The sequence below is a fragment of the Somniosus microcephalus genome, chromosome 21 (genome assembly GCF_052327205.1).
Source record: "Somniosus microcephalus isolate GS21.2 chromosome 21, FLI_Smic_1.0, whole genome shotgun sequence".
In the NCBI taxonomy this organism is placed as follows: Eukaryota; Metazoa; Chordata; class Chondrichthyes; order Squaliformes; family Somniosidae; genus Somniosus; species Somniosus microcephalus.
The window spans coordinates 43,636,000-43,745,839 of NC_141007.1; the positions used below are offsets into that span (position 1 = coordinate 43,636,000).

Below are 109,840 nucleotides of genomic sequence, written 5' to 3' on the forward strand. Positions count from 1 at the left end.
TATCTTACTTTATAGTTTTAACGTCAGACAGTATAAGAAGATTACAGGTCAATGAACTAAATTAGACATTTGCATACATTAGAATGAATCTAGACATAATAAACATACATTCTCCATTTACATGGATTCAAAGGAGAATCTGTCCCTGTGTCCAAATTCGAGTGCACTCTTTCATTGGCGCGCTTAAGTTGGAGCTCATGGTATGTATAATGTCTGCAAGACTTACGACTCCGAACCCCTTCGTTGAATTCTCTTCACGATCACTGAATCCCACTTTGAGTTCTGGATGCAGAGCTACTAATACGAAGGGCGGCGGCCGAGTTTGGAAACCCGGGACGGGATGCGGCAGCCATTTGCCTCCTGAGCCCTCTTTTCAGAGCTCCTGCCCTCTTTTCTTCCAGTCACTCCCTTTTTCCCGCTCGAAAACCCCGACTCCACCCCTTCCTCCTGGGGTTTCTGCCTGGAGACTGCGCAGCCTCACTGTCTGCAACAGTTGATACTGGTGCAGAATTATGGAAAGTCTGCTCTTAGTCACATTGTGTCCTTAAAAGTTCTTGCCATACCTTCACATGGGCAACTTTAACCCAGGGATTTATAACAATGATAATACAGTGTCTAAGTTAAAGATTGATAACTATACTTAGCGTACATAACATTCCCAGTGGGTATTACATATGAATGGTGTAAAAATAACTAAAGCTGACACAGAAAGTGATCTGGGAGTGGTAGTAGGTTCAGCATGTAACATGTCCAATTACTGTAGGGAAAAATAATCTAAACAAATAAATTATTGCTCGATCAGTTAAATGTAAATCGATAGATGTGATGCCAAAAGTGTGCACCTTTCTTTTTTTTCTCTTTATTTCCTTCTTTTTTTCTTGTTATGAGAAGGATACAGTCATGAGACATGCAGGCAAGCGAGTTGACAGTCAAGTGATGAGCCAAGCACCACTCCTTACTTATCTGCTGCTCCAGTCTTTAGCTACAACCGGCTTTTTAAAGTAAAAACAGAAAATGCTGGAAATATTCAGCAGGTCAGGCAGCATATGTGAAGAGAGTAACAGAATTAACGTCTCAGGTCGATGGCCTTTCATAAGAACTGGAAAAGGTTAGAGCTGTAACAGGTTTCAAGCAAGTACAGAGGCAGGAAAAGGGGGGAGGGGAGGAAAGAAAAAAAGGGAAGGTCTGTGATAGCGTGGAAGGCAGGAGCGATTGAATGACAAAAGGGATGTTGGTGCGAGGCAAAAGGAGGTGGTAATGGGACAAGTAAAGATGGATCTAGAGGAGGTGTAAATGGCAATAAAAGAACCATTACCAACAGCTGCTGAAAAAATGGAAGCAGTGGTTATGAGCTGAAATTGTTGAACTCAATGTTGAGTCTGGAAGGCTGTAAAGTGCCTAATCGAAAGATGAGGTGCTATTCCTCGAGTTTCCATTGAGCTTCATTAGATCAGTGCAAGAGGCAAAGGACAGAGTGGTCAGAGTGGGAGTGGGGTGGAGAATTAAAATGACAGGCAACCGGAAGCTCACACTCACAGACTGAACAGAGGCTTTGTGCAAAGCAATCACGCAATCTGCTTTTGGTCTCGCCAATGTAGAAGAGACCGTATCGTGAGCATCAAATGCAGTACACTAAATTGAAAGAAGTACAAGTAAGTCACTGTAAGGCTTTTTAAAGGCTGCACAGGAAGTAGCAGTGGGAGCTGCTGAGTAACCAAAGACAACTGAAGGAGGAGCAAGATAAAAAATGGCAAACCTTGAAGAATGATTCACGGCCATTGTATAGCAGGAGCTGACAGTGGTAGGCTCTGACCCAAATCCAGAGACTCTGGCTGAGAAAGGTCAAGACCCACACAAACATAGAATCATAGAATGATACAGCACAACAGGAGACCATTCAGGCCATTGTGCCTGTGTCGGATCTTTGAAACAGCTATTCAATTCGTCCCACTCCCCTGCCCTTTCCCTATAGCCCTGCAAGATTTCCCCCTTCAATTATTTATTCACCTTCCAGAGAACAGAATTGAAGCCAGTGGTGAAAGATCTGAAAGAAAGAAAGACTTGCATTTATATAGCGTCTTTCACAACCACCAGACGTCGCAAAGCACTTTACAGCCAATGAAGTACTTTTGAAGTGGAATCACTGTTGTAATGTGGGAAAGGCGGCAGCCAATTTGTGCACAGCAAGGTCCCACAAGCAGCAATGTGATAATGACCAGATAATCTGGTTTTGTTATGTTGGTTATCTGGGTAATATAGTGCATCAATCGCTAAAGGTTCATGACCAATATCATGAAGCTATAGCTAAAGCAAACAGAGTTCCAGATTATATTCATAGGACTACAAATCAAAGCATAGCATTTTGTCCTTGTACAAGATCTTGGTTAGGCCTCTGTTAGAATACTGTGTCCAGTTATGGTCTCCTCACATGGTGGTGGATATTGAGGCTGGGCACAAGATTAATTGCCAATTTAAAACACCTTAATTACCCAGATCGGCTTAAAGAGCTGCGTCTGTATACTTTAGAAAAACGTGGATTCGGATGATTGAATCGATGTTTATAAAATAAAGAAGGGACTAGATTGTGTTTATGTGGGGCAATTATTTCTTGATAGGTTAGGGGGGACAAGCTATGTATGTGCAGAACTAGGTTAGATGTTAGGTGGTTCTTCTTTTCCCAAAGAATAGTGGACCTGTGGAACAGGGTTTCGGCTCGTGTGGTGAACGCTGATTCGCTGAATTCCTTCGAGAGAGAGGTGCACCTCTTTCTGACACGGGCGGAGATCACCTTGTAAAAGAGGTAGGTACCTTGTTATATAAATCAAAGTCGATTTAATCTCTTGGATTAGTTTCGATTGCCTAAAGGGGCTGGTGAGGAATTTTCCAGATTTCCTTATTTAATTATCCTAGGTTTTTTTTTAACTGGTTTTTCTTCTCTCCCAGGAGATTACGTGGCTCCAGGTGGGTAGGGAGTGTCTGTATTGTGATGCACAAGGCACCAGGACTGTATGGGACAGACTAGATGGACCAGTGCATCTTTTCCTGCCTGGTGTATATTTCATTGTATTAGTAGCTGTAAGAACGGCAATTTACCCTGCAGACTATAGGTTATATCCTTCCATTTCTAGTTTCATCCGGTTCTTTCTCTGCTTTCTCAATGCTTACTGGCCATTTCAGTCATTCCCCAAATCACTGACCAGTGATTTGGGCATTCACATTTGGTTAGTTGAAATCCCCCATTAATAAACTTTCCTGTATTTCTAAGGCAAACCCCTATTTCCATTAGAAACATACATCCAGCCAGAGTCATTTGTGTGGCAGTTTTTCCACATGTCGCACTATCTAAGTCCTTTACTTTCCTGACATAAAAAAGTCCCATCTCTTATCTGTTCTATTCTTTTTTGAATATTCTAACCCTTCCATTTTGTGTTAAGAATGTACTTGAATCGTTTTTTGTGAGGCTTAATTTTGTCCGGTTAATTTGAAGCTGCAGTTTCTGGCAAATTGAATAAAACTTTCTTCATTGAATGAGAAGCAAATTTCAAAGCACTTCTCTGGAATGGCCAGAGTTAAAATCTGACTTTGGCAGACCAAAGTTTAAAAAAAAAAAACTGACATATGAGAAATAAAACATAGGATCAGCAACAACAGTGCCTGCCACAATAGACCAATGACTATCACATGAATTTGGTTAATAGGGAACTTGTGAAATTAACGTACTTTTCTTTCGAAACAGAACCAAAGAAAAAAAAGATGAATCTTAAAGGTGCACATAGAGGAATGTGTAATAGAATGACTGAACTTGAATCTGTTGTAGCAGTAAGGAGCTACGATGTAATAAGAATAGCAGAAATGTGGCTTACCCCAGTAGATGGAGGTGAACACAAAATGGAAGGGTTAGAATATTCAAAAAAGAATAGAATGTAGCGGGACCACCGAGTGTCCCTTACTTACCATACATAATTCCCTTTAAAGTAACTTTCCTCCTTTGGGAGCGCGGGCGAACGCGATGACGTGGGTTAACGCGATGACGTCACGTCGCACATCACGTGACTGTCCCAAGCGCGGGCAAACGCGATGACGTCATCATGCAAGTCACGTGACTACCCAAGCGCGGGAAGAACGCGATGACATCATCACGCAATCCACGGGACTGACTACTCAGTCCTCGTGGCGTCTCCGTCTGGTGAAGACCTATATTAAGGCTCTCCTGTACCGAGCTCAGCAACCTGTTTGAATTCCTCTGTTCCTGCATTGAAAACCTTTTTGATTGTCCTCCTGGAGTCGAACTCGATTATTAAGTAGGAATTCGTCCAATACCTACATAGGTGAACCCGAATACCTACAAGAACATATAAGAAGAGATTTGACTTTTTATGTCAGGAAAGTAAAGGACATAGATACTGCGAAATGTGAAAAACTGCCACACAAATTACTGTGGCTTGATGTTTCTAATGGAAATAAGGCTTTGCATTAGAAATACAGGAATGTTTTTGTATACAAAAACGGGAAAGTTTATTACTGGGGGTGGGGGAGATTTCAACTAACCAAATTGGAATGCCCAAGTGGTTTAAGGTCTGAATTAGGAAATGTAATGCTTGATTGCTTCAGCACCCTGTGCGTCATGGGAAGCCAAGGGAGGCAGCTGTCAGCTGGACTTGCTGGTATGTGATCCTGATAGCATACAGGAGTTGCAAATCATGGGATCTCTGGGGGTAGCAACTATAACATAACTCACTCTTTGTCTGTCTTTTTTTCTTCTCCCCTACATGGCAGCTGTCTTTCATTCTGCCAGTGCAATTTATACTTCATCTAGAGCCATCCTTTGTTTCTTAACCTGTCCTATTACCATCTCCTTTTGCCTTGAATATCTCTTAATGTCTCTTAACCTCTTCTGCCTTCTATCCTATCACAGACCTTCCCTTTTGTTCTTTCATCCCCTCCCCCCTTTCCCAGCCTCTACACTTGCTTAAAAATCTGTTCCATTTCCTGCTTTTTTCCAGTCCTGAAACGTTAACTCTGTTTCTCTCTTCACAGATGCTGCCTGACCTGCTGAGTTTCTCCAGCATTTTCTGTTTTTATAACATAATACTGTTCGATATGATCTGGAATTCAACATTGCCTCGGACCAAGATATCTACACTTTCAGAAACCTCAACCTTAATCGTATGAGGTATGAGCTACAGCAGATTGACTAAGGAAATTGTTCATTCATAACTCAGCTTATAGAATACCTTCACAGGTATACTGAGAAGAACGCAGATTAAATATACCCCTACGATTTGCAAGCACTGACTTAAGAAGCATAATTTTAAATGAACGAAGGAGACAATCTGAAGTGAAATAAGAAAAATGAACTCCACAAAACTAGCAGGGGAAATGTAAAGGGATCTGCTGGAAACAATAAAGAAACTTGAGAAGCATGTTAATAGGTAGTCAGAGGGGGTAAAGTGAGTGAGTATAACTGGATACACTAAACGCAACGGCAAGAGATTCATCAGAATCTATCACTCAGGGTAAGAGGAACAGGACTGTCAGAACTTTAAAGGGCGTGTTAAAACAGAATAGCTAATATATTCAATGATTATTTTTTGAAGTTTTTAACTACAGAAAGTCGTGGTACAATGCCCTCCATTATCAGAGAAAATCCAAGCAGATTTAAGAATTGTACCATCAACAAGTTGGCTCGAGACAGGCTTAAGAGGCTGAAAATAAACAAATCCCTAGGAATGAATAGTATTTACCCCCACCCCTCCCCCCGACTATGTAGGGAGGCTGAGGATGAGATTTGTCACAAACTAAGGATGCCTTAAAGTGCTTCACAGTCAATGGCGTACTTTTGAAGTGTCATCACTGTCTCATTGCATAGGAACACAACAGACAATTTGTGCACAGCAAAGTCCCACGATGACCAGATTATCTGTAGTTGGTGGTGGTGTTTGAGGAAACCTGGAGAACTGCCCTGCTCTTCTTTGAATATTGCCATGGAATCTTTTACATCCATCTAAGAGCGTCGAGATGCAGGCCTTGATTATGTGCTCAAGTGTCTGGAGAAGTGGGGCTTGAATCCATGACCTTCTGATTCAGAGACAAGATGCTACTACTGAGCCAAAATTGATGCCTCAATTTTACATCAGTAGCTGGTATGACAATGGAATCTGTTGTTTGGCCCAAATATAAGCATTGCCTGTAAGATGATAATATGATAAATAGCTGCCAATTTGGTTTTGGAATTTGGAATCATAAAATCATAGAAATTTAAGTAAAAATGTAGGCGATTTTAGCACATCAACCAAGTGCAGATGTGAAGATTAAGGAGGCAGCAATTGAAGGGTTCTGCTTTGACTGTGAGGCTTCTCATTTTATCCAAGGTGGGATGGAGTCATTGTATGGTCAGGGGGAGGGAGGATTTTTGCTTTGTTGTAGTCACTAGTGGCTCAGGAGAGGATCATAGGAACTTCTTCAGCAACTGTCGAGGGGACTTGTGGCTGGTTCTCCTTCCGAAAAGCCAAGTGCAGAAGGTAGGGGAGGGGGCGGGGGGGGGGGGCACCATTTTGAACACAGCCTCCATCGCTAATTGTAAGAGACGAGCATCATTCAGCAGCAAGCACTGCAGTAGCAAAACTATTTTAATGCAAAATACCAACGATAAAGACCTTTCTTGACAATACCAGTCTGCTGCTTCAAGATCAAAGGCTCCTACACAGCAGCTCAGGAAGCAGAAGCAGCAGGTTTTAATGCAGCAGTCTGCTCCGGATCTGTACCCAGCACTTTTAAAGGAAATCTGTGTGCAGACCCAATTGACATCCACTCGCATCTCATTTCCATTCCTGCATATTCTTTATGGAACAGTCAGTTACAGACACCAGAATTTTTGCTTTCTTGTAGAGATGCTCTCTTGAGCCACAAGTAACCGTATCCCAATGACAAAACAAAAATCCTCCATCCCCCTGGGCAATCAACTACTCCATTCCACCCTGAATAAAAAGAGAAGCCTCAGGATCAAACCAGCACCCTTCTATTGCTGCTTCCCTACTCTTCATGTACACATTTAGTTCCCCTGGTTCTCTACTCTGCAAATGTACTGATATCACGATGATAGAAGAGGTTCAAGGGCTCAAGGACAGTGCTAGTCAGGTGCAGAACAAGGGAAAAGCAACAGCATCCAATTTTCTTCTGCCTAGCACCTATTTTTCAATGATGTTTGGGAGTAATTAAGACCCTTTAATATTGTTTAGTAGTACTTATCTAACTCTGTCTTTAAACATTGTGATTGACTTGGCTTCAATAGCCACTTGTGATAATGTATTCCACTTTCTGATTACCGTTTTTGTGAATATTTTTATCTAACCTCCCCTTTTATGCTCAGTACTAATTCAACACTTATGGCCCCCTTGTTAGCAATTCACCAAGCAATAGAAATAATTTTGTACTATTTACCCTCTCAGACATTTTCATAATTTTGAACACCTCTATTGGGTCTCCCCTTAACCTTCTCTGATCTAGTGAATACAGCATTAATATTTCAAGTGACTCATTATAACTTTATCTTTTCATGCAATGTATCATCCTAGTGAATCTGAGTTGCACATTTTCCCTGGAAGATTCTTGACAGATCGCAAGTGCCGGGTTTCAGCGCATGCGCTTCGCATGCTTAAACCCGGCAGTTGTGTGGCCCCTACGGGCGCGAGCGCACCTCGTACGCACCCGTAGGGGCTCTCAAAACACGGCCCTACGACTCTAACTCTGACTAAGAGGCTGCTTCTTCACGCCCACAGATCACACTCTCACAAGAAGCTGTATGTCACAAGAAGAGATTAGGCTCTTGAATCAAAGCATCTTATGTCAAAATCTAATTGAAACAAGCATCTGTCCAGAATGAACAAAGGTCAGGCCAAGAAAGTGAACTGATATTCAGCCAAAGCCCAATTTCGCTGCTGGCCCTATTACATCACTTGAGGAATGAAGTCTCACAAGAATAACTTCAAAAAGAATGCGTGTCCATGAGTTGCTCGAATCTGTGAGCCACATGCTAAAAGCCGATTCAAGTACACTGGGGAAAGTCTGGTTCTTAATAGCAATGTGCTTGATGTTGTGATGGACCAGCTGCCTGTTCATCATGCTGCCAGGACATAAACGTTTTGGGGCAATGGCAGGAGGCTCACCAGCAGGGGGCCAAAATCACTGGGAGAGCCCAGATAATTCAGGAGGGGTGGGGGAGAAAAGGGTACCACATCCACACTTAAGGCCTGAAAATGGGTGCGGGTACCTCGATGCGAAATATGCCCGTGCCTGTTTAAAAATTGCAGGCAGCACGTCAGTTTGGTGCTGCCTGTTAATTAACAGCCTAGTGATGAACGCGCTGATGACAGGCTGTGCGCTCAGCAGGGTGCCTGAGTATGCGTTGCTTAAAACTTTACTTAAAGCTAGCCTCTTCCTTTTCAAGGCAGTCTCCAGCTCTTAAAGCTGAACTGCCTTCTGCACACAAAAAAATTTAAAATCCTTCAACACTAGGCAGTCTGCAGCTCTGAAATCTGAGCTGCCTTCTGCACATTAAAAAAAATCTTTCAGAATTAGGCAGTCTGCAGCTTTGTACATAAAAAAATGGTAAAAGTGCTTCAGCAATAACACAAATGGCTCAACAGGCCAGCGAAAAGGCACCCAGGGTGTCGGACACAGCACTCCAGCTTTGTGCAGGGGGTCAACACTGGAAGAGAGGTCCTCTACCCACAGGGGGCCAGGAGGCCCTCCAGAAAGAAGGATGTGGGACCAGTTCACCGAGGCGGTCGCTGACAGCAGTGTCACCCCCGGGACCTGGCTTCAGTGGCCAAAGAAGTTTCATGACCTCAGATGAGTGGTCAAGGTCAGTGAATACATCTTCAAAAGCCGTCTCCTACCAACTGCACGACTAGCCTCACACCCTGCTCAATGCATGACTCCACCCACCCCCCCTGCCTCCTACTCACTCACCTACTAACAATCTCTACCCAACCCAAGGCACACCTCACATTGCTAGCTTCATCTCATCCCTTTGAAGGAGACAGTGCTGGCCATTCTTGGCAGGGGCATAGCTGAGCCCTTGGCCAGCAGCACAGCTGAAAGAATACAAGATGCTGGTATCCTCATACATTATCCTCCTTCTCACATCCCACTTCCCCCTCATCCCTTAATCTCTTCTGATTTACAAGTTGCACATGATGTAAGCATGCACCTCTTGCTTTACCCCCTCCCTCACCACAACCTTACTCTTGTGCCTTCCTCATTTCGGACACCCAAGAAATCCAGCCTGCCCAGCCACTGGTAGACCAAGAAGCGGGAGAGGAGAGTGAAGAAGACGAAACACCGTCACTCGATTTCACACTCCCAGCCACCAGCTCCTCGAGGTCGTCCTGCAAGGCCATCTGCAGTGTTCCCCATCGAAAGTCAGCAACCTTCCACCAGCCACGCTGCAGCCACTGGGGTAGCACTGCATGACATCACTAGGATAGGCAAAGGCACACACAAGACTGTCACTAAGGGAATGTACAAGGGTTAGGAGTTCATTTTCTGATGTAATGTTGGATGTATATATGGATAAAGTTGGATTGGAAACTTTGCTTTGTGGTGGCTTTTATTTCAGCATTGTGGCCAAGAGGATGCTGTGACAGTCAGTAACAGAGGGAAGATAAGGTGTGGGACAAATGTTGAAAGGGGAATTGGGGTTGTGGTCACTGATATCACAGGTGAGCCCCCAGGACTGGGAACAAGTGGTCTTCTCAGAGGCCTTCCTTTAACAGTCAAAGCCTTACAAGCATCCAGCAGCACTCCCTGCACACTTTTAACAACTTTTTTAATGTATTGCACCAAGCCACTACTCCAATAAAATATTTTTTTAAATGTCCAAAAGCAAAAATCTAAACTTTCCTGAAAGTGGTTTGTGTCCCTTTAAGAAGTGCTGACAGCATCTCTGTTGTACTACTGCATGCCGTTCTTCCGTGTGTGGTTTGGAGAGGATGGTGTCAAGAGTGGCGACATCAAAGATCAGAGATCGTGCGTCAATTCAGGCATTGCACGGCGATTGACGTCACGTGTGCATCAGTGGGTGGAAGTGAGGCGGCCGTCATTTTATCTGCAAAACCAGCCTTAATGGCCGGCACTAAACTCTCAATCTCACGGCCCATGTTCCTTGTCCCAAGCAACATCACTTGGCAGCACCATGTTACGTGTCTCATATCCTATGATGAATATTAGCACATTGAAGTTGCACAACCTAGGTCGTTGCTTCCTTACATCTGCTTGTTACCACGAATCCACAAAATGATTGTGACAGCAGGATCCGGTGACTGCATTCTTCCTGCAGGGTAAGACAGCACACAATGCCAGAGAATACCAGGCTACAACATCTGGCATTTGACAATCCATGAAGAGGAAGCAATGATCATAATTGGCTTCACTCTGGCCTGGCAGTTGAGAATGGAGATGTGGGAATCTCTCTGTCTTCAGTGAGAATGTCTACCATTTCTTATTTAATGTTTCTATGTGTTCTTCAATCTCTTCACTAGCTACCACTTTCCTCATAAGAGCTCCACAAAATAGCTGATGAAGATAGAATGCCAGTCAAGCACACCAAAGTTAACAGTACTGTTTTTTCTATCCAGAGGCTACAAGCAGAGATGATTGCTTGAGAGCAAGACCCTGCCATCTCTTTTACCTCTGACAACACTGACAACCTTACTCCCACACTGTCATTCACCCTTTCCCTTGCAATCAGCAGCCCAGAGACATTGATCGAGTACATATAGTATAGATTAGGAATTGACACATGATGAGGCACAGAGCACAAGGAAGCCAGTGGATGCAGGTGGTGAAGTGGAGCCTGATGTAGGAAAGCAGAGGCATAAGACAAGTCAGCTCCTGGCTGCAGAGCAAATGAATGGTCAAGAGAAGGATGGTAGCAGAGCATCAGACACATCTGGAGGTTCTGTGTGGCTTCTTCCAAGGTGTGTGACAAATGGCTGGGATAATGGTGGAGTGCACTGCCCTGCTGTGCACCAACATCCAAGAGGGGCTCAACTCATTGCAGGGCAACTTACAGACAGTGGCTGCTGCAGGAGCACCTAGGAACATAGGAACAGGAGTAGGCCATTCGGTACCTCTAACCTGTTCCTCCATTCAATAAGATCATGGCTGACCTGTATCCTAACTCTACCCGCCCGCTTTGGCTCCATATCCATTAATACCCTTGGCTAGCAAAAATCTATCGATCTCCAATTTAAAATGATTAATTGAGCTAGCATCTACAAACCTTCCCTCGCTTCATGAGAGATCCAAGCAAGTCAGTTAACTCAATGCGCAGACACTGAATGAAGGACTGCCAGCCTTGGGGACTGTCGGGAGAGGCCAATGTCCTGTATACTACAGGTCAGCTTCTCAGAAGATATTTGATTGACTCTCCCAGATATTTAATGATCTTTCTAATTCCATTCTCCCAATGAATAAGCTTGTGTCTGTGCCTCATGAGCTGCTCCTGCCCACAACAGCAGCAGAAAGAAGTGCTCCATCAGTTTCCTACAGATAATGTTTGGATCAGTGCCGCACTTTGAGTTAGCCAGATTTTGTAGGATGTTATTCCTAGCTCCAACTTTAGCTTTGGTTTTGATGATATGTTCCTTGTAATTAAAAGTGGGATCCAGTGTCACACCAAGTTAGACAGTGTAGAAACAGTGATTTAAGGGGAAAAATTCGATGGCGCCTCCTTTGGGGCGCTAATTCGCTGGGACGTTACTTTTAGCGCCCCGAAAATGTCAGCGTCCCTGTGCCATAAATTCAGTTTAGCGCCTCAAACAGGAAGCGGGGCGCTACTGAAAGCTCTCCCCCTCCTTCCTGGGGCGCTACCACTGAATATCGCGGTGCTACGTGCAACAGCTCCACGCGCGTCGGCACGTAGCGTTGCGGTATGGCAGGCCTCCCTCCCCTGAGTAAAGGGGAGGGGCCTAGCGCTGCGCACACCAGGGCCCTGCTGGACCACCGGGGAGCGGGGTGCCGGGAAAGCAGCCCAGCACTCAAGAGGGCTGAGCGATCACGGCCGGCACCCCGAATGAAAGAGGGGCAGGGGGCAGGTGCTGGCAGGCAGCCAAAATAAAAATGGCCACCCGACACCTGCCCCTTTAAATACCATCGCCGCTGCTGCACAAACGCCCCCAACCCTGTCAGACATATCGTCCGGCGAGCTGGGTGCTGTGTACGGCGATGACGTCATCGCCAGAGGCGCAATGCCGCGGGGCGCTACCGGCTACCACTGCCACTAATCTCCCGCTGTATTTTGCGGGAGGGATTAGAGGGGCGGCACTCGGGCACCAGGGACTTTGCACCCTGTCAGTGCCCCCCTGGGGCGCTAACGAGGTGCAAAGCAACCTAATGCTGTGCAACTACCATTTCCCACAACACATAGACCAGAACCTCAACTGCTTGCCATCACTTTTGTTTAATGACAACACAAAAGGAGGACACTCGATACTTTACAGCACAATAAAACACCCAAGGGATTACCCTTGTGACTATTTGTGGGTTAACTTCCTCTTACGCCTGTTTCTACATGGTGTTTCCCCTGTGGCTTCAGCAGATATAGAGGCACCTTGCTCACGTTGATGCTGTGCCTGCTTAGACGCCTTTGGCGGGCGTCCTCTGTGTTTGGGAGCCTGGGAGGGCTCCTCCACAGTCTGCTCTTCCTGCGGCCGTGCAGGGGCTGAAACGGCCATCTCAGTTGGGTAAGGACTATGGGGCTCTGACCGTGGGCTCCGCACTGGCATGGTCATGTGAGCCCTTGGAGAGAAGCCCACACTTCCTTGTTGCCTGCCACCAACATCCCTCTCATGGGTCAGCCGCACTTCAGTGCACCTTGCTGCACCTTGAGACCCGTCTCTGCACTGACAGTCCTCATAACGGAGACGTCCATGAAGCTCTGGTGTCTCTCCTCAATAGATGCCCATCTCTCCTCCATAGCAGACAATCTATTTAGAAGAGTCACCGGCCTAGAAATTCAGTAGGCCTAGCGCCCCATTTGGGGCGCTGGAGGGCCTAGCGCCGGAGTTATGGCCAGTTTAAAAATTCCCTGGGGCCCTGGAATCGGTGGTAGACCGGTAGCGCTGCGCCGGCACCGATGACGTCATCGGTGTGCGCAGCGTCCCGGTTGCCATGCCGACGGGCCCCAGCGCCGAAATTCAGTTGCGGCCGCCTCGCCCGTGGCAGCCGCAACTAAGACTCTGGCAACAGAGTCTTACACGACTTTGCGCCGGCGCATAAAGGTGGAGCGGCGGCCGGCCGCTTTCCCGCCGGCCGCCTGCCCGCACCTCCCTCCCCGGACTCCCCCCCCCCCCCCCCCCCGTGGAACAGATGCTTCTCGGCTGCGAGCCCGGCACTTCCCCGAGGTGCCGGGCTCATTTTTGTGGCGATTTTACCAGCCAGCGGGCGGGTGCAGGCAGCTCCTCCTTAACTGAAGGAGGAGGCCTGCACTTCCCGAGCCTGCCGCACCGCATCGGGCGCCGCAATGCGGCGCGTAGCGTCAGTTTTCAGGCACAAACACCCTTCAGTAGCGCCGGCAGCCGTTTGGGCGCGGCGCTACTGAATTTTTGGCGCGCGCAGGGGGACTTAGCGCCGACGCTAACTTTCCGGCGCTAAAGCCCTGGCGCGGCGCCAACTGAATTTCTAGGCCACCATGTTTTCGTTAGTCTGGCAACATGTCCTCCATGGCGGTTGCCACCCTCTCCATGGCGGAACATTCATGCGCCATTGCCTCCACAAAGGCAGAGCTCATGTTAGAGATGGACTCCTCCATTCTCTGCATGCTCTCGGTTACCCTGGATACAAACTCTGTCAGAGACTCCTGCACTTGTTCCTGGAGTTCCAGCACCGCTCTCCTTCTGGATGGCCCCAGAGACACAGCGCATACATGCAGCTGAGCAGAGCTAGGAGCGTCCTGCGACCTCCGAGAAGGATTCTCCACTGCTGTCGCTGTCTCCACCATCTGCTGATGCTCACTTGTGAGCTGTGATACACCAGGTGACAACACTACTCTATGTCGCGAAGGACCCACCAAAGTGTGCGTTTCTGCGCTGGTGCAGGCTGCGCTGAGTCCTGGTGACGCTGCTCCCTCAGAGGCTGCAGGTTCCTCTGAGGAGTCGTCAGGCTCTTCCTCCTGGACAGTGGGGAGGGGGGCTCTCGATGGTCCTGTGGGAGAGTAAAGGCATGAGTTGGATATCTGATTTTCAGGTAGCAGACACATCCTATTGTGCAGATGATCAGAAGTCAATCTCTATGAGCATCATATGCCACTGCAGTCAATCATGAATTGTAAATGCGAAGGATGAAAATGCATTCTGTCACCAGCTTGCTTGACTGCGCCCGTCTCTCCATCCCCCACTTCCAGCTCCTCGACACTTCCCACGATGTTGTGAGCAGCCTCCTCTGTGTTTGTTAATATGGCCAGGGATGGTGTGCCTCCTCCTGTCTTTGATCTCTCCCTCTTATTGTGGGCTATCTTTTTCTGCAAGAAAGGACACAAGTTGAGTTTCAGCTAAAGTGACGGAGTGAGTGTGAAGAATCCAAAACCTAGAAGCTTAGAAGGAGACCAAGATGGAGTGAGGTGGCAAGAGGAAGCTGCCTCCCTGTGGGTTGTTAGTTGTTGTCATTGCATAGCAGTGAGAGTGAGAGTGTGGGCTGCATAGTAGGATGGTGAAGTGATTCTGTACATAGAGAGAGGGATAGGTAAGGGTGCAAGGGAAGTAAGGGTAAGGTGGGATGTGGAGGAGCAGGCTGACAATACAGAGTGCTGGTGATGAGAAGAGTAGGGAAGCAGATTGAAGGTAAGTGTGATGTGATCCTCACTTTTGATGTTTGCAGAAGATCATTGAAGTGTTTTTGGCACTGGACCCAGGTACGTGTGGATACAGTGACCTTGCGCTTACCTCCTCAGCAATCTGCAGCCAGGCTGCCTTTGTCTGCTGAGGAGGCTTCCTCCGGCCATCGGGAGGGAACAGGATCACCCTGCGTCCTCTTACACCCTGCACAAGAGCTTGCAGGGACTCCTCATTGAAACGTGGAGCAGCCTTGGCTTTCACAGTACTCATGGTCACCTTGACCCATTCATTATGCAGCAGTAACAAGAAATGAGAGGCTGAGGCTACAAGGAGCCCTTAAAAGCAAATGCAGCAATGACCTCATCAGTGCAGACCAATAGACCCGCTCCCACGCATTGCAGCAGGTAGCAATTAAGTGGAGTAATTTATAACTAAGGAAAACAACTCGCTAGAAAAGCTACCACGTTTCCTCTAACTGAAGTAACCAACACTTTGTTGGACACAGTTTGCCTTCTTCAAGCTATAGCAATATCCTTCCTAACAATTTTTAATATAGGCTCTGGCCGTATTTTTAGTATGTTTTACAATGGCAAGCGTAATAATAATAATCCTGTCATTCCTTAATGAGGAATATATTTAAATGAAAGAATTTAAGGGGAAGCTAAATAGGCACATGATGGAGAAAGGAATAGAAGAATATACTGACAGAGTGAGATGAAGAGGGGTGGGACGAGGCTCGTGTGGAGCATTAACCAGTTGGGCTGAATGGCCTGTTTCAGTGCTGTAATTCTATGTAGTGCTACAGCCTCCAAGAAAAAGTTTAATGTTTATTGTCTTTGGTGCTCCTATGCATGTTAATGTTCCTGCCCTATTTTACAGCAGGTTTATGGCCTAGCTGACGTACATTGGCTCCCGGTCCGGCAATGCCTTGATTTCAAAATTCTCATCCTTGTTTTCAAATTCCTCCATGGCCTCGCCCCTCCCTATCTCTGTAATCCCCTCCAGCCCTACAACCCACCGAGATCTCTGAGCTCCTCCAATTCTGGCTTCTTACGCATCCCCGATTTTAATGGCTCCACCATTGGCAGCCGTGCCTTCAGCTGCCTGGGGCCTAAGCTCTGGAATTCCCTCCCTAAACCTCTCCACCTCTCTCCTCCTTTAAGACACTCCTTAAAACCTACCACTTTAACTACGCTTTTGGTCACCTTTCCTAATATCTCCTTATGTGGCTCGGTGTCAAATTTAGTTTTATAACGCTCCTGTGAAGAGCTTTGGGATGTTTTACTACATTGAAAGCAGTATATCAATGCAAGCTGTTGTTATTGTTTTAAACTCTCTCAGGTAGAACTGTATTATTTCAATGCCAGCACTAATGTTAATGTGTTACAAACTGCATGAGTGGAATGCTGAGGTAAGGGAAGGGTCAGTGAGTGCTATATTTCCTGAATCAGAAATGCAGTCCGTGTTGGTTCTTTCTGTAAACCTTGTATCCTCTGACAGAGGGAGAAACTTTAATTTGAGAGCCAGCTGTAAGCTTTAAATTTCGCAATGCAAAATTTCCCAATTTACAGGAAGAAATCTAAATATATTTTACATTGCCAGTTTGAAAGCTTAAATATTTAACTTAACTAGCCATTGAAGCAAATGTGCTTACAATTGCAACAGCTTAACTAAACTCATTTAGAAAATATACATACATTGTTATGAAATATTGTATTTAATTCATAAATCAATTAGATTTTCAGTTCCTTTCACTGGAGAATCCATTTCACCTCGTGGCCCTGTCATTCTAGTTACCAGTATTGTGAGCTGTAGTAATAACTATTAAAGCAATTTCAAGTTCCTCTGATAGGTGAAATTTCAAATACGGTGTAAAGTACAGAGGTAATAAACTATGTGTACATGGACACTGCCAGCTGTTTTTACTGTGTCAATAGTTCTCAACAAATATTGATTCCAAAATGACTTCCTAATTATATTTGGAATCACAGCAGTGTAAACCTAATATTTTAAATTATGAATGCAAGTATTGGATTCATAACTAGCTCAAATCAACTGAGTTTCACATTGTTCATTCAGTTCATATTACCTGAGCTAAGCAGCTAACTGTGTTGTGAAACTAATGGAACCAAAGGCCAGTATAACTATAGCTGCATAATAAGGAAATATTCAAAATGCTCCTGAGCTGTGCTCCGGGAATTGTTGCATGGATCATTGTAGCTTGCTATACAGCATCTCATGTATATTGTTGCCAAGGATGTTTGATGTTGATTAAAATGTTTACAAGGAGAAGGATTTTATTCTTTCATATCGCACAATCACATAGGATGCAAAAAGTAGTTTTACATATTTCTGTAAATCTGTTTTAGAAATCACTTCATCTGAGGCTCCATAATGGAAGTATTTTTCTGTGTCCTGCAATGTTGTAAACATCCTCAACAATAATAACTTGCATTTATATCGCACCTTTAACGTAATGAAATGTCCCAAGGTCCTTCACAGGAGCGTTATCAGACAAAATTTGACACCGAGCCACATAAGTATATATTTGGACAGCTGGTCAAAAGCTTGGACAAAGAAGTAGGTTTTAAGGAGTGTCTTAAAGGAGGAGAGAGAGGTAGAGAGGCAGAGAGGTTTAGGGAGGGATTTCCAGAGCTAAGGGCCTAAGCAGCTGAATGGTGGAGCGATTAAACTCAGAGATGCGCAAGAGGCCAGAATTGGAGAAACACAGAAATCTCGAAGGCTTGTAGGGCTGGAGGACGCTACAGGGATAGGGAGGGGCAAGGCTGGGGAGAGATTTGAAAACAAGGATGAGAGTTTTAAAATTGAGGCGTTGCCAATGCAGCTCAGCAAGCACAGGGGCGATGCGTGAATGGGGCTTGTTATGAGTTAGGATACGCGAATGGGGCTTGGTACGAGTTAGGATGCGTGAATGGGGCTTGGTACGAGTTAGGATGCGTGAATGGGGCTTGGTACGAGTTAGGATGCGTGAATGGGGCTTGGTACGAGTTAGGATGCGTGAATGGGGCTTGGTACGAGTTAGGATGCGTGAATGGGTCTTGGTACGAGTTAGGATGCGTGAATGGGGCTTGGTGCAAGTTAGGATGCGTGAATGGGGCTTGGTACGAGTTAGGATACGTGAATGGGGCTTGGTGCGAGTTAGGATGCGTGAATGGGGCTTGGTACGAGTTAGGATGCGTGAATGGGGCTTGGGGCGAGTTAGCGTGAATGGGGCTTGGGGCGAGTTAGCGTGAATGGGGCTTGGTACGAGTTAGCGTGAATGGGGCTTGGGGCGAGTTAGCGTGAATGGGGTTTGGTGCGAGTTAGGATGTGTGAATGGGGCTTGGTGCGAGTTAGGATGCGTGAATGGGGCTTGGTGCGAGTTAGGATGCGTGAATGGGGCTTGGTACGAGTTAGCGTGAATGGGGCTTGGTACGAGTTAGCGTGAATGGGGCTTGGGGCGAGTTAGGATGCGTGAATGGGGCTTGGTGCGAGTTAGGATGCGTGAATGGGGCTTGGTGCGAGTTAGGATGCGTGAATGGGGCTTGGTACGAGTTAGGATGCGTGAATGGGGCTTGGGGTGAGTTAGGATGCGTGAATGGGGCTTGGGGCGAGTTAGCGTGAATGGGGCTTGGGGCGAGTTAGCGTGAATGGGGCTTGGTACGAGTTAGCGTGAATGGGGCTTGGGGCGAGTTAGCGTGAATGGGGCTTGGTGCGAGTTAGGACACGTGAATGGGGCTTGGTATGAGTTAGGACACGTGAATGGGGCTTGGGGCGAGTTAGGACACGTGAATGGGGCTTGGTGCGAGTTAGCGTGAATGGGGCTTGGTGCGAGTTAGCGTGAATGGGGCTTGGGGCGAGTTAGCGTGAATGGGGCTTGGGGCGAGTTAGCGTGAATGGGGCTTGGGGCGAGTTAGCGTGAATGGGGCTTGGGGCGAGTTAGCGTGAATGGGGCTTGGGGCGAGTTAGCGTGAATGGGGCTTGGTGCGAGTTAGGATTCGGGCAACAGAGATTTTGATGGGCTCAAGTTTATGGAGGGTGGAAGACGGGAGGTTGACCAGGAGAGCTTTGGAATAGTTAAGTCTCGAGGTAACAGAGGCCTGGATGAGGGTTTCAGCAGCAGATGAGCTGAGGCAGGGGCCGAGACAGGCGATGTTACGGAGGTGGAAGTAGTGGGTCTTGGTGATGGGGCGGATACGAGGTCGGAAGCTCATCCTGGCGTCAATTACAACACCAAGGTTGCGAATAGACACTTGCCAAAAACAAGTCTGCTTTTCTATTTATCATCCAATATTTTATTCTTCTCTTCATTTGGGATTTGCCAATTTTCATTTTTATGTCTTTACTATTGCTAAATATCAGTTTCTCAAAATTGGCAGATTTAATGGAAATTAACTTTTGATGTCTGTGATACTTTGCTGTATAAAAATGTTGAACTCAGGAAGGGCCCCAAACAGATATGCAACTTCATCGGTGGTAAGCACAACACAATTCTACCTTTACAAAAGCAAAATACTGTGGATGCTGGAAATCTGAAATAAAAATAGAAAATGCTGGAAATACTCAGCAGATCAGGCAGCATCTGTGGAGAGAGAAACAGAGTTAACGTTTCAGGTCGATGACCCTTCGTCAGAACTGGAAAAGCTGGAGATGGAACAGGTTTTTAAGCAAGTGCAGGGGCAGGGAAAGGGGGGAGGGGAGGAAAGAACAAAAGGGAAGGTCTGTGATAGGATGGAAGGCAGGGGAGGGCAGAAGGCAGTCTCTCCTGCCTTTCATCATATCACTGACAATTGTACCTTTATTCACCACATGCTGAGGTTTAATAATTGGCTGAATTGGTGTTTTTAGCCCAGGGATTACCACTGACCAAGTCCATATCAGAAAGTACAACTTGACATTCATGCCATCTAAATGAATGTTATGATAAATGTAAGAAGTCACACAACACCAGGTTATAGTCCAACAGTTTTATTTGAAATCACAAGCTTTCAGAGCACTGCTCCTTCATCAGGTGAAGTGGAAAGATGCATAAAGACGCAGCTTATATAGTCAGAGTATAATGCCAGATGATTACAGGTAATCTGTTGAGTTGGCGGGTGTGTTCTTTGGTCGGATCAACCAGGTACATGGTACATACTGAAATAACAACAGAAAATGCTGGAAATACTCAGCAGGCCAGGCAGCATCCGTGGAGAGAGAAACAGAGTTAACGTTTCAGGTCTGGGACCCTTCATCAGAACTGGAAAAAGCTGGAGATGTAACAGATATTAAGCAGGTGCAGAGACAGGGGGGGGCGGTTAGGAGGGGAGGAAGAAATAGAAAGAATATCCTGTACTTTTGTAAGAGGCAGGAAAGATAAAATGTTGCAAATGGGAATGGCAAAAATCATACTGCATGAAAAATGGGGGCAGGGATAATTATCTGAAATTGTTGAACTCAATGTTGAGTCCGGCAGGCTGCAAAGTGCCCAATCGAAAGATGAGGTGCTGTTCCTCGAGCTTACGTTGAGCTTCATTGGAACAATGCAATAGCCCGAGGACAGAGAGATCAGAGTGGGAGTGAAGCGGTGAATTAAAGTGACAGGCGACTGGAAGCTCAGGGTCACCCGTACGGACTGAACGGAGGTGTTCCGCAAAGTGGTCGCCCAATCTGCATTTGGTCTCCCCAGTGTAGAGGACACCACATCGTGAGCAGCGAATACAGTATATTAAATTGCAAGAAGTACAAGTAAATCGCTGTTTCACCTGGAAGGGGTGTTTGGGGCCCTGGACAGTGGGAAGGGAGGAGGTAAAAGGGCATGTGTTGCATCTCCTGCGCTTGCACGGGAAGGTGCCAGGTGAAGGAGCAGGGCTGTTGGGAGTGATTGAGGAGTGGACCAGGGTGTCGCGGAGGGAGCGGTCCCTTCGGAATGCTGAAAGGGGAGGTGAGGGGAAGATGTGTTTGGTGGTGGGATCACGTTGGAGGTGGCGGAAATGGCGGAGGATGATCCGTTGAATGTGGAGGCTGGTGGGGTGAAAGGTGAGGACAAGGGGAACCCTATAGTGGTTCTGGGAGGGAGGGGCAGGGGTGAGAGCAGAAGTGCGGGAAATAGAACGGACACGGTCAAGGGCCGTGTCAACCACGGTAGAGGGGAATCCTCGGTTGAGGAAAAAGGAAGACATGTCAGAAGCACTAGTATGGAAGGTGGCATCGTCAGAACAGACGCGGCGGAGACGGAGAAACTGGGAGAAAGGAATAGAGTCCTTACAGGAAGCGGGGTGGGAGGAAGTGTAGTCCAGGTAGCTGTGGGAGTCGGTGGGCTTGTAGTGGATGTTTGTTGAAAGCCGATCGCCAGAAATGGAGACGGAGAAGTCGAGGAAGGGAAGGGAAAAGTCGGAGATGGACCATGTGAAGGTGAGGGCAGGGTGGAAATTGGAAGTAAAGTGAATGAACTTATCCAGTTGAGGGCGAGAGTAGGAAACGGCACCAATATAGTCATCGATGTACCGGAAAAAGAGGTGAGGGAGGGGACCTGAGTAGGACTGGAACAAAGAATGTTCCACATGTCCCATGAACAGGCAGGCATAGATGGGCCCATGCGGGTTCCCATGGCAACACCTTTAATTTGGAGGAAGTGAGTGGAGTCAAAGGAGAAGTTGTTCAAAGTGAGAACAAGTTCAGCCAGGCGGAGGAGGGTGGTGGTGGATGGGGATTGGTTGGGCCTCTGTTCAAGGAAGAAACAGAGCACCCGAAGGCCGTCCTGGTGGGGGATGGAGGTGTAGAGGGATTGGACGTCCATGGTGAAAAGGAGACGGTTGGGGCCAGGAAACTGGAAACTGTTAAAGTGACAGAGGGTGTCGGAAGAGTCGCGAATGTAGGTGGGAAGAGACTGGACAAGGGGAGACAAAATAGAGTCGAGATAGGAAGAGATAAGTTCGGTGGGGCAAGAACAGGCTGAAACGATGGGTCTACCAGGGCAGTCCTGTTTGTGGATCTTGGGAAGGAGGTAGAAGCGGGCTGTGCGGGGTTGGGGGACTATGAGGTTGGCGGCCATGGAGGGAAGATCTCCAGAGGAGATGAGGTCAGTGACACACTTGGAAACAATGGCTTGATGTTTGCTAGTGGGGTCATGGTCCAGGCGGAGGTAGGAGGAGGTGTTAGAGAGTTGGCGTTCAGCTTCTGCACGGTAGAGGTCGGTTCGCCAAACAACAACAGCACCACCCTTATCAGCAGGTTTAATGATAATGGTAGGGTTGGATCGGAGAGAATGGAGTGCTGCAAGTTCAGAGGGAGTCAGGTTGGAGTGAGTGAGGGGAGCAGAGAAATGGAGACGGCCGATGTCACGTCGGCAGTTAGCAATGAAAAGATCTAGAGAGGGTAGAAGGCCTCAACCGGGATCTTGGGTTCATGTCATGCTACATGTAACCCCACCTGACGTAGGGTCATCCAGACTCGAGTCGTCATTGGCTTGTTCTCTCTACACAGATGCGGCCGGACCTGCTGTGATTTCCAGCAAAAAAAATATTTTTTTGTCTGTTTTTTGTTTTTCATACAGACCCCAGCATCTGCAACATTTGACCCCTTGTGACCCCACCTCATTGTTCTTTGATGTAATGTTTTCCTGACTAACCTGTTTGGACACCATTCACACCTTTGATTGCTGTGATTATGTCTCTGCCGAGGTGTGATAAATGGCAGTTAGAAAGATTACCTGTAATCATCTGGCATTATTCTCTGACTATATAAGTTGTGTCTTTATGCATCTCTCCACTTCACCTGATGAAGGAGCAGCACTCCGAAAGCTTGTGATTTCAAATAAAACTGTTGGACTATAACCTGGTGTTGTGTGACTTCTTACAATTGCCCACCCCAGTCCAACACCGGCATCTCCACACCAATGTTATGATAATATCATCTATTTTCCAGGCGATACCATATCAGTATAACAACAATTGATTCTAGGAATGTAGGATGGAAACTATGTCAGATCAGATGTTAAAGCTAAGAATGGCATATTGACAAAGTGCTTGGACTTGTTAAGCAGTACTATCTTAAGTTGTTGATTGATTTGTTTTTGCAAAATTAATATGCAACATGATCATTTTTTTCTATTGCGTCATAATTTAATGAGCCTTTAACTTGTTGACTATCATAGAAACATAGAAACATAGAAGATAGAAGCAGGAGTAGGCCATTCGGCCCCTCGAGCCTGCTCCGCCATTCAATGCGATCATGGCTGATCATCCAAATTCAGTACCCGGTCCCTGCTTTCTCCCCATATCCCTTGATCCCTTTAGCCTTAAGAAATATATCTAACTCCTTCTTGAATATATTTAATGTATTGGCCTCTACTGCCTTCTGTGGTAGAGAATTCCACAGGTTCACCACTCTCTGGGTGAAGAAATTCCTCCTCATTTCAGTCCTAAATGGCTTACCCCTTATCCTTAGATGGTGACCCCTGGTTCTGGACTCCCCGGCCATCAGAAACATCCTTCCTGCATCTAGTCTGTCCAGACCTGACAGAATTTTATAGGTTTCGATGAGATCCCCTCTCAATCTTCTAAACTCCAGTGAGTATAAGCCCAATCGACACAATCTCTCCTCATGTCTATAATATATGATGTTTATTTTACTGATGTAGGCGATAACAAAGATTTTCATACTGAAAGCAGCTCAACAGAGAAGGGTGTTCAGAACTGGTGATTATAACACTGGAGTTACAGGACTGACAGGTCCTTCAGCACAGCTGTACTTTACTACAGGTAATTGGCAGCAACAACTTAAAAAAATATTTAAACGTTGTAGTTTATTATTGTTAGAGCTTTGGGCTATCTGGGTTTGGCTGTAATCATAGATACTGATCTCCTGTGGTACGTGTTCTTGTACTTTCCCTTGTATAGTATTGCCTGTTCTCGTCTTTTTATAGCTTATTTCACCTCTACCATTTTTGTTCCCAAGATACTGGGGAGTCCCTGAAAATTTTTCTGCCTTCTTCCTTTTTCTTGTTTTAAGTATTCATTTAGTTTCATTGCATGTGGTTCAAATTGTCTTCTAAATGCTGCACAAATATTGAAAAGAAATCAGTGCATACTCCTTCGTGTGTTGATACCAGTGCTTCCAGCAACTTTCAAGACCTAATTTATGAAGACGTGGTCTAGCTTAGACCTTTTGTTCCTCTAGGGGGGCGATTTTCCCACTGGAGGCGAGATGGAGGCGGGTTTCAGTTTGGGTGGATTTGAAACTTGCCTCCACTGATAGGTTTCAAAAATTTGCGATTTTCCCATGATTGGCCACTTGATTTCAGAGGTGTGGGATGCCCTTGCTCAATTAGTGTTTTGGGACTGAAACTTGCCTCTGTTGACAGCACTTTTCCAGTCTGATTTTATGACTTCTTGCTCCCTTGGCTCATTCCACAGCATTTCTGTGTCTCCTGCACCACATCCAACATATTTTGAGAAACCACAATGTCCAATTCCAAGGCAAGGGCCTACCTGAGGCTCTCGGATGAGGCGCTGCAAATGTTGTTTGATGGGGTAACAGCTAGCATGGAGGTGCTCTTCCACTCATCTCGGAGGAAGGAGCCTCTCAAACAAACCAAGGCTGTGCGGGTACAGCTGGCAAGGGATATAACCTTCAGATCTGTGTGCAGATTGGTAAACTGTTTCTGTGTATTGATGAAATGCCACCCCTGTTGGAAAGTATTAAAATGATTTGAAGCCAAAATGTTGGCGTTATGCCATCTGTTCATTCGCATTCGGCAGCTCCACATTGCAGGCATCGGCACACTTGCGTTGTCAGGTTGGTGGCCTGAGTGAAAGGAGGCCAGAGAGTCATGTCCACTGTCAATGATGTCCTAGGATGGAGCCAAGGACATGTGTCAACTTGGGCAACCAATGCAAATCTGGCCATGATAAGTTTATCCCTTGCATCCCAGGCAGCCATGTGCTCGCGTGCTGCCGCTGCCGCTGGTCGATACACCGGCGCTTTGACCGCCTCTACCTCCTCCTCCAGATCCTTCTCCTCCTCCTCCTCATCCTCATCTGCGGTCGATGCAGAAAGAAAATGAATGGTTCCCATTCTGCTTGTAGAGGCCTCCTTTGCGGAAGCGCTCATTGCAAGCGGGGAGAGGATCCTCCAAGGAGGTCCCACAGTTGATGGAGTCAAGCTGCAGCACCTCCGACTTCGGAAGGCCTTCTAAAAGTGCTCAGAGACCTTTTAAAGCCAAGGTCTGTCACCTGCAAGTAATCCTTGCTGCAATAAACGATGTCTTGTTAGACCTGCAGCAGTGAGGAGGCCACCCACGAGTCAACACACCAGGTTTACCTGGCGTGGTTCAGGAGGTGCGTGGAGCATGCCGAAATGCTGGAAAAATCAGGAGGGCCTCTCAAAATAGGCTTAGAGAGGCCCTTAATGAGAATTTAAGGAGGTTAAATAGTGCAATGGCCAGCTGGAGGTGGGAGCGTTTCCCGACCTCCAAAACTGGCACCGGCAAAATCCCACAGAGGTGGATTCCAAACCCGACCTCTTTGAATCTGATTTTCCCGCCTTTCCCGCCTCCAAACCCGCCTCCTCTGACGTCATAAAATCGCCCCATGGTGTCCAACAGAAAGCATCAGATTTTAAACTTGATCTGTTCCAAGGTTGTCACTTTTTACATTAAGCCTCATCATTGAGTTGCTAAAAGATAACTTAAAAATATAGCCCTATTTGCATGTCATGTGTGTTCTTGGGAAAGCACTCATAAACAGTTTAGAAGATTTATCATTAGAAGATTAGAAGCTGTCAGCTGTGGCTCAGTGAGCCAGAAGGTCATGGTTTCAAGTCCTACTCTAGAGATTTGAGCATATAATCTAGACTGACATTTATAATCATAGAAATTTACAGCGCAGAAGGAGGCCATTCAACCCATTGGGTCTGTGCCAGCCATAAAAGAGCTATCCAGCCTAATCTCACTTTCCAGCTCTTGCTCCGTAGCCTTGCAGGTTATGGCACTTCAAGTGCATATACAAGTACTTTTTAAATGTGATGAGTGTTTCTGTAGTGTCCGTGTGTTGATAGAGACACTGAAGACAGGAGTTGGTTCATAGGCATTTACTAAGCAAAGTCTGGGGGGGGGGGTTCTAACGGATATAACACAATATACAGGCTTATATAGCCCGAGTGGCCATTACCGGCATTACAGCACACATGGGGCTCTTAAAGGCACATACACTACAATTCCTCCCCTTTTAGCTAACCAGTACATCATATTTTAAGTAATTATTAATTACATGTTATAAGAAAAATAATATACACATTGCTGTAGTTAATTAATTAAAAGTCAGTCTCTCAGGAGGCTTCATGACTCGGTCCGGATAACGCCTCAGTGGTGTGGTAGTTTCTGGTGGTGTAGTAGGTTCTTTTGGCAAGGCTGATTCGGCTTGAATGCCAGTGTCGGGTTCATCGGGTTCCAGTATCACCGGATCGGAGGTAGATATAGAGTTGTGGTGTAGGCATATAGAGTTGTGGTGTAGGTTGTCCCTTTTCGGATGACTCTATGATTTGGTCAGCATGGCGCCTTATTATGCTTTCTCCGATGTCCACGGTATACATCAATGGTCCTAGTCGTGTGCAGATAGTTCCAGGCTGCCATTTCTCGGTACGGTAGTCCCGGGCCAAAACTTGTTGACCTATCTGGAAGGTTCTAGTTGGCCTTTCATTCATGCCTTGAAACTGCCGGTTCTCCACGTCCCTTCTGATGTTGGGCTTGACCAAATCCAGCCGGCATCTTAGGTTTCTATTGAAGAACATCATGGCGGGAGTTTGGTTGGTAACCATATGTGTTGCATTCCTGTATGCGAATAAGAAGTTATCCACCTTGTGCTGAAGTTTTATGTCTTCATTACCCATGGCCTTTATGGCCTTCTTGAAGGTCTGGGCAAACCTTTCAGCCAATCCATTGGTGGCGGGATGGTATGGGGCGGACGTGTAGTGCTTAACCCCATTGTTTTTTAAGAACTTCCTGAATTCTTCGGACACAAATTGCGGTCCATTATCAGAACAGATCTATTCCGGCAGCCCATTCCTGGCAAATATGGTCCTTAATACTGTGATGGTTTTTTCCGTGGTGGTGGAGGACATCTTTATTACCTCCAGCCACTTGGAGTGTGCATCAACCGCGATTAAGAACATTGAGTCCATAAATGGACCAGCAAAGTCGATGTGTACCCTTTGCCAGGGAGATGAGGGCCACTCCCATGGATGTAGAGGGGCTTGGGGTGGAGCGTTTTGGACCTTCTGGCATCCTAGGCAGCTCTTGGTCATTTCTTCGATGTCTCCATCGATACCTGGCCACCATACAAACGCCCTGGCTAGGTTCTTCATTTTCACTCCACCCAGATGCCCCTCGTGAAGCTCCTTTAGCACTTTATCCTGGAGTTTGGGTGGAATCACCACTCTGGATCCACACATCAAGGTTCCTCGGCACACTGACAGCTGTTCTCTTCTTTGCGAGAATGCTGGCAACAGTGGTTCGCCATGTGCTGGCCATCCCTTCACTGTTAAATCGTAGACCCGTGAGAGAGTCGGGTCATTTCTCGTCTCCCTTTCAATGGCAGAATTTGTTACTGGTAGACATTCCACTATGGTAGAGTGGAACATCTCCACTGGGTCTACTGTAGGTGCCTCTTCTACCGTTGGCAACGGTAGGCGCGATAAACCGTCAGCATTCCCATGCTGTTTTGATCCTTTGTATTCTATGTCATATTGGTGTGCCCCTAGAAAAAGGGACCACCTCTGTGTAGTGTATGTAACTGTTCTACCTTTAAGAGAACTATTGTATGTAACCGTCCACCTTTAAGAGAACTATTTTAGGTGTGGCACTACTTTATCCTGGCTGCTGTATACTGTAATACCGACGGTGACCACACCGGTATATAAGTGCTGTGGCAGAATTTATTGGGTAGATTCGCCCTGACCTTCGAATAGTAAAGTCCTGTTTAAGTTACTCTTGTAGTCTGTGTATTACTTCGCTATACAACCCACAGACTTTACAGTGGCGACGAGTTCGATCTTACCCTGCGGCAACAATACTTCTGAAGAAGTAAACGAGCGTCGAGAAGAGGCACCCGCCCTCGTCGTTTTGCTGAGAGAAAACTCGAGTCTGCAGACCAAGAAAGGAGGAAGATTTCAAACACGAAGTCTTCCATCAGCAACAGGCATGGATTGTCCCTTCTGCCACGGTGGTGAGTGAGCCGATCAACACGAGAAGCAAGTCGGCCACGGTGACTGTGAGTAAAGGGAAAATAGAAACAAATAAACGGAGGATAAGGGCAGTGCACTCGACCACGGTCGAGGGGGAAAGGAGCCGGACAGAAGTCGGGCCCAGAGGCGCTGAGACTGGGGCAGCGTGGAGCAGAAGCCGCGGTACAAGCGGGCTGGGGAGCGTCGTGAGACGACTAGACCGCGACGGTGAAAAAGGCCGGACAAATACCGCGACCACGAGGCGCTGCGACCGGGATCGTAAGGCGCGGGAAGATATAAACATAAATAAGCCACGGAGAACTCAGCCGCAGCCGGGGAGGAAAGCACCGGACTGCGAGAGGGCTGGGAGGTGCGATTGGAGCGAAAAAGGCCGGGCACCTACCGAGGCCGCGAGGCGCTGCGACCGGGATCATAAGGCGCGGAGGCAATAAATAAATAAATAACTAAATAACCCGCGAAGAATCAGCCGCAGCCGGGGAGGAAAGGACCGGACTGCGGGAGGTCTGGGAGAGGCGTTTAAAGCCGCTGAGGGAGAGCCGCGCGAGCGGGAGAGACAGAGCCCGAGAGAGAGCGAGCGAGAGCCGCGCGAGCGGGAGAGACAGAGCCCAAGAGAGAGCGAGCGAGAGCCGCGCGAGCGGGAGAGACAGAGCCCGAGAGAGAGACCGAGCGAGGTTCCGGCCAGCGGCTTGCAGCAGCTGCCGTGAAGGACCAGGAGCTGGATCTGTCCGATGCCAACTGGTTGTCCCCAGCGCCGGTTGCCCCTGCCAAAAAGAAGGGGGGGGGGAACAAGGAACACGATCGGCTTTTCTAGCGCGCGCTTCAGAATAAACTGAAGCCGGCGCACAGGCTACAAACCCCGTAAACCAGCGGTCGTCGCCCGAGGGCAAAGCTTACCCCTCCCACCAGAGGAAGAAGTCAGGAGCGGGAAACCGCCATTTTGTCAGTAGGGGGGAAGAAGACAAGTGCGGGAAACCGACATTTTGCCAGTAGGCGGGGAAGAAGACAAGCGCGGGAAAAAGAAAAAGTTAAAAAGTTAAAGAGAAATCCTGTTGTTTCGCAGAAAGATAGTGGGAGATAGTGAAGATGCCTAAGCATGGTAACATCAACAACGTCGATGCCGAGGTGGAAGATTGGGCCACGTACGTAGAACGTATCGAGATATATTGTGAGGCCAATAAAATAGAAGATGATGATAAAGCTATAACCTTGCTAAACTCGATGGGCGCGAAGACATACGGGTTATTGAAGCATCTTCTATCACCAGCTAAACCGGCGGATCAGACTTTCGATAATATTGTTGCTGTTCTGAAGGATCACTTGAACCCCACACCGCTGATGTTGGTGGAACGATTCAAATTTTATGCGAGAACGCAACGGAAAGAGGAAAGCAACGCAGAATACTTGGTCGAACTGCGTAGATTAGCGAAATACTGCCAGTTTGGAGGAAATCTGACAGAGGCATTGCGAGACAAGTTCGTGTGCGGGTTGTCGAAGGAAGGAACGCAAAAGCGACTGCTCGAAGAGAACGACCTTACACTAGAGAGGGCTGTTCTTATTGCAGCATCACACGAAGCCACAGCGAAAGGAACTGCGGAAATGCAGCTAAAGGCAGCGGTACTCAGTGTGGATCAAATTACTTCGGGTACAACGAAATGTTATCGTTGTGGGAAGACAACACACGATCAGAACCAATGCTGGTTTAAAAACCAGGAATGTAGAAAATGTGGCAAACTGGGTCACATAGCTAAAGTATGCCGGTCAGGGAAGAAGACCAACAACCAAAGAAAACCATCACAGGAAAAGTACAACAAAGTACACAAGGTGGCTGAGAAGAGTTCAGATGAACCGAATTCGGATTCAGACCCAAACGGCCAGGAACTGGGTAGTCTGAGAATTCACAATGTGAGTAAGGAAGCTGACCTACAAACTATCTGGGTCATGCTAAAAATAGCCGGAGTCCAAGTAAAAATGGAGTTGGACACTGGATCAGACCTATCAGTCATAAATCGAAGGGATTACAACCGGCTATTCTCACATATACCCTTGAGAGATACCAAGTTCGTATTGCAGACATACATGGGGCATAAAGTATACCCCATGGGAAAGATAAGAGTCAAGGTGAGAGACAGGGGCAAAGAACACCCAGGAATGGACTTATATGTACTACCTGAGGGAGGACCACCACTTCTAGGACGGGAGTGGATCAAGAAAATAGACATGGAATGGCACTACCTAAAAGCAATAACGAGTGAGGACTCGGTGCGGACAATCAGCTCAGACTCTGAAACGGATGACGATAAGTCCAGCCCAAGTATGAAAGACAAGGCTAAAATGGACTTGCTGACTAAGGTTGGAAAAACGAAGGCGTGCATAAAGGCTTATGCTCCAGAGGAGAACAAAGTTTCAGAACAGAACTCCACTGAACAACAACAACATAGTTTGACAGAGAATTCTGAGTCTGTTCAGTTTACAGACATATACATTACTGAGGAACACCGAGCTCGAACTCAAACTTATTTCAAATTACGACAGCAATTAGAGCAATTGAGTTGCCGTCTCGAACAAGAGATGAAAGCAATGAAAAAGTTCTATGACACCGATTGGGAGAATCTGGAAAGACAACAGAAGCAGCTGAGGGAGAAAAGGGAGCAGGAGCACACAAACCGTCTGCGAGAGGAGGCCAAACGAATCAAAGCTGATTCGGTTTCTGAAGGTGCGTGCTCTAATCTGGTGGAACAAGATGTGCAGCAACTGAAGGCGCTTGTTAGCAGGTTGCAGGCAGAAAAGGCTGATTTGGTCGACATGACTTCCGAGCTCCTACTGAAGTTGGGTGCAGCATCACCGGACGATTCATTTGTGGAAATTTGAATGGTGGAGGCTGCGGATGATGGCAAAGTAGAAACAGCAAAGGAGCCCCAGGGCAAGTTTATAAACAGCCCTGCAGCTAATGGGAAACGGATGATGGCAGAAGAGTTAACAGTCAGCCAACTTCTTCATATGCTGAGGGACAAGACCCTGAAATGGGAAAAACTTGAACACGAGCCTCAATCTTCAAAGAAAAGGGGTTCGGAACTCTCAAAGGTTATTGAAATAGCTGAGGTGGCAACACAGACTGAGAAGACTGCAGCAGAGCCGCGCTTGGATGCCGAAAGTACGCTGCCTCACGTCAATGCAGAACAACAGAATGCTGAAACAGTTACTTCAGTAGAGGGATTGAATGGTCCGATCAATCAATCTCCGAATGAAGTTGCAGTATTGAAATCACAAATGAGGTCATTAGTAAAAGACTTACAGGAAGCCCAGAAAAAGCGGGATGAAGCTGAACGCATGATGAAGTCTCTTCAGGACAGATGTCGGGATTTAGAACAAAAGTCGGCTAACGTTCAGCTGGGCAAGGAGGAAATAGAAGACCCTCCCGCTGGCTTAGCTCAGGACGACACCGAATATTACCATGACCTTTTGAGCGACACCAAATATTACGAGGACCTGTTCTGCCCAGCTTGTGATGAAAACTCCCAAAGTGCAGAAACCTTGATGAATCACAAAAAGTCTAAGGACCATCGGGAGATGGTGGCGCTACTACGGGAGGAACTGTGCAGGCAGCTGGCAGCTGACAATGGAGCCCCGAGAGTCTCCAAGAAGCAGAAAAGGAAAAGACGAAGCAGAAGATGATAACCATCTGAACCACAGAAAAGGAAAAGACGAAGCAGAAGATGATGATCATCTGGACCATCATCATCACTATTAGATCACGCACGGGGTCCCTGCGAACGGAGCCAAATCAGTTTGGAAGTAGAAAACTTCCCAAGGTACTCAAGTTTTACAAGCCAACAATGCTGGTTCAGAAGGACGGAAGTTCAAGCTGTTAAGTCCAGTGAAGGACTATTGGATGAGTCACTCCAGCAACGTGAACCAACTACACCACGGGGAACTGCTGCACCACTGAGGCGTTGTCAGGACCGAGTCAAGAAGCACGGAAGGCGCATCCACCGAGATTGAATCTGTGAACTGTTTCCCGCAGAGACTAAATCTATGAACTGTTTCCCGCAGAGACTGAATCTGTGAACTGTTTCCGCAGAGATTACATCTGTGAACTGTTTTAACATAAAGTTGGATATATGTTAGGAGGTTATGTTTAATGGGGAATAAGTATGTTGTAAGCTAAAAAGGGAGGATTGTAGTGTATGTAACTGTTCTACCTTTAAGAGAACTATTGTATGTAACCGTCCACCTTTAAGAGAACTATTTTAGGTGTGGCACTACTTTATCCTGGCTGCTGTATACTGTAATACCGACGGTGACCACACCGGTATATAAGTGCTGTGGCAGAATTTATTGGGCAGATTCGCCCTGACCTTCGAATAGTAAAGTCCTGTTTAAGTTACTCTTGTAGTCTGTGTATTACTTCGCTATACAACCCACAGACTTTACACTCTGTAGCCTTTGCACTGTCATAATGGGAACACCCTTTTTAGGGTTGAATATGGAGATGAGGGGTTGATGGTCAGTCAACAAGGTAAATTTTTGTCCGTGTAGGTAATGGTTGAATTTCTTCACTCCCCATACCAGGCTGAGTGCTTCCCTGTCGATTTGGGCATAGTTACGCTCAGCTGAGTTCAATGAGCGTGACGCAAAAGCTATCGGCCGTTCCGAGCCATCAGGGAATTTATGCGATAATACTGCTCCTATGCCATAAGGGGATGCATCGCACGCCAGTCTGATTGGCAGTGATGGGTTGTAATGAGCCAAAACTTCTTCGGATGTGATTAAGTCTTTGCATTTATGGAAGGCACGTTTACAGTCTTCATTCCATTTCCAAATTACTCCTGTTTGTAGCAGTTCATTAAGAGGGTGTAGAAGAGTTGATAAGTTCGGTAAAAATTTATGATAGTAATTTATTAATCCCAGGAACGACCTTAATTGTGAAACATTTTCAGGTGCTGGGGCTTTTATGACCGCTTCAATTTTTTCAGGTGACTTATGCAACCCTTCCTTATTAATTATGTGGCCACAATATGATATTTGATTTTGGAAAAATTCGCACTTGGGGCGATTTGCTCGTAGGCCCCGTTCTCTCAGCCTAGTGAGCGCCTGCTCCAAATTGGCAAGGTGCTCGTTGTCGTTTTCTCCTGCTACAAGGATGTCGTCTAGGTAGCATTGAGTACCCGGAATCCCTTGGAGGACTTGCTCCATAGCTCTTTGCCAGATAGCTGGAGCGGATGCTACTCCGAAAACCAGTCGATTGTACTGGTATAGACCTTTGTGTGTATTTATCGTGAGATATTTTTTAGAGGCCTCTTCAACCTCCATCTGTAGATATGCCTGTGCCAAGTCAATTTTGGTGAAACGTTTCCCTCTGGATAGTGAGGCGAAAATATCTTCTATCCTCGGAAGAGGATACTGTACCGTGTGAAGGACCGGGTTTACAGTCACCTTGAAGTCTCCACAGAGGCAAATTTTTTTCTGTTCTTCAGATTTATCATTATTCAATGCTTTCTTCATGACTGGAACGATGGGTGTTGCCCACTCGCTCCAATCTATTTTGGATAATACGCCTGCCTTTTCCAAATTCTCCAGCTCTGCCTCGACTGCTGGACGAATTGCGTATGGCACCGGTCTTGCCTTAAAAAACTTGGGAATTGCTGCATCTTCCACTTTTATTGAGGCGGTGATGCCTTTCAAGGTTCCTAGTTTCTCTTGAAACACTTCTTTGGCGTTGGCCAAGATGTCTTTTAATCGTTCAGGTATGATGTCATCATCGTTTTTTTTCTTACTGGTCACCGTCAGTGCCTGAATGGAGTGCCAGTCTAAACGTATCTTTCTGATCCATTCACGTCCCAACAACGGTGGACCACCATCTTGTAGAATGTATAAATACAACTTTTGTATTTCTTTGCCGTTGTATACAACAGGCACCCTTATTTTTCCTTTGGGGTATACTTTCTGCCCCGTATATGTTTTTAAGATAATGGATGTGTCTTTTAAAGGTATATGCGGAAATAGCCTCTTGTAATCCCGTCGATTTATTATGGTTAGAGCTGATCCTGTATCGAGCTCCATTTTAACTGGGGACCCTGCTATCGTGAGGGTAACCCAAATGGTTTGGTAATCATCTTTGGCAAGTACATCATGTAATTTGAGACAGCTTAGTCTCTTGTTTTCGGAGTCGCTATCGCTCTTCTGGTCTTCGGAGCTACTGTCCGTCATCATTTGTACCTTTCTGTACTTTTCTTTATTGATTTTTTTTTTCCTGTCTGTGGATTTATTTTGTCCAGATCGGCATACCCGTGCAATGTGTCCAATCTTTCCGCATTGCCTGCATGCTTTGTCCTTGAACCAGCAGTCCCTCTGGTTATGGGTGGATCTGCCGCAGCGATAACATCTTTCGAAACCCTGTGTCATTTCATGGGTGCCGAAGTCCTGTGTCTTTTGTTTATCTCTGCAGCTCCTCTTGCTGCTGCTTCATATGATACAGCCATACTGAAAGCCTTGTCCAGTGTTAAATCATTTTCAGAAAGCAGCCTTTTTTGTGTTCCTTCACTTAAGAGACCGCAGGCGAATTTGTCTCGAAGATAATCTGCTAGTCCTGCCCCGAATTGGCAGTATTTTGATAGCTTTCTTAATTCGGTGAGGTAATCAGCATTACTTTCATTCTTGTGTTGATTTCTCTTGAAGAATTTGAATCGTTCCGCTATCAGCAGCGGTGTTGGGTTTAAGTGCTCCTGCAGGGTATCAACAATTTCTTTAAAATCCTTGTCCTTTGGTTTGGCTGGAGTGATTACATTTCGTAACAGCCCGTATGCCTTTGCGCCCATTAGATTCAGCAGTACTGAAGCTTTTTTTTCATCTTCTATTCCATTTGCAGTGCAATATACCTCTACTCTTTCCACGTATGTGGTCCAATCCTCTATTTCGCTATCAAAAGCATCAATATTGCCAGACTTAGGCATCTTAGAAAAGATATGGCGCTTCCCGCGCTTTTCTTTCTTTTCTGCAGAAAAGATATGGCGCTTCCCGCGCTTTCCCGCCGCTGCTGCCGATGACAACGCTGTTTCCCGCGGTTTCCGTTCTTTTTTAAAAAAAAAATTATTTACAGTTGGAGACTCGTTCCCGCCAGACTTTCTCTCTAGGTCTGAACGCCGACCTGCTCGCAGCGCCGGCCGTCTCCCGAGTGCTCCCTCCCCATCTGTTATTGCTTGCCTCCGATTTCGCTGCTTGTCCCAGCTGTAGAGCCAGCCGCTGGAGCCCCATCCTGACGCCCAGGAAGGATTATCGCAGTACCTGCTACCAGCTTGGCCAGCTGGTGAAACCACAGCTTCTTTCACTTTCTTGAGTCTTCTGGACACCCGAGGAATCGATGTCCTTGAGGTGCTGCCGAATTGCAGGTAAGTTCGTTTCCACTTCGTCGCCACTGTAGTGTCCGTGTGTTGATAGAGACACTGAAGACAGGAGTTGGTTCATAGGTGTTTACTAAGCAAAGTCTGGGGGGGGGTTCTAACGGATATAACACAATATACAGGCTTATATAGCCCGAGTGGCCATTACCAGCATTACAGCACACATGGGGCTCTTAAAGGCACATACACTACAGTTTCTGCCTCTATCACCCTTGCAGGCAGGAGTGGGCCTTTGGCGTAGTGGTAGCATCCCTGCCGCTGGGCTAGAAGGCGTAGGGTTTCAAATCCCGCTCCAGACAGTCCCGGCAAGTGGAGTCGGAGCTCCGGCTCTAAACTTTGGGTTGACATCCAGCGGGATACTTGCGTCCGTGGGTCCGTGGGTGTGGGTGGGCCCCCCCCCCTCGTATGGGTTGTGGGAGCCCGTAAAACCCTCCCGCCATAGGACTAACCACCCTAATGGCTAGTACGAAGATGGTTACGGTCACAGAAGGAGCGTTAATCGCGGCCAGAAATCCTTCCACCACTTCATACAGTTCCCCAAAGGGAACTGTATGAAGACACGTATGACGACGACCCTTTCAGGCAGTGAATTCCAGAACCCCACCACCCTCTGGGTGAAAAAAGTTCTCCTCAACTCCTCTCTAATCCTTCTACCAATTACTTTAAATCTATCCCCCCTGGTTATTGACCTCTAGGGGAATTAGGTCCTTCCTATCCACTCTATCTAGGCCCCTCATAATTTTATACACCTCAATCAAATCTCCCCTCAGCCTCCTCTGTTCCAAAGAAAACAACCCCATCCAATCCAATCTTTCCTCATAGCTAAAATTCTCCGGTCCTCATAAGTCTCCTCTGTACCCTCTCCAGTGTAATCACATCTTTCCTGTAATGTGGTGACCAGAACTGTACGCAGTACTCTAGCTGTGGCCTAACTAGTGTTTTATACAGTTCAAACATAACCTCCCTTCTGAGAGAGTGCTGCACTGTCGGAGCGGCTATCCTTCGAATGAGACATTAAACTCAGGCACTGTCTGCCCTTGTTTCCTACATTACAACAGTGACTACACTTCAAAAAGTACTTCATTAGACATAAAGCACTTTGTGACATCCTGAGTCGCGAAAGGGGCTTTATAGCCAGAGCAGTTCTGACAAAAGGTCATCGACCTGAAACGTTAACTCTGTTTCTCTCTCCACAGATGCTGCCTGACCTGCTGAGTATTTCCAGCATTTTTTGTTTTTATTTATAAATGCAAGTCTTTTTCTTTTTTTCTTTATTTGCAGTACCACTGCGCTGCCTGTTTTTCTTTCACTTTCTCCTGATAAAAACCACTTGAATGGGGGTTGCAATAGGCCTCAGCACCCCTAAGCTAGGGAGGGAGAAATCTCGCCAAGGTTCCCGCTCCTGATTGCTGTCCAGTGACTCCTACTGGAAAAATGTGTGCGTGGACGTTAGATGAGGCTTGGTTTTAATGTCCTCTGTGGCTAAAGGGCCTGCTGTCCTTCACTGTACAGGCTGGTTCATGGAGAAAATATCTACTTACACAAGCTATCAGCAAGCTGCTAGCACCCGCGGAACCCCAACACAAATCGGCAACTTCAGGAAAGGAGGGGGCAGAACCAGCAAAAAAAAAATCACATGAAAGTAGATCTCCTGTGAAAACCATTTGAAAAATAGAGCAAATGCAGGAGGACAACAAGCAAGCAGGCCAGTCGTGCTTATTTAAATTTGTCAGTGCAGATTTTAACACACAGCCCATCTACATCCATTCTCATGCAAACACAACAGTTATAAAATTCTCTAAGATCTGTGTTATATCCATAAATAAGGAAATGGCAGAGACATTAAAACAAAGTGGTCAATTTTCTGGCCGCCGTTGGGCGGCTTTTCATGCGGCCGGGGGCTGAAAATCGGCGAGAAAGCAGGTCGGGACCTCCCCCGCCTGATTCCCCGCCCCGTCCGACTTTCGGACCGCTGTTTCCCCGCGACCCGCTTCAGTGCCGGCCGCCGCTGGTGGGAATGATCATCGGCACACTAATTACCAATTATCAGCTTGTTGAGGTAATTATTCCGGGGCCGTTGCAACTTTGGGGCTTTCCCCACATCAAACCCGCCTGCGGGGAACCCCGCTGCTGAGACCTGGCGTGAAGCTTGCCGGCTTGCTAGCTGTCAGCTGCAGGTCAGGGAAAGCTGCAATTTAAAGAGACAGCCCTTGTATGTTGAAGGACCTTGTTGTTGCAGGTTTGGGGCTACTTCTTCAAGGCTTAGGCACAGCTGTGGAAGGTTGCGACCTCACACACTTCTCCAATGTGATCTCCTGGGAAGCCGCTCTCGCCACCCTCACTCAGCACTTCCTCAGCGGAGGCATCTACAAGAAGCATGGGACGCCTTTTTTTCCTTCCCTTCTTGCCATTAGAGGATCTCCAGCAGCAGAACCAGGAACAGCAGGATCAGCAACAGGAGCACCAGGCTGCTGCTCACTCACCTGAAGCTGCACAGGCCAGAAGGGGCCAGCGCTTGGAAGTGGCTTGAGAGCACCCTGCTGCGCTTTAGGGGGCCATGGGGACCCGTTTCTGCACTGGCAGTCCTACTCAGAAGGACTTCCATGAAGAACTGGTTTCTCTGTTCAACAAATTGCCAGCGCTCCTCAAGAGATGTCATTCTCTTATGAGCACTCACCATGTTTTCCGTATCCTGGTGAGTTATCTCCTCCATGGAGGTTGCCAACCTTTCCATGGTGATGCGTTCATGCACCAATGACTCCACAAAGGCTCTGCTCATGGTCGCTATGGGCTCCTCCATTTGCTCCACACTCGCAGCGACCCTGGAGACAAAACCTGCCAGAGACTCCTGCATCTGTGCATGGAGATCCATCACCTCTTCTCTTGCGGATGGACCCAGAGGCAGAGGGTCGACATGCAGCGCAGCTGAGCTGAGCTGGCAGAGTCCTGCGCCCTCCGACGAGGACTCTCCACTGCTGTCCCTGTCTCCAGAATCTGCTGAGGCTCACTTGTGAGCTGTGAAACACCAAGTGACAACACTACTCTATGTCCCGAAGGTCCCCCCGAGGTGTGAGTGTCTGCGCTGGTGCTGGGTGCGCTGGGTGCTGACGCTGCGCCCTCAGAGGTTGCAGCTTCTTCTGAGGAGTCTGGCTGCACAGCCTCTTCCTCCTCCACAGTGAGGACGGGGGCTCTGGATGGTACTGTGGGGGAGTAAAGGAAGGGGTTAGAGATGTAATGCCAAGGTTCTTCTGGTGACTCCCAGCGAGTTGGCATCTGCTGACACCTGCATCCATGCAGCATTGGTCTCAGTGGGAGGCCTCTTCCTCCCTGACCTAGGGAAGAGGACCTCCCTGTGGGCCCTAACCCCATCCAATAATGCCTGCAGTGAAGCCTCGTCGAATTTGAAGGCAGCTCGGGGTCTGGCACTGGCCACAGCTGCTGCAGGCTCTCTGCCATCCTGTATGGTTTGTTTGGAAGCCTTCAGAGGATGCAGTGCTTGCTATGGACCTTGAAAGCACCACGAATGATGACATCATACTGTGGGGATTTCTGACTCGAATTGGACAATTAGCAAGGCTTCCCACATGCTGGGAATTAATTGGCCAATTGAGGGAAAATTGCGTGGAGCTGGCTGACACTTTTTTATGTGTGTCAGAAACCCCACATTCGGGGAAACCCGGCCATTTCCCACACAAGCCGAAAATCGGGGCCAAAGACTTTGGCCGGAATTTTGTCCAGGTAGGTGGGTTGGGGGCGGGCGGGATACCCGGGAGGCCTGATTTGAATGTGAGGCCTCTATAGTAATCTGGGATGTTATGATTAAGGTTATCCGCCAGGTGGTGCTGTAGCCAATGTTGCCGCTAAGGTCAGAGGTTTGCTTCCTGCTAAGGTCAGAGGTTTGCTTCCTGTATAGGTCAGCACAAGGTGGAATGCCAGGATGCTGATGCAGGCTGTCTATAAATGTGTTTCCCAGTTGTTAATAAAGTATTCATGTTAATTCTAACATCTAGCCTCTTTGAGTTCCTTGTTCCACTTTCTGGATTTATCACATTTGGCAACGAGGCAACTAAAGGACCCTGCATAAAGAAGAAAAGTCTGCCGGGATGTTTAAACAACAAAATTACGAGCTACAGTTAGCTACCAGCTGGAAGAGCGCATGGCTGCCACGGTAGGAATGGTTTCCGCTTTTGATATTCAAGCACAAACCTGGGAAGAATACTGTGAAGTGTTGGGTTATTTTTTTGAAGCAAATGAAATAAATGATGCCGAAAAAAGGAAAGCCATTCTGCTTAGTTCAGTGGGAAGCCAAACCTACAGTTTGATGAAGAATCTGCTCAGTCCTGAAAAGCCTGGAGGCAAATCATTTGTTGAATTAGTGGCCTTGCTAAAAGAACATTTCAACCCTAAGCCTAGTGAGATTGTACAGCGGTTCAAGTTTAATTCAAGGAACAGGAAAGAGGAAGAGAGTGTAATGGACTATGTAGCGGTGTTGCGTAAATTAGCACAAGATTGCAATTATGAGAACAACCTGAAGGAAATGCTGAGAGATAGGCTAGTTTGCGGAATAATGGATGACCGAATGCAGCGCAGATTATTATCCGAGACTGGGCTTACTTATGAAAAAGCATTGGAACTTGCTCAAGCCATAGAGACAGCGAACCGAGATGTAAAAGAAATACAGGGTTCAGACAGGGCTAATGCTACGCAAGTTGCAGGTCAGGTTGTTGTGCACAAGTTGAACATGCATCAGAAACCACAACGTGAGCATGTGAAGGCATGTTATAGATGCAAGGGCGATCACCTGGCGAGTGAATTCCGGTTTCTGGATGAAAAGTGCTACAAGTGTGGGAAACAAGGACACATAAAACGAGCTTGCAGGGTGAAATCACCTGTGGGGGAATCCAAACCAAAAGAGGGAGGACAGCAAAACCAAGGGAGAGAAGTGAAAAAACTTGGAGCACACCACATCAGCGGGGAAGCTGAGGAAGAAGAGGACAATCGAAGGTGTACTGCAAGGGATTCCACATGTTTCCATCTATCTGGATGACATTCTGGTGACGGGAAGAACAGACCAGGAGCATCTGAGCACTCTGAGAGAGGTACTACAGAGATTGGAGAGGGCAGGGTTCCGGCTCAAGAGGAGTCAGTGCACTTTCCTGGGGAATGAGGCAGTGTTCCTGGGACACAGAGTGGACACCACCAGGCTCCATCCACTCAAGGAGAAGGTACAAGCACTGCAGGATGCCCCTGCTCCTGTAAATGTGGCTGAGTTAAAAGCTTACCTGGGACTGCTGAACTATTATAACAGGTTTTTACCAAACTTGTCAACTGTGTTAGCACCTCTTCACAAACTACTGCGCAAGGAGACACAGTGGCAGTGGGGAAAGGAGCAGGGGGTTTCATTTGAACAGTCCAAGAAACTGATGCTGTCGTCGGATGTGCTGGTTCACTACAGTGCAGAGAAAGACATCATTCTCTCTTGTGAAGCTTCACCTTACGTGGTGGGGGCAGTTCTTTCGCACTGCATGGAAGATGGAACTGAAAGACCAATAGGGTTTATGTCCCGAACTCTAACACCAACGGAAAAAAACTATTCCCAGTTAGACAAAGAGGGGTTAGCAGTAATGTTTGGGTTACAGAGGTTCCACAAGTACATATATGGCAGGAAGTTCACCATATGCACCGATCATAAACCTCTTCTCTCTCTTTTCAATGAAATTAAAGCAGTTCCACAGATGGTGTCACCCCGGATCCAGAGGTGGGCAGTGACATTGAGGGCATATGAGTATGTCATCGTCTACAAGGCGGGCAAGTACCATGGGAACGCAGATGCCTTGAGCCGTCTTCCACTGCCAGGCACACCTATCCGTGCAGCTCCAGAGGACAGAGTTTTGATGTTGGAGGACACTGACACGGCACTTGTGACTGCAGAGCAAGTAAGAACATGGACAGGTAAAGATCCAGTACTGTCTAGAGTTCGAGAATATGTGGTGAGGGGATGGCCACAGCATCCGGAAGGGGCTTACTTCACACCCTACAGTGACAGGAAAACAGAGCTGAGTGTGCAGGATGGTTGCATGTTGTGGGAAGCACGAGTGATTATTCCACAGCGAGCACGACAGTCTATCCTAGAGCAACTACATCAGTGTCATCCTGGGGTCTCGCGTATGAAAGCCTTGGCTAGGAGTTACTTGTGGTGGCCAAAGCTAGATGAGGAGATAGAAAATCTAGTCAAGACATGCAGCACTTGTCAGGAACACCGGAATGCACCAGCAGCGGCTCCTCTCCACCCCTGGGAGTGGCCGGATAAACCATGGAGAAGATTGCACTTAGATTATGCGGGTCCATTCATGGGGAAGATGTTCCTCATAATCATTGATGCACATTCCAAATGGATGGATGTTTATCCTGTAAATTCTGCTTCCGCCACTACTACTATAGACTGCCTGCGTCGGAGCTTCAGTAATCAAGGGCTACCGGAGAGCGTGGTGATTGACAATGCCACTTGTTTTGTGAGTACAGAGACAAAAGAGTTCTTGAGAAAAAATGGCATAGTGAAGGTGACCTCGGCTCCATATCATCCGTCCTCAAATGGACTTGCGGAGAGAGCCATACAAACATTTAAGGAGATGATGAAAAAAAGTGCAGAAGGGAGTTTAGCAACCAAAGTGTCACGGGTTCTGTTCATACAGAATAACACCTCAATCCACCACAGGACTCTCTCCTGCTGAGATGTTATTAGGCCGTAGACTACGCTCCACTCTTGACCTTGTCCACCCAGACCTAAAAAGGAAAATGGAAAACAGACAAAACAAACAAAAAGAGAACCATGACAAAAGAACAAAGAGCTGAAGTTTTGGAGAAGGAGATGCAGTCCTTACCAAGATTTTCAGTTATGGACCAAAGTGGATTCCTGGCTTCATCGACTCAATGACAGGTCCAGTGTCATACAAGGTCATGTTGGGAGATGGTAGAGTAGTATGCAGACATGTAGATCAGATACTTCCCAGACAAGGGGAAATTGAAATGAAGGTTCCAGATGCAATGACTGAAGACAGGGTTGCCCCCAGTTATCCAAGTGCATCTGTGGTGCCACCACCAGGGACAGAGACAATTCCACAGGAACCTATTCGTCAAGAGGAAACCATCGTTGCAGAGTCAGATACCCTGAGCACTGCTCAGGAGCAGCTGGTGGCTTCACCACAAAGGGCTCGCAAGCCACCAGAGAGATTGATACTGAACTGTTAGATTCGTCAAGTATGGAACATGATGAATGGAGACTCCTTATGTGACCTTCAGGCATGGTTGTTTGTTAAGAAATTCATACTGAAATCTTAAGGGAGGAGGGATATAGTAATCTGGGATGTTATGATTAAGGTTAACCACCAGGTGGTGCTGTAGCCAATGCTGCTGCTAAGGTCAGAGGTTTGCTTCCTGTTAAGGTCAGAGGTTTGCTTCCTGTATAGGTCAGCACAAGGTGGAATGCCAGGATGCTGATGCAGGCTGTCTGTAAATGTGTTTCCCAGTTGTTAATAAAGTACTCGTGTTAATTCTAACATCTAGCCTCTTTGAGTTCCTTGTTCCACTTTCTGGATTTATCACAACCTCAGATTCCCACTCGCAGCCAGCCAGATTGAGAGGCTGGCTGGCTGCGGGTGGGTAGGCCTGCAGATGCGGTGAGGGAGTGAGGGGTTGGTTCGGGGGAGGGAACGTGGGGTGGGAGGGAGATTCAGGCAATGGCTGGCTCTGTTTGGGATCACGGGGGGGGATGCGGATGAGGATCAGGAGGGGAGGATCAGGGATGGGAGGGTGTCGGTGGTCAGGAGGTCGGCCAGACATCGGTGGGGGTGGGGGAGGGTGGTTGGAGGATCGGCGGGGGGAGGTCATCCAGGGATCAGGGGGCTCAGGGATCGCCAGGGGGGGTGAGAGGATCGTGGCCGGCCTTCAGTATGATCGGGGGGGAGGTGGGGGGCTTCATGGTGGGGATCGGAGGCCTGAGGGAGTGATCGGAAGCCTAATGAGGGGGACTCTGATTGCGGGGGGTGGGTTAGGTAAGGACCCTGAATCCAGGAGGTAGGTATAAAGCCACTTATGTCCTGGATGCAGCAGCCCCCACCTCGGTTTAACTGCTGGGTTTCACGAATTGTGTGAAACCTGTCCACATACAGTTAAAAACAAAATCGAGGTGAAGAATGAGGCTTCCAGCCTCATTACAATATTTCAATTGAGGTACTGCCCCCGGGAGCAGGTTGGTCTCCCGCCCCGTCCCCGTCCCGCCTCCGTTAAAACTGGAAGTGGATGGGTTGGAGGCGGGATCAGGTTGGGAATCCCATTTTTAACAAGTTAACTGCCCCCATGCTCCAAACCTACCTTTTTTTTTAGGGGAAAATTCTGGCCTTTGTATCTGACTTCAAGGAAGAAGACACAAAAAACATTTATGGAAATAATGGGGAACCAAAGTTCTGGTGAAAATGAGGAACTTAAAGAAATTAGTAGCCCAGAAATTCAGGTCGGGGGCTTCCCGCGGGTGTAAGCCCCCGACCTGCACTTACCTTGCGCGCCGGCCGTTGAGCTGTGGGCCCCCGTGGAATTCCGATCCTGGGCCTGCTCCAGCTGCCGGCGCGCACTGCTTGCGTATCCCAGGGGCGCAGTTAGTTCGATGCGTCTCCTGGGATCACGTGGGCCATGGGGAGCCAATCGGAGCCGGGAATGCTCCATTCATAAGTCTGACAGGAAGTGCTGTCAAACTTAGAAATACTACGGGCCCCAAATATTACTAAATCTTCAAATACATTTTTTTAAAAACCATCACATTTTTTAAATAAACTATAAATTACATGAAATAACTATTTTAAACAATCATTTAAATTTTTGAAAAAAATAATTTTATTTTCTAACGGGGCTAAAAATAAACTTACCTTTCTTTAAAGTATGTAAAAATAATAAACCTGTGGAAAAAATGTTTTAATTTTAATTAATTCACCACTTACCTTGTAAAAAGCAGGCCTTACGCCTGCTTTTTAAATGTCTAACTTCTGGAGACTTACTCTCCCGGGAAAACCTGCAAAAAAAAACAAAGTTCGATGCGCACGCGCAGCCTCTCTCGCGCACGCGTTCGACCTCTGAACCCCTGCTTTCAGGGGAACGGAAGTGCCGGTTTCCTGTGCATGCGCAGTGCATGCAGGAAACCGGCACTTCCATTGGGCTTACGGGTGAGTACCCCGTGCGTACTCACCCATGGAGACCCGAATTTCTGGGCCATTATTAGTAAAGAAATAGTGCTGGGGAAAATAATGGAACTAAAAGCCCACAATTTTTGTCTCCTTACCTAAGGAAGGATATACTTGATTAGAGGGAGTGCAACAAAAGTTCAATAGACTGATTCCTGGAATGGGGGGATTGTCCGATGAGGAGAGATTGAGTAGACTAGGCCTATATTCCTTAGAGTTTAGAAGAATAAGAGGTGATCTCATTGAAACATATAAAATTCTTAAGCGGCTTGACAGGGTAGATGCTGGGAAGATGTTTCCCCTGGTTGGGAAGTCTAGAACTAGGGGTCACAGTCTCAGAATAAGGGGTCGGCCATTTAGGACAGAGATGAGGAGAAATTCCTTCACTCAAAGGGTTGTGAATCTTTGTTATTCTCTACCCCAGAGAGCTGTGGATGCTCAGTCATTGAGTATAGTCAACACAGAGGTCGATAAATTTTTGGATACTAAGGGAATCAAGGGATATGGGGATAGTGCGGGTAGGTGGAGTTACGGTAGAAGATCAGCCATGATCTTGATGAATGGCGGAGCAGGCTCGAAGGGCTAAATGGCCTAATCTAGATGTTGAACCTAAATGTTACAGCAGTTTTCCTATTGCTGTAATACAGCAAATTTAGCAAAACAATATATCGCATGACTCAAAATAAAAATATTACACACCCGTTGATAATGAAAGATTCAGGCATCACAGTTACAAAAATTGTAGTACTATTTACCAAACGCTTTATAAAACTTGCTTTTAAGATGCAAATAACTTGCTTTGTTCTTTCCTCCCTAAAATCTATTTTGCCTAGTTATTTACATTATAAAAACCTTTGTTCTTTCCCTCGGTTACTGGCAGGATTACACAAGATCCTTTTCTGCCCGTTAGTTCCCACAGTGGATTTGTAGATTTGTTGAACCTGTCCTTAATATAGCAAGGCCCAGGGATGTTTGTCCCACTGTCAAGTCTCCAGTGACCAGAACCTGAAGAAGCAACCAGTCCCCATTGCCTGGGCCTGAGTGACGAACTGACTTCAGCTTCACTGTTTGAGGTCAGCACCTCCTGAACATCCTGCGACTCCAGCACCTCATCCCAAACAACACTGTTGGCTCAGAGTTTCTATTGAATGGCATAAACTGTACAAAACACTAACAAAATTACACCTTCCCCCCATCTCCCTACCCCACTCCACTCCACCACTCATGCCTTATGGTGCATGTTATAAATCTCATCATCATCAAGAAACTACTCATGAAATAATGCTGGATAGCCAGTTGGTGGCGCCGTCCAAGGAGTATAAATACTCGGGCGTGGGCCCAGCTTTCCAGGGACATTTTGTAAGACAAGGAACTAGTGAAGTACAACTAGACCCCCATGTTCTGAAACAAGTTGATTAAAGCCTTGCTTTATGCTCAAACCAAGTGCGTAGTGAGTTTTATTATGTCAATGCTTATGTGCTTATTTGTAAATGTTCTGCTTGGTTGTTACAGTACACTCTGGTATTGTAGTTCGTGGGCTCAGGCTTAAAGCTGGAACTCCCATGAGGCATCGCTCGCCATCAGAATTCCTGTCTGCGCCCTGTAATCCTTCGGCTTTGGCATCCACCCATCTCACGTTCCTCACTCAGGAGAAGAGCTTCCAGCTGTTGGGTCCCATGTTTTGAATTCTCCCCTCCCCTTGGAGGGGGGGGTGGATGCTTAGGCTAATGGGTGAAGTGCCGATCAAGTGCCGGACTGCTTTGTTCTGGTATGTGCCGAGCTTCTTGAAAGCGCTGTTGCAGCCGCACCCTTCTGGACAAGTGGAGAGTATTCCATCACATCCCTGACTTGTGGAACGGGCTTTGGGGAGTCAAGAGGTGAGCCACTTACCGCAGAATACCCAGCCTCTGACCTCTGACCTGCTCTAGTAGCCATGGCATTTATGTGGCTGGTCCAATTGAGTTTCTGATCAATGTTGATAGTAGAGGACTCAGCGATTGTTGGAGATGGTCATTGCCTGGCACTTGTGTAGTATGAATGTTACTTGTCACTTAGCAGCCAATGTAGGTCGCAAAACATACCAATGAGGAACAAGTAACTAGTGAAAAGCAATCAAATTCAGTAACTTTTTCCCCTATTCACTAAGCAGCAACACACAATGGGTTAATCAAATTTTTCAAATAATTTAGTTCTGTTTTCCTTCTTCACTCAGATCATTGTGTACAATAAAATTAGCATTTCTTTAGAATATTTAATATAACAAAACAGCCCAAGGTCAATTATCTCAGCCCCAGGAGCTCCTCATGGCAGTGTCCGAGGCACAATCGCCTTCAGCTGCTTCATCGATGAACTTTCCTCCACCATAAGGTCATAAGTGGGGTTGTTCACTGATGGTTGCAGAGTGTTCAGCTCCATTCGTAATTGCTCAGATAATGAAGCAGTCCATGCCCACATGCCCTGAGGGCTCCGGGTCCCCCCCTTGAAAGTGGCAGATTGTGACCCCAATGGCGGCCCCATCTGTCAGCGGGCCACACTAAGGATTCCAACCCCCCGTCCCTCGATCAGGCTTAGGATGTTGCCTGACCTGCTGAGTTTTTCCAGCATTTTCTGTTGTTATTTAGGTGAGATTCTCCCTGGGTCTGCACAGCGGATATCTGAAAATCAGGCACATTGTAGCACACAGCTGTAAAGGAACCCACCTGATCTTCCATCCATTGAAATGAATGGAGGGCAATCAGACGGGTCGTTTAGAGACGTGCTGACTGACCCGTCCGGTTGTCCGATATTCGCTGCACCCAGGTGATCCAGTGCACCTGTGTGCAAAACCAGGTGGAGGACTCCCCGCCCCTGGGCCACACTCCACTTATATTGATGACCCTGTAGGGGGCAGGCCCCTTCAAGGCTATCCTGAGAATTGCAACTTGAGCGTATCTGAGTCCCGGACGAATTTATGGCCATTCACGTGGATTCTTGCCGATATGCTAGAACTGTATAAAACACTAGTTAGACCACAGCTAGAGTACTGCGTACAGTTCTGGTCACCACATTACAGTAAAGGTATGATTGCACTAGAGAGGGTACAGAGGAGATTTACGAGGAGACTGGAGAATTTTAGCTATGAGGAAAGATTGGATAGGCTGGGGTTGTTTTCTTTGGAACAGAGGAGGCTGAGAGGAGATTTAATTGAGGTGTATAATATTATGAGGGGCCTAGAGTGGATAGGAAGCGCCTATTTCCCTTAGCAGAGAGGTCAATAACCAGGGGGCATAGATTTAAAGTAACTGGTAGAAGGATTAGAAGGGAGTTGGGGAGAAGTATTTTCACCCAGAGGGTGGTGGGGGTCTGGAACTCACTGCCTGAAATGATGGTAGAGGCAGAAACCCTCATCGTATTTAAAAAGTACTTGGATAGGCACTTGAATTGCTGTTAGCTGCAAGGCTACGGACCAAGAGCTAGGAAGTGGGATTAGGCTGGATAGCTCTTTTTCGACCGGCGCGGACACGATGGGCCGAATGGCCTCCTTCTGTGCCATAAATTTCTATGATTCTATGGTGGGAGTCCGCACGAATGACCATAGATTCGTGTGGTTATAATGCACACATTGATTTTGTTTTTGATACATGGAAGTATAAATGTAAACCGTCTCAGTACTGGGCACAACTTGTGCTTCAGGTAGAATGAAACAGAAACGCAGTTCATAGTAAATACAAGAAGATTGGCAAGAACAGAGTCCTTCAAATTGGTTTGGTGAAAGGAGTGATACCAAAGGTTGAATTATTAGGATTTTTCCTCCTACGCTAGTTTTGATGGGAGGGTAAAATAACAGTCAGAATGGATGTCCTTAAAGGGGATTGACTGATCGGCAGAAATTACCGGCAGCCACAAGATACGACTGAGTCCGTGGATCGTTCGGATATATCCGTCTTTATTTCGCTGGTGGCAAAGCTTGGGACATTTGCAAATAAGGTGAAATGATCTGAAATAGATATCCGGGTGGTTCACAATAGATTGGGACATGGCTGTTTAAGTGAAACGGTCTGAATGAGCCAAATGTTGATAAGGTGAATGTATTGTTCAGCAGTGACCCGGTGAGTTTGGGGCGTGCGGAAAGCTGTTGGAAGTGACGCTGGCCGGGAGGTTCCGAGAAATCGTTGTTTCTGGAGTTCTTGTGAACAGGTTTGCGATTATCTCATCGTACCTGCTCAATGCCGCTTTTTTTTCTCCTTTCTCTCACGTAGGATCCTGGTCCGTGGAGGCACCGGTTGCCTTTCAAACACTTAAGTCCAAGTATATTTCTGGGTAAAAGGAAATCTTCACCAGACATCAGGCTCCAAAAGAGTAACAATTGGAGGTCAGTGCCCTATCTTCCTTCGCTGAGTTTCTCGTCTGATTATTTAATATTCAGCATTATACTTTTTTACAGTTTAAAGGCTCACTCTCATCATGAGAAATGTTTGGCAAAGTTTTTAATATTTCTCTTCTTTGGAGACAGGTGAAGAAGCTCCTGTCACCTTGGGTCTTTGTGATAATTGGGGTTAACTTGTGATTTTGGCGCAGGTGGAAAACAGGCGGATTTTCCGCCCATTATACACCGCGGTTTTCCTTTCCATTTTGGGTGGTTGTATAAGGAGCAGCCAATACGCAACCAACAAACAGGACAATTCCTACCACCAACTCCCCCCTCCCCCCCCCCTTCACCTTTTATGTTGAACCTTATTGAATGTCTCCTGGAAGTCCATATAAATAACATCCATAGACACTCCCTGATCTGCCACATTAGTTACATCTTCAAAAAGTTCAACTAAATTTGTTGGACATGACTTGCCCTTTACAAATCCATGCTGTCTCTCTCATCAGTTCATATTTGTCCAAGAACTCAGTCACTCTGACCCTAATAACAGACTCTAGTACCTTCCTCACAACAGACGCTAGACTAATAGGCCTATTATTTCTTAGTTTTTCTCTCCTACCCTTCTTAAATAATGGAGTGACATTGGCAATTTTCCAATCCAAGGGGACAGTTCCTGAATCAAGAGAGTTTGAGAAGATCATGACTGGAGCATCTACAATTTCCTCACCTACTTCTTTTAATACCTTGGGGTCCTGGAGATTTATCTGTCTTTAGTATCATTACTTTCACAATTACCATTTTTTAACTTCTAATAAATCTAGTAAGTTCCTCCTTTGATTTATTTTTAGTTTTCCTCGTATCTCTGGTACTTTTTCCTCATCCTTTACTGTGAAGACCGATACAAAGTAAATATTTGTCAAGTCTGTCATTTCTTGATTTCCAGTTACAATATCGTCTTTAAGGGGCCCAAATTACTCTTAGCCACCCTGTTTCTCTTAAAATACTTGTAAAATATCTTCTCTCTTAAAAGATATTTTTTCAATGTGAGGCTCCAATAAGTAGATTTCCAATATCTGATCTCAGTGCATTAGTGCAAAATTCCACCATTACGTATTTCAGGGTTGCTCTATGTAAAGTAAAACTTTTAAATTTGCAAGCCACTGGACCTGTGTCAATAACCAACCGTATAGAATTTTCAAGACAAAACAATAGTAAATACTATGTGGTGCACATCTGAATAGAGAATGTCTAAAAATTGTTAAAATATGGTACTTTATTGAAACTTTACAGGTATTAGTGAGGCTATAGCTATAGGCTATTGTTATATTGCATTACCACCATAAGATTGATAGGTGAACAGTGTGATTCAGAATTGAAAAAAACACTAGTATATAGAATCATACAACAGAGAATGAAGCCATTCAGCCCATCATGCCTGTGCCGGCTCTTTGGTAGAGTTATCCAATTAGTCCCACTCCCCCGCTCCTTCCCCATAGCTCTGCAAAATTTTCCATTTCAAATATTTATCCAATTTCCTTTTGAAAGTTACTATTGAATCTACTTCCACCGCCCTTTCAAGCAGTGCATTCCAGATCACAACAACTCACTACGTAATAAATTGCTTCCTCATGTCGCTTCTGGTTCATTTAACCAATCAGCTTAAATCTGTGTCCTCTGGTTATCGACCCTTCTGCCACTGGAAACAGTTTCTCCTTACTTATTCTGTCAAATCCTTTCATGGTTTTGAATGCTTCTATTAAATGTACCCTTAACCCTCTTTGCTGGCTGGCTGTGACTTGTACTCTGGTCTTCAGGGCAGTTCTGTGCTGACATACATGCACGGAGTTCTGCTCCCACCCAATAAATATTTAACATTTTAAGAATGTGGATAGTCTGCTTTCAAACTCATTAAAAATTATAACTTTTTAACTCCAGATTGGCACTGCACTGGAATTAAACTCCACATCATGTTGAGCAATGCGAGACTCCCTTCTCGGTGCATTCCACAATCAGCTAAGCCACTGACTCTGGAGTTATGATTATTCTAAACAGGTGAACGTCTGCATAAAAACAGCACATACAGAAATGTAGTATGAGTGCATTAAGTGTTTGTATGTGAATCACGCCAATCAAAGGTCTACTGGTAATATTCAATACTGGTTAATTAAGAAAAGGCTTGCATCCATGTAGTGCATTATCAAGTCCCAAAACACTTTGCAGCCAATGAAACACTTTTTTTGAAGTGCAGTCTTATGTAGGCACAGCAAGCTCCCACAAACAGCACCTGAATGAAGGACCAGATAATCTGACTTTTTATGTTGTGGTTGAAGGAAGAATGTTGGCCAGGAACTAGGAGAGCTGCCTGCTCTTCTTCAAATAGTGCCACAGGATTGTTATGTCCAGCTAAGCTGGCAAGTGGGGCCTCGGTTTAACATCTTATGAAAGACAGCAAGGGTTAAATTGGATAACCCCCAAAAATGGGTACAGGTATTGCGATGCACGATTAGCCCATGCCCATTGATTGCAGTGCAGGCAGAACGGCAACTTTGTGCTCCCTGCTCATTTCCATGATTGCTGCGTACAGCCAGCGCTCCCCGTGATGTTCATTGGCTGCACACATCAGCAGGGGGCCCGATATCGTAATTGCCTAGCACTACTTAAAGGCAGCCTGCACCTCTTAAAGGGGAAGTGCATTGTGGCTGCTGGAGCTGCTGAGATTATTTTCATAAGTTTGCTGTGGAAGATTCAACAATGGCTGACTATGGTAGAGAGCATGCATCGAGGTTTGCAGACACTGCACTGGATGTCTTGGTGTAAGAGGTGGAATGGAGGAGAAATGTCCTGTATCCTCAGTGGGGCAGGAGGCCCTCCAGACATATGCTCAGGAGGCACTGGGAAGAAGGAGTGGTGGAGGTCAATGCCAGGAGTATAGCTGCAAGAACCTGGATGCAGTGCAGGAAGAAGCTTAATGATCTCACACGAGTTATCATGGTCAGCCAGTTTATCTTCAAATGCCATATCCTACCAACTGCACCACGAGCCTCATCCACTGCTCAAATCATTACAGCCCCATCACCCATCTACCAACAATCTGTATCAATCAGTACTCAATCCTACCTGCTTTACCTTATCCTCACACACTTAGCACTGTTGCAAGCCTCACACCTACATCTCACAGCTCGCACACACTGGCAGCTATTCAACCATGACAGCCAAATCACCCAAACATATTGCACGACACTCACTGACACACTTCCCTCTTTCTTGCAGGAGAAGGTGACGCATAACAGGAGGCATTAGGAAAGAACTGGAGGGGAGAAGAGCGCCTGTTTGTTTTAACTCCTATGGAGGAGACAGTGCTGGCCATCATGGGAAGGGGCATCATTGAGGCTGTGGCCACTGGCGGGGCTGAAGCGATTGATGATGAGGGTATCGGCACACCTCATCCTACTTCTCTCATTCCACTTCTCCCTCATCCCTCCATCTCTTCTGACTGAGAAGCTGCAGGTGGTGTGAACATGCACTTCTTACTTTCTCCTCTCCCCTCACCACATTCGAACCCTTGTCCCTTTTCCATTGCAGATACTCAAGAATTGGAATCTGCCCAGTCAGTGGAGGAGGAGGAAGAAGCAAGTGAAGATGAGGAGACACCATATCACTCGATCTTACAGTCGCAGCCGCCAGCTCAGATACTGACACTGCGCGTATTTTAGAGACTAGGATAGAGGCCGGATCTGCACGTGGTGAAACATTGGGCACAAAGTCACAGGAGCCAGGGCGGGGGGAAAAGATAGTGCAGATGCCAGCTCACTGGAGGGTGAGGTTTCACACGCGTTCTGCATCAGATGAGGACTTCAATGGGCCAGGCCACAGAAGAAGGCTGATGGGTGTACATAACCAAATGCTTGGTGCACTGAAAAGCCTGCCAGAAAGCCTGCGCTCAATTTCAAGCAGCATGGAGGAGTTCAGCAGCAACATGGCTTTGCGCAGAGCTTAGAGCCCATCCTTCCCAACATGAAACGGGTGGTCACCTCCATCAGCGCACCTGTGGACCCAACCATGATGCAGCGTCTGATGGCCGATGACTCAGCTTCCATTGCAGCACAAGCAGCTTCCACCAAATGTCTGAGTGCTGCAGTGGAAGCTCAGACTGCTGCTATCATGGCTCTGGATACCAGTGTTCAAAGGGGCTTCCAGGGCATTACAGCACTCCAGCAATTAGTTCTCCAACAGATTATTGGATTGCTGAGGCGTCACCCCGGGAGAGCGGCAATGGCTCCATGGAGTACGAATCCTGCTGTCCTCTCTCAGGATGACAGCATTCGCGCTCCCACCCCTGCCGCTCCGCTAGTGCCCTTGCTGTTGCCTGTCAGTCAGCCAGCCCAGACTGCTGTAGCTCAGGCCGCGATGGTGCAGTCTGAAGATGGGCCTTCTAGGCCCAGAGCTATGCGAGGTCATCCTCCAAGGTCATCTGCAGCCTTCTCAACTGAAGTTCGGCAGCCTTCTACCAACCATGCCCAGCCACTGTGGAAGCATCTCATAGAAACACTAGCAGAGGCAAAGGCACATGGAAGAGGCACTAAGGGAATGCACAAGGGTGACTATTTTTATGTCATGATTTAATTCATAAATTTGGATTAGAATGTGTATTTTGCATTGGCTTTTATTTTTGCATTGAGAGAAAGAAGATGATGTGATGGCCAGTGACAGAGGAAATGTAAGGAGCGTGGGACTTTTGGTGAATGGGGAGGTGTGGTTGAGGTTACTGGTATCGCTCATTAATTATATGTAGAGCCCAGGTGGAAAGGGGCTTTCTACGTTACAGTCTCCCTTCCTCTTCCTGTTCCTCCTCTTCCTGTTGCTCCACCTCCTCCTCCTTCTCCTGCTTCTCAGCTACTCACCTGATAGGTGATGGCAAGGACTGCTCCCTCATAATGGCGAGGTTGTGCAGCATGCAGCATACCACAACAAATCTTGAGACCCGCTAAGCTGAGAACTGCAGGGCTCCTCCAGAGGGGTCCAGGCAGCGGAAGCATTGCTGGAGGACGTCGATGGTGTGCTCCATAAGGTTCCTTGTGACAACATGGCGCTCATTGTAGGCCTGCTGGGCAGGCATGCGTATGTTCCAGACTGGAGTCATGAGCAACGTCATCCGTGGATAACCCTTGTCTCCTAGTACCACCCTTTGATTTGCCGTGGTGGTTCAATTACAGCTGTCACTGAGGACTGCCGCAGAATGAAGGAATCGTGACTACTGCCAGGATACCAGGCATTGACCTGCATGATGCACTGGCTGTGGCCACACACCAGCTACACATTGAGGGAGTGGCATCCCTATTGTTTCAGGAAAATGACCTGAGGCACACGCAAAGCAATGTGCGTGCAGTCAATGGCACCCTGCACCACGGGGAAGCCTGCAATCCAAGCAAACCCTCGTGCTCACTCCGCCTGCTTGTTTCTGGCAAGAGAGAATGAGATGAAACTGTTACTCTTTGTATAGAGAGCCTCAGTGACCTTCCTTAAGTAGCAGTGTACTGCAAACTGCGAGATGTGTATATCTCCAGCAGCAGCCTGGAAGGAACCAGATGTATAAAAGTTCAGAACCACAGTCACCTTGGCGGCCACAGGCAATGCTGTCCTTGACCTGCTCTGAGTTTGGAGATGTGACTGCAGCAGTTGACAGATTTCAGTCACGGCCTCTCTCATGAAGTGCAGGCGTCTTAGGCTTTGGTCTTTGCCGAAGTTCAGGTAAGAGAATTGCTCCCTAAACACCCTCTGCAGATATGGCCTCCTCAGAAATCACAGAAACCTCACAGTACAGATAGAGGCCATTTCGGCCCATCGAGCCTGCACCGACACATATCCCACCCAATCCCCGTAACCCCTACACCAACACATATCCCACCCTATCCCCGTAACCCCACATATTTAATCCCCCTAACACTAAGGGTCAATTTTTATCATAGCCAATCAACCTAACCCCACACATCTTTGGACTGTGGGAGGAAACCGGAGCACCCGGAGTAAACCCACGCAAACACGGGGAGAATGTGCAAACTCCACACTCTTCTAGCCCTCTTCTAGCAGCTTGCCCTGCTCTGCTTAGCCTCTCTTCATTCTCCCAGTCCTGCTCAATTCCAAGAGGAAGGCCTTCCAGGCCACCCATGTCTGGAAGCAACTGGTTTCAACACAAGCCTTCAACACACCAAATAAGCACTTCAGCACCAGCCAGAACACACCCTGTAGACTATTGAAACATTAGACAAGTGTGGAAAAGCTCACCAAAACGCGTAGAATTGCACCAACAGTCAGAAGAAATAATCTAGCAACTAGCCTGTAAGCAGTTCTGTTTCCCTTTAAATAACGCTGGTGGGGGGTCCTTCATGCTGTTTAACATCGTGTTCAGCTGTGCGAGGTTAAGAGAGGACGTAGGCTGCAACGTAGAGATTGAAAATTGCTGCACTGGTGTCAAATCAGCGTTGCACACTGATTAACATCATGATCTGCCTGTTCTGCATGCCGCCGGCAGTCATTAGGTGCACGTAAGCAAACCCCTTTACAAATATGGCATCCGGCGCACTTCCCGTTGGAAGTGTGCACATGCATCCCAGACGACATTTTCGAACTTTAGGAGTCCCTGTAGCATCCAAAAAAAACGGGTGCTGCAGAGCCCAATTTCTCCCCCACCACCTCTAACAATGTAGCACTCCTTCAATACAGCACTGAGGTGTCATGTGCAGAGGTCTCCAGTAGGGGTTGGATCCGCAACCTTGTTACTCAAAGGTAGGAATGCAAATGTTTATGGGCTAGAAATATCACAGAGGGTACAGCCTACAAACACTTAATGCATTTGTATGAAATTCCTCGCTCAGGTATTCTAACAGCAGTATTAATCTGATTATTTTAAATAGTTTGAGAAGAAAGCAGAAAGGAATTTCATATGAAATCATTGGGCCAGATATTCCGACCCCCACGGGTGGGTACGAGGTGTGTACGCACCCATCAGGGCCACACATCTAGAATCCTCTTGACAGATCGCACGCATGCCTGGGAGAAGGGCCTCTGCGGGTGGAGAGTTACGCTTTCTACACAACCTCCGCCCGCTGAAAACTTTGAAAGATCTCGGGGTAGATTTTCATAAAGCTGTCGGGAAGATGGCGGGACTACAACTTTCGGGTTTTAGTCCCGCCTACGTCGACATTCGGCCAATCCACGCGATTTCCCCTCGATTGATCTTGTTAATCCCGCCCAGCGGGCTCAGCAGGCCAATTAAGGGCCACCCGGCAACAAGTGACATCACAGACTGAAATTTCATCTGTCAAGAGGTCTTGACAGATGAAATATCAGTGTTTCACAGCTGTTTGAAGTTGTCAAACACTGACAGTCTGACTTCTAACCTGAGTCCTTCTACACAGACTCAGTTAGAAGTCTCACCGGCAATGAAAGCTGAAGGCTGTCACTTTTGACAGCTCGCAGCCATTTTGCTTTCAGTGCCGGCTGAGTGATGGACTCCCGAAACCTAGAGGAGGAAAGGCTGTTAAGGTAAGTACAGGTAATTTAAACTTCTTTACACACTTTAGACACACCAAACACACTTACCTTTGCACTCACCTGAACACCGACATCGCGACCCCTCCAAGTCCTTCAACCCGACGGCCCGCCTGCTCTAACCTGGCGTGGTTTGGAGCTGTCGGGAAAGCCACACGACACCCCTCAAAATAGGGATTAGGCTAAAAACTGCCTGTTAACTACCTGTTAACAGGCAGTTAATTGGCATTAATCCCTTCCCGCCTCGGGTCGGCAGGTCCCAGTGCGGGGCGGGTACCCGCCTCCCCTGAAACTTACGTGGAGGCAGGTTTTGGGCGGGATGGTGTTGGGACCCCCAAAATCGGGATTTCCCCCCCCCCCCACATGCCTGAAACCCCGCCTGACGGCTCCAGGAAACTCGACCCCCTCATGCCTGGTAAAAGCAGGCGTAAGGCCTGCTTTTTCCAGCATAAGTTTTAAAAAATAAATTTTTTCCCCCACTCATTTATAATTTAAAAATACTTTAAAAAAAGGGAAGTTTATTTTTAGCCCCGTAAAAAACTTTAATTATTTTTTTCAAAAAGTTAAATTTTTGTTTAAAATATTAAATTTAATGTAATTTTAACTAATTTTAAATATGTGATGTTTTTCTTAAATTTATTTAATGTTTAACTGTTTTTAAATGTGATCTCCATTCATACTTTTGACAGATCTATAAGTAGAGACCTGTTAAAAGTGTGAAGGGGGATTCCCTTCTTTGATTGGTTCCCCATGGCCCACATGATCCCAGGGATGCTTGCGAACCGCCTGCGCCCCTGGGATACCTGGGCCTCTGCCCACACAGACCAGGAGAGGCCCAGGATCGAAAGTCTCGGGACCTACGGAGCCAGCAGGTAAGTGCGTAGATTTTTCCCAACCGGAGGCATCCACCTGTAGGAAGCCTCCGATCGGAAAATCCGGCCTGTTATGTATTTGCATACAAATGTCCCATGAGGCCTATAAGCATCATTTAAGAATATGTAAAAATAAATTTTACACAAGAAAATATAAAATAAAACCATCATAGTTTTCTTTCTATTAGACTGCATCCAATATGTACTGCTATGAATAGCCTATTATTTTAATGTTGATCAGTGGTGAAGTCTTATGATATGGTTACATCAAAGAACGTTATTTATATATTCTATATTTCGTTTCTATCCTGCTTGTCAGCTCTTAAAGATTAATTATTCAACCTTTGCTGTAAATTGCAATATTGTTTGTCAGCTTGGCACTTTAGCCTCTGAGTTAGAAGGATATAGAACATAAAAACATAAGAAATAAGAGCGGGAGTAGGCCATTTGGCCCTTCGAGCCTGCTCCGTCATTCAATGAGATCATGGCTGATCTTCTACCTCATCTCCACTTTCCTGCACTATCCCCATAATCCCTTGATTTATTAATATTCAAAAATCTATCGATCGCTATCTTGAATATACTCAACGACTGAGCCTCTACAGCCCTCTGGGGTTGAGAATTCCAAAGATTCCCCAGCTTCTGAGTGAAGAAATTTCTCCTCATCTCAGTCCTAAATGGCCGACCCCTTATTCTGAGACTGTGACCCCTGGTTCTAGACTCCCCAACCAAGGGAAACGTCCTCCCTGCATCTACCCTGTCATGCCCTGTAAGAATTTTGTATGTTTCAATGAGATTACCTCTCATTCTTCTAAACTCTGGAGAATATAGGCTTAGTCTACTCAATCTGTCCTCACAGGACAATCCCCCATCCCAGGGACCAGTCTGGTGAACCTTCATTGCACACCCTCTATGGCAAGTATATCCTTCCTTAGGTAAGGAGACCAAAACTGTACACAGTACTCCAGGTGTGGTCTCACCAGGGCCCTATATATTTGCAGTAAGATGGCTTTACTCTTATACTCAAATCCTCTTGTAATAAAGGCCAACATACCATTTGCTTTCCTAATTGCTTGCTGTACCTGCATGTTAACTTTCAGTGATTCGTGTACAAGAACACCCAGGTCCCTCTGAACACCAACATTTCCCAATCCCTCACCATTTAAAAAATACTCTGCTTTTCTATTGTTCCTACCAAAGTGGATATCTTCACATTTCTCCACATTATATTCCGTTTGCCATGTTCTTGCCCACTCACTTAGCCTGTCTATATCCCCTTGAAGTCTCCTTGCATCCTTCTCACAACTTACATTCTTACGCAGCTTTGGATCATCAGCAAACTTGGATATATTACATTTGGTCCCCTCATTAAAGTAGATTGTGAATAGCTGAGGTCCAAGCACTGATACTTGTGGTACCCCACTAGTTAGAGCCTGCCGACCTGAAAATGACCCATTTATTCCTACTCTCTGTTTTCTGTCCGTTAACCAATCCTCAATCCATGCTAGTATATTACCCCCAGTCCCATGAGCCCTCATTTTGTTTAATAACCTCTTATCGAATGCCTCCTGAAAATCCAAATACACCATATCCACTGGTTCCCCCTTATCTATTCTGCTAGTTACAACCTCAAAAAACTTACAGATTTGTCAAACACTATTTCCCTTTCATAAATCCGTGTTGACTCTGCCCAATCCTATTATTTTCTAAGTGCCCTGTTACCAAGTCCTTAATGATAAATTCTAGCATTTTCCCTACTACTGATGTCAGGCTAACTGGTCTGTACTTCCCCATTTTCTCTCTCCCTCCTTTCTTAAATAGTGGGGTTACATTTGCAACCTTCCAATCCACGGGAACCATTCTAGAATCTATGGAATTTTGGAAAATTACAACCAATGCATCCACTATCTGTATAGCCAACTCTTTCAAAACCATTGGATGTAGGCCATCAGGTCTAGGGATTTGTTGGCTTTCAGTCCCATTAATTTCTCCAGTACTACTTTTTCACTAATACTAATTTCTTTCAGTTCCTCATTCTCATTAGACCCTTGGTTCTCCACTATATCCAGGAAGTGTTTTGCGTTTTCTTCTGTGAAGACAGACACAAAGGGCAGGATTTTCATTGGGCCGTGGAGGCGTGATTGGAGGCGTGTGGTGGGTTAAAATTGCAATAAACTGGCGGGCGGGCCCAACCCCGCCTCCAAGCAATTTTCATTAATTCGTGTCTAATGGTTCCATCTCCGTCCCGCCTCCAAGAGGCGTGATAAGCCGTTAAGGCTCTTAACAAGCACTAAATTGCCTCTATAATGCCATTTTGAAAGGCCTTTGCGATTTTAACCCTTTTCCCACATGAAACACGCCTGTTCTGAAACACGATGGTGAAACCTGGCGGGAGCACAATTGGATTGCTGACTATCAGCTGCAGCTCAAACATTAAAGAGGAGATTTGATCAGCCATCATTTGCAGGTGGCAGGACTTTGTAGTCTCAGGTCTGGGGGAACTTTTAGAAGGCATAACCACAGCTGTGGAAGTTTGGAGCCTGACACCCACCTCCAGTCTGACCTCCTGGGAAACCCCTCTCGCCACCTTCACTGAGCGCTTCCTCAACTGAGGCATATACCAGAAGCATGGGAGCCATTTATTTCCTTCCCTTCTGGACATTAGATGAGCATGAAGACCAGCCGCGGCACCAGCAGAACAAGGAACAACAGCAGCACCAACAGCAGCAGCACCAACAGCAGCAGCACCAACAGCACAGCAACAACAGGAGCACCAAGCTGCTGCTCACCCACCTGAAGCTGCACAGGCCAGAAGGGGCCAGCGCATGGAAGCCCGTCGGCGCAGGAGATACCCCCCAAACAGGGTCTACAGACACAGGGTCAGCTACCTCAACATGTCTGAGCAGCTGTGCCAAAGGCGGCTCCGACTTTCGCGAGAGGTAGTGGGTGACATCTGCGCAATGCTGCAACAAGACCTGCAGGCCAGAGGACAAGGTGGACAACCCGTACCAGTGGCCATCAAAGTCACCACCGCACTCAGCTTTTTTGCCTCAGGCTCATTCCAGGGATCAGCAGCAGACATCAGTGGCATCTCCCAGGCGGCCGCACACACTTGCATCATGCAGGTAACTGATGCCCTCTTTGCCATCACGCACAATCACATCCATTTCACCAAGGATCAAGCAAGTGTGACGGCGTGTGCGGTTGGATTAGCTAATCTGGCAGGCTTTCCAAGCGTGCAGGGTGTCGTTGACTGCACACATGTGGCCCTTAAGGCACCCCATCGCAATCCAGGTATTTTTGTCAACCGCAAGGGCTTCCACTCCCTTAACGTTCAGCTGGTGTGTGACCACAAGAAGGAAATTTTGCATGTTTGTGCCAAGTACCCTGGCAGTTGCCATGACTCCTTCATACTGCGCCAGTCGAGTGTGCCTCCGCTATTCAGTCCGCCAGACCAACTTAACGGATGGCTACTTGGAGACAAGGGCTACCCCCTGAAGACGTGGCTAATGACGCCGTTGAGGAGCCCATCCAATGAAGCTGAGGAGAGCTACAACTCCAGCCACATGTCCACCAGAGCCATAATCGAGCAAACCATCGGTTTGCTGAAGATGCGCTTCAGATGCCTGGATAGATCAGGTGGAGCCCTGCAGTACTCAGCAGCCAGGGTCTCCAGAATCGTCATGGTTTGCTGTGCACTTCACAACATGGCACAGCGTCGTGGCTTGCAGATTCCTGAGGACCAAATGGCTCATCACATATCCTCGTCAGATGAGGAAGAGGAGGAGGAGAGCGAAAATAAAAATCTTGCAGAGGCCCATCAACCAGCGGCAGCAGTACACGAGAACATTGCTGCCCGGGATGCAAGGAATGCACTCATCTTGGCCAGATTTGCTTAGCCTAGCCAATCAAGCACTTTTGCCTCGCAGCTTCTTATCTGAGCATCGACAATGGCCAAGGACCAGCGGATTCCTAGCAATTTGACAACCATACTGACAATTGCAAGTAATCCTAAGCCCTCAATGTGAAAGTCCCAATCGCGAAAAGACACACGCCACAACTACAGCAGTAGCCATCAGATTTTTTATTTACATTATTCATCTGATGGCTTTTTCACAGAAAACTTCAAATTTCACCCAAGTGACTACCCTTGTGACTATTTGTGCAGTATCTTTCTCTTACGCGTGCTCCTACGTGGTGCTTCCCCTGTGGCTTCAGCAGATGTGGAGGCCCCTTGCTCACTTTCCTGCTGCTCCTGTCTCGACACCTTTGGCGGACGTCCTCTGGGGTTGCGAACCTGTGAGGGCTCGGCAACAGTCTGCTGCTCCTGCGGCTGTGCAGGGGTTGAGACGCCAATCTCAGTTGGGTGTGGACTCTGGTGGGGCTCTGACCGAGTACTCTGCAGTGGCATGGAAGTGTGAGCGCTTGGAGAGGAGCTGCCACTTCCTTGATGTCTGCCACCAACTTCCCTCTCATGGGTCAGGTCCCCCTCAGCACTTGCAAGTGGCTTGAGAGAACCTTGCTGCACATCAGGGGGGCCATGGGGACCCGTATCTGCACTGGCAGTCCTACTCAGAAGGACTTCTATGATGGTCTGGTTTCCCTGTTCAATAGATGACCATCGCTCCTCCAAAGATGTCATTCTATTCTGAACACTCACCATGTTTTCTGCACTCTGGTGACTTATCACCTCCATGGAGGTTGCCATCCTTTCCATGGTGATGCGTTCATGCACCAATGACTCCACAAAGGCTCTGCTCATGTTTGCTATGGACTCCTCCATTCGCTCCACACTCGCAGCGACCCTGGAGACAAAACCTGCCAGAGACTCCTGCATCTGTTCCTGGAGTTCCAGCACCGCTGATCTTATGGATGGACCCAGAGGCAGAGGGTCGACATGCAGCTGAGCCGAGCTGGCAGAGTCCTGTGCCCTCCGACTAGGACACTCCACTGCTGTCCCTGTCTCCACAATCTGCTGATGCTCACTTTTGAGCTGTGATACACCAGGTCACAACACTACTCTATGTCCCAAAGGTCCCACCGAGGCGTGAGTGTCTGCGCTGGTCTGGGTGCGCTGAATTCTGCTGACGCTGCGCCCTCAGAGGTTGCAGCTTCCTCTGAGGAGTCTTGAGGCTCATGCTCTTCCTCCTGGCTAGTGGGGACGGGTGTTTGCGATGGTCCTGTGGGGGAGTAAAGGAAAGAATCAGAGATGTGATGCCAAGCTTACATGCACATTGCATATTGCAGGTGATCATAAGTGTATCTGTTAGAGCTTCAGAATCATTATCAGCGACTCATGCAATGTCAATGAGAGAGATGGAAAACTATTCTGTCACTAGCTTGCTGTGATGCACCTGTCTGTCTGTCCCCCACTTGTGCATCTTCCTCCACTCCTATGATCTCCAGGACCGCCTCCTTCAAGGGAGTGAGGTCGGCTACTGAGGGTGGCCCTCCTCCTGTCCTCGCTCTTTCTCATTTATTGTGCACTCTCTTTTCCTGCAATGAGGGAGACAAGTGGAGGTTGAGTGAGAATGAAGGAGTGAGTGTAGAGATTCCATAGCATAGATACTTAGAAGGAGACAAAGATGGAGTGAGGTGGCAAGACCAAGGGCCCTCCCTGTGTGTTGTCAGTTGTTTTCATAGCATCAGAGTGATAGGGGGTGTGAGGGCTGCATATTCGAATAGTTAGGTGAATGTGACCATAGAGAGAGAGGGAATGGGTAAGGGTGCATGGATGTCAGTGTCAAGTGGGATGTGGAGGAAGAGATTGCTAAAGCTGAGTGCTGGTGAGGAAAGGCAATGGGAATCAGATTGAGGGTGATGGGAAATTCATACTTTTCCAGTGCGCAGAAGGTCATGAAATCTCTTCCTGCACTGAATCCAGGTTCTGCGGATTATTGATAATGAGTTGACCTCCTCTGCCACCTGGATCCACACAGCCTTGGTCTGCTGGGGAGGCTTCTTCCTCCCTGAAGAAGGGAAGAGCGCCTCTTTATGAGCTCTTGATCCCTCAACTAAGGCCTGCAAGGCAACGTCATCAAACCTGGGAGCAGACCTAGGTCTCTCATTGGTCATTCTGCCTCCAGGTCCCTGTAGCATGAAAGGCCAAAAGGTTGGCAGTCTGCAGAAGAAGCAAGGCTTGTTGCAGACCTTAAATGCAGCAGTAATGATGACGTCATCGGAGGCGACTTTCAGACTGGAAAAACCCATTTGCCAAGGGTTCCCACACGTTGGAATTCAGTTGGCCAATTAAGTTAAAATCGCATCAATCTCCCACATCGATTTAGATTCGGGTGGATAACACGAAATGCGAATTACATGACCCCAGCCTGCCCCTGAATTAAAATCCAGCCCAAAGTATTTGTTTAATTTCGCTGCCATTTCCTTATTCCCCATTATAATTTCTCCTGTCTCAGCCTGTAAGGGACCCACATTTACTTTCGCTAATCTTTTCCTTTTTACATACCGATAGAAGCTTTGTTTTTATGTCTGTCGCTAGTTTACTCTCATATTCTATTTTCCCTTTATCAATTTCTCGGTCCTATTTTGCTGAATTCTAAAATTCTCCCATCCTCAGGCTTACTACTCTTTTTGACAGCATTATAAGTCTCTTCCTTTGATCTAATACTATCTCTAACTTCTCTTGTTAGCCACGGTTGGACCACTTTTCCTGTGAGGTTTTGTGCCTGAAAGGAATGTATATTTGTTGTAAATGATGTATTAATTCTTTAAATGCTAGCCATTGCTCGTCCACTGTCATACCTTTTAATATAGTTTCCCAATCTACCTTAGCCAACTCACCACTCATACCGATGTAGTTTGCTTTGTTTAGATTTAAGATCCTAGTTTCGGATTTAACTAAAATAAAAACAGAAAATGCTGGAAATACTCAGCAGGTCAGACAGTATCTGTAGAGAAAGAAACCGAGTTAACATTTCAGGTCGATGACCCTTCATCAGAACTTTTTCCAGTTCTAACGAAGGGTCATCGAACTGAAACGTTAACTCTGTTTCTCTCTCTACAGATGCTGTCTGACCTGCTGAGTATTTCCAGCATTTTCTGTTTTTATTTCAGATTTCCAGCATCCGCAGTATTTTGCTTTCAGGTTTAACAAAGTCACTTTCAAACTCAGTATAAAATTCTACCATGTTATGGCTACTCTTCCCTAAATGCCCCTTTACTACAAGGTTATTAATTAACCCTTTCTCGTTGCACAATACTAGATCTAAAATAACCTGTTCCCTAGTTGGTTCCTCAACATACTGATCTAGAAAACTATCTTGTATACATTCCATGAATTCGTCCTCCCCACTATTACTGCAAATTTGGTTTGCCCAGTCTATATGTAGATTATAGTCCCCCATGATTACTGTATTACCCTTGTTACATGTGCCTCAAATTTCCTGATTTATTCTCTGCCCTACATTACAACTATTGTTTGGGGGCCTATAAACAACTCCCACCAATGTTTTCTGCCCCTTGCTGTTTCTTAGCTCCACCCAAACTGATTCAACTTCTTGATTTTTGGAGCTAAGATCCTTTCTCGCGACTGTCTTTATCCCAATTTTTATTATCAAGGCTACCCCTCCTCCTTTTCCATTTTGCCTATCCCATCTAAAAGTTATGTATCCTGGAATATTTAGTTCCCAGCATTGGCCACTTTGCAACCATGTCTCCGTTATGGCTATTAGATCAAACCTGTTCATTTCTATCTGCGCTATTAATTCATCTATTTTGTTGCAAATGCTTTGCGCATTCAGATATAGTGCCTTTAGCTTTGACTTATTTCTCTTTTTCCCTGCTGTCACCTTAGTCACTGATGCCTTATTACCTTTGTTACTCTCTCTGTCCCTTCCTGACCCACTCTGCTTATTTTTACCCAAAACTCTACTCTGCTCTAGAGCCTTGACATTTCTCTCACTGCATTTAAATTTACTCTTTCTTGAATCCTCCTGTCGCCCCCCTCCCCTCCCCTCCCCCTCTTCATTAGTTTAAAGCCCTGTCTATTGCCCTTATTATTCGGTTTGCTAGGCCGCTGGTCCCAGCCCGGTTTAAGTGGAGCCCGTCCCAACAGAACAGCTCCCTCTTTCCCCAGTACTGGTGCCAGTGCCCCTTGAACTGAAACCCCTTCCTCCCACACCACTCTGAGCCACGCATTTAAACCTCTAATCTGATTGTCCCTATGCCAAGTTGCACGTGGCTCAGGTAACAATCCAAAGATTATTACCTTTGAGGTTCTGCTTTTAAATTTGAATCTTAGCTCCTCAAACTCCCTCAGCAGAACCTCATTCCTAGTTCTACCTATGTCGTTGGTTCCTATGTGGACCACGACAACTGTATCCTACCCCTTCCATTCAAAGTTCTTCTCCAACCGCGAGATGTTTTTAACCCTGGCACCGGGCAGGCAACACAACCTTCGGAACTCTCGGCCGCGGCTGCAGAGAACAGTATCTATCCCCATGACTATACTGTCCCCTACCACAACTACATTCCCTTTCACTCCCCCCACTTGAATGGCCTCCTGGATCAAAGTGTCTAGGTAACTCTCCTCATCTCTGATGCCCTGCAATGTCTGCACCTCAGACTCCTGCTCAAAAACTCTGAGCTGAAGTTCCTCAAGATGCAGACACTGCAAACGTGGTTGTCCGGGATCACAATGCTCTCCATAAACTCCCACATGCTGCAGTTGTGGCACACCACCTGCTCTGCCATGCCTATATGACCTTGTTTTATTTAATTACATTTGTTATTAGATAACTGAGTTTACAGTGTAGTTTCCTGACTACTTACTTGATCTAGATTAAATTAAAGGTGCTGAAATTCAGTATCTACCTGTAACACAAAGCACTACAAGTAGTGTAGGCAAAAAGCAACAACTCCTTCCCCCTCTTCTCCAAATTCCCAAACAAAGCATTGTGTTCAAGTCCACTCCATTTAATCCCGCTTTGTGCAGACCGCTCTGTGCTCTGCAGAAATGTTTATTTTTATACACTAGGGCCTAGAAATTGGGTTGGGGCGCCAAAGTGGCGCAAAAGTCGCCTGAGCGCAGGATTTAGCGCAGCGATCGGAGTAATACCGATCGCCAGAAATTCAGTTTCAGTGCCCCTCGAGGGACACGGGGCGAGGCTCGAGGCGCTCCGCGTCCCTCTTAGGCCGCTGAAACTGATTATCGCAGCGCAACGTGCCGCAGCGCCACACGCTGCGGCACGGCACGCTGCGGTACTGCAGGCCTTCCTCCTTCTGTTAAGGGGGAGGTGCCTGCAACAGCGCGAGCCCCGCTCGCGAGTGCCGGCAAATGAGCCCGGCACCAAGGAGAAGTGCCGGGCTCTCGGGAAACAGCCGGCAATGCCGCGCGGGGCGGGGGGGGGTGGTTAGGAGGCCGGGGATGGAGGTGCTGGCAGGCGGCCGCCGAAAAAGCAGCCGCCCCGCACCTCCACCTTAACTTGCGCCGCTGCCGGCACAGTAAGGCCCCGTGAACCGGGCGCGGGTAGCGAACGGCGCAACTGCGCCGTTCGCTACCAAATATCGCAAACAGGGCACGAATGGGGCGCTGCGCACACCGATGACGTCATCGGTGGCGGCGCAGCGCAACAGGCTAACGCCACCATTAGCGCCCCTCCTGAATATCGCGGGAGGTGCAGCCAGTGGCGCTACAGCCACTGCCTGCCTCTTTAGGCGCTAACAAGTGGCGCTACTTACCCAATTTCTCCCCCTAGGAGCCTCACCCAATTTACAATTGATGACTCCGCTCCCCTGCTCCTGGTGATTAGCGCCTATTCAAGACAAGCACTTACACCTGACTGATAGTTAACTGCCACTTGCAGTTAGCTTCTGTTAACTACAGTTTTTAAATTTTTAAAGTTCTAGGTTAAAATCAAAATATTAAACTAAATTTCACTTTTTACAGCTTCTACTTACCCAATATTACCAGAAATTCCCACTCTTTCCAAATTCCCAAACAAAGCACTCTGTTCAAGTCCACTCCATTTAGTCCCGCTCTGTGCAGGATATTGGTTCAAGACCTACTACAGGCTCAGGTATCAGATCTAGGCAGACACATTGATCCATTGTTGAGAGTTCTGAGTTTCCCGGCTTTTCTCCCAGGTGAGCTGTTAAACTGAGGTCATGTTTGCCAGCTCAGTAAATATAGCATTTGAGTACATGCAGGGTCAAAAACAAACTGTCTCCAAAACGAATTATTCTCCAGTAATGTTTTGTGTATTATTCTAATGTTTTAAACAGGTTTTTAAAAGTCCCCAAAAAAAGGATGGCCACTCATTATTTTCCAAAAACTCTTTGTTTTATTGTGTTTTACTTCTGCCCGACCATTATAGCAAACAGTGAGTATTACATGGTTTCTGCTTTATACAGAATTTCTGTTACGTGTTTCTTTACCATGAAGTGCAAGTGTTAACAAATAGTCATATTTGTTTCAGACCAATTTGTATCACTGCAGTGCAAGAATCCAGTCACAGGAATATATAATCACCGCACTGTCTTGTCCTGTGAGTACAAGACACAAAGCAAGAAGAAATGTAATATTACCTGGTGTTACATTCCAGTGACTTCTACTAACTGTACCCAAATCCCGTGTACATCAGATAGCAAAACAAATGCTCAGAAACAAAGAAAGTGCCATACAGATTTTGAAAATGCATCATTGATAATTGAGAAGATGAAAATTTCAGACCAAGGGATATATCAGATTTTTGTAGACTGTGGGCCAGGTGGCTACCACACAGAAGATGTGGAGCTTCTGGTTAAAGGTACGCAAAGAAAATCTATTTTCTGTCAACAGAAGAATAGAAGAGATAGCAATGTTTCAGATCAGATATTGAAGATGAAAACTAAAGTGCTTGTAATATAATCACATCAGTAAAGGAACAGCTTATAATAATGGTCCTTTCTGGTCCAGTACAGTCCTAAGTTCCTAAGCGCACTGGGACATATGGGGGAGGTTAAGTACCTGTGATGATGTATCATAGGTAACCATGTGCTTCTGGAATTGGCTGTAATGTCCCCAGGGTACAAACGGCCAGAGTTCCTATTCCTGATTGCTGTCAAATGATCCCTTCTGGAAGTGTGCTTGGATGAGGACAAGATTGAGCTTGCCTTTAAGGCCCCTGTGGTTGAAGCTTCTGCCACCACTTACTTTCTGGATTCAAACATGAAGAACGGCCACCCTGGCTGCGGTAATGGAGAGCTGCTGGCACACATATCACCCTGCTCCAGCATTAATCACTGCTTTTAGTAGAGAAGAGAAGAGGAAAAGGAATTGAAATAAATTATCTAAAATTGCTTAGTACTGTTTTTAGTTTGCCATGCTCTTTTGGTTCATTTGGAGAAATAATAAAACTTCAGTTACAGTGAGTAATCTGGATGCAGGCCATTGCAGTCTGTATAAAAATATTGGGAAAGTAGTGTTTGTGATGCGACTGTAAAGATTGGCGTTAGTCTTGTTTGATGCAGCTGTACATCACTTGACTTAGGGTCGCAAGATTAAACTTTTAAAGCATGCTTTTCAGCTCCATATACTGGACCACAAATAACCAAAAAGGACCAAGGTGGTGAAAAAGGTCTTGCTTGTACTACACTTGGATATCCGCGGGCAAAACTTGACTGGCAGATTGAAAATGGAACTGAGCTGGCTGCTAATCGTACAATAAGACTTACAGAAGATAAGTTGTACAACATCACTTCTTATATTTCAGTAGTTGGAGATTGGTGTTCCGTAAACTATAATTGCTCCATATGCACTGAAAATGGATGTATATATGCAAGTAAGTTTTGGTTTTATTTACTTCTGATTGAAACGCAAGTTGTTTTGATATTGCCAGCCATCCCCAGCATCGTTCTGTATTTCTAAAGCTCTGACTAGGGCTGTTAGAAACATTAGAAACATAGAAGATAGGAGCAGGAGAAGGCCATTCGGCCCCTCGAGCCTGTTCTGCCATTTAATGAGATCATGGCTGATCATCCAAATTCAGTACCCTGTCCCTGCTTTCTCCCCATATCCCTTGATCTCTTTAGCCTTAAGAAATATATCTAACTCCTTCTTGAATATATTTAATGAATTGGCCTCAACTGCCTTCTGTGGTAGAGAATTCCACAGGTTCGCCACTCTCTGGGTGAAGAAATTCCTCCTCATCTCAGTCCTAAATGGCTTACCCCTTATCCTTAGACTGTGACCCCTGGTTCTGGACTCCCCCGCCATTGGGAACATTCTTCCTGCATCTAGTCTGTCTAGTCCTGTTAGAATGTTATAAGTTTCAATGAGATCCCCTCTCATTCTTCTAAACTCTAGCGAATATAAGCCTAATCGACCCAATCTCTCTTCATACATCATTCCTGCCATCCCAGGTATCAGTCTGGTGAATCTTCGCTGCACTCCCTCCATGGCAAGAACATCTTTCCTCAGATAAGGCGAACAAAACTGCACACAATACTCAAGGTGTAGTCTCACCAAGGCCCTGTACAACTGCAGCAAGACATCTTTGCTCCTGTACTTGAATCCTCTCGCTATGAAGGCCAACATACCATTTGCCTTCTTAAACGCCTGCTGCACCTGCATGCTTACCTTCAGCGACTGGTACACAAGGACACCCAGGTCTCGTTGCTGTTCCACTTTTCCCAATCTATTGCCGTTCAGATAATAATCTGCCTTCAGGTTTTTGCCACCAAAGTGGATAACCTCGCATTTATCCACATTATACAGCATCTGCCATGCATCTGCCCAATCACCCAACCTGTCCAAATCAAACTGGAGTTTCTCTGCATCCTCCTCACAGCACACACGCCCACCCAGCTTTGTGTTGTCTGCAAACTTGAAGATATTACATCTAGTTCATTCGTCTAGATCATTAATATATATTGTGAATAGCTGGGGTCCTAGCACTGATGCCTGCGATACCCCACTAGTCACTGACTGCCACTCGGAAAAAGACCCATTTATTCCAATTCTTTGCTTCCTGTCTGCCAACCAGTTCTCTATCCAAGCCAGTACCTTACCCCCAATCCCATGTGCTTTAACTTTGCACGCTAATCTCTTAAGCGGGTCCTTATCGAAAGCCTTCTGAAAGTCCAAATACACCACATCCACTGGTTCTCCCTTATCTATCTGATCAGTTACATCCTCAAAAAATTCCAGTAGATTAGTCAAGCATGATTTACCTTTTGTAAATCCATGTTGACTTTGTCCGATCTGGTCACTTTTTTCCAAGTGCTCTGCTATTACATCTTTTATAATGGACTCTAGCATCTTCCCCACTACCAATGTCAGGCTTACCGGTCTATAATTCCCCATTTTCTCTCTACCACCTTTTTTAAATGGTGGGGTTACATTAGCTACCCTCCAATTCAAGGGAACTGTTCCAGAATCTATAGAATTTTGGAAGATGACCAGCAATGCTTCTATTATTTCTGGGGCCACTTCCTTAAGTGCTCTAGGATGTAGATTATCAGGCCCTGAGGATTTATCGGCCTTCAATCCCGTCAATTTCCCTAACACCATTTCCCTACTAATACTGATTTAATTCAGTTCCTCCCTCTCATTAGACCGTATATTCCCCGACATCTCTGGGAGGTTATTTGTGTCCTCGTTTGTGAAGACAGAACCAAAGTATGTATTTAATTGGTCACCCATTTCTTTGTTCCCCATTATAAATTCCCCTGATTCTGACTGCAAGGGACCTACACTTGACTTCACCAATCTTTTTCATTTCACATATCTATAGAAGCTTTTACAGTCAGTTTTAATGTTCCCTGCAAATTTACTCTCATACACTATTTTCCCCCTCTTATTAATCCCTTTGTCCTCCTTTGCTGAATCCTAAACTGCTCCCAATCCTCAGGTTTGCTGCTTTTTCTGGCCAAATTATATGTCCTCTCCTTCGATCATATCCCTAATTTCCCTTGTTAGCCATGGTTGAGTCACCTTTTTTGTATTATTTTTATGCCAAACAGAGATGAACAAATTCTGTAGTTCATCCATGCGATCTTTAAATGTTTGGCCTTGCCTATCCACCGTCAACCCTTTAAGTAACATTCCCCAATCCATCCTAGCCAACTCACGCCTCATACCATCGTAGTTTCCTTTATTTAAATTCAGGACCCTAGTCTCTGAGTCAACTACATCAATCTCCATCTTAATGAAGAATTCTATCATATTATGATGGCTCCTCCCCAAGGGGCCTCACACAACAAGAGTGCTAATTAATCCTTTCTCATTACATAATACCCAGTCTAAGATGGCCTGATCTCTAGTTGGTTCCTCGACATATTGGTTCAGGAAACCATCCCATATACACTCTAGGAATTCCTCCTCCACAGTATTGTTACTAATTTGGTTAACCCAATCTATATGTAGATTAAAGGTACCCATGATAACTGCTGTGCCCTTATTGCACGCGTCTCTAATTTCTCATTTAATGCCATCCCCAACGTCAGCATTACTGTTTAGGGGTCTGTATACAACTTCCACTAACATTTTCTGCCCTTGGTATTTCTCAGCTCTACCCATGCAGATTCCACATCATCAGAGCTAATATCCTTCCTTACTATTGTGTTAATCTCCTCTTTAACCAACAATGTTACCCCACCTCCTTTTCCTTTTTGCCTGTCCTTCCTGAATATCGCATACCCCTGGATGTTGAATTCCCAGCAATGGTCACCCTGGAGCCATGTCTCCGTAATCCCAATTATATCATATCCGTTTACATCTATTTGCGCAGCTAATTCATCCACCTTATTACGAATGCTCCTCGCATTAAGACACAAAACCTTCAGGCTTGTTTTTTTTAACACTCTTCGTCCTTTTAGAATTATTATTTACTGTAGTCCTGTTTGATTTACACCCTTGATTTCTCTGCCTTCCACTTTTGCTTTTCTCCTTCCAATTTTTGTTTCTATCCTTGCTTCCCTTTCCTCTGTCTACCTGCACAGGTTCCCAACCCCCTGCCATTTTAGTTTAAACCCTCCCCAACAGCACTAGCAAACACTCGCCCTAGGACATTGGTCCTGGTCCCGCCCAGGTGCAAACCGTCCAGTTTGTACTGGTCCCACCTCCTTCAGAACCGGTTCCAATATCCCAGGAATTTGAATCCCTCCCCCTTGCACCATTCCTCTAGCCACGCATTCATCTGAAATATCCTTCTATTTCTACTCTGACTAGCACGTGGCACTGGTAGCAATCCTGCGATTACTACCTTTGAGGTCCTATTTTTTAATTTACCTCCTAACTCCCTATATTCAGCTTTTAGGACCTCATCCCATTTTTTACCTATATCGTTAGTACCTATATGCACCACGACAACTGGCTGTTCACCCTCCCCCTTCAGAATGCCCTGCAGCTCCCCAAGACATCCTTGACCCTTGCACCAGGGAGGTGTATCAAGTTGGCTGTCCTGAATTTCTGAGCCATTCCAGATGGCAAACACCATGGGGGTAATTTTTCGGGGGGCCAGCGGGCACGTTCGGTGCTGAGTCGGGTGGGAATTTTTTTTTTCCTGAACAGACCCTACACGCAGCAGCGGGGGAGACAATTCAGGTCATTATGACCTTGTTAACAGCCCATTAAAAAGTATTTTGAGCTCACCGTACCATTTTACGAGGTCACCTATTGGGTCTACACTGCTCGTGGATCACGTCAGGTAAGCAGGGAGTTGCATGACCATGGGATCAGCTCATTACTTGACAGCGGCAAATACGGTATAAAAGCTCCTATCTCAAAGCTAATCACTTTCCAAGCTCAGAAGCTGTTGCTTACTGCATTTGGAAGACAGATTGAGCTTTATACAGGTTGCAAGTGTTTGGAGCAAACGTTCTATCCAGTGTCACCTCATTGGAACAGCCTCTCTCACCATTGACAGATTGCTTCTGTCATCTCAAGTTCACCTGCCATCTATTCGATCAGCATCAGTGCCCTTGAAGCTATCTCACCTTGGTTCTCAGAATCCCACCACGATCAGCCCCAACACCAGCAGCACCAGGCACACCAGCAGCGCCAACAACACCAACCTTCTCCGCAATCAACTGATGCTGCACAGGACACAGGGCATCTGCACCCAACCTGAGGCCAGGGTTGGCCTCACCATGGCCAGATTTGCTTCACTTGATGCTGTACACCCTGGCTGCCACATGATGTGCCAGGTTGGCGTCACCCCACACCAACACCATAAGGCATCCCTACAATGCACAAGCCATTTCTTTCACACTCAGCACCATTGCGGGGGGTACCGTTCTGTTTCACCATTCACTGCAACTCACTAAGCCACTTCCAAAGGTGCACACAAATCTGTCCAAGAACACAAAGTGTTGAAACTAAAGGTTTCAATGTTTGACACCAGTTTAACAGAAACTTTACATGAACATTGCATAAAACACCCAAGTGCCTACCCGTGTGTGTTGTTAGTTGGTATGATTGGACTAGGATGAGGGTGAGTGTGAGGGGTGGCTAGTGAGATAGGGAAGTAATAATGTAGATAGAGAGGGATGGGTGGAGGTGCAAGGTAAGTTGATGTGAATAAGGATGTGCAGGAGTAGGGTAGGGAAGACAGAGTGATGGGGATGTGATGAGTGGCATAGCAGGATGAGGTTGAGTGTGAATTTGCAGTAACGTTTCATGATCTACTGAGATCATTGAAAGGTTTGTGCCACTGCAGCCTGGTCCTCCTGATGACATCTCTGCTTGTGTCCTCCTGTGCAATGTGCAACCAGACTGTGTTGATCTCCTGGGGAGGTCTCTTCGCCCATTGGAAGGGAAGAGGACCTCCCTGCATGCTCTGACTCCCTCCATAAGCATAAGCATATGGAGGGAGTCATGGGAGAGCCTGGGTGCAGCCATGCACTTTTGTGCGGTGCTTGTCAGTGTTTGTAGTACCTCAATGCTGTAGAACACTGACAGGACAAATGGCAAAATCAGTTTGTGCATGGTCCCTTTAAGGAAAACGGCTGGTGATGTGTCATTAAATTATGTCATCAGACCCACTTCCTTCATTTGGCTGGGAAACTTGCTGGGCGGGCTTAACAAGCCCAATAAGCGTAAGATCATTCTATAGAGCGGGCTGGAGCCAGCAGCGGGGTCGTAATCCGCCATGACTTCACCCGCACCGGACCCGCCGAGGTAGGGGAAATCACGGCCCTCATCTCCCTGGTAGCTGGAAAATGGGACGTCCAGCACTGAGCTTGAGAAACTCGGCGGTAAGGCCAGGAAAATGAGAGGTCCAATGGCTATTGGTCTGGTGTGGTCAGGCATAGGGAAGGCAGCTCTGGGTGGAAGCTGAAGGCTGGAGATGTCAAGGGAGGACAAAGATTAGGGTCCCAGCCTAGGGCTGGGTAAGAGTGGAGTCCCTGATTGGGTTGGGAGAAAAGTCAGGAAACTCACAGCTGCTGAGTGGGGATCAGTTTAAAGTAATCACTTGATCAAAAATACTGATGATCATGTGGTTCCCATGTGCCATTCAAATTACAAGAAGATACTTACTCATTTTTAAAGTTATATTTGCAATCTAATGGCAATAGTGAACCCAGCATCTACTATGCCACTTAGCTATGCTTTGTTCCCAAACAAAGCCTAATATGAACTGTCAACCTATTTATGCTTCAATTGTATAATTACATTTTTCTTTGCTTATTAAGCTATGGACATGCATAGAATTATTTCGATTGCAAGTATTTTTTCTAAATTTCTAAATTTGAAATATTTAAATTGTTAAAAGTTTGTATCATTTATGCTCCTCATTACACTCCATGCAACAAGTCCCAGCATCCACTGGGTATGTCCTGTTGCCAACTGACCAGTCACGTCGTTGAAATCCAATCCAGAGTTGAATCCCTGTCAATTTTTTCCCGTTTCCTATGTCTAAGGACCTCATATCCTTTAAGTGCCACATCTGGCAACTTGGCCAAGAGCAACAACTAATCATCTGAAGGAAGTCCCTGTTCAAAGTTAGCTGAGGCTAGTACTCAATTAAGAACATAAGAACATAAGTAGGAGCAGGAGTAGGCCATATGGCCCCTCGGGCCTGCTCCGCCATTCAATAGGATCATGGCTGATCTGAACCTAGACTCACATCCACTTCCCTGCCCGCTCCCCGTAACCCCTAATTCCCTTATCAGCTAGGAAACTGTCTATCTCCGTTTTAAATTTATTTAATGTCGCTGCTTCCACAGCTCTCTGAGGTAGCAAATTCCATAGATTTACTACCCTCTGAGTGAAGAAGTTTCTCCTCATCTCAGTTTTGAAACGGCAGCCCCTTATTCTAAGATTATGCCCCCTAGTTCTAGTCTCACCCATCAGTGGAAACATCCTCACCGCATCCACCCGATCAAGCCCCCTCACAATCTTATATGTTTCAATAAGATCGCCTCTCATTCTTCTGAATTCCAATGAGTAGAGGCCCAACCTACTCAACCTTTCCTCATAAGTCAACCCCCTCATTTCCGGAATCAACCGAGTGAACCTTCTCTGAACTGCCTCGAGAGCAAGTATATCTTTTCTTATATATGGAAACCAAAACTGTACGCAGTATTCCAGGTGTGGCCTCACCAGTACCCTGTATAACTGAAGCAAGACTTCCCTGCTTTTATACTCCATCCCCCTTGCAATAAAAGCCAAGATTCCATTGGCCTTCCTGATCACCTGCTGTACCTGCATACTAACCTTCTGTGTTTCATGCACCAGGACCCCCAGATCCCTTTGTACTGTAGCACTTTGCAGTTTCTTTCCATTTAGATAATAACTTGCTCTTTGATTTTTTCTGCCAAAGTGCATAACCTCACACTTTCCAACATTATATTCCATCTGCCAAATTTCTGCCCACTCACTTAGCCTGTCTATGTCCTTTTGCAGGTTTTTTATGTCCTCCTCACTCACTGCTTTCCCTCCCATCTTTGTATCGTAGGCAAACTTGGATACGTTGCACTCGGTCCCCTCCTCCAAATCGTTAATATAGATTGTAAAGATTGTAATTCACTTGGCCCATGGCACTGTGATCTTATGAATTAATATATGCTGCCTTCTACACAAAAAATGTTTTGGTAGTGCATGATGTAAATTGTAATGAAACATCTCAGTTATATATTTGTCATTTCAGGATTTGAGTGTCCTAAAAATGAAAAGATCTATCAGTTCCCAAAACAAAAAACCAGAGCAACTGTTGGTGTTTTTTTATCTCTGGGCTTCATCGTGCTTTTGGCACTTTTTTACTGGAGAACCTCAAGGTATAATATCAATCAATACTGATAAAGGAAATGGCAGAACTGTTGTTACATAAGAGCTTTCCTAGATTCTGTTTTCCTTCTCCAATGCTACATCAAAGCTCCCCACCCCCCATCTTACTCTTTCCCCCCCCTCCCTGTGTAAAATTGCACCACCCTCTATACCTTGTTCAAGTGACCACTCTTAAGAGTCTAGACAGTAAGCATGATCAGGCTATATGAAAATGAAGGTGATCATAGCTGAGCTCAGTCCTGTCTTCTCCCAATGCCAACACACATTCACTTCTGAACAACAACAACGTGCAATATTGTGCTTTTAATGTAGTAAAACCTCCCAAGGTGTAAAGGAATAGCCATATTTCAGAAAAATACACCATCCTATGAACAGAATACTGACTTTATTAAAACATGATAAACTGGGTTTAAAAATCTAAAAGCCTCAAAGACACAGGCTGTAAACAGACTACAGGCTTCGGAGATAAGATGAAGGGTTGTTGACACAAAGCTGTAAACACCATACAAGCTTTTGAAATGGGAATTGATTGTTAATACTAAGACAATAGCCCTGTTGAAACAGCAGGTTGGAGGTTCCTCTATGTCTGAACATTGGAAGAAACACAATAGCAATGCCCAAGTTAAGTGTTATAAACCAACGCTTCAGAAAGCATCACATAAATTTAAAAAAATGTGCCTTTGAAAAAAATGACATCAAGTAAAAGAAATACCTGCCGTAAAATAGTTTTATGTTAAACTTGAAACAAGCAGACATGACGTCTGTGATATAACCATTGAAGTAGCTAAGAAATGCATAGAACACCCTAGTTGAAGTGTTTTTGATTTACATATTGTAAAAGGTACAAACAGAAGACTTTGTAAACATGACTTCAATAGATGCACCAAGCAATCACATAGTGTTTGTGTTGAAAATGGAACAGTTTGGAGTCACGACATCTGCTTGCAAACAGCTAAGGTGATTTAAAAATTGAATGGAAGACCTTGAATGGCATCAGATAGATACATCAGTCATAACCATTTTTTATGATAAAATTTGAACACCTAAAGGTAGAGACAGGATTCTGCAAGTTAACAGCTGAACTGACAGTAAGATTAGAAAGAAGTCAACAGAAAGAATGACTAGAGATAATTAGCTTACATCAGCAGAAAACTTCAAAGGATATACCACTGAGAAAGGGTACAAAATATGAAACTTTCAGATAGAAAGTCAGAAGTCACTGGAAGGGGCAAGCGATTCTCAACTTCAGAGGCAGGCTCTGTAAGTTTTTAACTCTTTGAGTCTCGGAGATCAAAAGGTGCTTTTATTTGATTTTGGTGGATATCCTGGATTAGAAATAAGACTTAGAAATGTAAAAATGTAATGAAGTTAAGATTTGAGAATAAGGATCTCTGAGAATAAGAAATGTAAGCTATTTGTATTTTGAACTGTTAATGTTGCGACTGAAATCACCAGCTGTTAACTACATGTCGGTTCTTTAATAAATCTATATATTTTTAGAATTGTCTCACAGAGTACTTCTGTATCAAACTCGCAAACTCAATCTCTGTATGCTCTTTGGTGAGGAGTTACAGAATTCTGGGGGAGTATTCTGGACCCTCATAATATCCGGAAGGTTACAGTCTAGTTAAACTTATTAAAAGTGTTATCTGGAGTATGGTAACATTTTGAAGTCGTTCCTTTCCTTTAGGGAGAGATAGCCTGGACCTTTAGACCCAATTAAGCGTCTTATAGAATTCGGCTATCTCCAGCTTTAGTTGAAGGTGAACTGGGGAATACGCCTGATCTGGGGTAGGGCTAGGACTAGTAATTATCCCTTCAAAGGCACTTCACAGGAGCGTAATCAGACAAAAATTGACACCGATCTAAAGGAGGAGACATTAGCCAGATGACCAAAAGCAAAGAGGTTGGTTTTAAGGAGTGTCTTAAAGGAGGAGAGAGTGGTTGAGAGGCGATGAGGTTTAGGGAGGGAATTCCAGAGCTTAGGGCCTAGGCAGCTCCATGATGGAGCGATGAAAATTGGAGATGCACAAGAGGCTAGAATTGGAGGAACGCAGAGTTCTCGGAGGGTTGTGGGCTGGAGGAGATTGCAGAGATAGGGAGGGCTGAGGCCATGGAGGGATTTTAACACAAGGATGAGAATTTTAACTTTGAGGCATTGGTGGACCAGGAGCTAATGTAGGTCTGCGAGCACCGGGGGGTGTTGGGTAAACAGGATTTGGTGCTAGTTAGGATATGGGCAGCGGGATTTGATGAGCTCATGTTTATGGAGGATGGAAAATGGGAGCCCGGCCAGGAGAGCACTGGAATAGTCGAGTTTGGAGGTAACAAAAACATGGATGAGGGTTTCAGCAGCAGATGGGCTGAGGCAGGGACAGAGACAGGCGATATTATGAAGGTGGAAATAGTTGGTCTTGGTGATGGAGAGGATATTCCAACTGAAGTAGTGACTAGCAATCAGCAGATGGAATTTTGATTGATTTTTGCCTTCCTCAGATGAAAGGCACTGAGTCTAATTGTAATGTCCCCAGTTGCTGCTCTGGCTGAGAACAGCTGATTTAATTCAAACCACTACATGGGACCATCTGGTCTATATTAGTTTGTACTGCATTGGATGTTGCATTGGGTCATCAAAGGTGCTCCTTCAAATGTGCCAACTTATCTTACCAGGCTCGGGGGTGGGGAGGCAGGGGTCAGGGAGCGGGGGAGCGACAAGGAACTGATTTTCAGTGTCCATGTTTTATTTTTCAAAGCACAGTTTTGTCATTAAGCTAAAATCTTCAATAACTTGATAACCACCTGTAAAATAACAGTATTTGGAGCTCTAACATTGCAGACTGATCCACTTCCTAACTAATAGATAGTGTCTTGTTCATGATTTAATAACCAGAAAGAATAATTAAAGGAAAGTTTTTCAACATGTGATTTTACGAATGCAAACTAATGCTAATATAAAAGTTACTTGAATGCTGATGTTTTCATTTTCTCACAATTATACAGACGTATGTAAGTTTTTATGAATATATTTTATAATCTGAAATAAGAAGTATTACTTTACTTTTTATTAATGAGCTTTCTTTCTTTCCAACAGATGATGCAGAATGAGGAAGGATGGCATTGAAGTGCCACAACCTTACATGATCTTTACACTGAATTTTCCAGCATGCCTAATCACAATGAGAAATATGTGTCATTGCAGATTCTGCCATCCAAAATACTTAGTAGAAATTCTCCTGTTGCTAAGAGGTGTATGAGCATATCTTATTCATGAAAGTGATCAATATAATGAACAGATTTCTGGCTACATTTAACAGCGCCAGCGAATCACCATTTAGCCTGCTAATCTGCCTGAGCCATCATCATCTGCAAATTGATGTACTGAGTGGACTGAAGACTGAACTGTGAGAAGGACAGAGAATAAATGAAGAGAAAGCACCATGGAGGAGACAGAGCAGGAACAGAGCTGGAAGTCTGAAGGTCATGATCCAGATACAACTGCAGCTAAAGTTAATAAAAAGTGCAATCCTTGCCGTTTGTACACTCAAATTTCTTGGAAACGTAGTGGAATTCTGATGACTAATGTAAATGTAATGATTCATAAAATAAAATGGCATCAAAATGTCACGCCATTTTCAGCATGTCTTTATTGTAATGTCAGGGTAAGTGCTTTTTATAGCCAGCAAATTGGGGTGGAACCAGTTTCTGCCAATTTTCCACCCCAAAATCAATTTCACACTTTTTGGTCCATCCCACGATTCATCCATTAAGCCCCCAGCCATTTAATTGACATGTGGTATGAGAGTCACCGACACTGCCACCCAGAATCTCCTCATTTTACACTCGCAACACACCTGCGACTTCTTGGAGCGATTTTCATTTTCATTCAGCCTAGACAGCTTTGATTTGTTATGTCTATCTGTGGAGTGTACAACCACTTGGAAATTTTGATCCTTCCATCACCCCTACCCACATTGAGGGCTTTGCAGGAGCAGGTTTAGAATTCCATCCAAGTTATTGATACATGGTGAAAAGCTGAGGCCCCAGTACAGATCTCTGGGGAACACTACTTGCCACGTCTTGCCAATTAGAATATATTCCCTTCATCCCTATGCTCTATCTCCTATCTCCCAACCAATTACTAACCTATATTACAAGGTTGCCTCCAATTCTGTGCTCTCTCATTTTTGTTAATACTCTCTTGTGTGAAATCATCAAATGCCTTCTGGAAGTTCATATAGACAACATTTATAGACACTCCCCGAACCACCATGCCAGTGATCTCAGAAAATTCAACTGGCTTCGTCAGACATGTACTGCCCTTCACAAATCCTTGCTGACTCAACTGACACTTGTCCATGTACTCAGTCACTCTGGCTGGAATTTTCCCTGTGCCATGCGTGCAGGTTTGGAGGTGCAGAAAATTTGCAGAAAATGGGAGTGCGTCGGGAAGGCGCTGTCATCCCGCCTCCTCGCGCCTTTAACCCAGGCATGTTTGCCAGCGCACCACACGACCCGAACAACAGAGGCGAGCGACCTAATTAATCTAATTAAATCCTTGTGAGACCCTTAACAGGGATTTTAACCAGATCTTTTGAATTTCATTGGATGACCACGGGAATCACGCAGCTCAGGAACCTCGTCTGTCAACCTGCGGCGGAAGCTCAGTGGCCATTGTGCGAGGTCATTAATGCAGAGCATGGAAATCCCAAAAAATACTCCCACATGACACCTCATTACTTGCCTATGGGCAAGGCTCTTGTTGACTCCATTTTGAGAACAGATTTAGGTGTCTAGAGTTTGCAAGTCCTTTTTGCAACCTCGGAAGCCACTCCAAATTGCTAGTAACTATCACAACATTAACAAATTGCTCCTCTGATCTCTACTTGACCTGCCATCTATTACATCAGCATGGGTGCCGCCTATACTGCCTCACCTTAGTCCTCAGATTCGGACCAGGATGAACCCTAACACCAGCAGCAGCAGGCACACTAGCAGCAGCAACAACACCACCAACCTTCTCCTCAATGCTCTGATGCTCCACAGGACAGAGGGCATCAGTGCAGGGCTGCACCATACCGGAGGCGATGCCCCCAACACAGGGTATCGAGGCAGAGGATGGGCTTCCTCAACATGACTGAGCAGCAGTGCCAAAGGAGGCTCAGACTATTGCGCCAGGTCATCACAGACATTTGCAGCTTGCTGGAGCAGGAGCTGCAGCCCAGAGGACCTGGTGGACACACCTTACCAGTGGCTGTCAAAGTCACCAGCGCCCTCAACTTCTTCACCTCAGGCTCCTTCCAGGGATCTGTAGCAGACATTTGCGGCATCTCGCAGTCAGCCGCCCACAGATGCATCACACAGGTGACCGATACCATGTTTGACCAGTCAGCCAATTATGTGAACTTTGCCACTGATGAAACCAGTGTTACCGAGCATGCATTCAGCTTTGCCGCTCTGGCTGGCTGCCCATGGATGCAGGGCATAATTTACTGCACACATGTGGCCATCAGGGCACCCCCTCATCACCCAGGAGTGTTTTTGAACCATAAGGGCTTCCACTCTCTCAATGTGCAGCTGGTCTGCAACCATAAGAAGATCATCATGCATGTGTGCAGCAAATTCCCTGGCAGCTGTCATGATTCTTTCATCCTGCGCCAGTCCACCCTCCCTCAGCTCTTCGCACCACCAAACACACTTACCGGTTGGCTGCTTGGAGACAAGGGCTAGCCACTGAAGACATGACACATGATATCCTAGAGGAGTCCAAGCAATGAGGCTGAGGAGCACTATAATGAAAGCCACATGTCCACCAGATGTGTCATAGAGCAAACAATAGGCATGCTGAAGATGTGCTTCAGATGCCTTGACAGATCTGGAGGAGCCTTTCAGTACACACCAGCTAGGGTCTCCAGAATCATGGTTGTTTGCTGCGCCCTGCACAACATAGCGTAGCAACGAGGGTTAGAGCTACATGAGGAGCAAGGCGCAGAGTGCACAGCCTCTGAAGAGCAGGAGGAAGAGGAGGAGGGGCATCAGCTGGAAAATGAGGAGGAGGAGCAGGAGGAATCTGAGGTCTACATGCCAGCAGCACCAGAGCACTTTGCTGCCCGGGAGGCCAGGGATGGCCTTGTCATGGCCAGATTCACTTAACTTCCTGCATTGCATCCATATGGCTGCCACATACTGGTGCCAAGTCCCCCCCCCCCGCAACCCCCAACAACAGCATCCCTACAATGACCAAGCCATTCCTTTCACACAGACCCCCATTACTGGAGGTAACGTTATGTCTCACCATTCACTCCAACTCAGACAATAATGGGCATGACCGGAAAGTGGTGAAAATAAATACTTCTATATGTATCATAACAGTAACAGAACCTTAACAATAACACTTCTTTAAACGTCCATGTGTTTACCCTTTTGCATCTACTTCAGTGTCATTTTTCATTTCCACGTGCTTCTACGAGGTGCAACCACTGTGGCTTCAGCAGAGGTAGAGGCAGGCTGCTCTCTTCCCCGCTGCAACTGCGTAAACACGTGCGGTGGACATCATCTGGGGTATGCAGCCTCTGATGGCCCCGCCAAAATCTGCTCCTCCTGCGACTGTGCAGGGACAGACTCAGCCATCGAGATCCAAGGAGGCATCTGGGGCTCTGACTGGGGGCGGGAGGGGACAGTGTGGGAGAAGTGTTAATGCTTTGAGAGGAGCCCCCACTTCCATGCCCCCTCTCACCATTGTCCCTCTCATTGGCCTCCCGTACTTCCCTGCGATCAAGGAGCTGGAGTGCACCTTGCTACACAGCAGTGGGACCAGGACTCAGGTCTATGTTTAGATCCCTCCTAGAGAGGAGGTCTGTGAACCTCTGCCATCTGTTCTCCATAGCTAGCATGTGCTCATGTGAGTGGTGCATTAGCTGCTCCATGCAGCTGGCCATCCTTTCCATGGAAGAGCACATCATTATCATCGCCTGCAACACAGTGGTGCGCATGTTGGAGATGGACTCCTCCATTCTCTGCACATTTGTAGACATCGCAGCTGCAAAACCTGCCAGAGCCTCCTGCATTTCTTGCTACCCTTCCAGGATCGCCCTCTTTCTGGATGCCCCCAAGGTTCAGTGTCTGCATGCAGCTGAGCAGAGCTGGGAGCATCCTGCATCCTCCGGCAAGGAGTCCCCACTGCTGTTCCTGTCTCCAAATCTTGCTCACTTGTGCCTTGTGAGAAACCAGGTGACAACATTATATCTCGCGTGGGACCCACTGAAGTGTGCGTATCTGTGCTGGTGCTGGGTGTGCTTGGGTCTGCTGACGATGCACCCTCAGAGGCTGGAGACTCACAGAATCACAGACAGAATCACAGAATCTACAGTGCAAATAGAGGCCATTTCGGCCCATTGAGCCTGCACCGACACATATCCCACCCTACCCCCGTAACCCCACGTATTTAATCCCCTAACACTAAGGGTCAATTTATCATAGCCAAATCAACCTAACCTGCACACCTTTGGACTGTGGGAGGAAACCGGAGCACCCGGAGGAAACCCACGCAAACACGGGGAGAATGTGCAAACTCCACACAGTCGCCCGAGGCCAGATTTGAACCCGGGTCCCTGGCGCTGTGAGGCAACAGTGCTAACCACTATGCCACCGTGCCCCTCTGAGGAGCCATTTTCCTCCTCCGGCTGGACAATGCTGGGGGGCGGGGGTTGCTTGATGGACCTGTGGGGAGAGTAAAGAAATGTTTTTGAAATGTTATATTAAGAATGGGTAAAAATACCATTATACACATGATGAGCATTCACTGGCTGCTGACATCATTCACCATATGAGTGACTGCTGTATGCCATGTGGCTGTATGAGGTGTAATTCTGTCACCAGGTTGCTGTGAGGTCCTCCTCTCTCCATCGCCTACCACCAGCAGCTCTGCAGCTCTTGAGACCACCAGGGCCACCTCCTCTGCTGGAGTTAAAGTGCTGAAAGGTGGAGGGCCACCTCCGGTTCCCTCCCTCTCCCTGTTGTTGTGCGCTAGCTTCTGCAAGGAGGGAAAGAAGAGAAGTTTGAGTGAGAGCGATGGCATGAGTGTAAAGAATGTGTGGGTTACATCTGTAGAGGGTGACTATGAGCAAGTGTGGTGCCAATGCCAAATGGTCTCCTTGTGTGGTGTTAGTTGGTCTGATTGCATTAGGATGAGGGTGAATGTGAGGAGTGGTTAGTAAGAGGGGGCTGTGAGTATGTACATAGAGAGAGAGGGATGGGTGGATGTGTAAGGTATGTTGTGTGAGTAATGGGGTGCAGGAGCAGGCTTGTGCAGGCAGAGTGATGGGGATGTGATGAGAGGCATGGCAGGATGAAGGTGAGTGTGGCTTTGCACTCATCTGTCCTGATCTCATCAGGTCATTGATGCGCTTCCGGCACTGCACCCAGGTCCCCCTCACCACATCAATGTTGTTCACCTCCTCAGCTATTTGGAGCTAGGCTCTTTTTGTCTCCCGGGGAGGTCTCTTCCGCCCATCCGCAGGGAAGTGGACCTCCCTGCGTGCTCTGACTCCCTCTACAAGAATATGCAGGGAATCATCGGAAAACCTGGGTGCAGCCCTCTGTTTTTGGGAAATCATGTTTACAAGTCTCAGCAGTAACAAGATCCTCCAATACTCCCTCCACACTCCTAGATGAACCTTCTAATGCGATGTGGCCAAGGCTGCTTTAAATAGCCCCGCTGGAAATGAGTCATCGATGATGTCATCAGACCCGCACCATTTAATAGGGCCAGGAAACGCGCATGTCTGCCTTAATAGGGGCCATTAACTGAAAGTCACTCTGAGGAGCGGGATCATCAATACAACGTGGTACTGACCCGCCATGCGGCCCGTACGCACCTGACCCATCTTAGTAAGGAAAATTTCGGCCTCTGTCTTTGTTGATCGATTCCAGTAACTTCCCCACAATTCATGATAAATTGACAGATCTATAGTTACCTTGTTTCTCTCTCCATCTTTTCTTAAATAATGGAGCAACATTTGCTATTTTCCAATCCAAAGGCACAATTCCTGAATCCAGAGACCTTTGAAAAATTATGATGGATGCATTTGCAATTTCCTCACCTTTTTCTTTTAATTCCCTGGGGTGGAAACCATCAGATCCTAAAGTCCCAATATTTTCTCAGTTACCATTTTTTTAACTTATATTAAATCCATTAAGTTCCTCCCCAAGACTTATTTTGAGGTTTTATTCATTCGTTCCTAGGATGTGAGCATCACTTGCAAGGCCAGCATTTATTGCCCATCCCTAATTGCCCTTGAGAAGGTGGTGGTGAGCCGTCTTCTTGAACCACTGCAGTCCGTGTGGTGAAGGTACTCCCACAGTGCTATTAGGAAGGGAGTTCCAGGATTTTGACCCAGTGACGATGAAGGAATGGCGATATATTTCCAAGTCAGGATGGTGTGTGACTTGGAGAGGAACTTGGAGGTGATGGTGTTCTCATGTGCCTGCTGCCCTTGTCCTTCTAGGTGGTTGAGGTTGCGGGTTTGGGAGGTGCTGTCGAAGAAGCCTTTGCGAGTTGCTGCAGTGCATCTTGTAGATGGTACACACTGCACCAGTGGTGGAGAGAGTGAACATTTAAGGTGGTGGATGGGTGCCAATCAAGCAGGCTGCTTTGTCCTGGATGGTGTCGAGCTGCTTGAGTGTTGTTGGAGTTACACTTATCCATGCAAGTGAAGAGTATTTCATCACACTCCTGACTTGTGCCTTGTAGATGGTGGAAAGGCTTTGGGGAGTCAGGATGTGAGACACTTGCCGCAGTATACCCAGCCTCTGACCTGCTGTTGTAGCCACAGTATTTATGTTACTGGTCCAGTTAAGTTTCTGATCAATGGTGACCCCCAGGATGTTGATGGTGGGGAATTTGGCAATCGTAATGCTGTTGAATGTTAAGGGTTGATGATTAGACTCTCTCTTGGAGACAGTCATTGCCTGGTACTTGTTTAGTACAAATGTTACTTGCCATTTATCAGCCCAAGCCTGAATGTCATCCAGGTCTTGCTGCATGCGGGCATGGACTGCTTCATTATCTGAGGAGTTGTGAATGGAACTGAACACTGTGCAATCATCAGCAAACATCCCCACTTCTGACCTTATGATGGCGGGAAGGTCATTGATGAAGCAGCTGAAGATGGTTGGGCCTAGGACACTGCCCTGAGGAATTCCTGCAACGATGTCCTGGGGCTGAGGTGATTGACCTCCAACAACCACAACCATCTTCCGTAGTGCTAGGTATGACTCCAGCCAGTGGAGAGTTTTCCCCCTGATTCCCATTGTACTGTTGTACCGCTTGTATTTTGTTCTCTTCCTCCACTGTGAAAATAGATACAAAGTATTAATTTAACAAGTATGCTATTTTCCTATTATTCAATATAGTCTCACAAACTGTCTTTAGTGGACCCACATTTCCCTTTACTACTCGCTTTCTCTTAATATATTTATAAAAACTTTTGCTGTTAGCTTTGATAGCCCTTGCAGGTTTTTTTTCACGTTCCCCTTTGCAACTCTCATGACTTTGCTTGTATCCCAATGTTGCTTTTAATAGCTCTCCCAGTCCACTTTCCTTGCTTTTGTGTCAACCTTTTCTTTTAGCTTGATACTGTCTCTTACTTTATTTGTTAACCATGGTTACGTAACTGCACAAGTGGAGCTTTTGCCTTTGGCGACGCGGCGGCTTACAGTGCAGCTAGGACCAACCTAAAAAAGGGTATCAGGACTGCCAAAAGGAAACAGACACTGCGGATAGAGGATCACTTCCGCAACAACTCGGACCCCCGGCGCATGTGGCAAGGCATCCAGTCCATCACTGACTACAAGGGCAAAAACACCAGTCCCCCGGTTAGCGATGCCTCCCTTCCGGAGGAGCTTAACAACTTCTACGCTCGCTTCGACAGGGACAACAGGGAGCCGGCTACCAAAGCCTTGCCACCCCCAGAAGACCAGGTGCTCACTCTGTCGACCTCCGACGTAAGGGGTGTTCTACGCGGAGTGAACACACAAAAGGCTGCTGGACCAGATAGCATCCCTGGACGGGTACTCAAGGAATGTGCTGATCAGCTGGCTGATGTCTTCACCGCCATCTTCAATCTGTCATTGGCCCAGGCAGTAGTCCCTACATGCTTCAAGACCGCTACCATTATTCCTGTGCCAAAACAAATGGCTGTGACGTGCCTGAACGACTATCGACCTGTCGCACTCACATCCATCATAATGAAGTGTTTCGAGAGACTGGTCTTAGCCCACATCAAAGCCAGTGTTCCTGCCTCCCTTGACCAACACCAGTTTGCCTATCGTGCAAACAGATCAATGGAGGATGCAATCACAACTGCTCTACACTCGGCACTGAATCACCTAGATGGTAAGGAGACCTACATCAGAATGCTGTTCATAGACTACAGCTCAGCATTCAACACTATCGTCCCCAACATGCTGGCCAACAAACTCCAAACTCTTGGCCTGAACACTTCCCTCTGCAACTGGACCCTGGACTTCCTAACAAACAGACCCCAGTCTGTCAAATTAGGTAACCACACCTCCCCCCCCGACCCTGAACACGGGGGCCCCACAAGGATGTGTGCTGAGCCCCCTCCTCTACTCCCTCTTCACCCACGACTGTGTGGCTGTTAATGGTTCCAACACCATCATCAAGTTTGCGGATGACACCACGGTAGTAGGCCAGATCACCAACAACGATGAGTCAGCCTACAGGGAGGAGGTCCAGCATCTCGTGAAGTGGTGCGCCGATAACAACCTGGCCCTTAACACCAAGAAAACAAAAGAAATCATTGTGGACTTCAGGAAGTCCAAAGGCGGAAGTCACACCCCCATCCACATCAATGGGGCTGTGGTGGAAAGGGTGGACAGCTTTAAGTTCCTCGGAGTCCACATCACGGAAGACCTCTCCTGGTCCCTCAACACCTCCTCTCTGGTGAAGAAGGCCCAGCAGCGCCTATATTTCCTAAGGAGGCTGAAGGGATGTAATCTGTCACCCCTGATCCTCTCTAACTTTTACCGCTGCACTATAGAGAGCATCCTGACAAACTGTATCACAGTATGGTATGGCAGCTGTAGCTACTATGACCGGAAAGCCCTGCAGCGGGTAGTCAAAACTGCCCAACGCATTACCGGCACCCGGCTACCGACCATAGAGCACATATACCAGAAACGCTGTCTACGGAGGTCACGGTCCATCATCAAAGACCCGACCCACCCCAGCCACAGTCTGTTCGCCCTCCTGCCATCTGGGAGACGCTACAGATGCATTCGCACCCGTACGACCAGATTTAGGAACAGCTTCTTTCCCAGGGCTGTCATCCTACTGAACTCCACAAATAAACTCTAAAGCTTGCACATCTGCCAATGCACTTTATTATGGTTATATTTATGTTAATATACTACAAGCCAAATGTATGTTGAATGTTTAAATGTCTTAATCCAAATGTACACTCTCGGGAGCCGCAAGCCTACATTTAGTTGTACTGCACTTGTGCACTAACAATGACAATAAAAGTTGATTTGATTGATTTGATTTGATTTGATTTGAGGGGTATGTACTAATTAGGTATCATATCAAATACTTCTTTGAAAAATTCCCACTGTTTACATAGGATATACGGCACAGAAACAGGGCATTCGGCCGAACCAGTCCATGCCGGCGTTTATGCTCCATTCGAGCCTCCTCCCATCTTTCCTCATCTAAATCTATCAGCATAACCCTCTATTCCCTTCTCCCTCATATGCTTGTCTTGCCTCCCCTTTAAATGCATCTATACTATTCGCCTCAAGCACTTCCTGTGGTAGCGAGTTCCACATTCTCACCACTCTCTGGGTAAAGAAGTTTCTTCTGAATTTGACTGTAGGTTTGCCCCGTAACAATTCAGCCCAGTTTACTGTGATCAATTTATTTCTTATCCCTTCGATGTCTGCCTTACTTAAATTTGAAACCTTGGTTTGTGACTCTCTCTTTGCCCTTTCAATCCTAATATCAAATTTAATCATATTGTGGTCATTATTCGCAAGATGCTCCCTTACCGTCAGATTGTTGACTAATTCTGGTTCATTACTAATCACTAAACCTAGTATGATCCATTCCCTAGTTGGCTCTAAAAGATATAGGGGGTAAAATTCGGTACCGACCATTCTGGGGTGCTAACATCACCTGGGCGCTAATTAGCACCGGCGACCGCGAAATTGAATTTTAGCGCCCCAAGAGGGAAATGGAGCACTAAGTCAAGTGCGCCAATTCCTCCTTGAAGCACAATCGGCAGCAGGCGGGGAAGAGACTTCAGCAGCACTGCACACTGGGCCGTGCTGCGCTGCCACGTTCAAACACTCCGTCCCTCCCTTAAAGGGAAGGGCCATCGCTGCAGGCTCTGCAATAGAAAAATTACCTACCTGGACCACCAAGGCAGCCATGATCCCGCGCGATCAGACTGGAACTCAAGCCGAGTGCCGGGCTGATCGACCATTGGCAGGAACCCACGAAACAAACTTCAACAGGAAAGGTAAGTTTTTTTTAACTTGCTTCGGCCACCTCGCCCTTAATCATCGCCTTGAAGTGGCCGGCGGCCCGATGCACGCCTCCTGCAGCTGTCGGTGTTTTCAACCAGTGAGGCTGCAGAGAACGAAAGTCAATTTTGGGTCCGGGGCGCTACCGGGGCGATGCGCACGCCGATGGTGTCACGATCTCCAGGCGAAGGAGATCGGGGCGCAACACCATAGTACCGCCACAAAACTCCCGCCGAATATGGTGGAAGTTGATGTCAATGCCACGCCTGGTCGCAAAGCCATTTGCGCCCCATTAGCACCCACCGAGGACAATAACAGGAGGCGCAAAGGCACCCAATATCTAGATCCCAATTTCTAGCCCAGAGGGCCTGAATTTGCTAAACAAGTTTTGCATCCTTTGCTTTTCCTTTACCCATACTGTTTCCATTTCTTGATCACCCTGACTGAAATCCCTTCTTTCTATTGCAGTAATTATGTCTTTTAGCAATATTGCTGGGGAATTCATCCAGTTTGGTATCACAGCAAGGCAGCAGTGAGACAGGCTCATCCAATTTTACTGGGTTGCGCTCATGTTGCTTTACAAACTCCGACAGACAACAGAAAGGACTTCCAATCCCTGAATATACAGATTCAGTGTGACAACATGCGAAGGATCCTGCATGTCAATGTCAGATTTTTTGCAAGTTGTCACAATGCATTCATCCTTTGGAATGCAACCCTCCCTGAGCCCTTCAAGGAAAAAAGTCATAAGAATGTAAGAACATAAGACATAGGAGCAGGAGTAGGTCATTTGGCCCCTCGAGCCTGCTCCGCCATTCAATAAGATCATGGCTGATCTGATCTTGGCCTCAACTCGACTTCCCTGCCCGCTCCCCAAATCTCTTGACTCCCTTATCTGTCTATCTCCGCCTTAAATATATTCAACGACCCAGACTCCACAGCTCCTGGGGCAGAGAATTCCACAGATTCACAACCCTCTGAGAGAAGAAATTCCTCCTCATCTCCATTTTAAATGGGCGACCCCTTATTCTGAGACTATGCCCCCTAGTTCTAGATTCCCCACAAGGGGAAACATCCTCTCAGCATCTATCATGTCAAGCCCCTTCAGAATCTTATATGTTTCAATAAGATCCCCTCTCATTCTTCTAAACTCCAATGAGTATAGGCCCAACCTTCTCAACCTTTCTTCATAAAACAAACCTTTCCTCTCCGGAATCAACCTCGTGAACCTTCTCTGAACTGTCTCCAAGGCAAGTATATCCTTCCTTAAATAAGTAGACCAAAACTGTACGCAGTACTCCAGGTGTGGTCTCACCAATGCCCTGTACAGTTGTAACAGGACTTCCCTACTTTTATACTCCATTCCCTCTGCAATAAAGACCAACACTCCACTTGCCTTCCTAATTACTTGCTGTATCTGCATGCTAACTTTTTGTGATTCATGTAAAAGGATCCCCAGATCCCTCTGTACCTCAGCATTTTGTAATCTCTCCCCAGTTAAATAATCATTTGCATTTTTTATTTTTCCTACCAAAGTGGATAACCTCACATTTTCCCACATTATACTCCATTTGCCAGATTCCTTCCCACTCACTTAGCCTATCTATATCCCTTTGGAGATTCTTTGTGTCCTCCATACAATTTGCTTTCCCACCTATCTTTGTATCATCAGCAAATTTGGCTACATTACACTTAGTCCCTTCATCCAAGTCATTAATATAGATTGTAAATAGTTGAAGCCCCAGCACTGATCCCTGCGGCACCCCACTGGTTACAGTTTGCCAACCATGTCAGTGGATGGTTTATGGGTGACAAGGCTTATCTCCTGTTCACATGAATAACAACCCCACTAAGCTGTGCAAACAGCAGCAGAGGAGCACCATTATGAGGACCAGGCCTCTACTAGAGTGCTCATTGAAAAAGCGGATCTTGAGAAATCTTCCTTTAGGACTAGGTGCTAATTCAAGAGAATATAATGTCCACAAAAGCATAGTTTGTTGTGTGGTACTCCAACCCAATAGATCATCAAATTAAGCAGCCTGAAGAAGTCAAAGCAGTTCTTAAATTACTTACAGAGTCAGGTCTGTTCATGCTCAATGAAACATTTCAATGGTGGAAACCACAAGCTTAGAAACTGACCTGCTCTTGAAAAGGTTCGAGATATTGAATGACAAATAATGACTATCTCACCTTTTATTACACTACAGTGCAGAGTACACTAAAGTATTGTTCTACGGCTCCATTTACTTCCAATGTAGAAAGTTATCTGGCAGTTTATTTAGATTTCACAAAATATACTAATTATATAGTTGTAAAGCATCTGTTGGAGTTAGGTCTTGAATGGTTTACCAACACCCTGTATACTGTACTTTGGTTTAAATTCAGGAACATCTAATAGTGCGGAACTTCAGTATGTTGGTTAGTTGGATGGTGTTCTGTTTGTACAGTGAAGTTGCACTATTTTACCGCATACATTATTGCCTTTGTAAGAACACCATCAGTGGCATACATCAACCCATATACACATAGGTCATAAGAAAACTAGAGTGTTTTCTGGCAAGAATTCAGCTCCACGGTATGCAGCAACCAGAATCACTTTCATTCAGAGTTGGACTCTGGAACAATTGGTGCTCGGGGGAGTGAAGGTTGATCTGACCTAATGTTTATCAATTAAAACACTGACACATGGATGAGATTCCCAGAAATTCGTCTCGGGCAGTGGCTCACAACGGGCGGTATCGGACCGGCCGTCCATTAAACACAGCGCCTGATATTCAGTTCCATTACAGTCAATGGGCCTGAATTTCCGATCGGAGGCTTCGTGCGGGCGGATGCCTCCGATCGGAAAAAATCTACGAACTTGCCTGCTGGCTCCGTAGGTCCCGAGGCTTGCGATCCTGGGCCTCTGGTCTACGAAATGCGCAGAGGCCCAGGTATCCCAGGGGCACATGCGGTTCGCAAGCGCCCCTGGGATCACGTGGGCCATGGGGAACCAATCAAAGAAGTGAATCTCCATTCACACTTTTGACAGTTCTCTACGCATCGATCTATCAAAAGTATGAGTGGGGATCACTTAAAAAACACAGTAAAACATTAAATACCTTTTTTTTTATGACATATTTAAAATTAATTAAAATGACATTATTAAATTAAATATTTTAAACAAAAATGTAATTAAAAATAATAATTAGTCTTTTACGGGGCTAAAAATAAACTTACCTAAAATTATAAATCAGTGAAAATGTTTTATTTTTTAAAACTCTTATGCTGGTAAAAGCAGGCCTTATGCATGCTTTTACCAGGTGTGAGATTTTTAAAGGCTTTCAGCGGGCGGAGGTTGTGCAGAAAGTGGAACTCTCCCCCCGCAGAGGCCCTTCTCCAGGGCAGGCGGAGTGCCAGTTTTCAGCGCGTGCGCGTCTCATGCCTAAACCCAGCACTTGCACGGCCCCTATGGGTGCATACACACCTTGTACGCACCTCGTACGCACCCGTGGGGGTCGGAAAATCCGGCCCATTAGAACTGAATATCAGGCGCTGCGTATAACAGGCGGCCAATCCAATACCACTGCCCGAGACGAATTTCTGGGCCTTCGTGTCACTGTGAAATGTTTATGTGTGTAACTGGTTGAGATATGATAAGCTCAGAATATTAGTTCAAAGTAGGTCGACTTAATAGGACAAAAATTTGAATTCGTAAAACTAAAAAAAGAATTTGGAGGAACTTCTTTAGATAACATTTTTGGAATAACCTCCCTGACAGGATAATAATGGGAAAGTACAGATAATGTGGACTTGTGAAAGGGGTGCAGCTTTCTTTTATAGAACAAAAGTGGGATTTCTGATATTACACAAAGCCCGGGTATTTCCCACCGAGTTGCTTTCAGTTTCCTGTGTCTGAATCCACCGTTCCTATTACTTCCTGGAGCATTTTGTTAAGAAGGAGTTTGGGGGTTAATTGTCCATTAACTGCAAGTTAACAGCAGTGCTGGTGGGGAAAGATCGGTGACAGCTCAGACACATTTGGGTTATTTTTCGATCGAAACTCTTCCTTTGCCAACTCGGCTGCTGTCCATTCACATCGAAACAGAAAGTTTAAAGACAAGGAAGAGGAAGGGGGGAAAGCAGGAGAGCCAGCTGTTTGCTGTGTTCATTTTCTCCAACACCGATTTGCAGAGAGACAGTGGAGGAGCTCCAGACAACCTTGCTCACTGTTTGTACCGACACAAGGTAACAGGCGCCGGTCGCTTTCCCAGACTGGAGAGGGGCTCGAGCCGACAGTCCCACTCGCTCCCCGTAGATCCCAGCGCTTGGCTCCGGGTTCACCTGAGATCCCGGAATCATTCGCAACAATTGTCAAGGCCTCGGAATTTGAATGGTGACTTTTCTTGGGTCAATTTGAACCCCTGTTTCGCGTTGAGCTGGCTGGATCTCCGCATTGTGGTTGGAACTGAGGTACAGTCTGACAATCAAAAACTTAAAGCATACTGCTTCCTTGATACTTGTGCAAAACATTGTGTGTGTGTGAATATGTGTCGGTCTCTGTGTCTTGCTTTGGGAGGGTCGCTGTACTAAAATCAGAGATAAATGAGCCCCTACATTTTGGACTTTAAAACAGTAACTCACATCAAACAAATAAGCATCTGTGAGCAAACTATCTCTCAGCAATCTCTGACATACTGTTACTTTCACTTCAATATATGAAAGGGTTAAATTCTCTTAACTTTATTTTCAGGTTTAGAAGTTAAAAAGCCCGGATGTTTGGAACCAGAAACTGCCTCTTGCCCCCGCATTGAGGAAAATTGGGTTAAGGGATGGGGGGGGATATTGGTTCAACAGAAATAAATGCAGTAAACGGTTTAACATTTTCAGTACAATCAGCCTCAATATTCCTGTAACTAGAAAGGAGTAATAGCAGCCAGAGATCCCACTGCTGGTCTCTATCAAATAACTCGTGCTGGAAAGTGGAATACTAAAATAAAATAAAAAAATCTCAAGTGCAGTCCATTGGGTTCTGTGGCTCCATTAGAGAGCAGTAGTTACATAGAAATCTGTATTGCTTCTCATGCCAGAAACAACAACAAATTTATGCCCCAGTTACCTCTTGCATTGGTGCAATGTGGACACTGGTCTCCTCACTGCAATAAAACTGCTGAACTGGCTTAATTTCTTGGGGACTTAGCCTGAGAAATGTGGCCTTGTCTCATTACCACCGCAAACTCAGGCAGCCGATGGAACGGCTGGGAAACATTCAGAGATTGTTAAACACAGAGATAAACGAGAAAAGTATTAGGTTAGTTAAATGAGTCATTACTGATTGCACATTGTGTCTGTCCAGTAATTGCTGAGCTGTAGAGAGACCAGGAAGGTCTGTGTTGTAATCGCTGGTTGTGGAGCTCTAGGATTGTTCTGACTGTTCAGTTGCAATGCAACCTGTGATGGAATAACTTGCCAACACTCACTCCTCCAAACAGGATTTCCACTGATCTTCCACTGAAGTTAAGGTGGGAGATCGGGGAACCTCCATGAAAAATCTGCCCTTTTATATCAGGGCTTGCACAATGAATAATGGCCATTTGAGTGAAGTATCAGAAACCAACTGTTGCCAGTGGAACTGAATACTCTCTCTCATGGAGTCAATGACTACAGAGGAGGAGAGCAGTGGAGAATATTAGCAAGAAAGGAAGTGCTACTAATAAATGAAGTATGGAATTATTATTAATTTCATTTGTATACTGTTGTCAGTTCACAGATTCTGGGATTCTTGCTGTGAGAATTGTAAGAAAACACTACAAAATGCACTTGTTAGTTTTAACAGTAACACATAAAATAATTCAGATCATTCAAAATTTTCTAGCACTGCAAATGTATCTGATGTGAGTTTTAGTTCAGTGATATATGGTTACTTGAAATTCCTGACAAAACCTAACTAATGATACAAAAGAAAAGTGAAATCAGGTTTGATTAGATCCCTGAGTGTTTAATGATTTTTCTGTATTGTCCTTATATCAGCAGGTGAACTGAAGTTTGGAAATGGGTTCATATCATACAATAAGTCTTCTTTATGTCATCTTATACACAAGCACACCTTCTGCACAGAGTAAGTACTGAAGTGCTTCTCAGTATATAACTCATTCAACACCGATTGTCATTGAGGTAATCTGACTTAATGAAAATGATTGTTTTTCAGAGTTCGTGACTTTAGATTGTGACCATTCAGTGACAGGAATATTTAATGAAGACACCAAACTAACATGCACATTCAAATCAACAAAGGTGAACAAGTTTGGTCTCATCGAACTGACTAAATGTGGAGAAGATGGAGAAACAACAACTGTCTTTAACTCAGAGGAAAGTGTCGGAGGAGCTCAGGGTCGAATTAAATTACTTCATCAAGATTCACAAGATATATCACTGGTAATCGAGAAAACACAACTGTCAGATAGTGGAACATATAAATATTATTTGGAAACTGTTGCTGGTTATGCCAGTCAAGACATCGCACTGAAGGTTAAAGGTGGGTTAAAGATTACTTTCTCTGCTAGTTTTTCTTGTAGAATATTGGTTGCCTCTAATTGGCAACAAATTCCAGTTTTATTCTAATCCTATAAAAACTTGACATGTGCATTAGGCAAACAGAATGCTATAATGTGGGTCATGTTTGGGGAGGAAAGAAAGAATGATTGTACATTTATATAGCACCTTGCACATCCTCAGAATATCCCAAAACCTATTACAACAACTGATTGCTTTGAAGTGCAGCCAATGCTGTTGTGTAATCAATTACAGCAGCCAACTTGCATACAGAAAAGTTCCACAAACAGCAAATGACTGAATGAATCATCAGCTCATCTGTTTTTTGGTGGTGGTAGTTGAACAACAAATGTTGGCCAGGATAACTGGAGAACACCCTGAAATGTGTCACTTTTCTATCCACCTGAGCACGTAGATGGGCGTCTCAATTTAATGTCTCATCTGAAAGACGACATTTTCAACAATGCATGATCCCTCATTGCTGCATTGAAGTGCCAGGTGAGAAGATGGTCTCAGTGCAAACTGGGACTTGAACCCACTCAGAGTGGGATTGGTCCAAACTGAGTCAAGCTAATACTTTTATATATTTTTAATCAGCAGCAATGTACAAATGTGATAACCTCCCTTTCAATCAGATGATGTTTGTAATGGTGCTAAACAGTGCTGTGGAGAGGGATTAATTTAAGTATATATTTTTAATGAATTATTGTTACTAGGGGCATTGCAGTTTAAAAATTCAATTTCTTATTCTCCATTTTTAATATTGTTCAAACATTGCAAGTGTGTTAGTTAACATGGGCATTAGACTGTACCCTATTAAATTATGGTGGATTTGGGGGTTTATAAAATCCTGCTTCATTCCTTACCTATCCATACTAATTAAGCAATAATATCAGTGCAAATCCATCACTAGATTGGCAGAGAAATCAGATGTACACCAGAAAAAATGCAAGATGTATCAATAAGCTACTTTCTATATAAGACAAAAATGATAAAGAGAAAGGTGCAGCCTAATCTGAAGCTCCCTGAACAGTTTCAAATTCAGGTATTCAGAAATCAAATCAAAATGACAAATTGGTACCATGAAATGTTTCCTCTATCACAGCCCTAGCCTAAGGTAACCTGAATATAACCAGACTAATGTCATAAATCTGGGAATTATTGTTTACCAAGAACTGTTGTTATTTTTTGCTGGGTTGGGCAGGGCAGTGTACAAGCTGCCCCTGTATTATTCTACAGCTCTCTCTCATTACATTAATATCAATGTAATTTTTGTTTTTAGCTCCATACAGTTTGCCAGAAGTGACCTTATTCCCAAATCTCACACAAACAATGAGAACAACAAAGCTCACTTGTGAAACGACTGGATACCCACTGGCTCAGATTCACTGGTTTGTCTATGATCAAAGGAATCTCACATTCGAGGCTAAAAGTAGTAGTGTGAAAACCAGACAGGGGCTGCTCAAGATCACCAGCACGCTTCCAATCAAAGTAGCAGAAAGTGCCCTGGAAGGTAATTATACTTGTGCTGTGTGGAACGTGGAAGAGAAGAAATACGAGGTGCAGAAACACTTTCCAAGTAAGTTCATAGTATTTATGCAAACCAATCTCAGAAAATGGCTGTTTAAAGAATTGATACTGTTTTTATTTGTTCTCAAGATGTGGGCAATGCTACAAGACCGTACTTAATGCTCATGACTATTTTCCCTGAGAAGGTTATGGGCCTTCTTTTTAAACTGTTGCAGTCCTTTTCCTCAGTGTTGTTTGAACTTCAACATATCTATTGATAATTAATATAGTCATAGAGAATAGAAATGAATGACATTATTATGCATACAAAGGTTGAAGCTGGAATTTACAGTTAATTACGTTTTTCTCCAAAAATTTTCAGTTCCAGTCTTGGATCTACCTAATCATGGTCGCCAAAGTGAAGAGAAAAAGAATAAGGTTATCACAGCAGTCTTCGTCATTGTTGGGGCACTTTTATCTGGAATAGCCATCTTGACAGGTTTGCGATTCAGGAGAAAATGCCGTCCAGGTATGATGGTTGTGTAAATGTTTCTGATTTCTTTTAAAACATTTGAGTTTTTATCACATAAATTATGACATCATCTTATGTTTTAAAATACTTTTGGTTAGCCTTTTTTTGAATAAGCCCATCATCTGGCAACCTGACAATTCAGTTTAACCATATGTTGTGCCAACCGTGCAAGTTCCAAGGCTTAATAAAAAGAAAGATGCAACAGAATCTGAAAGACTCTGAATGGCTTCTGTCCTTCTATTCACTTCCCAGAGTTGTGTGACTTAGATAAGCTCTTAGCTGAACCACTGGAAGTTCAATACCCTTATCTTACTGAGCAGGAAAATGTTGGCTGAATAGTTTGCTCAAGTGAAATCTAGAGGCGTCTAAAGCTATGAATGTTGCCTAATTAGTTACAATCTTCACATTTCCTTATGTCGTAGTTGGATAAAGTAGTTGGATGAAGAGAGAGTAGATAATGTACCAACATAAGTCATGCTTCCCCCCCCCCCCCCACCGACCTTGCTCCCACCGAGAGAAGGAAGAACAGCCGCAGATGAGTAACACTGAGCTGCTCTGGTGCACCTTCTGTTGAGCCATATCCAGCCATCGAGCAGCATTGGATGAGATGTCATCTATGGTGTTCCAAGCCACAAGTTCCAAGTTATGGTGTTTGGTACAGGGAAAATGAAATGGGTGAGGGGAAGGAAGGAAACATTCTTTAAGTAGGAACTGAAACTTAAAAAAAATTAATTCTCTAGTTGTGGGTGTCGCTGGCAAAGCCGGCATTACTTCCTTATATATGATTAGAAGTTTTGGAACTATAAGAAATAATGAACTGCAAATTTTCACAGCTGCTGGAAACGTTATTTAAATCAGATTTTATGTACCAGAAATAATCTTTTTTTTTTTTTGCTTTTATTTCAGTAATTAGGAGAGAATCTGAAATGCCAATGGTAGGTGTGATTTCAAACATTAACTTATTTTTTGAAGGACTTTTGTCACTGTTTTCATAATTTCTATTTTTTTTTAAACAGATGCCAAGTGACCAGAAGGCTGATGTTTAGTCGCGATCGAAATGAATAATTCTTAATTCTACTTGTGAAGAATGCACTGACATCAATGTCATGGACTACTTTCAGAACATTTTGTGACAAGATGCTTCAAATGTACAGCCCCGCCATGTCCTTTTGTACCATGTGAATAATGAAATGTGAATTTACATCACACAGATTATTTCAAGCACTGTCACTTTCCTTTCCAATGACAACTATGTTTTTTAATGCAGTTACTGTCCAGGATAGTAAACCTGATTGACCTGTGGTGCTTTGCTGAACTCTTCACAATTAGGTTTGTCTATAAAGAGACAATGCCACATATTGGTTGACTACTAGCGCCATTGGTAAATCACTGGGTCCCCAAACAGAAGGCTGCACACGAGAGAGCTGGTCTCATTCAAGGAGTATCATTATTTTACAGCTGGGATAGTAAATGGATCAGTGCGTGACATCACTACACTCTGTAAAAGGGGAAGAAAATCTAGGCCCAGTTGTATTTTGAAAATATGCTTCCTGTTGGTTGATTACAGAAATATCGTGAAAAGGTTTGTGTGCTGGACTGGACTTCTCTCTCAGTAAAAGGGGAAATGTGGTTGCTGGCGGCTACATTGGAAAACTGAAGTAGAGAGAGAATCACCTTATTTTCAAAATTGTGCAAATGGACAATTATATTTACATATTAATAATGACTGTAAATCACTTTAATGTAAATCAAATTGATCTTCTACTGTACTTTGTCCTCCAACATAGTGATTTACTGCTTTGTCCTATAACACAATTGAAGCCAATCGATACAAGTGAATAAATGTACAATTTTATTGTAAAATCCGATTTGACTGAGATGCTGGGTTGTATTTTTTAGTGATTAACATAAGTACTGTAAATACATTTTTAAAAAGCATTAATGATTTTTTTACTTTATCACTTTTGTATGAATAGATTATGTGCAAAGATGACATACCTTGTAAAGTTTAATAAACATGATTATCATGTTCATTTGCTAAAATTCTAGCCTATTTTTCCTGCAATAGATGTATCTTTCTCCTTAAAAAGAAAAAAAGAAACATGCATTTATATAGTGCCTTTCACGACCACCAGATGTCCCAAAGCACTTTACAGCCAATGAAGTACACTGTTGTAATGTGGGAAACGCGGCAGCAAATTTGCACACAGCAAGCTCCCACAAACAGCAATGTGATAATGATCAGATAATCTGTTTTAGCGATGTTGATTGAGAAATAAATATTGGCCAGTACACTGGGGATAACTACCCTGCTCTTCTTCAAAATAGTGCCATGGGATCTTTTATGTCCACCTGAGAGGGCTGACAGGGCCTCGGTTTAACATCTCATCCAAAACATAGTACCTCTTGACAGTGCAGCACTCCCTCAGTACTGGAGTGTCAGCCTAGATTTTTATGCTGAAGTCCCTGGAGTGGAATTTGAACCCACAACCTTCTTCTGACTCAGAAGCAAGTGCGCTACCCACTTTCTTTTTATATTATACTTTATTGAACATTAAGAACATTTACAACATCGTGATCATTACATTGTATGCTACAAATCAATTCCACCGCTCTGCACAGCCATTCCACCACCACCTTTTAACATCAAAACCTGAAGTTTAATTTGTCACCTGTAACATATATTAATCGATTGTACTTTAAAAATTGGTTGTAAAATACTGTCCTTAAATTCCTTTCTGAATAAAACATCCACAGAGCCTTATAATGATCTTTTAGCTTATATTTAAAATACTCTTTTAGATTGATTCTCCTCCCCTTAAAAAACAGAGCATTCCTTCTTTGCACAATCACGAATCTAGCCAAACTGAACATTAAATTAATTGCCGCTCCGCTAGACTCTGGCAGACTCTCCTGCAATCCCCATCTCAAAATTGAGTCCCACGGAATTCCCATTCTCGCTCTGCGGTCCCCACCCAGCAAAAAAGCTTCACACAACTGTCGAACATAATAATAATAATTCAACTTTATTGTCATTGCACAAGTACATGAACAACAAAATGTGATCTTGCAAGCTCCCATGACTGGGAGAAGCAAAGCCGCTGCGTCGGTGCGCGCCGCCATTCCATTTCCACCATTCCTCCTGTCTGACAATCTTCAGCCCAACGCCCGGGCCTGCTCACCAGCCACTCCTCCTTCTGTGACCTTCTCACCAACCGCCCCTTCTCAGGGTTCCTTCCGTGACCTTCTGCACCTGGTCTTCCCTGATAGTCACCCCTCCAAGTACTAACCAGGCCTGGCTCTAGCTTAGCTTCCAAGCCTTGCCAGTGACCCTGTCCCTAGTCCCAGGAACAGTCATTTAACTGTAGACATAACACCAGTAAATGGGACAGAGTCTCATCCTGTGTCCCACACATTGGGCAAGTTGCCGCCTCCACTCGTCCAATCTTGCACAAGACCGTCATGGTAAAAATCCGGTTATGAGCCAATTTGAAATCCAGTTCAATCCATTCTGGGCATTTAAAATTCGCCCACACTCCCTTCCAAATCCTGTTGAAGTCCAGCTGTGGGTATATACTCTGCCAAAACTCCTGACCAGCAGGTGTCTTGAATCTCCATTCTCTGAATACCTCATAGAAATCTCGAGTATTACAGTTGTCAAATTGGACCAACTCTCCCCCTTTCTCCAGTACAAAGCTTGGAAAAGCAGGACGCATTTTACTTCCTTTGGAGATTTCCGCATTTATTTCTTCCATCCAATCCTGTGGCATTGCCCTCACAATCTTCTAATACATGATTCCTATTGCTTTTCCTTCTACCTCCTGATCCTCCTCCCACACCATGTCCCTCACTATCGCTTCCGGCAACCAACCTGGAATCACCTCATATAATACATCTTTCACAGATATAATCCCAGCTTTTATAAAAGCTTGATTAAATAAAACCTCTCCTTCGATGTTGACCCACCTATTCAAAAATAAGGGCTGTTCTAAAAATTCCTCAGCCCCCTTGGGCATAAACTGCACACTTTTTAAAAATTGAGCCCACGTCTCTACAACCCGTTATAAAACCTAGGGAGAAGTTTAATTGATTTCAAAAACATATATTGTATTCCATATACAATATCCCCTGCCCTCCTATCCCACTTCGTTTAAAAAAATGCTCAAAACAACTCTTCCAAAAACTTGTATTTGACTTCTGAAGAAATCTCTTCACCCATTTAATTCTAAAGGATTTTTTCTTCAAATCCATATCTGGGAAATTGAGTCCTCCCTGATTTCTCCGTCCAATGATGGTATTGTAAGCCACCAAGGCTGGTTTCCCTTCCCATAAAAGCCTCACACAAGCCTCTCGGATGGACTTTTCTGCCCACTCAGGAATATACTCCACCGTCAATAAGTACCATAGCTTAGATAGCAGGAGAGCAGACACCACTGTCGCTCTTCCTTGCACTTTCAACCACCTTCTTTCCCATCTTCCCAAAATCTTTTTAATTTTCATAACCTTCGGTTCCCAATTTAATCGATCCACTTCTTCCCTGTCTTTCTTGCACCCCATATGCACCCCCAGAACTTCCAAAACCTCCACCACCTTAAAGGGACATACCCCCAACCATTCCCCCCTACCCCTCCCTGCAACCAGGCATTGGGACTTACTATAATTCACTCTGGTACCTGAAGCTCTACAATATTCCTCCACTGCCTCCACTGCCTCCATAGCTTTCCTCACTGACTCCCCATTTCTCAATGTTAAGGTTGTGTCATCTGCATATTGGTGTATCACTGACACCAGCCCAGAACTGGGTACCACAATCCCAACTACACCTTGTTTCTTTCGCATCATGTAACCTAATGGGTCTGCTACCAATGTGTACAGCAATGGGGACAGGGGACAACCCTGTCTCACTGATCTCTGTATCGGAAAATACTTGGATAAAAAACCATTATATTTAACACAGCTAAATATGTTTGAATAAAAAATCCTTATCCACTGAATGAAATTTTCCTTGAAACCAAATGCTTACAAAACCTTCAATAAAAACTCATGAGAGACCTTATCAAAGGCTTTCTCTTGATCTATCTTTAATACATAAGCCTCCCTCCCACTCTCTTCCATGAGCTCTATCGCATCTCGGATTGAGACCACAGAGTCTGCGATGTCCCGGCCTATGATTCCATAGGACTGAAAGGGCCAAACTATCTCCAGTAACACCTCCTTCAAACGATTTGCCATAACCCTCGCCAAGATCTTATAATCCACATTTAATAGTGTGATGGGCCTCCAATTCTTCAGATCCCGTCTATCCCCTTTATTTTTATATAAGCTAAGCTTATGATACCTCTCCTCATAGATGGGGCCAGGCTTCCCTCAATATTAATTTCCTTAAAAACTTCGAAGAGCAATGGACTTAAAATCTCGAAAAATTCCTTATAAAATTCTGCACTTAGTCCATCGGACCCTGGGCTTTTCCCCCCCTTCATTTCACTTATTGCTATTTTTATTTCCGCTAATCTTACTTCTTTATCACACATGCTTCTCTCATCCTCCTTTAAACCCTTTTCAATAAAAGCAGTAACCTTCTCCATCTCCAAATTGGAAATGTCTTCTTTTGTATATAGCTCTTGATAAAAGCTGCTAGCTGCCTCCAAAATCTCCTCACTTTCATGAATGATCTTTTCCCCAACCTTCAACTCTTCAATTAACGATAATCTCTGTCGCAGCTTCTCTTGCTCCAGAAAATATCTAGTGCATCTTTCGCCCTCCAATGCATCTCAACCTTTGCACGGAGAATGGCCCCCTTGCATTTTTCAGCTTGCAATAATTCCCACTCTTCCTTTAGCACCCGGAACTTAGTCTCAGCTCCCTTATCCCCTCCGTCAACTGCTTTACAGACATCCGTAAACCTTTTGACTATATTCTCTTCTCGATGCCGGTTAGCTGCCGCCCTCTTTTTCCCATAACGTACCGAAAAAACTTTTACCTCATATTTGAAATTGTCCCACCAAACTCTTCTTTCTTTCAAGAACAAAAGTTCCTTCTGAGCATTCTTTATTATATTTATAATCCCTTACATAAGAACATAAGAACATAAGAAATAGGAGCAGGAGTAGGCCAATCGGCCCCTCGAGCCTGCTCCACCATTCAATAAGATCATGGCTGATCTGATCCTAACCTCAAATCTTCTATCACTCTGCATCCACCTGAACCCATGTGATCTCCCGGGAGAGGCGAAAAACCAGATAAAGACCCAATGGCCAATTTGGGAGAAAAAAATCTGGGAAATTCCTCTCCGACCCATCTAGGCGATCGAAATTCTTCCAGGAGATCACTCTGTCCCTATATTTTCTACAGTACTTACCTTCTGTAAAGGCGATCTCCACCCCAGCCAGGAACAGGAATAAAACCATCTCCTGAAATCTAACACAGAATTAGAACACAGTAGGAGCAGAACAAGGCTACACGGCCCCTGGGCCCACTCCACTATCCACAGGGCCATGACCATTCCGAACCTAGACTCATGTCCAATTTCCTGCCCGCTCCCCGTAACCCTTAATTCCCTTTACTTCTAGGAAACTATCTATTTCTGTTTTAAATTTATTTAATGATGTAGCTTCCACAGCTTTCTGGGGCAGCAAATTCCACAAACCTACCACCCTCTGAGTGAAGAAGTTTCTCCTCATCTCAGTTTTGAATGAGCAGCCCCTTATTTTAAGATTATGCCCCCTAGTTCTAGTTTCACCCATCATTGGGAACATCCTCACCGCATCCACCCGATCAAGCCCCTTCACAATCTTATATGTTTCAATAAGATCGCCTCTCATTCTTCTGAACTCCAATGAATAGAGTCCCAATCTACTCAACCTCTCCTCATATGACCACCCCCTCATCCCCGGGATTAACCGAGTGAACCTTCTTTGTACTGACTCGAGAGCAAGTATGTCTTTTCTTAAGTATGGACACCAAAACTGTATGCAGTATTCCAGGTGCGGTCTCACCAATACCTTGTACAACTGCAGCAATACCTCCCTGTTTTTATATTCCAACCCCCTAGCAATAAAAGCCAACATTCCATTGGCCTTCTTAATCACTTGCTGCACCTGCATACTAACTTTTTGAGTTTCGTGCACCAGGACCCCCAGATCCCTTTGTACTACAGTACTTTCCAGTTTCTTGCCATTAAGATAATAACTTGCTCTATGATTTTTCCTGCCAAAGTGCATAACCTCACACTTTCCAGTATTGTATTCCATCTGCCAAATCTCTGCCCACTTACTTAGCCTGTCTATGTCCCTTTGCAGGTTTTTTATGTCCTCCTCACTCATTACTTTCCGTCCCATCTTTGTATCATCTGCAAACTTTGATATGTTACACTCGGTCCCCTCCTCCAAATCATTAATATAGATTGTAAAGAGTTGGGGACCCAGCACTGACCCCTGCGGAACACCACTAGTTACTGGTTGCCAATCTGAGAACGAACCATTTATCCCAACTCTCTGCTTTCTGTTAGAGAGCCAATCCTCCACCCACGCCAGAATATTACCCCCAATCCCGTGATTTTTTATCTTGAGCAATAATCTTTTGTGTGGCACCTTGTCAAATGCCTTTTGGAAGTCTAAATACACTACGTCCACTGGTTCCCCTTTATCCACCCTGTATGTTACTTCCTCAAAAAACTCAAGCAAATTTGTCAAACATGACTTCCCCTTCATGAAACCATGCTGAGTTTGTCCTATTAAATTATGTTTATCCAAATGTCCCGTTACTGTCTCCTTAATAATGGACTCTAACATTTTACCAACCACAGATGTTAGGCTAACAGGTCTATAGTTTCCAGCCTTCTGCCTACTACCCTTTTTAAATAAGGGTGTTACATTAGCAGTTTTCCAATCTGCCGGGACCTTTGCTGAGTCCAGTGAGTTTTGGAAAATTATTACCAATGCATCCACAATCCCTACCGCTACTTCCCTCAAGACCCTAGGATGCAAGCCATCAGGTCCAGGGGATTTATCCGCCTTGAGTCCCATTATTTTACCAAGTACCACTTCCTTAGTGATTTTAATCGTATTTAGTTCCTCCCCCCCTAGAGCCCCCTGTTTGTCCAGTGTTGGGATATTCTTAGTGTCCTCTACTGTAAAGACTGATACAAAATAATTGTTCAGTGTTTTTGCCATCTCCATGTTTCCCACCATTAATTTCCCGGTCTCATCCTCTAAGGGACCAACATTTACTTTAGCCACCCTTTTTCTTTTTATATAACTATAGAAACTTTTACTGTCTGTTTTTATATTTTTTGCTAATTTACTTTCATAATCTATCTTCCCTTTCTTAATCAATCTTTTAGTTATTTTTTGCTGTCTTTTAAAGAGTTCCCAATCTTCCATCCTCCCACTAGATTTGGCTACCTTATATGCCCTTGTTTTTAGTCGGATACTATCCTTAATTACTTTACTTAGCCACGGATGGCTATCTTTTCTTTTACACCCTTTTTTCCTCAGTGGAATATATATTTTTTGGAAGTTGTAAAATAACTCCTTAAATGTACACCACTGGTCATGTACCGTCTTACCCTTTAATCTATTTTCCCAGTCCACTCTAATCAATTCCGCTCTCATACCTTCATAGTCTCCTTTATTCAAGCTCAGCACGCTTGTTTGAGATCCAACCTTCTCACCCTCTAATTGAATATGGAACTCAACCATGTTATGGTCACTCATTCCAAGGGGATCCTTTACTAGGACATTTTTAATTAATCCTGTCTCATTACACAGGACCAAATCTAAGGTTGCTTGCCCCCTGGTTGGTTCAGTTACATACTGCTCAAGAAACCCATCCCTAATACACTCAATGAACTCTTCCTCAAGGCTGCTCTGCCCAATTTGATTTGTCCAGTTAATATGATAATTAAAATCCCCCATAATTATAGCTGTTCCCTTATTACAAGCCTCAACTATTTCCTGATTAATACTCCGTCCAACAGAGTTGCAACTGTTCGGAGGCCTATAGACTACACCCACTAGTGTTTTTTTCCCCTCATTATTCCTTATCTCCACCCAAACTGTTTCACTATCCTGCTCCTTTGACCCAATATCATTTCTCTGTATTATAGTGATTCCTTCCTTTATTAACATAGCCACCCCACCCCCTCTCCCTTCCTGCCTGTCCTTCCTGATTGTTAAATAACCTGGTATGTTTAATTCCCAGTCATGGTCACCCTGCAGCCATGTTTCTGTAATGGCCACAAGATCATACCCATATATCATTATTTATCCCTTCTTTATAAGCACTTTCTTTCAGGTATTGATTGTTTAAAATCCACACCCCTGAACCGATCTTAACTCTGCTGTTCCTAATTCTAAGAACCAAAGCTGAGTGATCACTAAAAAATACTTTTTTATAATAAATCTCCATCACCTCCGAACTTAACCCTTCCCGCATTAACACAAAATCTATTCGGCTCTGTTTTAAAACATCACCCACCCAACCTGCTCTGGAGAACTCCCTTTTTATGGGGTTCCGGTCCCTCCATAAGTCTCTCAAATTTAAATTTGCCATCATTTTTACAATCATCCCTCTGGAGTTATCATCTTTAAAGGTCATGTGGGCTGAAATGTCCATCCAAGATAAAAATACATTAAAATCCCCACTATACAAGGATTTTCCACCTCTGCCACTTCAGTGATTAACCCCCGAAAAAACTCGCGACGCTTGCAATGGTCATTCGGTGCATAGATATTAAAGAGATCACAATTTTACCCTTAGCCGTAAAAATCTCCCCTCAGTGTCCTTGTCCACCAAGGCAACGTTCTCTTCTATGGACGGACTCACCAAAACAGCCACCCCTCTACGGTTATTGTTTGCACAACTTGCAAACACCTCTCCCTTCCAAACCTTCTGAACTCTTTCTAGAATATCCTCATCCCAAAAGGTTTCTTGCAGACACAACAAGTCCGTGCCTTTAAAACCCTGCAACAACTGCTGCAATTTTTTCTCACCCCTCAGTCCGTTCACATTAATCGAGACCAATGTAATCATGGCTCCAAAGAAAGGAAGTATGCCCAATAATCTCCCCATCATTTAATCTCTGGCTCTTCCCTCCTCTCATGCTCCTTCTCAACTTTTCGGGCAGCTGTTGCTTTTTCCTGCAGCCTCCGGCTCTTTTTCACCTCCTGTTTGACCCCTCCCTGCTGTTTCAGCCTCTGCCTTGCCTTAAGTCTGGACCCAGGAGCTGCCCTTTCTCCCTCCTTCTGCCCCTCACTAACCTTTCCCTTTCCACATGATGCCACCCCATCCCCGACTTCCATGTCTCTGTCCCCCTCTAATTCCTCACACTCAAGCTCTTCTGCCACCCCCTGTGCCTGCTCCCCATCAGATACATAATCCTGCTCCCCGTCAGATACTTCATCTCCCATAGAGAGTCTTCCTGCTATCGCAGTTTCTCCCACTGTGCCGCCCCCTTCGACCACGTCTCCACCTCTGACCCTTGCACCTTGTTCCCTCACTCCATGGAACAATGACGCACCTAAATTGTTCCCTTCTGACATCTCTATCTCGCCGATCCCATCCTGCTGTCCCATTAAGGCTCCTGCCTCTTGCACCCTCTCCCCGCCCTGCCCCCTCCCGCTCACCAAAATATCCGACTCCCCGCCTATCCCCGGAGCACTCACTTCCACCACACACCCCGCTCCTGCCTCCTCTCCCCCCGCAGACACTAGACTCCCCAGGGGGAGCCGAACTGCACTAAGGCTCGAGTCTGCACTCGACCCTCGCTGCCCGCTGCTGTCTTTGTTCCCCTCCACAGCCCTCGCCGTGTTTTCCGCCATCTCCATCTCGATCTCCGCTCCGCCATTCTCTGCCTCTTCCTGTGCTCCTTTTTCCTTCATTTTACCGGCTGTGTCCTCCGACTGCACCGCACCTCCGGCCATTCCACACTCCTCTCCTGCTCCTTCTCCCATCTCCTCATCACTCATTTCGCTCCCTTCTGCCACACACTCACAGCGGGTGGGGCCATTACGATACACCCCACAGCTCTCCGCCTTGCAGCTCCA

General features: G+C 45.7%; 2 protein-coding genes and 1 pseudogene across 4 annotated transcripts; all 3 read left to right on the top strand.

Moving 5' to 3' along the window:
• Positions 1 to 23,471: 23,471 nt before the first annotated feature.
• LOC147102748 (CD276 antigen-like) lies at positions 23,472 to 80,305 on the top strand. 2 transcript variants are annotated; one of them, XM_085963512.1, is made up of 7 exons: positions 23,472 to 23,575; positions 48,921 to 49,033; positions 67,696 to 67,793; positions 67,890 to 68,219; positions 68,979 to 69,233; positions 76,545 to 76,671; positions 79,773 to 80,305. In XM_085963512.1, exons 3-7 carry the CDS (start codon positions 67,721 to 67,723, stop codon positions 79,774 to 79,776), a joined length of 789 nt encoding a protein of 262 aa, XP_085819638.1. In that variant the 5' UTR covers positions 23,472 to 23,575; positions 48,921 to 49,033; positions 67,696 to 67,720; the 3' UTR covers positions 79,777 to 80,305. The 2 variants fall into 2 exon arrangements, with proteins under 2 accessions (XP_085819638.1, XP_085819637.1); XM_085963511.1 differs by lacking the exon at positions 23,472 to 23,575 and adding an exon at positions 48,457 to 48,648.
• On the top strand, positions 51,511 to 53,576 carry LOC147102749 (uncharacterized; annotated as a pseudogene).
• Positions 80,306 to 93,854: 13,549 nt separating the features above from the next.
• LOC147102750 (CD276 antigen-like) lies at positions 93,855 to 100,826 on the top strand. Of its 2 annotated transcripts, none has more exons than XM_085963514.1 (7): positions 93,855 to 94,450; positions 96,233 to 96,320; positions 96,411 to 96,737; positions 98,037 to 98,333; positions 98,646 to 98,792; positions 99,702 to 99,730; positions 99,812 to 100,826. In XM_085963514.1, exons 2-7 carry the CDS (start codon positions 96,254 to 96,256, stop codon positions 99,839 to 99,841), a joined length of 897 nt encoding a protein of 298 aa, XP_085819640.1. In that variant the 5' UTR covers positions 93,855 to 94,450; positions 96,233 to 96,253; the 3' UTR covers positions 99,842 to 100,826. The 2 variants fall into 2 exon arrangements, with proteins under 2 accessions (XP_085819640.1, XP_085819639.1); XM_085963513.1 differs by having other exon boundaries at positions 93,856 to 94,675.
• The last annotated feature ends 9,014 nt before the right edge of the window (positions 100,827 to 109,840 follow it).

Coding starts and splice junctions, on each gene's coding strand:
- LOC147102748 (XM_085963512.1), top strand. CDS start 67,721: ATGGCCACTCATTATTTTCCAAAAACTCTTTGTTTTATTGTGTTTTAC. Junction 67,794..67,889: donor CCCGACCATTATAGCAAACA/GTGAGTATTACA, acceptor TATTTGTTTCAG/ACCAATTTGTATCACTGCAG. Junction 68,220..68,978: donor TGTGGAGCTTCTGGTTAAAG/GTACGCAAAGAA, acceptor CATGCTTTTCAG/CTCCATATACTGGACCACAA.
- LOC147102750 (XM_085963514.1), top strand. CDS start 96,254: ATGGGTTCATATCATACAATAAGTCTTCTTTATGTCATCTTATACACA. Junction 96,738..98,036: donor CATCGCACTGAAGGTTAAAG/GTGGGTTAAAGA, acceptor TTTTGTTTTTAG/CTCCATACAGTTTGCCAGAA. Junction 98,334..98,645: donor GGTGCAGAAACACTTTCCAA/GTAAGTTCATAG, acceptor AAAAATTTTCAG/TTCCAGTCTTGGATCTACCT.